Source organism: Macrobrachium rosenbergii, chromosome 42 (genome assembly GCF_040412425.1).
Source record: "Macrobrachium rosenbergii isolate ZJJX-2024 chromosome 42, ASM4041242v1, whole genome shotgun sequence".
Classification (NCBI taxonomy): domain Eukaryota; kingdom Metazoa; phylum Arthropoda; class Malacostraca; order Decapoda; family Palaemonidae; genus Macrobrachium; species Macrobrachium rosenbergii.
In genome coordinates this window covers 7,507,848-7,647,847 of record NC_089782.1, presented here as the reverse complement: position 1 = coordinate 7,647,847, position 140,000 = coordinate 7,507,848, and the positions used below count along the sequence as shown (strand labels likewise).

The 140,000-nt window shown below is 36.3% G+C and overlaps 3 protein-coding genes, 1 long non-coding RNA gene and 5 pseudogenes across 4 annotated transcripts; 3 read left to right on the top strand and 6 right to left on the bottom strand.

Moving 5' to 3' along the window:
- Positions 1 to 1,969, bottom strand: part of LOC136827914 (rhodopsin-like) — a 2,163-nt pseudogene extending 194 nt beyond the window's left edge.
- A 16,567-nt stretch (positions 1,970 to 18,536) lies between these two features.
- Positions 18,537 to 20,455, bottom strand: LOC136827912 (rhodopsin-like). The gene is made up of 2 exons (XM_067085377.1): positions 20,344 to 20,455; positions 18,537 to 19,788 (listed from the first exon to the last, which is right to left on the bottom strand). Exon 2 carries the CDS (start codon positions 19,786 to 19,788, stop codon positions 18,664 to 18,666), a length of 1,125 nt encoding a protein of 374 aa, XP_066941478.1. The 5' UTR covers positions 20,344 to 20,455; the 3' UTR covers positions 18,537 to 18,663.
- An 8,943-nt stretch (positions 20,456 to 29,398) lies between these two features.
- Positions 29,399 to 31,326, bottom strand: LOC136827911 (rhodopsin-like). The gene is made up of 2 exons (XM_067085375.1): positions 31,223 to 31,326; positions 29,399 to 30,645 (listed from the first exon to the last, which is right to left on the bottom strand). The coding sequence occupies exon 2, from the start codon at positions 30,643 to 30,645 to the stop codon at positions 29,521 to 29,523; it is 1,125 nt and encodes a 374-aa protein (XP_066941476.1). The 5' UTR covers positions 31,223 to 31,326; the 3' UTR covers positions 29,399 to 29,520.
- Positions 31,327 to 33,796: 2,470 nt separating this feature from the next.
- On the bottom strand, positions 33,797 to 35,750 carry LOC136827728 (piggyBac transposable element-derived protein 4-like). The gene is made up of 2 exons (XM_067085190.1): positions 35,682 to 35,750; positions 33,797 to 34,834 (listed from the first exon to the last, which is right to left on the bottom strand). The coding sequence occupies exons 1-2, from the start codon at positions 35,748 to 35,750 to the stop codon at positions 33,797 to 33,799; spliced, it is 1,107 nt and encodes a 368-aa protein (XP_066941291.1).
- A 7,447-nt stretch (positions 35,751 to 43,197) lies between these two features.
- LOC136827910 (rhodopsin-like) lies at positions 43,198 to 45,023 on the bottom strand (annotated as a pseudogene).
- A 13,730-nt stretch (positions 45,024 to 58,753) lies between these two features.
- LOC136827908 (rhodopsin-like) lies at positions 58,754 to 61,258 on the top strand (annotated as a pseudogene).
- A 15,016-nt stretch (positions 61,259 to 76,274) lies between these two features.
- Positions 76,275 to 86,662, bottom strand: LOC136827907 (rhodopsin-like; annotated as a pseudogene).
- LOC136827909 (uncharacterized) lies at positions 78,459 to 87,018 on the top strand. The gene is made up of 3 exons (XR_010849852.1): positions 78,459 to 78,530; positions 85,576 to 85,656; positions 86,599 to 87,018. It is a non-coding gene; the product is annotated as an uncharacterized lncRNA (long non-coding RNA).
- A 43,339-nt stretch (positions 87,019 to 130,357) lies between these two features.
- On the top strand, positions 130,358 to 132,686 carry LOC136827906 (rhodopsin-like; annotated as a pseudogene).
- Positions 132,687 to 140,000: the final 7,314 nt, after the last annotated feature.

Genomic DNA, 140,000 nt, shown 5'->3' with positions numbered 1-140,000 from the left:
GGCAAGAAAGGCATGGCAGTTTCTTTTCCATAGCAGCTCGGTACTTGGGATGACTGATGGCATAAACGATGGGGTTGTACACAGCATTGGCCTTGGCGAAAACGGAACCCCAGATGGTGAAGAGAGGGGTGATGAAAGGCTTGTGATTCATGCCTACCATATTGATGACAAAGTAAGGAGTCCATGCCATGAACCACAGTGAAACAGTCATGAGAGCAACTTTAGCAAGGCGGCATTCATTAGATGTCTTTCTGGCTTCTGGGTCATTTCTCAGGGACTTGACTCCCATCTTTTTGGCCTGTTCACGCATCTGTTTCTCGTGAGTAGCAACAGCCTTCAAGATGAATGTGTAACAGTAAATGATGATGAAGAGTGGAAGGACATAGCAATCAAGAGCATAGAAATACAGGTAAAGGTGGCCCATCAGATCATCACTGAGGTAGTCGGTACCACAGGCAGTCATGTTGCCTTCAGGGACATATCTGTTGATTCCAAACAATGGAAGAGCGCACCAAATGATAGTTTGAGTCAAGCAAACAAAATTCTCATCAAAGCACCATTTGTTGTTAAAGGCTTTGCTGCAATACCCTTCACAATGACGTTGTAACGATCGAGAGTAATGAAAACCATGGACCAAATAGAAGCGCATCCACAGACAGAACCTACGGCAGCGTAGATTTCGCAGAAGAAACCACTGAAGGCCCACATCTGATAGTAACAGTTCACCAAAGTTGGGGGGAACATGAATGACATCATGATGAAATCTGAGAAGGCCAGACTTACAACAAACATATTTGATGGAGTCCTGAGAGATTTGGTGTTCATGAAGACCCAGATGACAACAAAGTTACCGCAAACAGAAAGCATCCCCATCACAAACATCCAGAAACCAACTAAGCTATACCAAAGTGGGTTCATGGGAGGGTACTGGTACCAGTGTTCGTGGATGTAACTTAGAAGCTCTCGGGGAACCCTGTCGACAACAGTGTAGTTACCGTATGGGTTCGTAGAGGGCAGGAGGTCACTGCCACCCATGTTAGAAGGATCTTCCCAGTAACCCATCTGCAAGAAACCAAGAGTACAAAGTTCAGTGATGCTGAGGTTTACTGGTTACTACCTCTGATACAGCTTTATAACCCATCGTGGAAAAATATGTCATGTTCTTTGTTGTTAGCATTGATATTCACCTACATACATTTTTTAACGAACACCCCTAAATATTTTCCTAAATTTGAATGGTAATGAGCATATTATCTGATATTAATGTTGATAAAAAAATAAGTTAGACCTGTGATTGCCTCAGTCTTCTTAGAAACCAATCTACTGATTGTAGAAATTAATGGAATTCTCGCTTGTGTCAGTCATTCAAGGATTAGGAAATGTGTAGAGTGACCGGACTTTTTTTTTCACCAATATCAGGGATTTTATTTTGAAAACTTCAGATTACCGCAGGTCTTCACTGGTCTTCAGTTAGGTAGCTTAAATATCATTTGTCAACTAGTTTTAGTTTTCTGATATTTCTGAAATTTACTCTTCAATGTTTTACAAGTTCATTTTCCAAATGCCTTTTACTATTGTATAAAAATGTAATTAAAATCTTTGGTAGAAATATCAAAAACATGAGGTGAACATTTTTCAATTTATATTTATGAATTACGAGTGACTCTAATCCTAAGAATTAAGGGTACATGGTTAAACTAAGTCATTTTTCAACTTCTTAACGAATATACTTTGAAGATAAAAGTGACGTGAGTGAAATAATACGGAAGTCAGAATATGATATACAACATGATGATAATAATAATAATAATAATAATAATAATAATAATAATAATAATAATAATAATAATAATTTCTTTGCTTGAGGTACCTTCGTTGAGGAAGTTTTTCGAGACGATAGAAAACCAGCAGCCGTCAGGAACAGGTGGCCGGGATTCCGTTCCTCGCGCTGCCGAAGCTGGAATGCCTCTCTTCGCCGAGGAAGCACTTTATATACCTCACTTGCATGCTTGGCTGACTCAACTATAGAGTTAATTGTATTTGAGAGCAACAACGGCAAGTACGTTGGTTTTCTACCTTCAAGCTTAATGAAAATGTTTATGCCTTCTTTTACACATAGAAATTGGAATCCATAAGTCCTTTTATACTCACAGTTGAGGATAATCGTCCAGTTGTAATAATGGAGTTATATATATATAATAATATATATATATATATATATATATATATATACACACATATATATATATATATATATATATATATATATATATATATATATATATATATATATATATATATATATATATACATACCTGCTATATTTAATAACTGCTCATTCAATCCTTAATAAATGTATGAATAAACAGTGGTCATAAGAAAATAACATTAGATGTAACAGATGTTAAATCTGGCTCCTCACTTTGCTACTTGGTGAGGAGTTCAGTATATATACTGATAATCTTTTTCATTCCACTTACCCAGAGTAAGGTTGGATCAGTGAACGGGCTAAGTGGCTTTTCTCGTTGGAAGCATATTCTTGTTGCTATGTAAAGACCTACTGTAGATGCCAAGTAAATATAACCTTATTGTGGAGTATGATCTATTTTACAACGTAGGGCTAATTTATGTTGTATTCTTGATTGTTATTATTATCACCGAATACATATTACAAGTTTATATTATTATTATTATTATTATTATTATTATTATTATTATTATTATTATTATTATTATTATTAAAAACAAACATACACATGAAAGAAAATTAAAGGCTAACAACTTTCAAACCAGAATTCCACAGAATACGTTATGGCTTTTGTATAAAATAAAAAGTATCGAATATAATTACAAAAGCTAACAATAGAGGTATCGAAAGAAACATAAATTTATGCATGTGTAAAAAAAACATAAAGATCGGAAAACTAGGTTGACGATGCGTAGCCTTTAAAAGTAGCATTACTGATCACTGCCGGATCTAGGAGTGAGGGGCCCGGATCTAGGAATTGGGGCTCGGGGCCCGTTTGGCTTGGAGGTTTTTATAGCCAAATTTTTTTTTTCCCTACAGCTGTGCCATATTTGCCTTAGAATTATACGGGCTTTGCTAAAAGTACATACCATGACAGAATATAATGAAATAAATTTACCCATATATTGGATCTTTATGACTTTTTGCGCAAAAAATTGTATAAAATATTTTCATTTCTCCGTAGAGTAAGTATTAACCCATGCGTTATGATTTTCCCCATGCTTATTTAGCTGTTTTGAATCAGCCATAAATAACTGTTCTTCAAATGGGCACCGTGGTATGGAAGAGTTGCAGGTGATCCTTCAGAAAATTAAAAGGAGTCTTCGTGCTGATGGCTGACACCAGGCTGCAGAATGGTGGGTTTGATGACTAGATATCACCACTTCCTTTCCTCAAACTCTTATCTATTACCGGGTAGCAACTGAAGAAACATGCAGTTATAGAGCGAACTGTTGCTGCTGACCCATTCACGATCATACCCAAAATAAATAGACCGTACTATTATTCTACGCAAATATAAGTATCTTTTTAATTTGGAAAGTAAATAACTTGGTAAGGGAATATATTGTTTTATGTAATAATTCAAAACTATTTTTAGCAATCAACCCTGATTCTTCTTTTTAGCCTCTAAGTAACAGCAGTAATATCTTATCAAAGGTACCAAATTAATATATGATCTTAAACACATGCTTACACAGGTCAAGTAGACAACAAATAAATAAACAAATAAGTAACCCACCACTATTCCCACCTCCCTCATAGTACAAGTCTCAGGAACGTAACAATAAGTAACAACGATAAAAGAATATGCCGTAGCCCAAGCTTAAATCCCTTGGAAATACTGGAATTACCTGTAAGAAGGTCTTACTGTCTGATTCCACAAAAATAAGTTATTTAATTTTGAAGTGGAAACACGGGCCATACAAACATCAAACATTTTACAGTTAAAATTATATCAGTTTTCCAGTATTTTACACATAAAACAAGAAATAACATAAGCTTATGAGCACCCTCACCACTTGCTGAGATACTGCACTTAGGTAATCAATTTTCTTGCTCAGATAATTACAAGTATGGTGCACAGCCTCTGGGCATGAATGTTTGTTGAGTGAAGTTTATAGTTCAGGTACTTTTCTTGACTTTCTAAATATAAAGTCTCTTATTATGTCCTAAATATCTAATAAGTATAGGATATCTAATTCAGCGCTCATGATGGCAAAATTTAAAGTTGCTCCTGTATCAGGCTTGTTCATAAGCAATTCTCAAATCGATTTCAACTTGGAACACGAATGTTCGGTTCTGTAATTGCTCATCATTACAACCAGGTACACCCTCAAGGCTGCTTCTAAGTTCGAAAAAATCAAGCATATTCTTATGGCGGAAAAGTTTGTAAAGAAAAAGTTCAGTGCTAAAGTTATTTGGCTCTTTGTCAGCATAAACATTGAAAAAAAAAAATTGGATGACCCCACCAGGGAATGAAGTTTCCAAATTGTTGGGATAAACATCCAATAATTTCTTTTCTGCTTTAGACAGCTCTTCAGAGGACAGCTTCATTAGTCGTCTAAAGCAGTCAAACCGAAGTGACTGCAGTCATATACCCTCATGTGTTCCTCAAGGGAAGTTATGATGATAGGAATGCAACATTCTGCTCTAGATTTTTCAGATCGGCTGAGCTGTGCTCTTTTTGTCTGGTCATAGGCCAGTGCATTCAAACAAATATTGTGTTGCCACTTTCGAGTGTGAACATATTCTGCAGAATCTGAAAGTTGTTGACCTTGCTCCTCCTAACTGTCAAAAGAATAGAGCTGAGATGCTAAGAGGTCTTTCAGGCTGGCCAGTGATGTAACAGCAACATTCAGATCAAGATTTTTACTTTGAGATATTCGTTGATTGCACTGACTCTCTGAAGAACATCATCCATGAAGGCAATGTGAGTGCCTGTCTCCTGTAAACAGATGCATACACAAGACCTTTTCTTGGAGTCACTCCTTATATTCTGCAATATACTGTACTCTTGATTTCACTGTAGCTAGACTTGAGTGCTTTTGTAGCATTAGCTCTAGAAGGCTAGTGCAGTATGGTGATGCACTTCAAGGCTGAATAATACCAGCTTTGGTTAGAGCATTAGTTAACAGCTAATGTTCATGCTGCAAAACTGAACATACAATTTTTAAAGAAAATCAAAATACAGGATTGCACCAGAACAGCACTCGGCAGCATCTTTTCAAGCTTAGTTCAATTAATGATGCATTTAAGGAATGCATTCTGCGAGACTGTTTTTAAGTGAACTTTACCCTGTAAACCATTGTACATGCCTCTCATACAGCTTGCATTGTCATAAGTCTGAACATAGCACTTGCTCAGACCTATTTTGTGTGCTTGGAGGAACTGCAACTTGGCAGCAAACATCTCTTGGGCCTTGTGTCCCTTGTTCACCATGAATATAACAAATCTTTTAACTGGGCCACCACTCTCCATATAACACAGCACAGGAGAGAGTTGATTGACTAGCACAAAAGCACAAGGAGCAACACCAAGAGGTTTGGGAGCAACACTAGGTAGGATATCATGGAAAACACAAAAAGCAACACCAACAAGAACAACAGAGACACAAGGATGACTAGCACAAAAACACAAGAAGCAACACCAAGAAGACCACAGAGACACAAGGATAACTAGCACAAAAACACAAAGAGCAATACCAAGAGGAAGTGCAAGTTGTGAATGACACTGGTCTGTAACCAGCCATTATGTCTTATTGAATGAGAGAGCATTTTATAAGAAATGGAATTTCAATTGTTGTCAACTATGATGCTCAAATTTTTTTATCAGTGCCCAAGCAAATGTGCTGGGAGAAAGGGAGGAAGCCACAGATGTGTACTATTTGGTTGATTTTTCATCAGAATCACAGTGATAAAGTCATCAAGAGCAAGTGGTTGTGTGTTTCCCCGTCAAATTTTGTAGTGTTTTCACTGCAAGTTAATGCGTTCCCATGCATTGAAACTCTAAGCATTGCTTGTTAATGGTGGTTTTTCTAATGGGAAACATGAAAGTGAGCTCTTGAAAAATCATGAGCAGTCAAGAGGACACCTTGACTCAGCCATTGCATGGCAGCTTGAACAACAAGAACAGTATTGGCAGTCAACACTGAAGCAATAGGTCAGCATCTTCAAGTTTATTGCATATCCCCTAAGGATGGAAATTATGTCAAAATTATTGAGCTCATTTCCCTGTATGACAGGCTGCTGGCTCAACATATTTAACTCTATGCAAAAACATGGTGCTAGACACATGAGCTATCTGTCTTTGACAATACTGAAGCTCATAGGTTTGATCGGAAAACAAGTCAAGAGTGAAATCATCTGATGAGCAAAAGAAAACAGGTATTTTTCAATTTCACTTTACAACAAGTTTCTCTCAAGCTTGTTGTAAAGTGAAATTTATAAACAGCTGTCTTTGAGGTTAATTTGTACCTTCAATTGACAGGTTACGTGTGTCCTTGGCACGCAGGGCCTTATAAATTATGTTAATCCAGTAAATAACTCATCAGCCAAGGCCCCATACATAAATATATATATATATATATATATATATATATATATATATATATATATATATATATATATATATATATATATATATATATATATATATATATAATATATATATATATATATATATATATATATATATATATATATATATATATATATATATATATATATATATATATATATATATATATATATATATATATATATATATATATATATATATATATATATATATATATATATATATATATATATATATATATATATATATATATATATATATATATATATATATATATATATATATATATATATTATATAGGTGTTATATATATATAGGTGTTATAATATATATAGCCATTTTATAAGTGTTTATATGTCTCTGTGAAAATTTTGATGTTTTGCTTGCAGATTCGTCATTTATTGTGAAGATGTGATTTTAAAATGTCTTTTTCTTACAGATAAATTTTATATCATGTAATCTTACAATGTCTTGGTATGTTTTTTCCATTTGTTTAATATCTGGAATTGTGTTATGAACGACATATTCCTAGCGTATTTTTAGCGCCACCAAAGAGAGAGAGGGTAAGATCTTATCGCTTCCATATTTACACAGGTGTCCAGTAACTCGGGCTTAGGCAAAAAGACCCCTCTTATATTATCGTGATGACCTGTCAGCCAATCTGTGAGTTCTCTATTATACATTCATCATGTATGTCTAACCCATATTTATTAACTGTGTCTGTGCTTATTCTTTTTCATAATCTGGAAAAGAGATAATGAGTGAAGTTGACATGCTGTCAGCCAACCAATTTTGGGTCTAAAAGCGCTTCCTTCTGTTTGCTCAGCTGGATTGAGTGTCCCAGGAAATGTCAGTTATAGATAAGAGGTCAGGCGCTTGAAGCTCAGCCATGTATGTATTCATACACGTGTATACTTGTGTATGTATGTATGATGCATGCATACTCTATGTATAATGTATTCTGGAAGGGCTTGTTGGACTGTTAAGTGCAGTGCTGTTCCAAACAAATACAGGTTCTTCCTAAACACATCTGTTGAAATTGATGACTAATTCATCATCACTTTATGATACCCGAATATCTGAACAAAGACAGTCAGTCAGCCAAAGGGGTCCCTGAGATAAGCATCTCTCTCTCTCTCTCTCTCTCTCTCTCTCTCTCTCTCTCAATAATCCCATTATATGTATAATTTTGTTAATTTTGTAGAAGGTGATCAGGAATATTGTTTTGTGCAAGTATTGTGGAAAATGTGTGATGGTGTAATAATTACAAAAGGTAATGTGGTGATTACTGAGTTTTGTAATGTTAAGAGTTAAAGTGATATTCTAGGTAAAAGAGAATTATTATTTTGAATAAGTCTTAGTGACTTGGCAGTGTTGTCTATGAGAAAGTCTTAGAAAGACGTGGGTTTAACTTTTTCTTTTTTAAAAGAGAAGTGTTCTTGTGAAAGATTGATATAATCTTTAGGCACATTTTTGGTGGTTGGTATATTTCCATTTTCGCATATTGCATTCTTATATGTCTGTGCTATCATATTACTATAATTTTATAATTACTGTGTTTTGCTGGTGATTTCTTAACATTTTGTTAGTGCCTACCTGTTATTGAGATTTTGGAGAATGTTTATGTGGATTCCAGTCAGTAACATTTTGGTGAATGTTTGTGTTAATTAATCAGGTATATACTTGGCACTTGAGTGATAGTTAATAGTTTGAATCTTACCCAACCAAATTGCTTGCTTAATAAATTAAAGTTTTGTGAATTAAACTTGATTAAGAAATACTTAAATTTTACACTGTTGTCAATTAATAGTAAATCTTTTGAGATTGTGAACTTTGCATATAACTTTTGAACTTAGAAATAAACCTGTTTGTTTAAAGTTTTTTAAAACACAGCGTTCCATTTGACCACCAGTAATTAGAGACATTAATGAATGTGTACAAGGTAAAATAGAACCAGAGACACAGATAGTGTTTATTGAAGTGATACCCATTTTCCACTAGTCTGAATATATAACTTAATAATTGTTGCCTCATCCATAACTTGATAAAGTTACATTGAATTTCTCAAGTGATAAGTAAGTTTATGGGATCATTGTACCTTTAGTGATTCAGTCAATACTCTTTGTTATGAGGTTTCAAGTATCTGGTCAATGTGAGGTAACTTTTTTGGTATTGTTATTTGTGTAATAACCAGGTGCTTGATCACTTCGTGACGCTATATATATATATATATATATATATATATATATATATATATATATATATATATATATATATATATATATATATATATATGTATATATATATATACATAATATATATATATATATATATATATATATATATATATATATATATAATATATATATATATATATATATATATATATATATATATATATATATATATATATATATATATATATATATATATATATATATATATATATATATATATATATATATATATATTATATATATATATTATATATATATATATATATATATATATATATATAATATATATATATATATATATATATATATATATATATATATATATATATATAATATATATATATATATAAAGTGATAATCGAGGGCAAGAATACACTGGAGATTCAAACTTTTTTATTGTCTCCTACGTTTCGTGATTCATAATCACATCATCAAAGAATTCTACGGAAAATCGAATAAATTAATAAAAGGACTGAATGGCTAAAACTGAATTGCGTTAAAATATTAATAATTACAAATCACAAAGACTCATTTCAAAATTACACACACTAAAGCACACTTAAATATATACAGTACACACAAAGCATAAAATCACGTTCCATGCTGACACATGGTTACACATGAGCACATTAAAAATAACATAAAATCACATCAAAAATCAAATAAATCACATCAACAAAGTTGCTTTTTTGAAAATTTCAAAGAGTGGAGAAACAAACTAAGACAGTAATATACTTATACAAAAAGCAGAAGACGCTAACCTCGCAACGCTAATGACAGAACCACACTAACTGTCAAAAAAAGTTACATAAAAAAAATCAGAGGTACATATGGTAATGAACTATGACAGGAACAATGGAATAGAGGTAGTTTGAGAGTTTAATGAGGGAACCCGAAGTTTGATATTTCAAGACTCAAGTATCTGAAGTTTTTGTTGGTTTTGTGCTTGGCCCCTGACTTGAAAATTATCGTAATTTATATGAGTTTTGCACTTGGTGGTATGATTTCTTATACTGGATAGCTCTGGACTGTAGCCTACAGTCTGCATGCAGTTCTATAACTCACCTCTTTATGAGTTGGCTCTGACCCTGAGAAGCTGCCTGGTAGATCCGACATACGTTCCCAGATTACATCTGGGACAAGTATATTCATTAAAAAAACAACACTGGACGACATCAAAGGGCAAAGCCGATATTTAAACCAGAAGAGCGAGCCGATTGTTTTTGGATTTTTTGGGATGAGCTTGATATCAATGGCCCCAAAATACTTTTGAATGATCCCAATGAAATCCCTTCTAAAGCTATCGTCACGTAAAATGGGAAAACGGAACATTAAAGTTTACTGTAGGGTTGAATGATTTGTTCAGCAGTCTGGAATGAACTCTATAGAAAGTTTTGTTTGGAAAGCAATTATCATAGAAGTAGTGCTGCAAGAAAAAGAATTTTCATGACAGAGGGCCCAGCTAGAAGTGAGGGTTAAAGCACGGTGTATGAGTGTGTGGACAGAATTTAGTTTAAAATTAGAAAAGCAGAGGATATAAAAGTTTGGCCCAAGACCAGTGAACGTTCTTTTCCTAAAAATAGTAGTATTGAAATTATCATTTTCTTTGAAAATTAGAATATCTAAAAAGGCCAGTTTAGATTCCTGTTCCTCCTCCAAGGCAAAAGTGATGCTACTTTGACAGGTACTGGCAAACTCAAGAAACCGGTCGGAATCGGGTTACGTTTAAAAAGAGCAAAATGGCCTTTTTCACATGATCAGCGGTGGCTCGTTCAAACCGAAGCCTATTCAGTATGTGTATTATAATGGCACTCGCTTTCTATACTGATTGAGAGAAAACTCCTATTTCTACTTTTCGCTTTCATCATCATTTATCAGGTTGCGGAGTAAAAACCTATACCCTTCCCCTTCCTTCGTATCCCCTGACCTCCATATCTTTTTCTTGTGGCATCGGGTAAAAAGTAGGGGTAAACCAGCGAACTTCCAACACCGGTAGTTGAGCAAACTCACCGGTAGTACCTGGTTTTGTGAAGCCTGATACCGAGCGACAATGCTGCTAGTTACTGTACAAGAAAATACATAATGAGCATATGTACGTACATACATGCATATATACTGTATAATATATATATATATATATATATATATATATATATATATATATATATATATATATATATATATATATATCAGCAATAAGTCACCAAACTGCACATGTGACAAATAATATATACGTAGACGACCACATGAAGGTGAAAATAAAGACCAGGTACCAACCGCTTTCGTGTATTGTGTATGCAATACACGAAAGCGCTTGGTACCTGGTCTTTAATTTTCACCTTCATGTGGTCGTCTACGTATATATATATATATATATATATATATATATATATATATATATATATATATATATATATATATATATATATATATATACTGTATATACTAAAAGGACCTCATTCAAACTGGATGGTATCTAATGGAGTTTTTTGTTCAGAAAAAGTTACAAGTTTTTTCTTGGACAAACAGTCCACATTATCAAGTATCCGTACGGATACTTGATAATGTGAGCTGTTTGTTCAAGAAAGCTTGTAACTTTTTCTGAATAAAAAGTACGGATACTTGATAATGTGGTCTGTTTGTCCAAGAAAGCTTGTAACTTTTTCTGAATAAAAATCTCCATTAGATACCATCCAGTTTGAATGAGGTCCTTTTAGTAATTCTAATAATGCAGAACAATTGTGTATGTGTTAATATATATATATATATATATATATATATATATATTATATATATATATATATATATATATATATATATATATATATATATATATATATATATATATATATATATATATATATATATATATATATATATACATATATATATATATATATATATATATATATATATATATATATATATATATATATATATATATACATGTATATATATATATATATATATATATATATATATATATATATATATATATATATATATATATATATATATTTATATATATATATATATATATATATATATATATATATATATATATATATATATATATATATATATATAGTATTTATTTACAAGGCTTCCTAATACTTATTTTATAACAACACTGTTTGCATAGGCTAAAATTTTATGAGCTCTGTTCATGATGTTTTACATACCAACGATTAATAACATGCACGCGGCTGTTTTTTTTTTTTTTATATATCGTGCATGGGTCTGGTTACCACACATTTGCTACTGCCCAACAAGACAGCAATTCAATTCACATGCAAGTGTGGACATAAGAATTATGCCAAGGGCAGGGGATGGAGCCGGTTGAAGGACCACCGCAGCCGGGCGATAACCGATCGTGTGGACAAGACCTTAAATGCCGCCTTCATAGATAAGATAATAGAATTTAGGCCAAAGGCCAAACCCTGAGACCTATGAGGTCATTCAGCGCTGAAAGAGAAACTGACAGTCAGTAAGAAGGTTTGAAATGCTTAACAGGAGGAAAACGTCGCAGTTGCACTATGAAACAACTGTTAGGAGAGAGTGGAAAGTAAGATGGAAGAAAGAGAACACGAACGGAGTTACAGTGAAAGGAACGAAAAAGGTACAGCTGGGGCCGAAGGGTTTATACTTGATGTCATTCCTCGGCCTAAGCAATTTGTTTTCGCGCCTCACTTCCACTCCCTAACTTCTGGTCTATCCTTCTCGGCCTAGGCAATTCTTTATTGAGTCTGCCATCCTCACCTTAAGCAGTTCCTCAATTCTCCCGAAGGTGGGTAGTGCCTTCAGTGCACCTCACGTGTGCACTGTAGGCATTACTTCAGGTTCTTTGCAGCGTCCCTTCGCCTCTTAGCCGCAACCTCTTTCATTCCTTTTTCTCTACCTCCCTTCTTATTCTCATTCTTCCATCTGACTTTCTACCCCCTATAACAATTGTTTTACAGTGCAGCTGCAAGGCCTTCCTCATGTTACATTTTTAAAACCTTCTTACAGTTAATTTCCCTTTCAGCGATGAATGACTTCATAGGTCCCAGCGCTTGGCTTTTGGCCTAATTTCTATACTCCAATTCCAATTCCCAAACTCTTTCTTTCCCTTCCGGCTTTTCCCCTCAAAGAATGTTCAGTTATGATGAGGCTCGCTTAGCAAATCTATCGGCCTCTATAGCACGACCCATATTAAACGACGGCACGATTTGCGTAAAAACGGACTTAGCAGCATCCCGAGATGTGTCTTTGTAAAGAAACCCTTAGTGGCGTTTACCTTTTTCCAAATAAACTAAGACAATCACCCTGGTAAGTAACCCCATAATTTTAAAGTTACTTCTTCCACGATAACGCGTATTGTTCGTGACTGGTACCAGTTTCTCAGATTCGTTTCTTTGCAATTAACTAAACGCATTTAAAAGGTAATAACATTTTACTACAACCATTCTTCCTTGACTAACCAGTTTATTAAAAACCGTATTGAGAACTCATTTGTAAAATATGGGACCCATATACCAATAAGTTTTTTATAGCCTGTATTTTACTTCATTCACTAATTTACAAATTCCTTCAGTAGTTTACAATGTTCATTTCCGTAATAAGCAGAAACGACAGCAATTAAAGAGACCCATTAACACAAATACCATTTCATATGAGAATAATTGAATTGGTTTCATGGATAGAATAAAATAGAATATAGCATTTAAGTCTAAGGCCAAGCGCTGGGATCTATGAGGTCATTCAGCGCAGAAAGGGAAAACAGAGAGTAGAAAGGTTAGAAAGGTGTGACAGGAGAAAAACCTCGCAGTTGCACTATGAAACAATTGACAGGAGAGGGTGGCAAGAACGATTAAGAGAATACTAACGTAGATACAGTAAAACGAATGAAAGGGGTTATAGCTAGGGGACGAAGGGACGTTGCAAAGAGCTTTAAGTAATGCCTACAGTGCACCGCATGAGGTGCACTGGCGGTACTACCATTTGACAGGTTTCCTGGATAGTTGAGAAAATAAGTGGTCTTTACCCTATACGAGTGACGTATTAAATTGAATGGAACATGAATTTAGGCAAAAATCGAAGAGCTTGAACCTATCCATGTGGTCAATCAGATTTGTTTGCCAAACGACCTCCATTCTTCCCCTCAAATTAAAAACGTCGGGCAACACTAACAAGAATTTAATTTCAGTATTTAAGAATTTTTTTATAATCTATAACTTAAAATTGTTTTCACCTACGTTAAATCCTATATTTAGCAACGTAGCTTAAGGCCTTTGTCCATGGAAGTGTAGCTGACCATCACATCGGGAAAGCACAAAGAGCTTCGGAGCAGAGCGAACGTGTCCGAGCTGCTCCTGCATTCTGAGTTCGTGCCTTGCCCTTGGCTAGAACGCAGTGGTTGCCAACCTTTTTAGCATGTGACCCCAATCCTGCTCCTCCAGCCATAGCCGCGACCCCACTGGTTTTATGCAGTGTATATAACATAACTCTGTAATGTATATGTGTTGCACGTTACTATATTACTGACTGCAGGCTGTAAAAGCAAAGAACAAGTATAATTTTCTTGTACGAGGTGCTGTGCGGCTGAAAAAAGAAGAGACAAAATGAAAATGATTATGTATAATTCACTTAAATATGAACATTTTCATCAGAAAAATTTGTGTTACATTCCATAAAGCAAACTAAAGATAAAACTGTTCCTGTCAACTGATAACTGATTTTAATGGGAGCCTTGGGGCTGGATTTCACTTGTAAGTTTGTCCATTCGTGGCTCAATCGCAGAAAGTGCTACTCTTAAATCATGCTCAGGCTGCAACCGATTATACTGGCTTAATAATAAATAAAACAAAAGATGTGATTTGGTACCATCCACCAGGAGGGAAAGAGGAAAGGGGCAAAGGAAAGAGGAGGGAAGTTAGCTAAGGAAAGAGGAGGGGAGGGTGGCAAGGAGAGGAGGGGGAGGAGCAAAAAGAGGAAAGGAGAAGTGAACAAAGAAAGAAGAGGAGGAGGAGTAAAGAGGAAGAAAGGGAACAAGGAAAAAAAGCAGGGGAAGCTAGAATCGAAGAGACAACTTGAATATTTTTGCCCTTCGGGCAAACTTACGAGAAAGGATTCGATTGGATTACGTGCTTCTGTGCACCCGACGTATGACCTCGCCTATGAAGTCATTTCTGCCCATCTACCGGTGAAAGAAGATGACATTACCGGCTTTCAGCTCATCAAAAGGGTGATAATAAAATTCCTTGATCATATGTGGTTTGAAATGGTAGTGAAGGAATATGAGGACAAAGCTATTGATATTGGTGAGGTAAGACTGTAAGAGTTATCAATTTGAGTAGTGTTTACACATATGTTTCCATAAGATATGCACCGTTTGGTATGGAGGATAATTTAGCCATCGGTGCCTTAAGTCGTTACGGGAAGGTGCACTCTCTACGACACGACAGGTTTTCCCACGGAAGAGCAAAAGGATTGTTGAACGGTATCCGAACGGCAAGGATGTGAGGTAAGAGAGTGCGTTCCTTCGTCGGTTAACATAATTGGGCACAGTAACTTTATTTGTCAAGGCAAACCTAAAACTTGCTATAAATGCGGAAAGAGGACACGTCTGGCTGTTAATTGTACTATGGAAAGCGAATCCAGGTTAAATGTTTTTAACATGGCCTATTTCCCGAGTGTTCCTAAAATTAATGACGGTCCAGATGCATCAGAAATGTCGGATGTAGGTGGAAATGGCACCGGTGTGCGTCAAAAGCACTGAATGGTGGTGTCGATGAAGAAACCAAGGGAAGATCAGGGAACTATACAAATGAGAAATAGCTCAAATGAAGATAGTCAACAAGAGTTGGATGTAATCACAATCGAATCATACCCAAATACGGGTGTGCTGGAAATTGGTGGTAATGAGGTACGAGGTGATAATAGCGATATTGGTATTTCTAATATTAAGTGCCCTAGTCTCCCTGAGCCCAGGTGCACTCAATTTCGGGAGGGTCATAGTGTGCAAGGGTCACCTATGCTCCGCAGATGGAGGTGGCCCATGTGGGTGTATGCAAGAAGCAACTCAGTGATGAGGAAGGCTTAAAGGAAATTACTGTTACGGCGTCAGTTCATCATAAAAATGATGAGCCCACAGATGTAATGATCTTCGGGAATGATTCTGATATGGAATTACGCGAGAATATGGTATTTGGCAATGAGGATAAAAATGAAGAGCTGAGCTTGGATACAGCAACTGAAAGCCAGTAGAATATTAATATGGAAAGGGTTGGCAAGATGAAACTTACGAGAGAAATTTTCTTACAAGGGAAGAGGAAAGAAACGAAAATACAAAGCCATGAAAGCGCACCGAAAAAGAAGTTATGACTTCTCCTTTCCATGGCTTTACTAATTGCGACGTTAAATGTCAATGGCTTGAACGATGCAAATAAACAGATGAAAGTGGTATCACTGATGGCGCAGTAGAAGATAGGCATTTTATTGATACATTTATTGATACAAGAACATAAACTGTTAAAGTAACTGTTGTAATATTATATAGAACTCGACGGTTTGTTTACAAGGAGGGACTGCTTTCTGTATTCCTAGGGCAGACAGAGATTGTAACGGACGGATACTGGGTATTCGGGTAAGATTTAATGGTTGCATTATCCCGATTGTAAATATATATACCCATGCAGGTTCAGGGAGGACTAGAGAGAGAGAGAGAGAGAGAGAGAGAGAGAGAGAGAGAGAGAGAGAGAGAGAGAGAGAGAGAGAAGTTTGTAGGAATTATCTCACCTTTTTTCTGATAATAGGTGGTGATTTCAATTGTGTGACATGTCTCAGGGACTGTAGCAATGATATTAGATATTCAGTGTCCAAAGCACTGGGTACTCTGGTTCATAATTTTGCGCTAAAGGATAATCATAAATTTTCTAGGGGTTTCCCTGAATATACGTATGTAAAAGAAAATTATGGGTCTCGAATAGACAGAATTTATACTGTTCACTTGTTCCGTCACATTACGAGGGCACAAACAATCCCTAGTTTTTCAGATCAAAATATGGTCCTCTTAAGTATAAAGGTTATTGATTTAAAAACGACTCAGACAATATATAGAAGAGCAATTTCAAGACTTGTGGAAGCGGGCACAATCTTATAAATGTAAGTTCCCCGACACTGGAATGGTGGGATTGGGCAAAACTACGCTGTCAAGATTTTTTTGTTAAATTGTTCAAGAAGATTTCACAGGAAAAATATGGGTTACTGAACCTATTACAATGGATGTTACAACAATTAAATGATATCCCTGATGATGTGAAAATCACGCAAGAGCGCCAGATTCCAGTGCCACCCAACACTGACCAGGCACAGATTTTTGTTGAACATTACTCTAGTCTCCGCAACAGCAACAATCGGATTGAGTTCGCCCGTAGTATTCTCGACGACAAAGAAGAAGAAAAAAAAAAATGTTGCCCACAAAGAAACGTTGCGTTTATATGATTGCACTCTTCTGAGTGGATACATTTGCTGTATGCCCTCAATTTGTATTCCTTGAAGAAGTGGTAGTGTCTATCTCTACAGGTATGGTTAGCGTTGTGCTTATTATAATGGCACTCGCTTTTTATACTGATTGAGAAAAGACTCCTACTTTTCGCTTTCATCATAATTTATCAGGTTGCGGATTAAAGCCCTACCCCTTCCTTTGTATCCCCCGACCTCCATGTCTGTCTCTTGTGGCTGGTCTTTACTACCCCTTTTGTGATTTCATCACTTTTTTGCCAGTGATTTACTTCAGTGTGGACACACCCTTAAAGATTCAAAGGTAAAGCAAGTTGTGAAATATTATACAAACGTCTACTGTATTTTTGGGAATATGATTCTAATAAGTATATGTTCATCTTTAATGAGCTTTGCCTTGTAGGATATTTTATGTCCATTTTAGTAGATAGTTAATATGCTGTTAATTTTATCCATGACTTCTTGTGTCTTTTCTTTATAATGTTAATAATCATAAACTTGTTTGCTATCCTGAGAATGGACATGTAATGAAACTTGAAGCTTTGCTGTCTCTATATTTGCATTTTGCATGTTTATATATATATATATATATGACTATTTATCACATCACTATATATATATATATATATATATATATATATATATATATATATATATATATATATATATATATATATATTTGTTGAACAGGTAACACCGTGAATATTTCTACTTTTACATTACCTCATAAAGTGTAATGTGCGAATTTCGCAAGAATTTGTCACAATAGGATTGGGGATATGATAAGCTGTTAAATATCTGTATTCATTTAGGTTTGTTAATATATTACCCATATGTCTTTTAGGAGCTAAACTTGTACCGTCATTCCACCACCTCTTGTATGATACCACAACATCCACCGCTCTTTTAGCGTTCCATTCAGGTTTCCTTCTGGAGGTGTGATGGTGTAAAGGACCATTACAGTTAAATGGGAATGAAAACGTTGTTTCAAGCACTGGAGTTATCGACAGATAATTTCAGTTCAATAGTACTTGTATTAAGTTCTTTAATCTAAAATCGTAAATATATTTTAAAAACTAAACCCAGATGCGCAGTAGTTACATAATGTTGGGTGCCCCCGAAAGTACGGCATTCAAATAGTGCAGTTAAGTACAGTTAAGGATTGACATCAAAAAAGGATAAAATAAACGAATATGGTAATTTGAATGATTTATTCAAAGAAATTATTCGAATAACTTCGGACAAAGATTTATTTTCATCAATACTGTACTCCAAATCAAATTCTCGATCCAGGTATGTCTATAGCCCACGTTCGTCAAGTGTTTAGCATTTCTCGTTGGTTGAGGTGGCCTCAGACACACTTGAGTCCTCATCCCTCTCAGTAGCACATGAAAGACAAGGCAATTTCTTCTCCATAGCAGCTCGGTACTTGGGATGGCTGATAGCATACACAATGGGGTTGTAGACGGCGTTAGCCTTAGCAAAAACGGAACCCCAGATAGTGAAAAGAGGTGTAATCAAAGGCTTGTAGTTCATGCCTACAATATTGATTACGAAGTAAGGAGTCCATGCCATGAACCACAGTGAAACAGTCATGAGAGCAACTTTGGCAAGGCGGCATTCGTTAGATGTCTTTTTGGCTTCTGGGTCACTTCTCAGAGACTTGACTCCCATCTTCTTGGCCTGTTCACGCATCTGTTTCTCGTGAGTGGCAACAGCCTTCAAGATGAATGTGTAGCAATAAATGATGATGAAGAGAGGAAGGACATAGCAATCAAAAGCATAGAAATACAGGTAAAGATGGCCCCACAGATCATCACTGAGGTAGTCGGTACCACAGGCAGTCATGTTTCCTTCAGGGACATACCTGTTAAATCCGAACAAAGGAAGAATGCACCAAATGAGGGTGTGACCCCACACATAGAAAATTCGCAGCAAAGCACCTGTTTTTGTTAGTGGTTTTGCAGAAATGCCTTTCACAATAACATTGTAACGATCAAGTGTGATGAAGACCATGGCCCAAATAGAGGCACAGCCACAAATCGAACCTACAGCAGCATAGATTTCGCAGAAGAAACCGCTGAAGGACCACATCTGATAGTAGCAGTTTACCAAGGTTGGAGGGACCATGAAGGACATTATGATAAAATCAGAAAATGCCAGACTTACAACAAACATATTTGATGGACTCCTAAGGGTTTTGGTGCACATGAAGACCCAGATGACAACAAAGTTACCACAAACAGCAAGAGTACCCATAACAAACATGAATACCCCAACCAGGCTGTACCAAAGAGGGTTCATGGGAGGGTATTGGTACCAGTGGCTGTGAATGTAACTCAAGAGCTCTTGTGGAACCCTGTCGACAACAGTGTAATTACCGTATGGGTTCGTAGAAGGCAGGAGGTCACTGCCACCCATGTTGGATGATTCGTCCCAGTAGCCCATCTGAAAAAAATTCATATTTGCAAAGATTTAAGGAATTTGACATTTACTTTTTAAGGACACTGGTTAATTTACTTAAATGTTGTATAACCAGTATTTGAACCAGTGTACCTGATTGACATTAACTAGAATAGTAATTTTTTTTTTTTCAAAAAATGAAACTCCTCAGGTTTTTCATAGTTGTCAGTGGAGTAACGATATCGTTAACATTGATAACGAGTAATGTAATGGGTTCTCTTTGAGAAAATTGTGTGCATGCTTTAATAATTACATCAGTCGCTATTCTATCAATATTTAGATGATTAGAATGAAGTACTTTTAAACAGTTTGGCAGTTTTTACAACTAATCTACATTTTCTATTAATATTTAAGTACTATTCTTGACCAAAAACCATCCCTTAATGGCTGTCTGCTCTTGATAACAAGGTTTTATGATCTCATATCACCTGAAGAAATCCTAAATATTTTATCTTTGGGTATCTTACAGCATGTATTTGAATTTAGCAACAACAAAAAAATAGCATTATTTATATTTTCTACTTTCTATTGGATACCTACTTTGCAGTCGAAGCGTTCGAGGGGTCGAGAATACTCAGCAGCCGTCAGGAACAGGTTCCCGGGATATTGTTCCAAGTGCTGCTGAAGCTGGAGTGTCACTGTTGCCCGAACAGTGTGTTTATATACCTAACTTCATGCTTCGCTGAGTTTCCCCATGTAGCTGCCTTCAAATGTCAACAACGGAGAATGCGCGTTCAATCACCCGGAAAGTTACATAACTTCTTTAGGGTAACTTGAGGATCTTTAAGGTTTCTTCGGGAGATAATGACGTGCTCATAAAAATCGGATAGTTATTGGTATTTTTTCATGTAAATAATTGACATCAACAGAATTCCTAGCATTAATTTTTGTGTCAACGGCAATCCAATCACAAAATTCTTCATAATTTCAGCAATTGGCGTGTTGTGAAAAAGGTTATCATATATATCTGTAATATTGAACGATTGTTTTTAAGCTTCAACAGTCTTCGTCTTACTTTAATTTGATAATGAAGAAGATACGTCAATATTTTCCACCTTCATACCACAGAACTTAACCATTGGCTCAAAACCCCCCAGAAAAAATGGCTCATTTGCCTTTTGCAAGTGGAATCACTAGACAGTTCTTTTTTATGATTAGATTTTCCAGAGACGAAAAAATCACTTCTCATAAAACATAAGAGTAAAACTAGTATAATGGGTGCAGAGTTCGTAAGTGGGATTAGGTAAGAGTATACATAAGAAATTGGAACTCATTGCATAAAAGGGAACTTCATTTTTCTAAACGACGTTTTATATACATATACTTCAGTCAAACATGGTGGTATCTAATGGAGGTTTACTTCACAAAAGTTCCAAGCTTTCAGGGAGAACTGTGCTCATCGTCCGGTAGCTACCAGATGATAGGGATAGTTAGTCCTTGAAAGCTTGCAACTTCTGTGAATAAAATCTTTCTTAGATACCAACCTGTTTAATTGAGGCACTGTTATTCTTTGTACGAATGCACAGTAAAATTGTGCAAGTGTTTCAGCTAGTATATATATATATATATATATATATATATATATATATATATATATATATATATATTATATTTATTTCCTATATTCTTTCTTTATACAGTATATAGCATATACATATATATATATATATATATATATATATATATATATATATATATATATATATATATATATATATATATATACACACACACACACACACACACACACATATACATATATATATATATATATATATATATATATATATATATATATATATATATACATATATAAACCAAAAAGATTTTTAATCCTCATCATTTACACATAATGACTTTCATAAACAGATATTTACAGGTATTTAGGGGCTATATTTTAAGAAAGAGTTGCTTCTAGTGCCCTGGCCTTCATTTACAAACTAGGTAAGACTGGAAAAATTTTACTGTCCTCCAGTCTTTTCTAAACTGGACTAGGAAAAAGAAATCCAGAAATCCGTCGCTTTCATAATACGATACTTGAACTATCATTTTCCCTGTTCCTATTGTTATACTGATGATACGGGCACTGTTACTGGCAGCTAGTAAACCTGGTCAAGTGATAGCGAAGAACATGAAAGAATCTTGCGCTTGCAGAAAACCATCACTGTACGTCACTAGGTATGGAAGGGTTAGGCCGTGGCGGGATCTCAGTGTCTGTATCATTACGAAAATAGCAGCGGAAGTGTTGGTAATATTAGTAACTCAAGAATTTTCGCCAGGTACACGAATTTATATTTTTAACTTTTTTATTATCTTGACTTTCTCCTATCTTTTGAAAAGCTTCGTGAAACGCTTTACGCATTTAAATAAGATGCATTTAAAAATTTTGATGAGCAGCAGTGAATTTCCTTAGTGACGGAGTATATCGAGTGTTCCGTATCCCTCTTCAACCTTGGCACATGGTAAGGATGAAGTACAAGTGATTGCGAGGTGCTCAGACCTTGTTGCTTTTGAGACCTTGAGACCTTGAGACCTTGGGTCTAGTTCCTGTAAATAGTTTGTTACGACACAGATGTGGCACAACTCTACGCAAGACTGATGATAAGAATTAACAGGCCCCATATCGATATTTATTGAAACAGAACGAAAGTTTTCAACCTAAAATTGGCGAGAACCAATTAACCGGCTCTTGTGTCTGCCCTTCTTATGGTTAATCAACTGATAAAATAATTTCCAATTTGTCAGCCTTTGATCCTTGATATTCATTTAGTGCATAAAGGAAAGAAGGTCATGATAAAAAAAAAATGAACACAGGATAGTCATGATGAGATATACTTTGAAATACTGTAACACTAAAACATGACGAACAAAAAAAGTTGTGGTCACATTTTTATGACTGTAAACTTCATTTAAAAAAAAACTGCCAATTAGTTGGTTGTCGTCACATTTTTATCCGAAACAAAAAGGGCTCCATTCCAACATCTACTGCCGATGGGAAGTTTTCTCAAAATTTGGAATCCAGACCTGAACTGTTTAGAAAAGCAGTTTTAAGGAATTCTATATAATTTCCAGCAGGTTTGGCAAATAGAAATCCAGCTGACAATGAACAAAATATTAATTCGTTACTTAAAGTGATAAAATCTCAAAACATGTTCAAACGAACAGAGTTAGAATTCTTTTTCTTTAATTGTAGTTCACAGGCAAACACTGTAAAACTTATAAAATTTAAACTTAATCATTAGAATTATTAAATCAAGAATACGTCTTGCTAACTCCCAAAAGGATAAATCGTATTAGACACAAACATGGATTTAGACAAGGAAGATTTAATTCTGTAAGCATGCAAAGAAAAACAACGAAACCTGAGGTTTGTTAAAGAGTTCTTGACATACTAAGAGATAACGATATTTATGTAAAATTTATGTAAAAATTCATTATCAAAATATAAACTTAGAATGTTAAAAAATTCAACTTTTTTTTAAGCTTCTGAATGTGATTGTAACCGAATAATGGAATCACTTTAAAAGGAAAAATTCAGTCACTGTGCCAGTGCAATGCGAATTACCGAAACTAGGATATCGTTGCCCTATAGGTTTCCATCCCTCCCTTTGCATCTTGCAGTCGCCAAAAATCAGTTAAACATTATCTATATGTTAAGGATTACACGGAATCAAACGTAACAAAACAGACTTGAGAAACACGTCAGCTATATTAGACACCCAATGAATTTTTTGCGGAAAATAAGTATTTGTTGAAGAAAGATTTTCATCCTACTTCACTACAAACAGAAGAAAAATCACACTGTTACTGACAGATTACACCACTGGATTTCCCGGAAGAAAGGCTCTGACACTATACGTTACCTGTTGTGGTCAACATGCAAATATAATCACGAGTGTGCTATAGGACAGATACATCTGAAATTATTTATCAGCAAAAAAGAAAAATAAAAAAAAAACAAAATATAGAATTAAAAGAAACAGCAGCCGATCGAGACTACAGTCTACCCCAAAAGCCAAATCAAAGTCCTTCAAAAGAAGGCATCGTGCTTACCCCAAACAAAATGGGAAAACAAGCACGTTAAAAGAAGAAGAAGTGGGATGCTTCTCTCTCACAAAATTAGCACATTATAAGAGGATTTTTCTAGAGAAAGACAGCAGTTATTCTTGGATCATTTCTACCCAGCGCGGTGGGCCGAGTTTACAAAACTGCGGAATTTTGCAAAGTTTAAACGCACTTGAACGCATTAATTATAATGCATCGTTCACTTCTTCTGAAGGCACTTGCAGACATACCATGTCTTGCGCAATTCTACCAAATGTGTTGTAAATATGAACGATATTGTGAAAGAGCACATAAAATGATATCATGATTAAATGTCTTCCTTTATAGGCTGTTTCTGATTTAGAAAGAGAGGTGTTAATCATATGCACTTCATCTCCCTTACTATTAATAATAAATAAATATTCCTTTTGAAACTATTCCCAATTCATCACATGATGCCAAGATGACATCTCCCTGAAAGCACCAATAACAAATAGAAACCTAAATAACATTATGTCACAAACTAGAACCTAATAATATGTGTAGGTAAAATGCAACAGAGCAAAAGTGTCGTTTTTGCATTCTAACCGAAACTGCACGTTCAGTATCTTAGGAAACAGTGCACTGATAACTCACCCTTGAAAAAGCTTTCATCACAGTAATTCTTAATATCTTGATATGCAAAAGATAACAAAGCTAACATTTTGAGGACTGAATATTAAGAGTGGTAAATGTCAATTTTTGCTAACAGCATCTATTTATCTGGCTGGAAATTTAGAATAGTTATGTGATGGCACACACCTAAATAAATCAGTGCTATATATATATGTATATATATATATGTGTGTGTGTGTTTGTGTCTGTGTATGTGTGTGCGTGTGTGTATATATATGTATGTATATTTATGAGTTTTATCAAACACATGCATAACTTTTGTATATTCACAAGTATTAATATGTTGTTCAATAAACCTTAAAAATAATTTACACCTAAAGGGAATTATAAGTTATGCGCGCTATTGTCTGCCCAAGATTAGAACCTGGCCTTTTGGTTTGAACAAAATAATAGACAGTCAAACAATAAAGGCTCAGTTCGCCTTCGGTTTAGGTCTTTCCAAGGTATAGTGAATTTGATATCAAATTATATTTATGGTTTCATGTGCAGTACATATGCCATCAGTACTCCCATTCTAACGGATTGTAAAACCTTCGCTGTCCCTGTTATATGCAGCGCTTTCTTACAACTAGTGACGAAAAGATTCTGAGCGGGTGTCATTTTGAAATTCGGAATATGAGCACTGGTGAGGTAGGCCTACGGAACAAATTCCCTCGTTAATATCCTTCTGCAGATTAATCAGGCTCCGCTTAAGAAATCTGAACATTTCCCCTATGCTACTTAATGTACAATAAAGGATCAGCTCTACTAATTTGAATCAAGTTTTTTATCATGAATTTTGAACAAAATGTTTCTTGTAGAGACGTAAAATTTAAAAAGGATTAAGCGATGTGAAGAAGATTAAAAATAAACATATGCCACCCCATTTATCATTACGTCAAGCAGAGCTTGAGCAGCAGCCACTGCAGTTACTGAAACCCACTCTTATTTCCAAGCGTGATAGATAATTACCCTTGCGGAAAGCTTAAAACAAACAAGATTTCTTTATGTGTAAATGGCTACAAGTTAACAAATATTGGTAATTCATGTAACAATGCTGGTGAATCATTTTCTAGAACATAAAGCCTTCGTTTTATTCTATTTTTTACATCCTCTCTGGTTAGACTTCGCTAACATTTCTAAATTTCTTCCTTCTAGAACGATAAACGTAAAGCGGTTATACAATTGCTTCTATATATGATACAGTGCGCAAGTGACGAGTCTGTCGTGACAAGTTAAGACATGCACACCGTTCTTGCAAAGCTTTCCATTGTGTGCTATAGCATAGGAAGAAACACTATCGTTAAGATGTTAATGCTGACGTGGACCCTAAATAAAATAATGTAAGGAAACTGGATAAATTATTTTATTTAAGTGGAGCCTGATTAACCTTCAAAAGGATATTGCTAAAGGAATTTGTTCCGTGCCTCATCAGTGCTCATATTCGGAATTTCAACATGACACCTGCCCAAAATCTTCTCATCATTAGTTGTAAGGAAGCGTTGTATGTAAAAGGGGGCAGCGAAGATTTTACCATCCGTTAGAACTACAAAACAGAATTACTCTAAAAGTACCACTGATTATTTTCTACAAAAACTGTCTCTACAGAAAGTGGCCATGTTTCGAGAAGAATTACATTACCAGATATAAAAACGAATCATGTCTTGGCCCATTATTAATCAATTGTTACCTGATGAATTTCGGTTCTTATTCATACGATCACAAAGGAAGGAGATGGGCGAAGAAGTCCAAATCTGTCTAGAAGCTGCAGTGACTCCACTTTTGCGCTGTACCTTCAGACACTAGCAAGGGTTCATTTCTCTCACCAAGCCCGCAAAAGGGTACGATTTGAAGGCCTTAATATCGTTTTTTTTTTTTTTTGTTTATCGCTTTCTTAATCTTTTTCTCCATTCTGTAACCTAAGGGGATGTCCACGCTGGAGAAAACCATGTCATAAGCGCATGTTGGCAACTTACTGCATACGTATCACAAACAGGTTGAAAATAAGTCAACGACCGTAAGTGGAGAACTAACCTTTAGCAAACGTTGGATGATCAGACCAACCAATAAGTCGTTGACTCTATTCAACCAGCTTGTGGTGTAAGTGTGTGTGCGATAAGTTACTGACGCGTTTATTATATATTTTACTGCGGTGAGTAGGCGCCTTAGTATCTGAATCCATTGCTTGCAACTTGTCTATCCTCTCATATATCCTCAATTGTGAAGGTAACTGTTTTATCATCTGTTGGCAGAACACCATCAACATTTGCCTTTGACTGTAATACTTGAGGAAGAACACGTTTCTCGTTTCTTTTCGAGAGCCACTGTTGGAGAAAGCCGATTTTATGTGTGCCCAAGTGTGAGTACATCATTGACCCCACCACCGAATAGGACATACCCACATATACCCTTATCATTGTACTGTAGCTATATTTATGCAGCGGTTATTAATAATTGTGAAAGAGGTCTCAAGAAGGAGGACGTGAGATAAAGCATTATGAAATGGCTGTATTTTGTTCAGAAATTTCCAGATATTACATGTACTCCTTGTTGCTATTTTCATATATCTCTTGTTTATGTTTCCTTATAATAACATTTATCACTTATTTTTATCACATAGTTTAGAAAGTCTTTTAAGTTAATCGCTTGAGGAGATATGAGTACTGAACCAATCACAGCAAGAAAGCCATAGACAAATGTTTCCGACAGACCTCAATTTCCCGAAAGCTTGAATTTGATACACCTGGTTTTCTGCGCTCATATCTACAACACAATAAACGATTCTTTACGACTGAAGTCTTACATAAAAGTCAGAGTAAATTATTCTGTCATTTAAAATAATCAAACATAATTCATCATATCCTGCTTTCATACTGTATATGTCTATGTTTATTACTAGCTGCAGTACACACACACACACATACACACACACACACACACACACACACACACACACACACACACACATATATATATATATATATATATATATATATATATATATATATATATATATATATATATGTGTGTGTGTGTGTGTGTGTGTGTGTGTGTATAATAATATGCATGTATTTATATATATGTATATATATATATATATATATATATATATATATATATATATATATATATATATATATATATGTATATATATTCACGATGTTGCCTTGTAATATGTATATCATGCGATATTTTGATGTATTTACTCTTTTATTTATCATGGATTATGTGTAATGATAGTGATTGTTGAAGTGTCATATTTAGTTTGGCATCAGATCTCAAAGGAACTAGTGATTTAAATAACTTAATAGCGTAATTTAGAATTGATAGTACAATTTTAATAGTAACGTGGTATGAGCAACATGTGTGTGTGTGTGTGTTCAGCGAAGACTTGTTTCATTTCAACTGTCATCAGTTGAGATAAGAGAGAACGCTTTGTTTTGGGTTAACGTGATGACAGGTTGGAATAACAAAAGCCGATTTGTCCCGTACGAGCACAAGACGAGTGATTTCGCATTGTTACATGCATTGCTCTGATCATGTACGCCACTTTGAGAGAAAGAATACATGTTTTGATCAGTTACACCATGTTTGTAAGATTGCATTCAAAACATTTTGCTGGAGCGACGTCACTTTCCTTCTAGAAATTTCTCCATGTTATCTCACACTCAAAATGCTTTGATGACGTCACCTCCCTGCTTCTAGAACTTCTCTTTTGTATCTCGTAACCAAAATGCTTTAATGACGTCATGTAATTGTTTCACGTGCTACTGGAATTCTGAAATGTTTCATTCTGATTTCCGAAGCTGATTAGTTTGGTTCCTCTCTCTCTCTCTCATTCTTAAAAAGAGATTACTTTTAACCTATTATGTTTGTGGTCAAGTATTAGCGTTAACTTTTGAGAGCTGAATTTAGTAAAATTATTTCATTTGTAACGGCGCCTGGTAAAAAAGTGTGTTTTGTGGAAAAGCAGCTGCAGCAAGTGATTTTACAGAGGTTTTCACAAGTTTGTGTAAGGTAACGTGAATTTTACTTATTGATACCATGGTATAATAAGTTAGGAAATTTTGCCTTAGTGAAATTATTTTTGATAAATCTCATGTGCAATTTTGTGTGTTTTTCCTGTATGCAAACTCTTCATATTTGCACATTTTTTTTATGTTTGTGATGTAACATTTATTTACGTAGCATTTTGAATCTTTCTTGGTAATTTAACATTGCATAATTGATTTAATTTTTCATTTATTAAGGTTTTCTTTTCAAATCCTAAAAAATTCTTGAGAGCTTAAATTTTGCTTAATGAATTTAAATTCCTGATAAATTAAAATTTTTTGTGTATTTGTTTTGTTTCATAATTTAATTCAAGAATTAATTAAGTTTTGTGTTATTTTCAAGTAATAAATTTTTCAGACTGTGAATTTTAATTATAAATTTTGAATTTAAAAATAAATTTTTGTATTTAATATTTTAAAAAAAACAGTGTTTCATTTATTGACCACCAGTGAATAGGATTAATTGTGTGTGCATAAGGCAGAGTGATAAACATGTTTTGTTCTTTTAGTTTTGCTAAAGTGAATTAAGACCAGGGAAACAGTTAAAGTTATTTTGATGGTGTGATGCCCTTTTACTCTAGAATACCTCTTGTTTAATTGTTGATACCTCAAACATATTCTGATATATTATACACACATGTATACACACACACACACACACACACACACACACACACACACATATATATATATATATATATATATATATATATATATATATATATATATATATATATAGAGTATAAACCGTCAGTGTGTTGATGACTATAGTATAAAATCAAATAAATGCGCATGTACGGATAAGTAGGAAGTACATATAAAAACAGGACATAATAAAAAAAATGAAAAATGAGTACGATTTATTCCAAGAAGTTATTCGAACAATTTCGGAGAAATATTTCGATTCGACAGCAGTTCTCGAAGGTCATAGATCAGTTTTCGTTGACAGTCGGCAGCCACGCAGCATTTAGCACTTCTCATTGGTTGAGGCAGTCTCAGAGACAGCCGAGTCTTCCTCCCTCTCAGTCTGGCAAGCAAGGCATGGCAGTTTCTTCTCCATAGCAGCTCGGTACTTGGGATGACTGATGGCATAAACGATGGGGTTGTACACAGCATTGGCCTTGGCGAAAACGGAACCCCAGATGGTGAAAAGAGGTGTAATCAAAGGCTTGTAGTTCATGCCTACAATATTGATTACGAAGTAAGGAGTCCATGCCATGAACCACAGTGAAACAGTCATGAGAGCAACTTTAGCAAGGCGGCATTCATTAGATGTCTTTTTGGCTTCTGGGTCATTTCTCAGAGACTTGACTCCCATCTTCTTGGCCTGTTCACGCATCTGTTTCTCGTGAGTAGCAACAGCCTTCAAGATGAATGTGTAGCAATAAATGATGATGCAGAGAGGAAGGACATAGCAATCAAAAGCATAGAAGTACAAGTAAAGATGGCCCCACAGATCATCGCTGAGGTAGTCGGTACCACAGGCAGTCATGTTTCCTTCAGGGACATACCTGTTAAATCCGAACACTGGAAGAATGCACCAAACGAAGGTGTGACCCCACACATAGAAAATTCTCAGCAATGCTCCAGAGTTTGTCAGGGGTTTTGCTGCAATACCCTTGACAATGACGTTGTAACGATCGAGAGTAATGAAGACCATGGCCCAAATAGAGGCACAGCCACAAATCGAACCTACAGCAGCATAGATTTCGCAGAATAAACCGCTGAAGGACCACATCTGATAGTAGCAGTTTACCAAGGTTGGAGGGACCATGAAAGACATTATGATGAAATCAGAAAATGCCAGACTTACAACAAACATATTAGAAGGAGTCCTGAGAGATTTGGTGTTCATGAAGACCCAGATAACAACAAAGTTTCCGCACACAGCAAGAGTACCTGTAACGAACATGAATACTCCAACAAGGCTGTACCAAAGAGGGTTCATGGGAGGGTATTGGTACCAGTGGTTGTGAATGTAACTCAAAAGTTCTCGTGGAACCTTGTCGACAACGGTGTAGTTACCGTATGGGTTCGTAGAGGGCAGGATGTCACTGCCACCCATGTTGGATGATTCGTCCCAGTAGCCCATCTGAAAGAATAGAAAAATGCAAAAATGATAACACGTTAAAATATCCCAGTTAACTTTCAAAATGACTGGCTTCTTCATGTAAACCTAATTATAGTATGCTTAAATGTTCTAGTCAACATTAAACACAACAATTAAACTTGCACTTTTAATTAGATTCATTTGCTGTGACAAATAGTTGATTTTGCAATGCTGGTGTTTCATGGACATCGCCCCCCCCAAAAAAAAAAAAATTATGTACTGAGAATTACTGATGCAAAACTTATTTAGTTTTTGGGTGCACCACAAAATCACTTGATAGAAACTGGAGAAGTGATTTTCACCTAACCTCAATTTACTAGACTAACCTCCACGATAACCATCCCCGACTAAATAACTCTCTCCAAGGGGCAAACTCTGTTTTATGACTTGATATGTAAATTTAACTACCTTCAGGTGATCTGGTTCTCATGCTGAATAATTCCAAGGCATTCATCATTGAGAACAAATAACGAACTAACTTGAGGAGATAATAGTTAGACTCTGCCATGCAAACAAAATAATAAACTCTGCACTGAGATTTGTGCTCTTGGGTACTTACTCTGTCAAAATACTCAAGGGGTCGACTAAATCAGCTGCCGCAGAGGAACAGGTGCCCGGGATACCTTTCCTCGTGCTGTCGAAGGTGAAGTGTCGCCGTTACCCAAGGACGGCTTTTATACCTTCCAGTCATGCTTCACTGAGTTTCTTCATGTAATTTAATTCCAAAAACAACAACAGAAGCTAAGTGTGCAACCAACCGGCACAGTTATGTAACCTCTTACACTTTAGAGTAGCCTGGAGAGGTTTAAGGCTTCTTCGAGAAATATCGAGGTCCCGTAAAAGACAAAAGCTTCTTCGATACTCATTTTAGATGCGATTCACAGAAATTCTTGCACCTTCCACAAGTGATAGCATTAAACTTTTACTTGTAATGATGAATATCGTGAAGTAGCAATTTCCTCTCAGAAGATGTGTAACGGAGCTATGAAAGATTAGTAACCAACTTATGACAAGTTCTCAAAATGATGCTTATGGAAACAATCATAAAGAGCAGACTTGCATGCTGCAGGGGCCACTGAGGAATTATGTCGAGACTATTAGAATATTATTTTAGAATTTCAACAGGTTCCGTTTTATTCCATAAAAAAAATAAACGTACTGTATAAATAACATTTCTCTCAAAATGCTGAAAGGCAGATTTTTTTCAGAAACCAGCTTTCACTTCCAACAGACAAGAAATACTATTAACAAAACGTGAATAGGGATAACAGGATAATATACCAACAACAACTGTGATATAGAACATACTTGAGACCATTTTCGATTACTAGAAAAAGCTCTCATCCTAAATGACACACAAATAGAAAAGAAAAGGAGCACACAGGAAACTGGTAATTCTTTATCATTTTATTTAGGAAAGATAATTTGCTAATAGATATTAAAACTAACAATAATTAAAAAGATGTTCTGCATATAAGCCTTTTTCCACTCACTTTTTATCAATCCTTATGTGACTTCTGTATCGTTCTATTTAACTCGAAAGCTGCAAGAAATGGATTTACACAGTATGCTATCAAAAAAGGTCTAAATGACACAATTTGACGTCTCAAATTGAAGTTTACCCAGAAATAAATGAATGTAAACTGTTATAGTAATTTGGATCACAAAGGGAACACTCAATTGTTATAATTTCCGTCTTTCCCCTCGATTCGTTTGTCTGTCCGTCCGCACTTTTTCTGTCCGCCCTCACATCTTTAAAACTACAGAGGCTAGAGGGCTGCAAATCGGACTGTTGATCATCCACCTTCCAATCATCAAACATACCAAATTGCAGCCTTCTAGCCTTGGTAGTTTTTATTTTATTTAAGGTTAACGTTACCTACGGACCGTGCGTCTAGCAGAGCTTTCCGGAAAGTTTTATATTGCATTATACGCTGTACAGAAAACTCGTGTGCGTCGAAGAAACTTCGGCGCGTGTTTTACTTGTTTACTTGTAAATGCCACTTATGAATTTCGAGAAGACAGCTGTACATAAAATTTTCGCAAAGACGTGAGAGATGAAAGGCAAGATGTTCATTTATCTGGAAAGCCGTAAGGAAGCGATGCGCAGATAAAATTGATTATAAGGTTTCACCATTCCCCGAACCACGAAATGTGTTTGCTGTGCAGTAGGCAACAGAATGAGTCAATGACCGTACTGCTATTTAACCCTTCGTGGACTGGGGGGTTCAAAATTACCTAGAAGACTAATGGAGTCCACACGGACCCCATTCTTTTGAGTCAGATAAATACATTATGTATGAACTCAGAATTGCTAAACTTTACATGTGTGTTCTTCAGGCCTTTTATGATGAAACCCAATATCATTTTTGTATATATTGTAAAAATTTTGCCTATATGTGTGTAAGGAAAAAAATAGTGAAAAAAATGCCTTTAGTTAACAAAATTACAATTCTCCTCAATTAAACAAGTAAATATAAGCAATTAATGATAAAAAAGACATACAGGTTATTGATTTTGGTTCTTTTTGACACAATCCGACTTACAAATCAAGCAAATTTGATGTGCAATCTTTACAAATAAAGTTACAATGGGCATCACATACTGGGTCACCAGTATGATTTTTTTGTTTTTTTGTTCAGCTTCCTCGGACACTTGGAACAACGCCTTTTCTTGGTTTCTTGGAGCTGGCTTGTAGAGGGTAGTGCTGTGTCTTCCTTACTCATGAAGGCTTCCATACATTGAATTATATGCCTTGGGAAATTAGCTCGTAAATATCTGAAACGCCGCTGGATCTTTGGCTTACAAAGCTGTTCTGCTAAGTCAGAGAGAAAATTCCTGCGCTTTTGGCTTCCAGTATAGACATTAGAATTTTTTTCCATGAAACATACAGCAGCATTATATCCTGCAACATCAATCATCCAGTAAAAAATAACCAAAGGCCATCTATTTGTGATTCTTTTACATGAATAGTTCTTGACTAAGAGGTCTAAGGTATCAACCCCACCTTTTGTTGCATTATAGTCCAGAATCATATCGGGTTTGAAAGGTTCATCTTCTTGTTTCTTATTGTCATAATGCATTGTGCTCAGTAAAATTACTGCCTTATTGATCTTCGGGACATAGCTGCATATCATAAGATGATGATCTTTGCTGAAGCCAAACATTGTTGATTGCCCTTTGGGATGCCGTGGTGCTTGAAATGATGGGGTATTTCCCGTTTATTTTTCCTAAGTGTTCCCATTAGAGTAATATTCTTGTTCAGTAGTTCTAGAGCAAGGCTAAAATCTGTAAAGAAGCTGTCACATGTAACATTTCTTCCTGAATTAGCAATAATTGTGGTGAGATCCCGAACAACCCTACTGGCTTGTTGCCGTTCCGGGCCATCAGGACCCTTCCCTGAATATATTTGTGCATTTAGGAGATAAGCATTAGTAGCATCTACTATGCACCAGATTTTAATCCCATATTTATTTGGTTTTGATGGCATATATACTTTGAAGGAACATCTTCCTCGGAATGATACTAGAGATTCATCAGCAGTAACACATGATCCAGCTTTATAGTTCACCTGGCATGCTTCAATGAACTTATGCCAAACTTCATATATAGTCGCCAACTTCCCTTGTTCACCACTTTTTCTCACTGCACGTGTTGACATCTCATCAAATCTTATGCACCTCTTTATTTGTTTGAACCTGTCGCGACTCACAGAAGCACGATAAATTGGTGGTCCTGTCTTAGTACTGAATAATTCATCAACAGGTTTGAATGCATCCTTGTCCACTCCAGATCGAAGATGAAGACCTATCCAAGCCATCAATTCAACACAATCTACTACCTTCCATTCTTCAGCATAAATAGCAGCTCCTTTTTCATTAGTTGCTTGTACAGAAAGATCCATTATTTCATCAGTGAGAAAGAAAGTGAATGTAGCACTAGCACTATGAGTAGGTACAACTTCGTGTACACCTTCCTTTTCCCGAAGGAGATTTTGTACATTACACCTTCGTCTAGGTGCCTCAGTACACCATTGAGTTGATTTGTCTTTACCCACCACAATATTGACATCTTGATCATCATCATCAACACTATCAAAACTATCATCACTATCACTACTTATATCACTCCTATCATTTATTTCATAATCCTCAGCATCAGATATATCAGTCTAAATTTACATAATTTTCTTCTTCATCTATATCATCTATATTGTCCATTAGAGGTCTTTTACCATAAAACATAGATGCTGATAATGACATATTAGGATATATGAACTTTCAATTTATTTAAAAAAGAATAAAAGTGGTTGTTTATATCAATACTGAGCACTTTGTTTAGAGATGAATAGCAGTCAAACTCCTCGACCTATTTGTATGCTAACTGAATAATGACTATTGACAATGTGGGCTCTTTTAATACACTGATGAAAAGTTTTCAAAGAATTGTTAACTTTAAAGATAATAAAGGCAATAAACAACTAGTTTCACCCAATTAGGCCATTTAACAACCAGTTTGACCTAGGAGAAGCACCAACTTACTTTAAAGGTTATTAATCAGCAACTAGATACTACCTGCAAAAGAAGCACCAATAAATAACTTCAGAAATAATATTATGGAAAAATAATTTAATATGTAGATTATGCACAGTGACCTAAGCTTAGAAAACAAATAGTTTTTAGAATTGCACCAAAACAAAATAGAGATGAATTAGGGACACGGAAGACCGATGGGGTCCCTGAGGACCCCAGAGGTATATTTTTTACCTGTCATTCCCTTAAAATTGATTATCCTAAGCTGTTAACCCTTGTGAATATTCATAAACCACTAATGATAAAATTAAGCGAATATGGGTATTTTTTTTTAGTAAATAGCGAAAGATATTTGATACCAAAGACTCACTGGGGTCTCCAGGGACCCCACCAGTCCACGAAGGGTTAATAATTAGCTGTAATCTAACGATGAAAATCTTAAACGTGTGAGTAAACTTGAAAGGGGTAACATAGGATTCCAATCACAAGCACAACAGTCTCCCGCTTCACAGAACCAGTCATTGACAATTTTCCACCCCACTCCCACTCCCACATGCTTGTCATACAACAAAGGCCTTCTTTTTTCAGCAGTGGCGTTTCTTCAGCAGAAGATTCTCTTGATCTTTTGCTAAATCATGTAACCATAAGAAGCTTATTCGTGAACTTGTTCATCCTTCTGAATACTACAATCAGGCACCAATTCCATCGTCCTTTTCTCTGTCATCTCTCTGTGATGCAAACAGTTCTCACAAAGTTGCCTATTTCCATCGGGTTCCATAACATTTCTGTTTACAACATTCAAAATATTATCGACGTCCTTACAGCAGCCGTTTATCCTGTTATGCTTTGAGCTAAATGAAATATACAATGATATTTCACATGGCACCACAAGAAAAACAAAAACACCCCGTTTGCCCTTTTCCTTCTCCTGGTTCCTTATCAGTTTTGTCACACATAATCCATAGAACTAGATGTATACAATATGTAGAGAGAGAGAGAGAGAGAGTAAACCCATCATTCGTGAAATACTTCCACACGAATAAATGAAAAAACATATACTTACGGGATAAATAAATTTGTGAATACTTAAGAACAGCGAAAAAGCAAAATTTCTAAATAATTTCTCTGGTTAAGTATTCGTTTCCCCTTTCAGTATATCCTGAGATCTCTCTCCTTTTTATCTGCTAGGAGCAATGATAAGCGGCAAATCTTTGTCACCAAAATCTGCTGAAACTAGATTAACGAATTTAATTTTTGATATAGTAAGTGTACAGAATGATTCTGCATAAAGCAGGCAGATCCTGAAGCGTTTCTGAGTCATCCCTGCCAGCCTCCTGACAGGTGTTAGCAGTCAGGAACTTCCGAAACTCATACGAATCCAGGTAAAAAGCTCAGGTAAAAAAGTCACAGGTAAAATAATCACAGAAAAAAATATCGAAGGAAAGTCACATTAATTTTTCCTATTTAGTGACCCCCGAGGGTTTTAACCTGGTATGTGTCCACCTCTGCGGTGTGTTTAGTACAGGCCCGTTGGGAACTACGTAAAAACATAAACAAAAGACTGCAAATTAATGTGACTTTTTTCCTGTGACTTTGTTACCGGCCACTACTCATACTGGCCGGCAGCATAATGCTTAAAGCACCAACTACTGATACCTCGGAGTTTCCAAGCAGCTTTTTCAAGGACTTTCCATTCTGGTGTGGTGATTTGCAATCTTCATCTGAACATAGTCAAGGTCGACTAATGTTCAAAATGGTTATAAGACCAACAAGCTAATAGTCATACTCATACAAGAAATCAAGATTTTAAATGGAATACCAAAAAAAAAAAATAAAAAAATAAATAAATAAATAAAATAAAATAAAATAAGGCAGCAAAATGCATCCATCATTAAAAATGAATTATTGTTGAATCACACAAAGAAACAATGCAAATCATGACCTAGGAAGTAACATTGTCCTAAGTTTTCACGATAAAGAGCCGGAAATTTGGAGAATATACCTGTAATACATAATCGTTATGAGTGCGGCATTACTATAAGCAGACAACTTTGCACAACAAAGACCTTCCATGCCAACTTGTGTGGGTGTGTGTGTGTATGTTTGTGTGATGCAGCAGAAATTCTGACCAGGCCACAGCTGAGGAACAGAGGTCCTCCGTTGACGAAATGGGAAGGACAGGCAGCGTCGTATCTGGCGGCAAGTGCAGTTTACCGTTAAACTGGCTCGCTGGTGAAAAAAGTGCTGAAGAAACTTGGTTCTATCGAACTGAGTAAGTTGTTTGATAGTTAACCGGACTAATAAATGAGATGGTCAAACTGTACCGCCCAGTGACAGAGGAATCCACATGAATTTTTCAACATTCCTCCCCCATCCACACACACAAACACACACACACACACACACACAAACAAAACACAAAGCCTCGTTCTTTTCCATGGAGCAAAGTCGAGACGGAAGGCGACACTAACATCTGTAACACTGACAACGAGAGTGGTCCATCCAAGCAGTAGATGTCCTGTTGACTTGTAGAAAGTTCCAAGTGGGAAACTTAAGGTAGATGTCAAAGGTTTGATGGCTCAGAGAATTAACAACGAAATCCAGTGTAGAAAATCAACTGAAGCGGTATATCTGTGAAGATTGTTTTGAGAGAACGGAGACTGTTGACACAGCAGGCACTCCAACGAAGGTTGACGTCTGTGAAAGAGACAAGCAATCCAACTCATACTTCTCACTTTAAATTTATATCAGTGACTACATTTTCCCCGGCTGAACCATAGACGAATGAATGTAAGTTAAAAGTGAGGAGAGAGAAGAAATAGAAGAATAACCAGGATTAATATAGCCTATCAAGAGGATTCTATAGCAATATCCATAACTTTAATGAGTCTTTCAAGATGATCAGCGGACGTACCCTTTTCATTCTTAATTACTTGATTAGTTAACGAACCTGGACAGTCTTGATCACGATTCACGAGAAGTAAGCTGCATAAAAAACTGAAGTATTTAAAACATGCCAAACATTATAAGTATGTGTCTTTACAGAAAACAGAAAAACAATCCTTCACAAAACAGCAGGCACACTCAACCAACCACTGCTTTGAAAGTCGAAAGGAGTTGTGAAATACATTCTTCTTTTGAATATGTCATAAACCTCCACAAATATTGTCCCTAAATTCTGGGGCATTTCCAGAAGTGAGCGTCATAGAGATTCCAAATAATGTAACAGAATACCATTGTTCAGCAAAAGGATCAACTGAAGATACCGACTCATGTGATCAACAAAACGGTGTATAAAACGATTATCTTGACAACTGTTGTGCAGGTCTGTTGAATTGGCAGATACATCTCTAAAGGCTGCTATACTGGTGGGACTGTATTAAGGAGGAGCAAGTAGGAACTGAACCCTTCCTTCACTAAATGAGAGAAAACTTGTCAAATAATCTTTATTGCAACTCAGAATAGTCTTATTCAAATGAAACAATTCTCTAGCGCACAATAAGTATGAAAAGAACCCAAGGTTTAAAACTTTAGGTGTCATTACTTAATAACTTAAGTACAACATGCTTATAAAAAAACTTGGTATAGAAGAAATTTCAAATGATACAATATACCATCAACTAATTCAAACTCATTCATAATAGTTGGAGCTTTGCCTTTAAAAAAACATTTTTCTTTAAAGTACAGTATTGGATAACTTGTTTCCAATGTGGCTCAGCAATGAAAATCACACAAGGAAGCAGAATCAATAAAAACCATATAAAAAGCCAAATTATTCCTACTAAGAAGATCAGACACAGTATAATCATTTGTTTTGCAAACTATTCCATAAATAAATTTCTTAAATTCTGAGACCATTTTGTCATACGAGGAGATTCTGCCTTTCTTGAAAAAATGGGAGTCAAATAACGTATTGGTCAGTGAATTTATAAAAGTATGGCCATAAAGATCAGAACTGAAATGCCTGACCATCTCAACCACTGAAGAGGCTTCCTAATAGACCGCTTTTTACAACAATCAGAACCATAACGTATCGGTGTGGAGTTCATATGGCATTGAAAATGCTGGACCTCCCAGAACTTGAGTTACAGTTAGTAGATGTTAAAGTTAACTAAAAGCGAAACTGCGTCCCAATTGTCAATAAAGAATAAACTTAAAAGAATTTAGGAAGGTGACACCTACAGAAATCGATATCACCAAAAGGCTATGGACTCTGGCAACATCTTATTTGAGTTTTTCATTGGCTGACCATAATATGCCTTCAGGATCTGAGGAAATATCACCAGAAGTATTGGAAAGTCCTAAAGCTTTACTTCTTTAACAAGAACTAACATTTGTGGAAAATTAGGTAGACTAGCCTTATTTAATAAAGTGCCGAAGATGTTTAAAAAAAAAAAAAAATGAGTAATTATCGTCTAGGAAGCCCATGTATGTCTACTTAGAAGTAAGAATGCTATTCATTGATTAAAATATCAGGAGTATTTTACAATCCATAAAACATCCTTTTGAATGGTTACAAACAAGACCCCATTAAAAATTAGCTCGTTGGTACTCGAAAGAGGGAACTGGTTAGCAAAAGTAATTTTATTCATATATATTCAAAACAAAATCGTATGTCAGTTTGTCCTTCGCACAGGGATCACTGGAGGTATCCATTTATGATGAAAGTTCAGTAAAACCTGCCCCATATGAACAACTGTACTAGACGACTTTACTTCACATCAGTCTCCTATGGTTTTGCAGTTACAAAGGAAATCACTCTGACGGACAAAGATGTGGTCTAATTAACGGATGGTGAGGTAATTCCCAGCAAATTAACATGGACCTTATCAAAAGACTTACGATGCTCCTCTTTAAAATCACTCATTCTCAGATATTACGTACCAGGAGATATAACGATGCTAGTCTCAATACTCAGCTATATAATCCAACTTCCTTTATTTTAGAGGAGTTTAAGTTGAAACACAGCAAGGTTGCATTCACTTCAGAAACTGAGGTTGGTGGGAATTTGGCACTTCATATGCCAACTAGCCATAATTAAAATAGATTTATTACATCTGTTTAAAGGATATAAAATTTTACAGACTTGACAGCCATGTCTTATTGATATTGATTTCGCTTAGTTTCGTCAAGCATAATAATTTCTTTCAATTTAGGTGTTGGGCTATATATATATATATATATATATATATATATATATATATATATATATATATATATATATATATATATATATATATATATATATATATATATATATATATATATATATATATATATATATATATATATATATATATATATATATATATATATATATATATATATATATATATATATATATATATATATATATATGTGTGTGTGTGTGTGTGTGTGTGTGTGTGTGTATAAACACACATGTATGTACAGTATATATATATATGTGTATATATATATATATATATGTATATATATATATACATATATAGTATGTATATATATATATATATATATATATATATATATATATATATATATATATATATAAATATTAAAATTATCATAATCATATCTACTTCATTATCAATTTATTCAGAGCTACATAAATATAATGCTCTTATGAACATAGGTCTTTGTTGGGTGAGTCGGTAGAGCTGCGGACTGTCACTCGATGGGCCGGAGTTCAATTCCCCGCCGGCTGATGAAGAGTTAGAGGAATTTATTTCTGGTGATAGAAATTCATTTCTCGCTATAATGTGGTTCGGATTCCACAATAAGCTGTAGGTCCCGTTGCTAAGTAACCAATTGGTTCTTAGCCACGTAAAATAAGTCTAATCCTTCGGGCCAGCCCTAGGAGAGCTGTTAATCAGCTCAGTGGTCTGGTAAAACTAAGGTATACTTAACTTTAACTTTTTATGAACATGGATGTGTTTTCACATCCCTGAATAAATTGATGATGAAATAGATTTGGTATGGAATATAGGCAAGAAATTGAAATATTCTGACTCTGTATTGGGCAATACCTTACAACCAGCGAGAAGACATTATATGATAAAAAAATAATCTTATAACACAAAAAACCTGCTTGTACTGCCCTATAATAATAATTTCCAAGATATTCCCCAACTACTTAAGAATTTCTGAGCTAATGTAGCGTTCATGAACGGAGCATAGAAAGAACTCCTCCGACAGTTCAAAAGATGTGTATACTGAATTCCGTGTTAGTCTTGTGTTAACTTTTATATTGGTCAAATTGGAAAAACACTGGAAAAAAGAAGAGAAATGCATAAAAGATCTGTAAGAAGTGCACAGGTGAATAGTGGAATTTTCCTACACGTTTGTGAAAACAATCGTACAGTAACTGGATAAGAACCAAAAAGATAATTTATTCTAATATTGCACTGGTAAGAAACATAACTGAGTCTAGTTTTATAAAAAGGAAGTTTCTCTCATAACAAGAGCATCAGTCAAGGCGTGTATAAACTTGATCCATCAATTTCGAAAGAACTATGAAATAGGTTTGGATTTAAGGAAAGCAGCTGAAGTTAAGTATACCTTAGATTAACCAGACCACTGAGCTGATTAACAGCTCTCCTAGGGCTGGCCCGAAGGATTAGATTTATTTTACGTGGCTAAGAACCAATTGGTTACCTAGCAACGGAACCTACAACTTATTGTGGAATCCGAACCACATTATAGCGAGAAATGAATTTCTATCACCAGAAATAAATTCCTCTTATTCTTCATTGGCCGGTCGGAGATTCGAACTCCCGGCCAGCAGAGTGTTAGCTGAGAACGGAACCCACCCTCCCAATGAGGAACTGGAAAGCCGCTGAGATGGGGTCCCGCAAGATAATCAGATTTGTAAAAGGTTACCTATCACTAATGAGGGTGGGACTCCCCTACAAAACACCTGTCAGCTGCATATATTTGGTTTCCAACTGTCTCTATGTTCGTACGAACTGTCTTGATAGCATACATAAATACACACACATGCATATATATATAATTATATATATATATATATATATATATATATATATATATATATATATATATATATATATATATATATATATATATATATATGAGTGTGTGTGTGTGTGAATTTAATTTCTACCACTTCATATCAGTCCTGTGAAGATGGCTTAACAATAAAGTCGACACCAGTCAAGATTTACAGCCATTTCTTCCCTGTGTTGTTTGATACACACACACACACACACACACACACACACACACACATATATATATATATATATATATATATATATATATATATATATATATATATATATATATATGTGTGTGTGTGTGTGTGTGTGTTTTAGTGTGCGTGTGTTTGTGCGTGTGTGTGTGTGTGTGAAACAGTTGTTTTTCAGTTTGCACAGTTTTCTTTTGTGAAGAATACATAATGCATCGTTGTAAGAGTCTCTCAAAAATCAGTTTGTGATATAATGAACCATTTAACGACTGTATTGCAATCAGATGATTAGAGATATATTGCACATGCTTGTCATTAATTTTTCATTTTTACTATTTCTCTTTCCATCGGTTTTTAATTGCTCTTACAGCATTTGGTGAACCTGGTAGCCTAAGACATTCACTAGGGGAAATTTGAGGTACTTAGTAAATGAAGCCAAGGAAAGCGAGAGTTTCTAAGTTCGGTTTCCTTATAGTTAATTTGATTTCGAGTAAATTTCAATATAAAATCTAGAGTTTCCATGTTTCTTTTCGTAATCATATGGGAAACCTCATCAACTGAAGTTTTCATACCATATTTGAATCTATGAATATAATGAATGGGAGCTAGTATTTGTAAAAATTTCTCTGAAAGTAGTTTTGCTAAGATCCTACAGTAATGGCATAAAGTTAAATGTTCCTCAAATACATTAATATATAGAAATGTAGATGCAAATTTGTTTGTGGGCATATGTCTATTCCTTTTTTTTTCGTAGTCGTCACTTGGAAATGGAAGGTCAAACATATCTAAAAAGGCTGTATGTAATAAAAGACTGTATGAATGCACGTGATTTATTCAAAGAAATTATTCGAATAATTTCGGAGAAATATTTCGATTCGAAGGCAATTCACAAGAGGTCATAAGTAAGTGACTGATTACGGTCGGCAGCCATGCAGCACTTAGCACTTCTCATTGGTTGAGGCAGTCTCAGAGACAGTTGAGTCTTCCTCCCTCTCAGTCTGGCAAGCAAGGCATGGCAGTTTCTTCTCCATAGCAGCTCGGTACTTGGGATGACTGATGGCATAAACGATGGGGTTGTACACAGCATTGGCCTTGGCGAAAACGGAACCCCAGATAGTGAAAGAGGTGTAATCAAGGCTTGTAGTTCATGCCTACAATATTGATTACGAAGTAAGGAGTCCATGCCATGAACCACAGTGAAACAGTCATGAGAGCAACTTTAGCAAGGCGGCATTCATTAGATGTCTTTTTGGCTTCTGGGTCATTTCTCAGAGACTTGACTCCCATCTTCTTGGCCTGTTCACGCATCTGTTTCTCGTGAGTAGCAACAGCCTTCAAGATGAATGTGTAGCAATAAATGATGATGCAGAGAGGAAGGACATAGCAATCAAAAGCATAGAAGTACAAGTAAAGATGGCCCCACAGATCATCGCTGAGGTAGTCAGTACCACAGGCAGTCATGTTTCCTTCAGGGACATACCTGTTAAATCCGAACACTGGAAGAATGCACCAAACGAAGGTGTGACCCCACACATAGAAAATTCTCAGCAATGCTCCAGAGTTTGTCAGGGTTTTGCTGCAATACCCTTCACAATGACGTTGTAACGATCGAGAGTAATGAAGACCATGGCCCAAATAGAGGCACAGCCACAAATCGAACCTACAGCAGCATAGATTTCGCAGAATAAACCGCTGAAGGACCACATCTGATAGTAGCAGTTTACCAAGGTTGGAGGGACCATGAAGGACATTATGATGAAATCAGAAAATGCCAGACTTACAACAAACATATTAGAAGGAGTCCTGAGAGATTTGGTGTTCATGAAGACCCAGATAACAACAAAGTTCCCGCACACAGCAAGAGTACCGGTAACGAACATGAATACCCCCACCAGGCTGTACCAAAGAGGGTTCATGGGAGGGTATTGGTACCAGTGGTTGTGAATGTAACTCAAAAGCTCTCGTGGAACCCTGTCGACAACGGTGTAATTACCGTATGGGTTCGTAGAGGGCAGGAGGTCACTGCCACCCATGTTGGATGATTCGTCCCAGTAGCCCATCTGAAAGTAAATGAACATTGCAAATATGCTGTGTTAACATATATTAATTTTTGTTAATGATATGCTAACTGCAGTAAGCTCAAATGTCATATATTGAACATCAAAACTCAATAATTAACCTTGACCTTTTTATTAGCATTAATCTGCTGTTATATAACTTTTACAGCGTTTGGCTGAAAGACGCAAACCATTGTTGTTGTAATATTGACGTATTAATCAGCCCTCAAGAAAAGTATTTGATGGCCATTCCGGACTCACTAACTTTCTCCAAAGGACAAGCCCTTATTTTAGCGTTAGGTTATGGTCTTGATATCATGCTGAAAAATGGTAACTTTCATATTCATGAACCAAAAGCAAACTAAACCTAAGAACCCAGGTAAAACCGCTAAACAACATTTGAATGTAGGAAAATGACAGTAGTAATAATCAGAGTTTTATCTCTGGGATACTTACGCTGGTTGTCGATATATTTCGAGGCGAGAGAAAATGCTCAGCGGCTGCCAGGAACAGGTGCCCGGGATACCGTTCCACGTACTGCCGAAGCCGAAGTGTCTCCCGTTCACCGAGGAACGGCTTTATATACCTTGGCTCCACGCTTCACTGAGTCCCCTATGTAATTGTATTCAAGAAACAACAACGGAGACTCGATGTGCAATCAACCGGCAAAATTACGTAACCCCTTGCCCACAAAGAAACTGAAGAGCTTTAAGGCTTCTTTACGAAAATATGTAGGCCGCCTGCAGAAGTCAGAAACTAGAGAATCTCATTTCCAAAATTATTTTAAAAAATACCTGTGCCTTGCATAATTGATTGCATACTCGATCCGTTGGTATAATGGATCATAAGCTATGCAAATATACAGAAACAATCATAATATTCCCACACCAACAAGGATGGATCTATGCATGAAACAGGGTGTACGGGAAAATAATAGTTATGAACTTGCTATTCAGAGTCTAACGGAATGTCATACTTTTTCATAATTAATTTATGACTGCGAATTATTTGGTACCAGTCTCTTCCAAAGAAAAGTGTTTAACTCTTCCGAAACACTAAATAAAAGACCTTTCCTGAGTAGTCGTTATGGAGAGCAACGCATATATTCCTAAGCATAAAAATTAAACTTGTTAATACGGATAAGAACAATTCAGCAACAACTGAGACTTGAATTATAATCATGTCGGTTTCTTCTTATTACAAAACGCTTTCATACGTATCAATATTAGACAAACGAGCAACTCTTCAATAAAATCTCCTAGGTGAAAGTATTATCTGCTCAGTATATTAATAAAATCTGCAACAGGATCAATGTGCAACTTGAAAGGCCACGGAATCACAGTTGAGCATTTACGAAATTCGTATTCACGTATTCAGTGAATGAGGTGAATCAGGTTCGTTGATATGCCCATCGCATGTAATGAAGGAGGAAGTTGTTTCATACGAGAAGAAAAATATTGAAAAGGCGTTCCACTGTTTGTCCTATAAACCTGAAATCCGTGTTATCAGAATGTTTTCACTTTGAATTACCCCGAAACTGATGTAAGATAGCGACATTAGGAAGACCGTCACCTGAATTAACCGTGCGACTAAAATTGAGTGCAGCCTTAAAAACCAAGAAATCTCCAATTTAGGAATTTCATCACAGCCATTTAAAAAGTATTTCGGCTTTCTCTGTGTCACTTTTGTGCATGAATTTTGAAATTACAGTTGAAGGTAATTTTTTCAATAAGTATCAAATCAATCGTGTTTACATGAGAGGTATTAGAGACAAGGTGTTCATGATGGGCAGATATGTAGAGTGGAGAATACCCTATTTTTTTTTTTTTTTGGAAAAGCTTATATATGTTAGTCACACATCAGACTTTTACATCAATAACTTCGCTAAATCTTATTCACCTATAGGCATCGGAATTGTTTTTTTTTTTATCATTAATCTGAGAGCTTTTATACACAAAGTTCCTGGTTTTCTGGTAAAATTACAAGGAAAAAAAAAAGAACGGAAGCGAGTTGGCTTTTGATCAGTTCTCCGACATGTATTGAAGGCTCCTTCGAGTGCCAGCTTGCAAACCCTCTGATCTGTTTCACAGGATGCTGGGAGTGTTCATCAAAAGCGCAAGCTATACCACCTGCTCTAGCTGCATGTCACCTCCATGGCATAATCAAAAAGTTAAGTATACCTTAGTTTTACCAGACCACTGAGCTGATTAACAGCTCTCCTAGGGCTGGCCCGAAGGATTAGACTTATTTTACGTGGCTAAGAACCAATTGGTTACTTAGCAACGGGACCTACAGCTTATTGTGGAATCCGAACCACATTATGGCATAATCATCCTCATACTTGAACATTCCAGACTTTTCTTTCCGTTTCTTTCTCATCGTGATTATTTGTTGTCCAAATCTTTCTCTATTCTTCTCTCCATCGTACTGTCTAATTGTGGTTCGGATTCCACAATAAGCTGTAGGTCCCTTTGCTAAGTAACCAACTGGTTCTTAGCCACGTAAAATAAGTCTAATCCTTCGTGCCAGCCCTAGGAGAGCTGTTAATCAGCTCAGTGGTCTGGTAAAACTAAGGTATACTTAACTTAACCTCATTATTTAAGCCCCTTTCTATTTTGTGTAAAACCCTCCTGAAAGCGTAAATTTGTTCGTCCCTCATATTTTCACCGCACCAGTGCTCGCTTTCACACCTTCCTACCTCTTCGACATATCCCGTAACTTGTCCTTATGACGAAGGCTACAGACCACCCTGACCTCCAGGTACCTGGGGTTCACAACATCCACTCCTTTCAGCTCTGCCTTGCTTCATCGAGTGGAGTGTTCATGCCGCCATCTTTGGACGCGGGACCCAGTCAGATGCTGCAGTGTTTGCCCTTAGCCAGGTTAGGACCATCATGTTAATGTTCTCAAAGTAGTGGATGTGCCATAGCTTTTATACTCTTGCTTTCTACAGTTTTCCTGTTTAGATCTCATACTAGAGACCACAAGAGTGCATTTTCATATTTCTTGCATATCAACTTTATCTTTAAACATTTTATGCTGAGAAATAAATTATATGTTAGTGGCTGGTTTTTTATTTCTTTTGTCCTGTATGGTGTATGAAGTAATGTATAACAAATTTTATGTATTTCAATGAGCATCGTGATACGAAGCGCTACCATTTTTCTTCTTCGTTCATCTGTTACCAGTTATGTTACATACAAAATGTTGAACATAATGTGTGTGTGTGTGAGAGAGAGAGAGAGAGAGAGAGAGAGAGAGAGAGAGAGAGAGAGAGAGAGAATGGGGGTGAGGAGAGGTTAACCAATCTGTCAGGAGAGATAAAGCTAGATGAGTAAGTGAAGGATATACAGCCACTGAGAAACTGCACCTGTGCAAGAAGCCGGCCAGACGTCTGCAGAAAAATGGAAATTCAAAAGTCTTTATTCCAGAGGACAACGAGTACCAAGAGTTATTGTTTTAACCTTGTTTTTGTAGCAAGATATTCCTCCTACACATTCAGTGCATGCAGTTTGCATAATTAAAGCAACAGCGTACAACTACACCTATACAGCGAATGTTAGTCAAAGAAATGTTCAGTATTTGTACGGCTCCTTAAGTCGACGTTGGTTGCTTAAGTAAAGTAAAGAATTGGTATTATCGTCTTGTAAGACTTCAACGCTTGATTATTACCGTTACCGCTCGCTCCTGTGGTTTCCTTTAGAAGCCTTTGTGACTCGGTACTTTGTGACCAAATCCAGCGGATAACCTAAGCAGCGAAGTATAATGAGGATATAAACTGCTCCTCTTTGGGAAACCGGTCTTCAAGTATTGTGTCCATTAACTTCTATGTCTTTTTCACTTTTTCAACTTTTCCTTCCTTTAATCAAACTGATTTGTTTGAATAAAGCACTCATAGAATAGAAATACCTTCAGGAATAAGAAAAGCGAAGGAAATATGCAAAGCTCGACTGCAATAGATCTTTTTCTCAAATTTTCAGTAAACTCTAATTCATAAGTTAGAAAACTTCTTTTATGGTTGGGAGGTTTCTAATTTCACACTCATTTCTGCCTCTTGCGCTACATACCCATTGCATTTTCGCAAAAAAAAAAAAAAAAAAAAAGGCATATGGTGCAATATAAGCTCAAAGCAGATTTAGGTCAGTTGAAACTTTCATCACTCTCTCCAAATTGTGACTGAAGCCAATTATGATCAGTATCAATCAGGCAAACACATGTTTCACAAATATCCTTATCAACATTTTTGCAGTTAATTACCCTATCCGATTGTAAAAAAACGTGCCAAGGAATTCTGTAAAAAAATGCTAGGCTATTTCCACGCCATACTTCTTAGCATCGCCTTTGTCACGGTTCTTTCTAGAAGATCTACAAGTTTATTTTGTAAATAGATAAACCTGTTAAAGGCCATTGACCAATATACACGTGTGGATACCTCTAAACATTTAGAGCAACAGTATATAAGGAATGGAATCTTACGTCATATTCGATGTATTTATCTTCAAATTTCTTCCTTTATAAATGGGTAACGTTTTAACATTTGATGGAACCACTAACTGTTATTTTATTGGTTTACATAATGGGTTACTTCATCAATATTTCCAGTGCCAATGCGAACAAGATCAATGATCAGTTTCTCAATGGGCGTAAAGTATGAAACATCCCAGACGCTCGATTTTCACAAAACGAGTTTGGCTTCTTGCAGTTGCACAGTTGACAGTTTCCAATTACGTTTCAACAGATTGTTTTGGTAATATCTTCAAGTGGTGTTTTCTGACGGTTCTTTCATGTGGCAAGAATGGTTCAGGATCATAGGCTGGTGAAGGGGTGTATAATTAGCTAGTAGTGAGAGATAAGAACGGAACACCTGGAAAGGACTCCATAGATTATGAAAGACATGTTGGAAAGGAGGGTCCTCAACATCAAGGTAGAAAGAGTGCTTACGCAATATAAGTGAATGGGGTAGTGTGTGTATTGGGGCTCGATATACTGCTGGTGAGCATTGTGTGAGATTGTAAGACAGGGCTAGTGTTACGGAAGTTTGCTATGCAGGGGATGATTCAGTAAATTATGGAAGGGACAGTGATCTTTGTCTTGCATCGTCTAAGGAACCACCTCTTGCAAGTGGAATATATATATATATATATATATATATATATATATATATATATATATATATATATATATATATATATATATATATATATATATATATATATATATATATATTCATGCTGTTGTCTTGTAGTATGTATATCCTCCTATACTTTTGATATATTTACTCCTCTATTTATCATGTATTATGTGTAATGATTATGATTGTTGAAATATCATACGTAGTGCAGTTTCAGATCTCAAAAGAATTAATACTTCAGTTAACTTAAGAGCATAATTTAGAATTAATAATATCTTTCTTGATAAAAGTGTAGTAGCTGGAAAGAGAAATTCAAGCTTTAGACCAGATGTGTCATCTGTCATCAGTTCAGATAAGAGAGCGTGTTGTTTTGGGTTAGCATTGACAGGTCGGGAATGACAATCACTGAGAAAGCAACTCGGGTTTTTCGTTTTGTTTTCTAAATATTCTAGTCATAATTACCCAGTTTTGATTGTGTAAGGGTTTCTCTAAAAGTTTTGTCTCATATGAGAAGACGAATGTTTTGCAATGTTACATATATTACCCATAAAAAAACTAAGTTCTTGATTGTCTTACCCGTCGGCTCTATGTTCTCTCCAAGGTTGGTAGGCTGGGTGACGAGTCAGCAGATTCCACCCGCTACTTCCCTCAACACACTCTCTCTCTCTCCTCTCTCTCTCTCTCTCAGGTCTCAACAAAACACACGGTACCCAAAATAATTTATTCACTAAAGCAAAACAAGCTTAACATATTGAACTGGCAAAAGAAAGACTGATAGGTAATACTTAGTAAAGACAATAAAAAGTTTCTACCCCAAAGGAAAAAAAAGATTCCCTAACTTAAAAATCCAAGTCACTACTCCATGATACACCCGGGTCCAAATTCACAAGTCAAAGTCTGTTAAATATTCTGAGTACTTCCTTGACCTCTATACATGTTGAAACATCTGAGGACCCAAAGAAAATCTCCCATTAGTTTCTACAACATAAACATACAAGAAAAAAAACAATGGGAATTCCTCCCATGTTACTAAAAGCCCAAAATAAAACATAGAGACATATAATAATAAAGTAAGCAGATATATAAACTCAAAATACCAATGAAATTCCTCCTTCACTGTCCAAAATCACAAGACATAAGGAATAGTCAGTTTATAACTTAGGAATCAGATGTGCTTCTTACCTCGAGCAGTTTTGATAAACAGTTCAGAATCAAAGTGTCTTTGCACACACACACATAGGTTTCTAACTCTAGACACCTGTATACAAAGGCTGGGCTCGTCTTCGAATGCCCTACAATTTCCCTATATTGCCCCACCTTTGCTTGGGACCATGCCCCAGGATAGGACGTATGAACATACCTCACCCCGTGATATCTGGATTTTTTACCGGATAAAGCTTCTAGAAGTTTCTTTGCTGACTTTCCACTCACGCCACACGTGTGCTGTAACCTAGGGCGTTTTGAGAGGGTGGACACTGCTGAGTTCGAGGAAAAGGAGCACACCGAAGCATTCACAACTTGGCATGTTCAGTCGCCCGATCCATGCCTTGAAACAATGCTGACATCCGGTTAACCTAATCAGCATCTCTTCTCACCGGCGAGGCGGTTGCTATGCCTGTCTCACCATTGTTTCACATACATGACTCTGGTCACGTATGCCCTTTTGAGAATAAGAGCACATCGGAACTGCGTCATGCATTGCTCTGATCATGTATTGTCCCGATTGCGTTCAAAACGTTTTGCTGGAAGTGATGTCACATTCCTCCTTCTAGAAAACTTGTATCTCGTTCCCAAAATGCCTTAATGACGTCACTTGAGTATTTCATGAGCTACTGGAATCCTCAGAGTAATTCATATTCATTCTTATTTTCGAGACCAATCAGTTTGGTTCCCTCTCTCTCTCTCTCATTCTTAAAAAGAGAGTAATATTAACATAATTTATTTGTGGTCACTGGTATTAAATACAGCTTTTGAGATCTGAATTTAGTAAAATTATTTCATTTGTAATGGCGCCCAGTAAAAAAGTGTGTTCTGTGAATTTAGAGCAGCTGCAAAGGACTTTACTAAGGTTTTCTCAAGCTTGTGTAAGGTAAAGTGAATTTCACTTATTATTGCCATGGTATAATGTGTATTAGGGAAATTTTGCCTTAGTGAAATTATTATTGATAAATCTTTTGTGTAATTTTGTGTGTTCTTGTGTTTGTAATCTCTTGACTTTTTTGGTGATTTAACATTTATTTACTTAGCAATTTAAATATTTCTTAATAATTTAACATTGCATACTTGATTTAATTTTCATTTATTAAGATTTTCTTTTCAAATCCTGAATAATTCTTGATTGTTTAAATTTTTCTTGATTTATTTAATTTCTTAATAAATAAAACTTTTTGTGATTTAATTTTGTTTAATAATTTAACTCAAGAATTAATTAAATTTTTGTGTTGTTTTCAAGTAATAGTAATTTTTTTCAGATTGTGAATTCTAGTTATAAACTTTAAATTTAACAGTAAATTTCTGTATTTAAAATTTTTAAAAACTGTTTCATTTATTGACCACCAGTAAATAGGATTAACTGTGTGCATAAGGCAAGGTAATAAACATGTTTTGTTCCTTTAGTTTTGCTGAAGTGAATCAAGACTAGGGAAACAGTTAAAATTGTTTGATGGAGTGATGCCCTTTTATTCTAGTATATTTCTTGTTTAATATTTGATATCTCACAATTCTTTTGATAAACTTAGATTGATTTTTCATGTAATCAATGAGTCTTTTAAGGCATCACTGTTACCTTTAAAGTAGGTATCTGGCTGAAGTGAGGTATATTTTTGAAATCTGTGATTAGTTGTGTAATAACCAGGTACTTGGTATGCATCGTGACAAAAGATTTTGGTGCCCAGAGACCCAGGGACAAAACAAAATATCACTCTGGTTTATGGTTTACGCTGTGGTGTTAGGGGTATATTTTGATAGGAGAGTGACCAAATAGTTATTTTTTGCATTATATTGTGAGTTATTTCGTTGAGTAACTTATAGAAAATCGCTCTGTTCGATATTCAGAAGTTTTTAGCAGCTCCTTCCATCCAAGAGTTATCTGAATCCAACCTGACTAAGGCACAGTGGACTGCTTTAGCAGTGGCATGTGAGGGTTATGTGTCTAGTGGTATGATTAAGGCAGAAATCAGATGTATTGCAATCCAAGCATCGATGGACTCTGGTAAAATAGATGAAGAGTTAGAAGAGGCACAAGAATTGTTGAATGCAGCTGAGGCAGAATTTATAATTAAAGAAGAGCAAAAGAAAGAGAAAAGGGATGCAGAGGTAGAGCTTCGAAGCATAGAAGCAGAAGAAAATTTGATTAAGCTGAAGATACAGGCTGAAAGAGAAAGAGAAAACAGAGAGAAAATAGAAAGAAAAGAAAGAGAAAAAGAAAAAGCAACAAAGAAGAAGAAGAAAGAGCAAGAGAAGAAAGAGAAAGAGCAAGATATGGAGGGGAGATGGAGTTAATAGAAGCTCGCTCCAAATTACCTGTAATCCCGTCTAACCCTACCTAAGGTAATTCAGACCCTGTATTTGATTTGATATAGTAAGAGTGCAGAAGTTAATTCCAAAGTTTACAGAAGAAGCTCCAGATGAGTTTTTTGAAAAGTGGCTTCAGGTATGGGATGGCCAGAAGATAAATGGTCTGTCTTGCTACAGAGTGTTCTCATTGGTAAAGGAAGAAGTGCCTATTTAGCCTTATCAGCTGATCAGTGTAAAGAGTACAAGGTACTCAAACATAATGTGCTACAAGTTTACCAGATGACCCCTGAATATTATAATGAGAGATTCAAATCTTTGAGAAAGGATGACAAGATAACTTTCTTGGATTATGCCTACAAAGTAAGATGTTTCAAACGATGGTTGGAGGCTGCTAAAGTTAAATCTATGGACGAACTTGAGGAGTTAGTAGTCCTAGAACAATATCTTAGAAGAATTCCTGAACACATAAGAGCCTATTTAAGAGAGAGAGAGGTTAAGAAACTTGACAAAGCTGCTACATTGAGTGAAGATTATAATATAATTTGTAGCAAAAGGAATTATAATGTCAAATACCAGAACCAACAACACACAGGGTTTAGGTCTCATCCAAATTTCAGGAACATTACAACGGGGAATCTTCTAGTGGCAATGCCATTACAAAACCAGGCAATACCCCTCAACAATCGAATGTTAAATCCTCATTATCCAGTTTCTCAAGACAGATACAGAAGATTAATGTTGTTTGCTACAAGTGTGGAAGAGTAGGACACTACAGTCGAGATTGTTATCAGACACAGCAGCAGACCAAACCAGTTGGTCAAGTCGTTAAAGTTAACCAGGTGAAGCAAACTATGAAGAGCAGTGTGGGGAAGATTGAGACAGTTGGGAAGACTGAGACCAAAATAGCTGAGTGTTTAGCAACCAGTGGAAATGTAACCTCAAGCAGTGAGTGGCTGGGCAGCTTTGGAGGATTTTAAGTTTTATATCTATGAAGGTATGCTGACAACTCAAGAAGGGAGTGTGCAGGTATCAGTCAAGGGTTACGTGATACTGGGAGCAACCATAGTGTGGTAGTTCGTGGTGCTCACCCACAGTTGGAGAAGAATCTCACCAGAGATTCAGTTATTTTGAAGGGTATAGGAGGAGAAGAGGTAATTCCTATATGCCGCCTGCACCTGTCGTGTGAATTGGTGACAGGAAATGTTGATTTTCGCTGCAAAGGACTCACTAGCTGTTGAAGGTGTACATGTTTTACTGGGTAATGAAGCTAGTGGTGTACCATTTGTTCCTTGTCCTATAGTGACAGACAAACCATTGAGGATTAGTCCTACAGTAGATTTAGAGAAGAAAAACTCCCACCTGTTTCCAAGTTGTGTAGTTACCAGGAGTATGAAGAGAACTATGTCTGCAAGTGAAGAAATTGAGGATTTACCTGTACCAGAAGGATCAAGTGAAGGATCTTTGAGCTTAGAAGAACTGTTCCAGCAAAGTCAAGTTCCCCTAGTGCTAGTAATGAAGAGGTTACCCAAGAAGATGAGGATCTTGTTGTTCTTGAAGAGACTCAGAGTAGTCAGAGTGTCCCTGAAGATAGTAGTGAAATTACAGCAGCAGAGTTAGCAGATATTGAGAGTTCAGCCCTTGAAGTTGGTCAAGTGACTAGGAAGAAGCTAATGGAACTGCAGAAGAAGGATACAATGTTGGCTGATTTGTTTTTCAGAGCTGTTGATCAAGAAGAGATGCAACAAACTCCTACCTGTTATTATCTGAAGGAAGGATAGCTAATGAGGAAGCATCGACCTACAGATATACCAGGAAATATGAATGGGGTAAATATCATCAAATTTTGATTCTGCATCCAGTGAGGAAGCAAGTAGTAGCAGTAGCGCATGAGTCTGGACATACGGGAATCAGGAAGACTGTTGAGAAGATTATGAAGTATTTTTTCTGGCCTGGTCTTCACAAGGATGTTAGCAAATTTTGCAGAGAGTGTCACACATGCCAGATAGCTGGAAAACCCAATGAAACCATTCAGAAAGCCCTCTACAACTCATAGAAGTTAGAGTAGAACCCTTTAGCAAGGTGATTATAGATGTGGTTGGACCGCTTCCGAAAACAAAGAAAGGAAATGAATATTTGTTAACATTAAGGTTTCCAGTGACAAGGCATCCTGAGGCGATTCTTGTAAGAAGTATAAGTGGAAAGGTAATTGCTAAGAAGTTGGTGGAGTTTTTGCCCCAAGTTTGGAATACCAAAAATTGTGCAAAGTGATAGAGGAACGAACTTTATTTCCAAAATTGTTCCAGGTTCCACCAGACATTGAAAAGTATGTTAACAAAATACTGTAATGAGTCAGGAAGAGAATGGGATACTGGTTCACCCTTGATGTTATTTGAAGTTAGGAATGCTTATCAAGACAGTATGGGATGTTCACCAAATGAAATGATTTTTGGTCAAGACATGAGAGGTCCATTGAAGATTCTTGCAGAGAATTAGGAAGAAAATCAAGAGGAAATCCAAGGAGAATATTTGAAGAACTTGAGGAAAAGGTTAAGAGAAATTAGAAAATTCTCTTTAGAAAATCTGAAAATAAGTGGAGAGAAAGTGAAAAGGAGATATGATGCTAAGACTAAGCTGTAGGACAGCAAGTTCTAGTGTTCTTACCAGTAAAAAGATTTCCCCTTACCGATAAGTTTCAAGATCCTTATAGGATAATTGAGAAGTTAAGCGACCGAACTCATGTGATTGAAACACCAGAAAGAAGGAAACAACAGAGGAAGATTCATGTGAATCTTTTGAAACCTTACTTCTCAGAGACTAGAACTGAAACAGTGTCAATAACACAGACAACTTCATCTACAGAGGACGATGATGGCTACGAATTGGGAGCTAAAAGCAAGATGAACAATTCTTCCATACTGGAAAATTTGGAGGATAAACTAAAACATCTGAGTGTAGAGCAAAGTAGTGAATTAAGTGAAGTGATTCAGTTTCCCTGAAATTTTTGCAGATGTACCTAGGCGTACCGATCTGACAAAGCATGAGATCAAGATCAGAGAAGATGAAAACAGAGAGCATATCGTTTATCACCTTTTCACAGAGATGTTTTGAAGAAAGAAGTTGAATATTTGTTGCAGCATGGATTAACAAAATCCAGTTCAAGTCATTACAGTTCTCCTTGTGTGATAGTGAAGAAACCAGATGGCTCATTGAGGATGAGTACTCATTATAGGAAACTGAATTCCATCAGTGTGGCTGACAATTATCCCTTGACTCTTATTGATCAATTACTTGATAATATTGGGCAATTCAGATTTGTTTCCAAGATAGACTTGTTGAAAGGATATTATCAAATTCCCTTAGATGAAGATGCTAAGTTGCTGTCAGCTTTCATTACTCTTTTTCTTCTTCGATATATATTTATCCACTATTTTCTCTAATATTTTATATAATATATCGGTATTTATCTGTATATTATCACTTATGAATATGTTTTCCCAGTCTTTGTTTAATTCTTCATTTATTTCTGACCAGTTTATATTCTTATTGTAGAAATTGTATTTTCCATATCCTTCCCACTTTTTCGACTCTTGCTTATCTCTGTTTTCACTTGCTTTGGAATGGACTGTTAATTCTAAGACATTGTGTTCTGAAATACTCGTATTATATACTGTTATATCTTTAACATAATTCACCTCGTTCACAAATACTAGGTCTAAAATATTATCCTTTCTTGTTGGCAGGTGATTTATTTGCTGGATGTTATGTTCTAGTAGCATATCTAATAGTTTTCCAAATTGCCTCATATCTTCTGCGCTACTATTACTCTCTTTTTTATATGTATAAATACAACCACAATCTCCTATTCGTTCTTTTCCAATCTACGAAAGGAAAGTTAAAGTCTCCGGATATGAGTATATTCCATTCTTTGTGATTTCTACATATATCATCTAATTTGTCTATTATTATATCAAACTCTTTAGTATTAGGGGGTCTATATGTTACGATGTTCACTAATTTTTCATATTCAAATTCTACCGCTATTAATTCACATTCTGTGTTACTATAGTTCTCACAGATTTTTCGTTGATTTACGTCTCTCCCATATATCGCGGTTCCCCCTTGATTCCTATTTTTTCTATTTGATCTATAAGTTTGGAAACCCTTTATCTGATCATCATTATCAGTCTCTTGGGAGTACTACGTTTCACTTTTATTCATTATATATATTTTTTCAGTTTGAGTTAGTTCTTCCAAGAACTCTATTTTTCTTTTTCAGTTACTCAAAACTAAACCCTGTGCATTCATCACTGTGATGGTTTGCGTGTTATCCCCATTATCTAATATGGGTAATAATAAGGATTTTCCCATGTCTCTTTCCTGTTCTGATATCTTGTTCTTTTCTTCATTTCCATAACTTCGGACATTAAAAATCCAACTTTTCCAAAAATATATATATATATATATATATATATATATATATATATATATATATATATATATATATATATATATATATATATATATATATATATATGTTACAACTGTTGGAAACAGATAAGAATATTCCAGGTAGAGAGAGCATACCGATTGGTCTATCTTCAGGAGGCGGTGGAAAAGTTCAGCCCTTTTTCCTCTCTTTTAACAGAGAGCTTTCCACTCTCTCTCTCTCTCTCTCTCTTACTCACAAAGAGAGATGGATTTCTCTCTCTCTCATTCCACATTAAAGAAATGAAATGGGTCGTGTGAAAACTCAATCTTTCCTACCAAAAATAGATTTATTATTTAAAGCAACCCAACAAGCAATGAATAAACAAAGCAAAGATTAAAATGCATCATAAATGAAATTTTGAAAACATCTAACTCAAGATTTAGTCTCAGTCAACTAAAAATCTGATTATGGCCAATAGATGCAAACAAAAATTCTCACATATTCCATTATAGACTTTGTAAAGTCTGGTTTAGTCTCCCACATAAAATACTAGACATTATTGCAAAGGTTTGCGACTGTCTTTCTCTATGATCACACCAAAGATAACATCATGTTTTGCCCACAAAGTCAACCACAATCAACCATGACATCTGTCGAAAAAATGAACACAGATAATACTCCCAAAATATATAAGTGCAAAAACATAATAATGAAAAGTCTAAAATGCATGAGTAAATAGCATACTGGTAAAATATATAACACAATAAAATAGAATATTGAAATAGTAAAATGCTACATCCACTTCCCACACAAAATCAAAAATGTCGTTTAAAAACATAAGTTCAAATGTCTTGAAATATGGTAAAAGACCTGTAATTACTAGAAAAACTATTAATCCTTATTTGCCAATTCATTCACTTGCCACACGTAAGATTTTTCTTTGTCTGCTAATGAACGACCGAACTAATTTTTGGGCAGAATTAGAAACAAAATCTGGATTCTATAAATACAAACTTGGGAGGGTGTTAGTTAATCGCGTGTTCATCACATTAACTGCTGAGATGCTTGTTTACAAATTTTGCAACTGGTTAAGTGATACCGCATACCAAAAATTCTTCATTTCTGTACCTTATGAAGTATATAAGCAGCTTTGTTGTATATAGAAAGCCAATACAGCAAGGCAGCATCTATAACAGAACAGATCTGTATATATATATATATATATATATATATATATCTTGTTTTCCAGCTGCATCATATCTTCTTGATAAGGTAAGAGAAGAAATAAACGAGAGAAGAGAGAGATCACGAGTATGAATGCACCAGAATTTCAATTAAATTCTTCCCTTTTTCAGAAGGTAAGTACTTCATCATTGTTTCTTATTTTATTATATTCGATGTATTTCTCCCGTTCTTAGCCTGCTACTTATATTATATCCGTTAACCCATATAGGTTTACACTCCTATTTTGCCTGTACTGTAATTACACTATTAATCCACTTGTACACATTCACTTGCGTATTTTTTTTTCTTCTTTTTCCCGGTCGAAATACAAACTTGGGCAGGTGTTAATGTCATTTGTTTCAAATTTTCGGTTGGTATGAATATTAAGCGGCTTTGTCTTCACAGCAAGGCTCATTCGAACAGAACAGATGTCGTTGGCAACTGCCTATCTTGTTTTTCAAGTTCGTTCTTGATAAGGTAAGGAAGAAATAATGCAGATGCAGCCAATATATTCTTTTAGTGTTTCTTTTTATTCGTTCGATGTATTTCTCCCGTTTTAGCCTGACGTTACGTTAACCTAAAACTATATTCCACCTTGCATAAATTTTCAAGTCCAAATCTTTGCAATAATGTCATTTGTTTCGTCTGGTATCAATATTACCGTTGCCATTCCTGATGGGTGAACTCAAGTTTCGTTCCTATCTTATTTGTCAATGATTTAGTGTTTTTTTACTGAAAACTATAACCAGCAAACTGATCTTTGAATCATTTCACCATCCTGTTGCAACTTTGTCAATTTTTATAAATGTTTGTTGAAATAATTATTGTTGAGCGAAATTCTTAATTTTCTGCAAATCAATTTTTGCACGTTTGGAAAAACAATATATTGAAGAAGTCTAACATTTAGGGTATACTGAATGCCATTTCCTGCGCTTTTGGAAAGGTTGAAAATTTTATCATATGCACAAACTAAGGGGAAAGATTGAAATTTGCAGTGCCATCCATTAATTTATCTGAGAATCTACCATACAAACATCTATTGTGAAATGGGTATGCAATCATTATTCGATTCATTTTGAGAGTTGTAATTATAGACCAGCTAAAAGACAAATTCATCTACATTCTTCACAATATTTTTATAACCAAAAATAGACTTAATTCTATTCTGTGCTCAACTTGAAATATTATGAAAAAAATTTGTAATGATGTGTATAGATGCATTTTTTTTTTAAATTGCAGATGGGTTACTGGGATGATCCTTCACTGATGGCAGGTAGTGTCCTGCCATCCACGAACCCTTACGGGAACTACACCGTAGTCGACACGGTGCCCCGACATCTCCTTCATTTAGTTGACAACCACTGGTACCAGTTTCCTCCTATGAACCCTCTCTGGTATAACCTAATTGCTGTTTGGATGGTTATTATGGGCCTCCTCGCTGTTGGCGGAAACTTCGTCGTTATCTGGGTCTTCATGAACACCAAGTCTCTCAGGACTCCCGCTAACATGTTTGTTGTGAATTTGGCTTTCTCTGACTTTGGTATGATGTTAACCATGTGCCCACCAATTTTAGTTAACTGCTATTACCAGACATGGGCTTTCAGTGACATGGCTTGCCAGATTTATGGTATGCTGGGGTCAAGCTTTGGAACTATATCTATTTGGACAATGATCTTCATTACTTTGGATCGTTACAATGTCATTGTTAAGGGTCTCTCTGCAGCACCTTTGACCGCCAATGGCGCTTTGCTGAGGATTGCCTTTGTATGGGGACAAACATTCTTCTGGGGTGTTCTTCCTCTGTTTGGCTTCTGTAGATACGTTCCTGAGGGTAACATGACAGCCTGCGGCACTGATTATCTCTCTGAAGAGTTCTGGAGTCAGTTATACCTGTACTTTTATGCATTTGATTGCTATATCTTCCCTCTCTTGTTAATCATCTATTGCTATGCATTCATCATGAAAGCTGTCGCCACTCACGAGAAACAGATGCGTGAACAGGCCAAGAAGATGGGAGTGAAGTCCCTGAGAAATGACCCAGAGAGCAAGAAGACTTCAAACGAGTGCCGTCTCGCAAAGGTCGCCCTTACAACTGTGTCCCTATGGTTTATTGCATGGACTCCCTACTTCGTCATCAATATGGCAGGTCTCTTTACAAGCCTATGGTCACTCCTCTGTTTTCAATCTGGGGTTCTGTCTTCGCCAAGGCCAATGCTGTGTACAACCCTATTGTTTATGCTATCAGCCATCCTAAATACAGAGCTGCTATGGAAAACAAGTTACCTTGCCTGTCATGTGCTACTGAGAGGGACGAAGTTGCCAGTTCTACCGGTGATGCGGCAACGGTTGCATCAGCCGACGAAAAGGCTTGAGTATTTTGAGCGTCCTGTCATATATGGTACGATCAGGAGAACTTTCCACCCATTCAAGACCAAAACGATGGCAACGACAGAATTCAATTGTGTTTTTTTTTTTTTTTATATTGTATTCCTGAATAAATCCTTTGCTCTTCCAAAAATATTAGATGGTTTCCACTTTTTGCTATCTTGCTCGGACTGTGAAGTATAAGAGTGTAAGAAAGGGGAAAGGCAAATTGACAATAAATTCTGCAAGAATGATAATGTAGTAGAAGAATAATGTAGTTCCTAATGAAGCTTTCCATGATCATTCTTACTTTACTTCACCTGTAAACTCTTATCATAACTTTCAGCTACTTTCATGGAAATTATAATTTTGACAAAAAGGAGTTATCTATAATATTCCACAGTTTTCTGAAAAGAAAATAAACTCAGCCAGAAGTGGGTAATGCGGAACCCTGAATAATTCTGCTTTTAGTACCATATGGAATAATTTTCCAGTAGTTAAAGTCCCTGTTGTCTTTATTCATAAAGATTCATAATTTATAATAACTGATTTTAAGAAGGGATTATACATTTAATAATACAATATTATTAGAATAACAGCCTAACTGTACTATGCTATGAAATATTTTGAAGGATATTACAGACCTCGAACTGAAAATAAGGACTGTTAAAGCCTTTATACTACTTTTTAATAATAACTGTTATGTTTGTTGCAGTATATGCATACCTGCACCTTTATGGAAAAAACTATTACTTTTTAATAACTACATATCTTTTAAGAAATATATTCGGTCGATCTTGTTCTTTAATTACAAAAAAATAAGTGTGTAATATATATATATTATATATTTCCAATTCAATTATCAATATATATATTATATATATTATATATAATATATATTTATATTATATATATAAAATATATATATATATATATATATATATATATATATATATATATATATATATAATCATGAACTACACACACACTTAATATCAAATTCAAGCTACACTCAAGAGGTAGCGTGAATTTGATATTTATATACATTGTTTTATAATTATATATAAATCACGGTGTAATAAAAAAATTTCATATATATATATATATATATATATATATATATATATATATATATATATATATATATATATATATATATATATATATATATATATATATATAATTGGGATGAACACAGGGAAACATGTTTCATAAAAATGATTTTGTGAATCACCACGTGGCTAAACCCCAGTGTATCAAGTGAGAGTCCATAGCATTTGCATTTTCGAACACAAAGGTCATAATAGGAGTTGGAATTTAAGTACTACAAACCTGAGGTTTTTACCAGGCAGGACTAATGCCTAACATACCAACGAATTTTACACAACTCCCCCCCGACCCATCAGCGCTCGAATTGCTAACATTTCTTTCGACTTATCCCTTTCACTGTGAGATATGATGGAAATGAACACATGGAAACGTGTTTCAGAGAAATAAATTTCTGACTCACCACGGGATCGAACTCCTGTCTTTTAAATCGCATGTCCAGTCATTAGCAATTAGGATGCAAAGGCCACAAAGGGAATTGGAACCTAAGTACTACCTATTATAAGGGTTTTATCATGCAGGCAACTAAGGCCTAACGTAGCAGCGAATTTTACCCAACTACCCACCCATCAACGCTCGAATTGCTAACATTTCATTTCACTTAACCCTTTCACTGTGAGATATAATGAAAATGAACACTTGGAAATGTGTTTCACAGAAATAAATTTCTGACTCAACACGGGACCGAACCTGGTCTTTTGAGCCCCCTTGACTTGGGACCACTTTGACGTGGTGAGGGGGGCTCTCGAACCCCAGGAATCTGTTTTGGGGTTTGAGTCCAAGAGTCTCATATGATTATTATATATTTCTTTGGATTAATTTTTGTGGAATTTTCTACTTTTGCTAAAATTTATTGGACTTGATAAATGGGAAAAGATATCATAGCTGGGATTGGGTTTATGTCTGAAGCTAAAATATTGGGAACTGTGGTAGGACCATCAACTACCTGATAATGTTTGGACCTGGGAGACATCAGATTGATAGCTCAAGGGTGGGACTATTCTTTAGGGATGGACCACGGACTCCAGCGGCTTCTGGTTCTGGGAATTAGACTTGGCATTCTATCCGGTTTGCCCAAACTATGATTGGGGTGGGGATGACTGTGTTCTTGTAATACTCACAGTCCTAGCAAGCAGATTTGGCTTACATTTGGGCCACTCTAATCATGTTGTGCCATCCTCTGAGGGATAGGGTAGGGACGTGGACATTTGGGAGTCGGCAATCACTTGTGCCATTGGCGGAAGAATAAATTCCATGGAAAACTGATGATATCTTTTTAAGGTTTTCAGGTTAAATTTAATTATCCCTCTCAAATCTTTATGAAAAGTAAAAATAAAGATTCGACTACCCTGGTCCTTTGATGGTAACGACTCGGCACAGCTGACGATCGCTGGAACCTTCTCTGACAAACTTTTTAGAAAAATCTAAAAAAACCCTAGTGTAATTATACCAGAACCCTCTGCTCCAGTACAGAGTAATTTAAAAAAAAAAAGTAGATATCATCTATCATCTTGACTCAATTCGACTCCCTCTTTGGGAGCGGAAGTCGGTCAAGGTTTCTAACCTTAGAAACAGAATGGAAAATTCAATGATGGAAATGTCGTTTAGACAGATTAGAGAAAAACTAGGAGCAGTGATGATGAAACACCTTGCGTAGAGAGGTTATGACTCTAATTAAAGAAAATATTCAGTGAGTCAAGCACGCTAGAGGGAATTATAATGTGTGCCGTTCTAACCCTGCCCAAGAGCCCCCTTCTTGACGAAGAAAGATTATTCTGAACTGTGAATCATTTTTTGATTGTTGTCTTTCATGAATAAGATTAAAATAATGGTGTATCTCAGTGAATACTAAATAAAGCGTAATAACTTTATATTTCCTTAATAACATATTTTGTTTACTTTGCATCATATGGACAAACGTACAGTAGTAAACTATTTTATTTTAATGAAAGGAAAAACTGTTTTAACCAAAGGAAATATGTTAGTAATGGATTGAAAAAATAAATAACTCAGCCAATTCTAATGAATTTAAAGATCATGAATATGTGGTAGAAGTCTGAGGAAAATTGTAAAAATTTCTTTACGTAACAAAAGAATTCTGCCTTTATTTTTTTACTGTTTTTGGAGATAGAACTCTGGCATTCTGTCCGGTTTTCCCAATAATATGATTAGGATGGGGCTGATTGTACTCTTGTAATACTCTCAGCCCCAGCAAGTAGGTTTGGCTTACGCTTGAATCACCCTTCTTGTGTTGTGGCATCATCCGTGGGACAGGGTACAGGGTGGGCAGTTGAGATTCGGCTCTTCCTAGTGCCATTGGTAGAAGAATAAACTCCTTGAAGAGCTGATGATATCTTTTTAGGATTTTCAGGTCTATTTATTTATTTTTTCCCCTCGCTTTGTTCTTAATATGATTAGTAATGAAGAATCAATTACCAATGAAACCTTTGATCCCCTCATGGCAATTCCTTGTCGAGGTCGGGGGCTTGAGGACCTGTTGCTAGCACTGAATATACAATGGTGCCTACTGCCTCTGCTGTGGGTTTAACTAAATGTTGGGAACTGTATCACTTTCTCTTTTCTTTTTGTAAATTTTCCTGTTCCCTTCTTCTTTCCTTGATGACCTGGGAATGGCATTAATTATGAGACACCCAGGTTTAGGGTAGGTAATATATAGTTGATCTCCACCACACTATCTTAATTGACCCACCTGACCCTATCTTTCTTTATTGCCTACCTAAATCTACACTTCTAAGTTTTTCTCTTGCTTTTCAGAGAGGTTCTGGTAGCTTGGTGCTTCTTTGGCATTGTATTTGAAACTAGATGAGTGGTGGGATATAGCGCAAGGTATATATATATATATATATATATATATATATATATATATATATATATATATATATATATATATGCATAATCATATCTGTAAATATATATAATATACATATCAACACATAATGCATTATCTATGGTCTGAATTTTGTGGAGGAGGCCCTCCTCCCTAACAAAGATACATAACTGCTCTATATTAGAATCTTCCCTAGAGTCGTAGCAAGGATAAAATGTCATGTTCCCAGGAGAAGAACCTGTCTTAGATGCCCAAGACTGGGACACTCAACCAGCTAAAGCCTCACAGTAAAGGTCGCAATACAGCCCTTACAAAATGGAGGGTTTTCACCCGACATTAAAAACCCATGAGTGAGCCTTGTATGTCCTACTCTTAGCCTGCACATCATTTCTAGTCTCCATGGCATATAAGACGACCAAAGAGATGTTGGTGACGTAATACTGCGCATGTTTTGGTTTGTTTTAATATTTCCCCAAAGGTACTACCAAAAGTTTTTAATTTTCTGACATACAAGGTACCTTCTAGGTTCTGAAAAGGTGACTGCTGACTTAGCAAGTTGATCAACTTGCTCGTTCCCAAGAACCCCAACACGGGAAGACACCCACCAGAAATTTGCTTCTTTACCTCCTCTTTTCACTAACAACAGCCATTCCAATATCTCTGAAATCAGTTGATGCAAAGAGTTAACAGATTCTCAAGACTGAAAAACACTTCTCTATTCACAACATATTGCAAAACTATTTCTATTCTGAGTTAAAGCTTCCTTGAAGGCCTTTAAAACAGCACGCAGTTCCGTTGTAAAAATAGATGCAAAAGATGATAATCTCCTGCTTCTTTCTACATAAGGAAAGACCACTCCAAAGTCGTTGCAAGCATCTGACTGAGACATCTCTGAAACCTGCAACAGAGTTATCATGTTTGGAGGAATGATCTAAAAATATTGTTTGCATTGCTTCATTTGGACAGTTCTTCTTTTGTTGAATTAAAATATATATATTTGATCTTTGGAAGATCTTACGGGGGCTAAGCGAATATCTAGCTGGTGAAATTTCCATCCTTGGAGTGCTTGATTGACTGATGATACACTTTACTCCAAAAGTATGGTTGGGGTTGCTTGGGGTGATTTTCATAATATTGCCAATGCCTTTCATTTCTGATACAAATGCCGGTTAAGGACTTAGGGAGCCTCTGAAACCTGTACCAGCTCCAAACCGACACAAGTTGGTAATGTAGATCCAACGGCATCTCAACAGCATCCACAAGCATGCTCTCTATGGGTGTGGCCTAAATGCTCCTGTAGATAATCTTATTCCTGCACGATGAACTGAATTTAGCATTTTAAGGCTATTAGGCTTTGCTGAGGAGTAGACTTTTCAGCCATAAGTTAATTTTGACAGGAATAAAGCTTTACATAGTCTCAACATCTGAGATCGGTCAGCACCCTACAAAGTGTGGGAGAGAACTTTTAGCACAGTCATTGCTTTCAAGCATTTTATCTAAATATATTTCAGATGTAGGATCCAAGTCAGCTTGCTATCAAAAACCAAACTGAGGAACCTTGTTTCTGCAACACATGGAGTTCTCTGCCCATGTATGAACAGGTTTGGATCAGGATGGACTCCTCTTATAGGGCAAAAGTGCATTTTTACCATATTAATAACTGAAAACCTGAAACGATTCATCTCAGCCCACTTTACTATATCATCAATGCATATTTGAAGGTGGCATTCAGCCACTGCCATCCTAGTTGCTGCAAAAAATATCAAAAGGTCATTAACAAATAGTGTAAGGTTACACTTAGAACACTACCTCGTGGCACTCCTTCTTGATTTGATACATCTGACATTGTTGCTCCAACTTGAACCTTAAATAGCCTATTTTTTTAAGAAGCCTTAGTAAAAAGAGGAAAATTACCTCCCGGGTTTCATTTATAATGAACCCTCAGAATGCCATACCTCCATGTTGTGTCATAGGCCTTCTCAAGGTCAAAGAAAACAGTGATGTGATCCTGTTTGTTAGCAAAAGCTTCATATATTGAAGAACCAATTCAACCCAGCACATCAGTTGTGGAGTGCATACTTCTGAAACGACACTGAACTGGCAACAAATATTTACCACGCTCCAAATACCAAATCAAATGTGTCTTCACCAATTTTTCCATGGTCTTACAGACATGTCAGTGCAATACAACAATAATTCCTTGTGTTGAAAGGGTCTTTCCAGGTTTCACAAACAGCAGTAACTTTAACACCAGGGAAGATATGTTCTTGAAAAATTTTGTTAATAAGGCTTCATATGAAGAATCTGGTATTTTCTGGCGTATGCCTAAGCACTGAATATGCTATGTCATCCAGGTCCAGTAGCTGACTTACTATACTTATTAAAGGCTGATTAAAATTCCTTCATAGTACAAGGTACATTTTATTGTTCATTCCTTGATGTTATAATATCAATTTCTACCTGGTCCATTAGCCTTTTTTGAGCAGAATAGGGTCTATCATCATTTTTCATTGTAACATTACCAAAATGATTAGTAAACTCATTTGTGACTAACAAGGGATCTACTGCTTCACAACCATTGATCTTGATAACTGGAGGTTGACAAGGAGTAAATTTGCCTGCTATTTTTAAAACTTTTCCAAACTACAGTCAAAGGTGTTTTTGAATATAATGATTATATGAAAATTGTCCTAGATTACGTTTGTGGCTTTTTCATTTCCACGCCAAAATGAGTTCTTTTCATCAAGAGCATCATCATTTGCTCAACATTTGAAATAATACCCCAACAGTTCCAATGTAAGGTTGACATTTTTGTTTAAGTTTTTTTCAAGTAATTTTCCTTGTTAGATTTGTTTCTTTGGGATGTTGAATTCGTGAATGGTCTATCGATCTGTGGCTTTCCATTATTGCCTTTATTATTTTCATTTTTGATATTAATTTCAGGATGAGGACAGATCTCTAGTTCCTGTGTTTTTGTTACTCAAAATGCTGGACTCCTCTGGTATCACTGAAGCGCCAGTACAGTTCCCATTAGGTTCAGGATTACCATTATTTCAATTTGGGTGTAGGGGGATGGAGGAGGGGAGGATGATAGGATTCTTCCTCTCTTCTGTACTTTATTTTTCTCGAATTTCTTTTCTTGGAACAGAGAATCTATCTGTGATGCTTCATCTATTGTGGGAGATGGAAAAGATAAAGGTAGATTTTCTTCACCACCTGGTGATATATTTACCTTAGGAGGTGACTGCCTCCTGAGAAGTGTGCTCTTGTCTTGCCAGGCTAAGGACCTGACCCAGAAGTCTGGGACTCTACCACAGAATATGGAGCAACTGCTACATAGGAAGATGCTCCTGTACTGACTGGATCCCTTGTGGAGTTCAAGCATAGCACTGAGCTTGTCCCATTTGTCTTTTTGCATGACTTATGCTAATGTGCTCAGCATTTGCTTTATTTATTACTGCTTATTTAAGTTTAAATTCTTCACAATTTTTTGTCATTGGATTTGTGGTCCAAGTGACCAATAACACATTTTGGAGCTAGGGAGCATACACCATATTCAGGGGCTGAGCAATTAATGCAAATTCGAGAGTTTTTACATACTCTCTATGAGTGGCCAAAACTGAAACTGTTAAAACACTGAGCAGGTTTTGGGTGGAAGGGTCTTATTCTCACTCTTTAATTTTCAAATGTAACATAGGATAGCACACTTGTGTCCTCGAAGGTCACAATGATCATGTTTGCACTAGATATCTTACCTTCCATACTGACTGTGGGCTTATTTCTAGGATTTCATCTGTGAATTCGCACAGGTCTTTGTCAAAGATTACCTCTCTCCCATAGCTGAAGTTCACGTGGGCTCTGATCTCTTTCAGCATTTCACTTTCACTAACTTGCATTAAAGTCAACATTGGAGCCTGGGTCTTTGATTTTTCATGAAACAGAATTTTACCTTTACCAAATCGAGATATCTCACCCCTCTTTATGCTACCTACCTTCTTCTGGAGGTATCTACTGAATTTATAATAGTTATAATTTTCCTCCTTTGCTGTTGCTACAAGCCACATGGGAGGTTTGGGTGTCCTTGCTGGAATGTTCTTCTGTTGGTTTTGTGTTCATCTACAGCCCATTCAGACGGCACATAGACATCCATATTTCTAGGAGTTTTGTCAGTCAAACTTCCTCTTATGGCAGATTAGCATATTTCTAGTGTCTCAATATTGCAGCTAAGTAGTGGAGATTGTTTCATAGTCACATTCAGTTGGTAAATCATCAATATTTTATACTCTCAAATCTTTAACATTCACCGATTTGATATAACTATGTTTTCTTGATTTATTCTTAGAGAGGTCATTTGCATAATCTTTTATAGAGCCAAGTGTAAAGGGTTGGCTGTGGCTATCAGGTGGAGGATCAATTATGGATCAGGAGGAACAGGGGGAATAGGAAAAGGGGGTACAGCACTATTCAGCGCCGCAGTTTCAGCGCCGATGATTCAGCGCCGCCGTTTCAGCACCAGAAAGTTCAGCGCTAAATATTTCGGCGCCAGACGTTTTCAGCGCCGGAAAGAGACTGTCTCATATATCTAGACACTGAAATATAATCTTGTTTCTTTTAAATAATTTGATTAGTTTTAAAACCTTTATGAAACATGTAGGAAAAGAATAAAGCCGAAAAAATCATTTGTTTATATTTTAGAAAAAATTATATATAAGAAACAACTCATGTAATTCATTAAATTGTGTCCTATTGAACGAAGGTACTCTATTTCATTTTTTGTGCCATATTCAGAAACAATCTTTAGAATTCTCTCATCTGCTTTTCTGTATTTACGTAGTTTCAACTGTGGTTGATGGCCACATGCAAGTTTCTCAAAGTACTCGTCCCTTCCCTTTTGAACCTGCCTGAGGACATCGATGAATTTCCAAATAGTCGGGTGTAACATTCCGAGTTCACTTTTCAATCTCCTATTAGCCGCCTCAGCATAGTTATTTGTCCTGCCGTGCCCATTTAATGTTCTTTGATGCATATTCCACATCTCCGTTGGAAATAAAGGACTTCGTCTGCCTGGTCCACGCTGGTTTGGACGGCCTACATAGTTGTCTTCAAACCAGTTTAAAACTGGAATTAATTCCTCCGGTAAATTACCTGCCAATGAATCTATGTGAGTGTCTAGATCAGCAACTGGCATAAAGCAGTTATCATTTTCGCATGTAATGCAAAGTCGGGATTAGTGTTGTATAACTTCATGAGACCATACCCACTTAGCTGCTTTAGTAGATTTTGAGACAGATGAAATAGACAGCCTCTGATTTCAACACTGGGGAAGGTGTCTTTCATTGCAGTAAAAGCACCTCGCTCAAAATCACAATTGATTACGTCGGGTCGTGCGTTTGTGCTCATCTCCTTTATCATCTCAAACAACTCACATATGTTGCATACTGCTTGTTTTGTAAAAGCGCATACAATACAGGGTGTACTCCATTATTTTTTTAACCAGAATAATGTACACTTGATAAAATAGCTATGGTGAAACAGCAAATGTTCCATCAGCATACCAAATCATAGAATTTGCAATGTGCTCCAACCAACTTTCTCTTCCAAATATAATAATCCGTTCGCTGCCTGTCCTCTATCCATTAAACAAAAATTTTCACTGGTATCTGGGGTAGGATTATACATCATATACTTTTCTGGTAACTGAAGCTCTTCAATGGACCTCGGGTTTTCAGGGACTTGGTTAACTGCGTTACGTTTCCTACGAATAATTCTTCGCATTGCGTGCCTGTTTGGTAACTGTGCTATACCTGCAACAGACATTTTCTCGATGCACTTATTTATAATTGTACTTGGCAACTCAAGTCATTTCAGCTCGGTCTCTGGCATCGGTCAAGACATTTTCTACTTCGATGGCAACTGCTGAAGGAGGATGAGTATTTCCGTTAATCTTTTTTGATCACCTCACTCTCTAACGTGTGAATACGAGCTTTGCATCGACCATCTTCATGGCATCGCCAAAACTTAACAAGATCTTGTGTTTTGCTGTGTTTGTCGAAACGATAAATATAGCCTTCATGACAAAACTTTTCTCTGCCTCTCTTACTTTTTACGGAATCAGCCATGGTTTCCAGGAAAAAAACTCAAGGTGTTGTTGTTCCAAAATCTAAACACAAAATAACAATTCAAAATAAAAAGATTTTATGCTTGAGAAAAAAGAAATCTTTCAAATATATTACCATAAACAACCATCAAGTGAATGAGCTAGTTTCTTTGCAATTATACAGTAGTAGAAATGACGAAACAACTATAAAAGAAAAACAAACAATTTTACAAATATCTTACCATAAACAACGATCAAGTGTATAAGTTAATTTTTCAATAATTATACAGTAGGAATATCGATGAAGCAATTAACACGGAAAAAGAAAACTTGAATGTGAAACACACACACACACACACAAAAAGCATAGAAATGATTTGCGGCGCTGAATCGTCTGGCGCTGAAATTTATTTAGCGCTGAACTTTCTAGCGCTGATACGGCGGCGCTGAATCATCGGCGCTGAAACCCTGGAGGGTTAGTTAATAACTCAGAATTCATCATTCCTTTAGTTATAGCTATATTCACAGAATTATATGATTGGGAGTGCATGGAAAAAAAATACTATGCCTTCTCAATACCTTGGGAGGAAAGGAAAAGTCCCCATAAGACCAGAAATGCCGAGATTATGGTCATTTACGCATGCAGAGCCTCGGAAACGAGTTAAGAGCTTTGACAACCGAGCATATTTTGTCCTCTTGAGTTTTCTCCTATTCGGAATGGGGCCAGTGCAGTCACCCATCATGTTCACTGGAAGAGGGGAAAAGAGTCAGCAACCCACCACGTCCCCTACACTGCACATCCACCAGCCATCAAGCTATTGGCTTTTGCAATGGGCAGGGACCTTGCGGTATATCCCACCACTCATCTAGTTTCAAATACAATGCCAAAGAAGCACCAAGCTACCAGAACCTCTCTGAAAAGCAAGAGAGAAAACTTAGAAGTGTAGATTTAGGTAGGCAATAAAGAAAGATAGGGTCAGGTGGGTCAATTAAGATAGTGTGGTGGGAGATCAACTATCTATTACCGACCCTAAACCTGGGTGTCTCATAATTAATGCCATTCCCAGGTCATCAAGGAAAGAAGAAGGGAACAGGAAAATTTACAAAAAGAGAAGAGAAAGTGATACAGTTCCCAACCTTTAGTTTAACCCACAGCAGAGGCAGTAGGCACCATTGTATATTCAGTGCTAGCAACAGGTCCTCAAGCCCCCGACCTCGACAAGGAATTGCCATGAGAGGGTCAAAGGTTTCATTGGTAATTGATTCTTCATTACTAATCATATTAAGAACGGAGGGGAAAAATAAATAAATAGACCTGAAAATCCTAAAAAGATATCATCAGCTCTTCAAGGAGTTTATTCTTCTACCAATGGCACTAGGAAGAGCCGAATCTCAACTGCCCACCCTGTACCCTGTCCCACGGATGATGCCACAACACAATAAGGGTGATTCAAGCGTAAGCCAAACCTACTTGTTGGGGCTGAGAGTATTACAAGAGTACAATCAGTCCCATCCTAATCATATTATTGGGAAAACCGGACAGAATGCCAGAGTTCTATCTCCAAAAACAGTAAAAAAGATAAAGGCAGAATTCTTTTGTTACGTAAAGAAATTTTTACAATTTTTCCTCAGACTTCTACCACATATTCATGATCTTTAAATTCATTAGAATTGGCTGAGTTATTTATTTTTTCAATCCATTACTAACATATTTCCTTTGGTTAAAACAGTTTTTCCTTTCATTAAAATAAAATAGTGTACTACTGTACGTTTGTCCATATGATGCAAAGTAAACAAAATATGTTATTAAGGAAATATAAAGTTATTACGCTTTATTTAGTATTCACTGAGATACACCATTATTTTAATCTTATTCATGAAAGACAACAATCAAAAAATGATTCACAGTTCAGAATAATCTTTCTTCGTCAAGAAGGGGGCTCTTGGGCAGGGTTAGAACGGCACACATTATAATTCCCTCTGCGTGCTTGACTCACTGAATATTTTCTTTAATTAGAGTCATAACCTCTCTACGCAAGGTGTTTCATCATCTCTGCTCCTAGTTTTTTCTCTAATCTGTCTAAACGACATTTCCGTCATTGAATTTTCCATTCTGTTTCTAAGGTTAGAAACCTTGACCGACTTCCACTCCCAAAGAGGGAGTCGAATTGAGTCAAGGTTGGGTCAAGATGATATCTACTTTTTTTTTAGGTTTACGCTGTACTGGAGCAGAGGGTTCTGGTGTAATTACACTAGGGTTTTTTTTTAGATTTTTCTAAAAGTTTGTCAGAGAAGGTTCCAGCGATCGTCAGCTGTGCCAAGCCGGTACCATCAAAGGGACCAGGGGTAGTCGAATCTTTATTTTTACTTTTCATAAAGATTTGAGAGGATAATTAAATTTAACCTCAAAACCTTTAAAAAGATATCTTCAGTTTTCCATGGAGTTTATTCTCCGCCAATGGCACAAGTGATTGCCGACTCCCAAATGTCCACGTCCCTACCCTATCCTCAGAGGATGGCACAACATGATTAGAGTGGCCCAAGTGTAAGCCAAATCTGCTTGCTAGGACTGTGAGTATTACAAGAACACAGTCATCCCCACCCCAATCATAGTATGGGCAAACCGGATAGAATGCCGAGTTTAATCCCCAGAACCAGACGCCGCTGGAGTCCGTGGTCCAGCCCTAAAGAATAGTTCCACCCTTGAGCTATCAATCTGATATCTCCCAGGTCCAAACATTATCAGGTAGTTGATGGTCCTACCACAGTTCCCACTATTTAGCTTCAGACATAAACCCAATCCCAGCTATGATATCTTTTCCTATTTATCAGTTCCAATAAATTTTAGCAAAAGTAGAAAATTCCACAAAAATTAACCCAAAGAAATATATAATAATCATATGAGACTCTTGACTCAAACCCCAAAACAGATTCCTGGGGTTGAGAGCCCCCTCACCACGTCAAAGTGGTCCCAAGTCAAGGGGCTCAAAAGACCAGGTTCGGTCCTGTTGAGTCAGAAATTTATTTCTGTGAAACACATTTCCAAGTGTTCATTTTCATTATATCTCACAGTGAAAGGGTTAGTGAAATGAAATGTTAGCAATTGAGCGTTGATGGGTGGGTAGTTGGTAAAATTCGCTGCTATGTTAGGGCCTTAGTTGCCTGCATGATAAAACCCTTATATAGGTAGTACTTAGGTTCCATTCCCTTTGTGGCCTTTGCATCCTAATTGCTAATGACTGGACATGCGATTTAAAAGACAGGAGTTCGATCCCGTGGTGAGTCAGAAATTTATTTCTCTGAAACACGTTTCCATGTGTTCATTTCCATCATATCTCACAGTGAAAGGGATAAGTCAGAAAGAAATGTTAGCAATTGAGCGCTGATGGGTCGGGGAGTTGTGTAAAATCTGTTGGTATGTTAGGCAGTCCTGCCCGGTAAAAACCTCAGGTTTGTAGTACTTAAATTCCAACTCCTATTATGACCTTTGTGTTCGAAATGCAAATGCTATGGACTCTCACTTGATACACTGGGGTTTAGCCACGTGGTGATTCACAAGATCATTTTATGAAACACGTTTCCCTGTGTTCATCCTAATTATATATATATATATATATATATATATATATATATATATATATATATATATATATATATATATATATATATATATATACAGTATATATATATATATATATATATATATATATATATATATATATATATATATATATATATATATATATATATATATATATATATATATATATATATATATATGAAATTTTTTTATCACACCGTGATTTATATACAATTATGAAGCTACAAAATGTGCAATATCAAATTCACGCTTACCTCTTGAGGTAGCTTGAATTTGATATTGCTTACATTTTAGTTTCATGATTATATATATATATATATATATATATATATATATATATATATATATATATATATATATATATATATATATATATATATATATATATATATATATATATATATATATATATATATATATATATATATAAATATATATATATATATATATATATATATATATATATATATATATATATATATATATATATATATATATATATATATATATATATATATATATATAATAAGAAAACTACAAACGTCCTTTTATCCAATTTCTACCTCAGAAGTAATATATTTTCATATATATTTTTGAAGGAATTTTAGTTGATAATAAGTCCACCGTCCGTGGGGTCGAACCAGCGACCCACGGGACGGTGACTTATTATCAACTAAAATTCCCCTTCGGTAACATATATGAAAATATAAGTAGATGAATTGAATATTAAAGGACGTTTGTAGCTTTTTCTGATTGTATATGAATCACGGTGATGTGATAAATAGTCATATATATATATATATATATATATATATATATATATATATATATATATATATATATATATATATATATATACACTTACTTTTGTAATTAAAGAAGTTATCGACCGAATATATTTCTTGAAAGATATGTAGATATTGCTAATAGTTTTTTCCATAAAGGTGCAGGTATGCATATACTGCAACAAACATAACAGTTATTATTAAAAAGTAGTATAAAGACTTTATCAGACCTTATTTTCAGTTCAAGGTCTGTAATATCCTTCAAGATATTTCATAGTATAGTACAGTTAGGCCGTTATTCTAATAATATTGTATTATTAAATGTATGATCCCTTCTTAAAATCAGTTATTATAAATTATGAGTCTTTATGAATAAAGACAACAGGGACTCTAACTACTGGAAAATTATTCCATATGGTACTAAAAGCAGAATTATTCGGGGTTCCGCATTACCCACTTCTGGCTGAGTTTATTTTCTTTTCAGAAAACTGTGGAATATTATAGATAACTCCTTTTTTGTCAATATTATAATTTCCATGAAAGTAGCTGAAAGTTATGATAAGAGTTTACAGGTGAAGTAAAGTAAGAATGATCGTGCAAAGCTTCATTAGGAACCACATTATTCTTCTACTGCATTATCATTCTTGCCGAATTTATTACTAATTTGCCTTTCCCCTTTCATACACTCATACTTCACAGTCCGAGCAAGATAGGAAAAAGTGGAAACCATCTGATATTTTTGTAAGAGCAAAGGATTTATTCAGGAATACAATATAAAAAAAAAAAACACACACACAATTGAATTCTGTCGTTGCCATCGTTTTGGTCTTGAATGGGTGGAAAGTTCTCCTGATCGTACCATATATGACAGGACGCTCAAAATACTCAAGCCTTTTCGTCGGCTGATGCAACCGTTGCCGCATCACCGGTAGAACTGGCAACTTCGTCCCTCTCAGCAGCACATGACAGGCAAGGTAACTTGTTTTCCATAGCAGCTCTGTATTTAGGATGGCTGATAGCATAAACAATAGGGTTGTACACAGCATTGGCCTTGGCGAAGACAGAACCCCAGATTGAAAACAGAGGAGTGACCATAGGCTTGTGTAAGAGACCTGCCATATTGATGACGAAGTAGGGAGTCCATGCACAAACCATAGGGACACAGTTGTAAGGGCGACCTTTGAGACGGCACTCGTTTGAAGTCTTCTTGCTCTCTGGGTCATTTCTCAGGACTTCACTCCCATCTTCTTGGCCTGTTCACGCATCTGTTTCTCGTGAGTGGCGACAGCTTTCATGATGAATGCATAGCAATAGATGATTAACAAGAGAGGGAAGATATAGCAATCAAATGCATAGAAGTACAGGTATAACTGACTCCAGAACTCTTCAGAGAGATAACTCAGTGCCGCAGGCTGTCATGTTACCCTCAGGAACGTATCTACAGAAGCCAAACAGAGGAAGAACACCCCAGAAGAATGTTTGTCCCCATACAAAGGCAATCCTCAGCAAAGCGCCATTGGCGGTCAAAGGTGCTGCAGAGAGACCCTTAACAATGACATTGTAAATGATCCAAAGTAATGAAGATCATTGTCCAAATAGATATAGTTCCAAAGCTTGACCCCAGCATACCATAAATCTGGCAAGCCATGTCACTGAAAGCCCATGTCTGGTAATAGCAGTTAACTAAAATTGGTGGGCACATGGTTAACATCATACCAAAGTCAGAGAAAGCCAAATTCACAACAAACATGTTAGCGGGAGTCCTGAGAGACTTGGTGTTCATGAAGACCCAGATAACGACGAAGTTGCCGCCAAACAGCGAGGAGGCCCATAACAACCATCCAAATAGCAATTAGGTTATACCAGAGAGGGTTCATAGGAGGAAACTGGTACCAGTGGTTGTCAACTAAATGAAGGAGATGTCAGCACTGTGTCGACTACGGTGTAGTTCCCTGTGTTCGTGGATGGCAGGACACTACCCGCCATCAGTGAAGGATCATCCCAGTAACCCATCTGCAATTAAAAAAAAAAATGCATCTATACACATCATTACAAATTTTGTTCATAATATTTCAAGTTTAGCACAGAATAGAATTGAGTCTGATTTTTGGTTATAAAAATATTGTGAAGAATGTAGATGAATTTGTCTTTTAGCTGGTCTATAATTACAACTCTCAAAATGAATCGAATAATGATTGCATACCCACTAGTTTTCACAATAGATGTTTGTATGGTAGATTCTCAGATAAAGTAATGGATGGCACTGGAACTTTCAATCTTTCCCCTTAGTTTGTGCATATGATAAAATTTTCAACCTTTCCAAAAGCGCAGGAAATGGCATTCAGTATACCCTAAATGTTAGCCTTCTTCAGTATATTGTTTTTCTAAACGTGCAAGAAAATTGATTTGTTCTCAACAATTATTTGCACAAACATGAGATAAGAATTGAGTTGCAACAGGAGGGTGAAGTTCAACATCAGTTTGCTGGTTTCTCGTAAAAATGATCATGACAAGAGGAGTTCACCAGCAGGATGGCATTCGGCCAAACGAATAGCAAAGATTACTTGTACGCAAGGTGGAATATAGTTTTCAGTGTCAAATAAAACACTAAATCATTGGCTGCACGCATTATAAGTTATAGAACGGAACTTGAATTTCTAGCCACCATTAAAGAGAATGAAGCAACGGCAATATTGATACCAGAGAGAAACAAATGACATTATTGCAAAGAGGTTTGGAAGTGAAGAAAATTTATGAGAGAAAGGTGTTTCCAGCAGGCAAAATAGAGGAAACCTTATGGGTTAACGGACATAACGAAGTAGCAGTATACAAGAACGGGAGAAATACATCGAACGAATAAAAGGAAGAAACAATGATGAAGTACAGAGGGAAGAATTTAATGAAATTCTTGCCTCTCGTGATCTGCTCTTCGTCGTTTATTTCTTCCTTACCTTATCAAGAAGATATGATGCAGCTGGAAAACAAGATAGGCAGTTGCACGAACGACAGATCTGTTCTGTTCGAGATGCTGCCTTGCTGTGTTGGCTTTCTCGACGACAAAGCTGCTTATATACTTATCAGCGAAAGTATAATCATTTAACCGGAAAATTTGTAAACAAGCTCAAGAAAGCCAAGCATTAACTAACACCCTCCCAAGTTTGTATTTCGACCAGAAAAGAGAGCGTTGCAAAAATTTGTACGCAAGTGAATGTGTGAAGTGGACTAATAGTAGTAATTACAGTACACGTTTGCAGTAAATGCATATATATGTATACATTATATATATATATATATATATATATATATATATATATATATATATATATATATATATATATATATATATATATCTATTACACACTTGAGAGAAATTTCATTGCTTACCTTCTGTAAAAAGCCGAGAAGTCCCATCTATTGGTAGTTTGATAGCGACGGTATCAAATGGCTACTGGTAACGTGCATTCTTACATACACACACGCACTCTCTGTCTCTCTCTCTCTCTCTCTCTCTCTCTCTCTCTCTCTCTCTCTCTCTCTATATATATATATATATATATATATATATATATATATATATATATATATATATATATATATATATATATATATATATATATATATATATATATATTATATATATATATATATATATATATATATATATATATATATATACTGGAAAAGTTGGATTTTTTAATGTCCGAAGTTATGGAAATGAAGAAAAGAACAACATATGAGAACAGGAAAGAGACGTGGGAAAATCCTTATTATTACCCATATTAGATAATGGGGATAACACGCAAACCATCACAGTGATGAATGCACAGGGTTTAGTTTTGAGTAACTGAAAAAGAAAAATAGAGTTCTTGGAAGAACTAACTCAAACCGAAAAAATATATGTAATGAATAAAAGTGAAACCTAGTACTCCCAAGAGACTGACAATGATGATCAGATAAAGGGTTTCCAAACTTATAGATCAAATAGAAAAATAGGAATCAAGGGGGAACCGCGATATATGGGAGAGACGTAAATCAAGGAAAAATCTGTGAGAAATATAGTAACACAGAATGTGAATTAATAGCGGTAGAATTTGAATATGAAAAATTAGTGAACATCGTAACATATAGACCCCTAATACTAAAGAGTTTGATATAATAATAGACAAATTAGATGATATATGTAGAAATCACAAAGAATGGAATATACTCATATCCGAGACTTTAACTTTCCTTTTTGTAGATTGGAAAGAACGAATAGAGATTGTGGTTGTATTTATACATATAATAAAAAAGAGTAATAGTAGCGCAGAAGATATGAGGCAATTTGGAAAACTATTAGATATGCTACTAGAACATAACATCCAGCAAATAAATCACCTGCCAACAAGAAAGGATAATATTTTTAGACCTGGTATTTGTGAACGAGGTGAATCATGTTAAAGATATAACAGTATATAATACGAGTATTTCAGAACACAATGTCTTAGAAATTAACAGTCCATTCCAAAGCACATGAAAACAGAGATAAGCAAGAGTCGAAAAGTGGGAAGGATATGGAAAATACAATTTCTACAGTAAGAATATAAACTGGTCAGAAATAAATGAAGAATTAAACAAAGACTGGGAAAAACAAAATCGTAAGTGATAATATACAGGTAAATACTCGATATATTATATAAAATATTAGAGAAAATAGTGGATAAATATATACCGAAGAAGAAAAGGAGTAATGAAAGCTGACAGCAACTTAGCATCTTCATCTAAGGAATTTGATAATATCCTTTCAACAAGTCTATCTTGAAACAAATCTGAATTGCCCAATATTATCAAGTAATTGATCAATAAGAGTCAAGGGATAATTGTCAGCCACACTGATGGAATTCAGTTTCCTATAACGAGTACTCATCCTCAATGAGCCATCTGGTTTCTTCACTATCACACAAGGAGAACTGTAATGACTTGAACTGGATTCTGTTAATCCATGCTGCAACAAATATTCAACTTCTTTCTTCAAAACATTCTGTGAAAAGGTGATAAACGATATGCTCTCTGTTTCCATCTTCCTGATCTTGATCTCATGCTTTATCAGATGGTACGCCCTAGGTACATCTGCAAAAATTTCAGGAAACTGAATCACTTCACTTAATTCACTACTTTGCTCTACACTCAGATGTTTTAGTTTATCCTCCAAATTTTCCAGTATGGAAGAATTGTTCATCTTGCTTTAGCTCCCAATTGCAGCCATCATCAGTCCTCTGTAGATGAAGTTGTCTGTGTTATTGACACTGTTTCAGTTCTAGTCTCTGAGAAGTAAGGTTTCAAAAGATTCACATGTATCTTCCCTCTGTTGTTTCCTTCTTTCTGGTGTTTCAGTCACATGAGTTCGGTCACTTAACTTCTCAATTATCCTATAAGGATCTTGAAACTTATAATAAAAAATAGATTTTTTACTGGTAAGAACACTAGAACTTGCTGTCCTACAGCTTAGTCTTAGCATCATATCTCCTTTTCCCTTTCTCTCCACTTATTTTCAGATTTTCTAAAGAGAATTTTCTCATTTCTCTTAACCTTTCCTCAAGTTCTTCACATATTCTCCTTGGATTTCCTCTTGATTTTCTTCCCAATTCTTCTGCAAGAATCTTCAATGGTGGACAATGTCTTGGACCAAAAATCATTTCATTTGTTGAACATCCTATACTGTCTTGATAAGCATTCCTAACTTCAAATAACATCAAGGGTGAACCAGTATCCCATTCTCTTCCTGACTCATTGCTGTTTGTTAACATACTTTTAATGACATCAGAATCCTGGAACAATTTTGGAAATAAAGTTAGTTCCTCTATCACTTTGCACAATTTTTTGTATTCCAAACTTGAGAAAACTCCACCAACTTCTTAGCAATTACCTTTCCACTTATATTTTTTACAAGAATCGCCTCAGGATACCTTGTCACTGACACCTTAATGTTAACAAATATTCATGAACTCTTTGTTTTCGGAAGCGGTCCAACTACATCTATAATCACCTTAATAATGGGTTCACTCTAACTTCTATGAGTTGTAGAGGGCTTTCTGAATGGTTTCATTGGTTTTCCTGGCTATCTGGCATGTGTGACATGCTCTGCAAAATTTGCTAACATCCTTGTGAAGACCAGGCCAGAAAAATGGGAATAATCTTCTCAACAGTCTTCCTGATTCCAAGAATGTCCAGACTCATGCGCTACTGCTACTACTTGCTTCCTCACTGATGCAGAATCAAAATTTGATGATATTCACCCCAGTCATTATTTCCTGGTATATCTGTAGGTCGATGCTTCCTCATTAGCTATCCTTCCTTCAGATAATAACAGGTAGGGAGTTTGTTGCATCTCTTCTTGATCAAGATCTCTGAAAAACAAATCAGCCAACATTGTATCCTTCTTCTGCAGTTCCATTAGCTTCTTCCTAGTCACTTGACCAACGATCATTATTTCCTCTCCTCATTTTTGCAGCTTTCCTCTTTGTAAATAAATCGTTAACTTATTCTTGGCTGCTCACAAAAGCAAAATTTCCCAAGTCCTGCAAAAGGACACCCCTTACAGAAAAAATCCAAGAAAAAAACACTTTTCCCTGAAAGAATTCCCACACAGTAAGAATCCCAGAATGTTAAATCCTGTTACTCTAACAATTAATCCCCAAAAATCAAAAGAATATATTAATCAAACCCACAATTAAATCCAAAAATTAATTAAACCCACAATTAATCCAAAATCCCATTTGGAAAACAAATGGGTGGGCTGAGCTCACAGCTGACTGCAAAGTAGGTCAAGATGAATTTTGAGTCTTCAAGGGCAAAAAAAAAAAAAAAAAAATTTTAAGTCTCTGCTCAAGTAAAGAGAATGGGAGTGTACCCTCACTCACATGAAGACTGCGGAGAAGATCATGAAATATTTTTTTCTGGCCTGGACTTCACAAAGATGTTAGCAAATTCTGTCGGGAGTGTCATACCTGCCAGACAGCTGGAAAGCCAAATGAAACCATTCAAAAAGCCCCTCTACAACCTATAGAAGTTAGAGGAGAACCCTTTAGCAAGGTGATCATAGATATGGTTGGACCACTGCTAAAGACAAAGAAGGGTCATGAATATTTGTTAACATTGATGTGTTCCGTGACAGGATATCCTGAGGAAATCCCTGTTAGAAACATATCTGCCAAGATAGTTGCTGAGAAACTAGTGGAGTTTTTCTCTGGGATACCAGAGATTGTACAAAGTGATAGAGGAAGTGAAATAAAAGTTATCCATTCCATATCACCCAGAGACTCAAGGAGCCTTGGAAAGGTTTCACCAGACATTGAAAAGTATGCTGACTAAGTATTGTTCTGAGTCAGGCAGAGATTGGGATGTTGTGTACAATTAATGTTATTTGAAATTAGGAATGCTTATCAAGAAAAGCATGGGTTGTCACCTAACAAGATGATTTTTGGTGAAGAAGTGAGAGGACTGTTGAAATTTCTGCAGAAATTGGGAAGGAAATCAATTTGGAAGTCCAAGGAGAGTATGTGAAGAACTTGAGGAAAAGATTGAAGTGATTAGAAAATTCTCTTTAGAAAATCTGAACCTGAGTCAAGAGAAAATGAAAAGGAGATATGATAAGAAGACTCAAGTTAAGAAGTTTTAGTGTTGGTCAACAAGTGTTAGTGTTTCTATTGTCAAGAGATTTCCTTCCAACAAGTTTCATATTTACAAGATAATTGAGAGGTTATGATAGAACTTATGTGACTGAAACACCAGAAAGACGAAGACAAAAAGGAAGATACATGTAAAACCTCTTAAAACTTACTTCTCAGAAACTAAAATGGAAACTGTGTCAATAACCCAGACAACTTCAACTACAGAAGACGATGATGGATATGAATTGGGAGCTGAAAGCAAGATGAATAATTCTTCAATTTTGGAAAATTTGAGGATAAGCTGAAACATCTGAGTGTTGAGCAAGGTGATGAGTTGTGTGAAGTGATTAGAAGTTTCACAGAACTATTTGCAGATGTACCTAGTGTACTGATCTGACAAAGCATGAGATCAAGATCCAAGAAGATGGTAGACCATTCAAACAGAGCTTATCGCCTATCACCTTATCATCGAGATGTTTTGAAGAAAGAAGTCGAATATTTGCTACGGTATGGATTATCAGAACCCAGTTCTAGTAACTTTAGTTCTCCATGTGTGTTAGTGAGAAAACCGGATGGCTCATGTTTAGATGTGTACTGATTATAGGAAACTGAACTCCATCAGTGTGGCTGACAATTATCCCTGCCTCTATAGATCAGTTACTTGTTAATGTTGGGCAAGCCAAGTTTGTCTCCAAGATAGACTTGTTGAAGGGATGCTATCAAATTCCCTTAGATGAGAATGCTGTTGCTGCCAGCTTTTTATTACTCCTTTTGGACTGTATCAGTATATAATATATCTGTATTTACCTGTATATTATCACTTACGAATATGTTTTCCCAGTCTTTGTTTAATTCTTCATTTATTTCTGACCAGTTTATATTCTTACTGTAGAAATTGTATTTTTCCATATCCTTCCCACTTTTTCGACTCTTGCTTATCTCTGTTTCACTTGTTTGGAATGGAATGTTAATTCTAAGACATTGTGTTCTGAAATACTCGTATTATATACTGTTATATCTTTAACATGATTCACCTGTCATTCACAAATACTAGGTCTAAAATATTATCCTTTCTTGTTGGCAGGTGATTTATTTGCTGGATGTTATGTTCTAGTAGCATATCTAATAGTTTTCCAAATTGCCTCATATCTTCTGCGCTACTATTACTCTCTTTTTTATTATATGTATAAATACAATCACAATCTCCTATTCATTCTTTCCAATCTACGAAAGGAAAGTTAAAGTCTCCGGATATGAGTATATTCCATTCTTTGTGATTTCTACATATATCATCTAATTTGTCTATTATTATATCAAACTCTTTAGTATTAGGGGTCTATATGTTATGATGTTCACTAATTTTTCATATTCAAATTCTACCGCTATTAATTCACATTCTGTGTTACTATATTTCTACAGATTTTTTCCTTGATTTACGTCTCTCCCATATATCGCGGTTCCCTTGATTCCTATTTTTCTATTTGATCTATAAGTTTGGAAACCCTTTATCTGATCATCATTGTCAGTCTCTTGGGAGTACTAGGTTTCACTTTATTCATTATATATATTTTTTCGGTTTGAGTTAGTTCTTCCAAGAACTCTATTTTTCTTTTTCAGTTACTTCAAAACTAAACCCCTGTGCATTCATCACTGTGATGGTTTGCGTGTTATCCCATTATCTAATATGGGTAATAAGGATTTTTCCTAATGTCTCTTTCCTCTGTTCTCATATGTTGTTCTTTTTCTTTCATTTCATAACTTCTGACGTTAAAAATCCAACTTTTCCAGTATATATATATATTATATATATATATATATATATATATATATATATATATATATATATATATATATATATATATATATATATATATATATATATATATAGAGGGAGAGAAGAGAGAGAGAGAGAGAGAGAGAGAGAGAGAGAGAGAGAGAGAGAGAGAGAGAGAATGTGTGTATGTACGAATGCACGTTACCAGTTGCCATTTGATACCGTCGCTATCAAGCTACCAATAGATGGGACTTCTCGGCTTTTTACAGAAGGTAAGCAACGAAATTCTCTCGAGTGTGTAACATATATATATATATATATATATATATATATATATATATATATATATATTATATATATATATATATATATATATATATATATATATATATATATATATATATATATAAATATATATATACTGTATACATATATATGCATTTACTGCAAATGTACTCTTTTTCCTGGTTGAAATACAAACTTGGGAGGGTGTTAGCTAATGCTTGGCTTCTCTTTGAGCTTGTTTACAAATTCTTCCGGTTAGTGATTCGCATACCTCCGCCGAATGAAGTATATAAGCAGCTTTGTCGTCGAGAAAGCCAACACAGCAAGGCAGCATCTCGAACAGAACAGATCTGTCGTTCGTGCAACTGCCTATCTTGTTTTCCAGCTGCATCATATCTTCTTGATAAGGTAAAGGAAGAAATAAACGACGAAGAGCAGATCACGAGAGGCAAGAATTTCATTAAATTCTTCCCTCTGTACTTCATCATTGTTTCTTCCTTTTATTCGTTCGATGTATTTCTCCCGTTCTTAGCCTGCTACTCGTTATGTCCGTTAACCCATAAGGTTTCCTCCTATTTTGCCTACTGGGAAACACCTTTCCTCTCGTAAATTTTTCTTCACTTCCAAACCTCTTTGCAATAATGTCATTTGTTTCTCTCTGGTATCAATATTCCCGTTGCTTCATTCCTTTAATGATGGCTAGAAATTCAAATTTCGTTCCTATAACTTATAATGTGTGCAGCCAATGATTTAGTGTTTTATTAACGACACTGAAAACTACATTCCACCTTGCGTACAAGTAATCTTTGCTAATCGTTTGGCCGAATGCCATAGTGCTGGGTAAAACTCCTCTTTGTCATGATATTTTTAAGAAAACCAGCAAACTGATGTTGAACTTCACCCTCCTGTTGCAGCTCAATTCTTATCTCATGTTTGTGCAAAATAATTATTGTTGAGCGAAATCAATTTTTCTTGAACGTTTGAAAAACAATATATTGAAGAAGTCTAACATTTAGGGTATACTGAATGCCATTTCTGCGCTTTTGGAAAGGTTGAAAATTTTATCATATGCACAAACTAAGGGGAAAGATTAAAATTTGCAGTGCCATCCATTACTTTATCTGAGAATCTACCATACAAACATCTATTGTGAAAACTAGTGGGTGTGCAATCATTATTCAATTCATTTTGAGGGTTGTAATTATAGACTAGCTAAAAGACAAATTCATCTACATTCTTCGCAATATTTTTATAACCAAAAAATAGACTTAATTTCTATTCTGTGCTCAACTTGAAATATTATGAACTAAATTTGTAATGATGTGTATAGATGCATTTTCTTAATTGCAGATGAGTTACTGGGATGATCCTTCACTGATGGCGGGTAGTGTCCTGCCATCCACGAACCCTGCAGGGAACTACACCGTAGTCGACACGGTGCCCTGACATCCTTCATTTAGTTGACAACCACTGGTACCAGTTTCCTCCTATGAACCCTCTCTGGTATAACCTAATTGCTGTTTGGATGGTTATTGGGGCCTCCTCGCCATTGGCGGCAACTTCGTCGTTATCTGGGTCTTCATGAACACCAAGTCTCTCAGGACTCCTCTAACATGTTTGTTGTGAATTTGGCTTTCTCTGACTTTGGTATGATGTTAACCATGTGCCCACCAATTTTAGTTAACTGCTATTACCAGACATGGGCTTTCAGTGACATGGCTTGCCAGATTTATGGTATGCTGGGGTCAAGCTTTGGAACTATATCTATTTGGACAATGATCTTCATTACTTTTGATCGTTACAATGTCATTGTTAGGGTCTCTGCAGCACCTTTGACCGCCAATGGCGCTTTGCTGAGGATTGCCTTTGTATGGGGACAAACATTCTTCTGGGGTGTTCTTCCTCTGTTTGGCTTCTGTAGATACGTTCCTGAGGGTAACATGACAGCCTGCGGCACTGATTATCTCTCTCTGAAGAGTTCTGGAGTCAGTTATACCTGTACTTCTATGCATTTGATTGCTATATCTTCTCTCTTGTTAATCATCTATTGCTATGCATTCATCATGAAAGCTGTCGCCACTCACGAGAAAACAGATGCGTGAACAGGCCAAGAAGATGGGAGTGAAGTCCCTGAGAAATGACCCAGAGAGCAAGAAGACTTCAAACGAGTGCCGTCTCGCTTAAGGTCGCCTTACAACTGTGTCCCTATGGTTTTTGCATGGACTCCTACTTCCTCATCAATATGGCAGGTCTCTTACACAAGCCTATGGTCACTCCTCTGTTTTCAATCTGGGGTTCTGTCTTCGCCAAGGCCAATGCTGTGTACAACCCTATTGTTTTATGCTATCAGCCATCCTAAATACAGAGCTGCTATGGAAAACAAGTTACCTTGCCTCTCATGTGCTACTGAGAGGGGACGAAGTTGCCAGTTCTACCGGTGATGCGGCAACGGTTGCATCAGCCGACGAAAAAGGCTTGAGTATTTTAAGCATCCTGTCATATATGGTACGATCAGGAGAACTTTCCACCCATTCAAGACCAAAACGATGGCAACGACAGAATTCAATTGTGATTTTTTTTTTTTTATCAATTTGTATTACTGAATAAATTCTTTGCACTTACAAAAATATTAGATGGTTTCCACTTTTTCCTATCTTGCTCGGACTGTGAAGTATAAGAGTGTATATGAAAGGGGAAAGGCAAATTAACAATAAATTCTGCAAGAATGATAATGCAGTAGAAGATTAATGTAATTCCCAATGAAGCTTTGCATAATCATTTCTACTTTATTTACTTCAACTGTAAACTCTTATCGTAACTTTCAGCTACTTACATGGAAATTATAATTTTGACACAAAGGTGTTATCTATTCCGCAGTTTTATAAAAAAAAAATAAACTCAGCCGGGAGTGGGTCATACGGAACCCTAAATAGTTCTGCTTTTAGTACCATATGGAATAACTTCCCAGTAGTTAAAGTCCCTGTTGTCTTTATTCATAAAGATTCATAATTTATAACAACTGATTTTAAAGATGGGATCAAACATTTAGTAAAACAATATTATTAGAATATTGGCCTAGCTGTACTATACTATGAAATATCTTGAAGGATGTTACAGACCTCGAACTGAAAATAAGGACTGTTAAAGTCTTTTATACTATTTTTTTAATAATAACTGTTGTGTTTGTTGTAGTATATGCATACCTGTATCTTTGTGTATATAACTATTAGCAATGTCTACATGTATCTCGTGTAAAATTTTATATATACCTTTTATTTCCAATTCAATTTCTAGTAATGTATTTAGTCTATAACTTCTTTAAACACAAAAAGAATAGCATATATATATATATATATATATATATATATATATATATATATATATATATATATATATATATATATATATATATATATATATATATATATATATATATATATATAGTCATGCAGCTGTCGTGGTTGAGGATATATAAACTATGCTTTTGGAAACATCAACTGACTATCCAGGGATCAGAATGTAATGCTTTAGTAAAATTAAAACTCCTTATCATTCAAAGATATATCAAGGTAACCTTAGGGAAAATTCAGAGAACAGGAGAACAGGTATAGTAAAAGGCAAAAATGTGTATAAGACAAACAATCCAATCATGATTGGTCTGTGGACAAGACTTGGGTAGATTAGGCCTGTTCTCATATAATATCCATATAATATATATATACAGTTCCCACCATAGAAGGATCAGATGAGAATAGAAGGGTACTATATGATCACCTAGTCATTTATGCAGAGTCCAAGGTGGTTTGATAAGGACCATATATCAGAGTGACAGCATACAGGATACTAACAGGGGAAATATATGCACTATATAGGATGTCCTGTAGCATTTATACACATTGGCGTCGACAGCCGGTCGTTTCGACAGTTAACGAGGTGGCTCTCTTCTCAGGGCATGCAGATAATCTCGTCAGGTACCTGAAAGGTAATTGAGAGCCGACCAGTAAAAATCAGGCTGACAGTAGTGAGATGATTAGACCGATATGAGGCCAGGGATCAGGTGTGGGACAGGTGTAATGCTTTGCAGTAAAATTAACATCTCATATCATGTTTCAAGAAGGATTTTCTTTAATATGGAGAAGGGTTACTAACTTCCTTTGAGGAAGATTTCAGTGCTTTTAATTAGGGAATGTTTTAAATTACCTGCTCATATGAGACAACATAGGGAGAACAGGTGGGAAATTCAGTTAGCTTTTGCAAACAAGGCAAAAATGGGGAAGCCAGATGAAAACAAAGCGCTGCTGAGTTGGGTCCAATCACTGGTATGACCTTGGTCTGTGGGAAAGACTTAGGTAGATTAGTTCCTTTTATGACATTTTCGTAGCTGGAATATCCATGGAAGTCCTGTGGTGAGTGTCTGTGAAACACTTTTCCATTCCCCACCAAAGAAGGATCAGATGAGAAGTAGAAGGGGTGCTTCATGATCACGTTAGTCATCAGAGTGCAGTAAGTCAAGGGTGGTTTGCATCTGAATTAGGACCACACTTCAGACAAGGTGACAGCATTACAGGATACTCAACAGGGAAACGTTGTGGCATGCACTAGGAATATAGGATGTCCTGTATATAGCCATATATATTATACCATATTTTCGTTGACAGTGGTCGTGTTTTCTAGTCCTTCTATAATATAGGTCATTTATATTTCTCTTCTCAGGGCATGCAGATAATCTCGTCAGGTACCTGAAAGGTAATTGAGAGCCGACCAGTAAAGGTTCGAGGAATATCACATCACCGTGAGATATACAATCAAAGTACAAACGCCTTTAATATGATGATTAGACTCGATAGGAAATATATTTTCATATAGTTATGAGGGCTGAGATAAGTCCAGGTGTGGGACAGGTCGGAGTGAACCCACAGTAGTGGTAACCCAGTCGTACACAAGGTGGGAGAATTTCTCTCATGAATAGATCTCAGAAATTGACTGGTGAATGTTTAACAATATGTGATTCATATACAATCAGAAAGGTACAAACGTCCTTTCTCAAAGGGATTTTCTTTTATATTACCGAAGGGTTACTAACCGTCCCGTGGGGTCGAACCCTTTGAGTGAAGATGACTACAGTGACACACTTCGGCCACAAGTGTTTTAATTACTCACCCGGTCGAAAGGTGTTTCGTTTCAGAATTCCACCAACCTGCTCATGTTATGATGCGTTTGACACGTCATATTGACCATTTAGGGACTACCGTGATTTGGTAATCAGAAAGCTACAAACGTCCTTAGTTAGCTTTTGCAAACATTTTTGTATGTTCCATCATAGTCCTCACAGTTAAGCGGACGAGGAATCAGGAAGTCAAATGAAATGTTCCCCATCAATCGAACTCAAGACGATATCCACCCACCTCTGCTGAGTTGGGTAGTTTGTCGCACGGTATGTTAGGTCTTATCACATCACCTGCCTGGGAAAAACAATCAGAAAGCTACAAACGTCCTTTAATATCCAGTTCCTTTTCGGAAGGAATATATTTTCATATGTTGCGAATTTTAGTTGATAATGTCCCTGGACTCTCACTCCAGCGACGGACGAGGAAGTCACAGGTAACCAGTCGGCTGCAAGAGAGGTATGGTGAATCACCATCTCCCATCAAATTTATTTCGAACTGTGTTTTGACGTTTGACGATATCCACAACCTTGCCATGTTGTGTTCATTTCCATCATGTTATTCATCAGGAATACAATCAGAAAGTCAAACGTCCTTTAATATCCAATTCAGTCTGCCTCGGAAGGAATAACTCATATATTTCAAGGGAATTTTAGTTGATAATAAAATTGGCGGACGAGGAATCAGGACTACAGTGACACACTAACCAGTCTTACAAGAGAGGTATAAGTGAATACCATCTCCCCATCAACTCAGGTCGAAGTCAGGTGTTTTGCGTTTGGAGGTATCCACCCACCTCTGCCATGTTCGTGTGGTGCGTTTGTCGCACGTAGCCATATTATGACTATTTATCACATGCCCGTGATTCATATACAATCAGAAAGCTACAAACGGGTTCACTCTACCTCGAAGGAATATAGTCATATATGTTACCGAAGGGGAATTTTTAGTTGATAATAAGTCCACCGTCCCGTGGTCGAACCAGCGACGGACGAGAATCAGGACTACAGTGACACACTAACCAGTCGGCCAAAAGAGGTATAAGTGAATACCATCTCCTATCAACTCACCTGTCGAACTCAGGTGTTTTGCGTTTGGAGACGATATCCACCCACCTCTGCCATGTTGACCGTGTATGCGCTTGTCGACGAGCCATATTATGACTATTTATCACATCACCGTGATTCATATACAATCAGAAAGCTACAAACGTCCTTTAATATCCAATTCACTCTACCTCGGAAGGAATATATTTTCATGTATGTTACAAGGGGAATTTTTGTTGATAATAAGTCCACCGTCCCCGTGGGGTCGAACCAGTGACGGACGAGGAATCAGGACTACATATATATATATATATATATATATATATATATATATATATATATATATATATATATATATATATATATATATATATATATATATATTTAGCCAAGGTCACAGAAAAAAACAGAAGGAGTACCAAGAGCTTTCGTGTTCTTTCAACACATTTTCGAGGTATAATGCTAAAAAACGGCGAATATCTAACAAAGTAAACATAAAAGCTGAAAAAATGTAAACACAAATATCCAAGATCCGGTTAAAACAAGTCCAGCAGGTATAGAACAGCTCAACAGGTGATTAAAAAGAAACAATCTTACAAATCTCTAACAACAAATGCCTCTAGTTTGTACATACATTGGCTTACATTCAGTAAGTCACCGTGATATTTAATAAAAGCAGATTCAATAACATTTCTACGAGTTATATTGTTACAATATCAAACAACTTTTGCCCCCTCCCACTGAGCCATATGATTAAGATTATTAATGTGTAAAAATAATGCATTGGACATTTGTCCCGTTCTCACACTATATATGTGTTGTTTAATTCTTGTCTCCAGTCCCTTCCCAGATTGTCCTATATAACAACACTTGCAATTCATGCAAGAACCTCCGTAAATGCAGCCCTGAGAAACTCTGCGAGAATTCCTTATTAAGATATTTTTCAAGGTGTTTGAAAATTTAAAAACAACATTAATATTCAAATTCTTGCAAAAATTTGGAACCCTACATAGAAGATCACTATATGGGAAAATAAGTACATTTTGATTGTTAAAAGCCGCTCTGGTAGTTACTGAATAAAAAGTTTTTTGTGCTTTTTTGCAAAGCACATTCAACAGTAATGAATGAGTGAAAGAGGAAATTCTCACTGATACATTCGTCAATAAATAAGTTTACAGGAATACTACGGGCTCGCCGAGGAATATCCTACTCAGTTAAAGAATTAAAGGTTTATTACTTTCAAAAAATGCAGTGAGGTGCATGGGCGTATGGATAAAATATTAGCGAGCAAAAGAAGGGATTTATATATGAGCGCTGTGTTTGCATTTTTTTTATAACAATGGAATTTCTAATGGAACTCAAATCAAAGATGGCGGACTGTTAGGGATGGGCCCACGTGGCCTGGAATTGAAGATTCCGCGTCGGAATTACTATTCTCTCGACTTGAGAGCGGAAATATAGATTCCTAAATACTTCCTAGCTTTTCCTATCGATCAAGCGAGAGAGAGAGAGAGAGAGAGAGAGAGAGAGAGAGAGAGAGAGAGAGAGAGAGAGAGAGAGAGTGAGAGAGAGAGATGAATCCAGCGATGCAAAAACAGCTGGAGTCTAAGCCTTGGTGGTCACCTACAGTGTGCCTATCTGGGAATTCGGGTCTTTCAAATTTTCTTTAACATGTGGATGAAGGAATAGGAGCTCTATTCCTTTTTCTTAACCTTTTGACTGAGTTGCTCCCTAGCTTCCTATTCTTAAAACATGCAGCTAACATGCAATAGCACAAAAATCTCATGGAATTGTTAATACGCTCTCTCTTCTCATGAACTAATTTGGCATGCACGTGGTCTGTCAATTACCTAACACTGATTGCAGTCACTTTTCACACCTAGCGTAAACCTAAACAAAATATTTCAATATGTGCTTACACTGTGGACCTGGCTCTTCTCATGTGCTTAAAATGGAGGGGGTATGATACCATCGTCATCTCTAATTATGCAGACCAGCTAGCAGTTGCTATTCCGCTGATAATTACAAAGCAATGCGCCATTTGCTACAAATATCCGAGGGCTACTTACGTGATTCTGGGCAGCAACGGATGAACGCAGGGAGTTCCTTATATTTATTACACATCTGACTCAATATTAGGGCAATTCGTAGACAAACACGGGAAAATCTATGGCTTAGGGACTTCTTCATGTGAGGGAAAATTACATAAACTCAAGGGTTCTCTTAACATATATATATATGGTGATCTGAGTTAAGAGGTCTACCTTAATTTTTTTACAAAACGGACACAGATCAGAAGAATGACAAATTACTGGACAGGTAATAATAAGGGCCTGCTAAATGAATGAATCCTACACAGAATAAATATTCTACGCCGATGATGTCTTCATAACAGGAAACATCGCAGTGGGGGTAGAAGGGGGGACTGCTCGTGGATAGAGCCAAGTGGTTCCACAGTCGAAGCCTATCTGCAGTGCAAGATGGTTACTTACAAGAATAATAAGACACTGAAAGGGAACTGAGAAAAATGCACATATGGTGCCAAATAACTCAATTCAATGCTAAATGCATAATTACATTAACACTGAATGCTCCAACACTAATCACTGAAGGTGATCTCACAATGCAAAATAAATGAAAAATCAGACAGAGTAATAACAGGGATCGTGACTGACTAAGAAACCTTATTCCAGTACATTACCTTCATCAAGATGATGGTGTCCTCATTCGATAGGGTGCAGGCAATGGAGGAAGGAATTAAAATGCCGCTACAAAAGTATACTAGTTCTAATCTCGGGGTCAAATATGTGGGAAGTTCGATGGTCAGGCAAGGTTAGGAACATCTGTCCTGGCTGGTGTTCTGAGCACTTCTCTCTCTCGATTTCTTTTGCATCATCTATAAATAACCTTCGGAGATTACGCCGTCGCATCTTCGCACATAGCACAAAGATCAATCTTCGTCATGTTTTCTATAATGACCACATGGCATCAGTCAAGCTCGTGGAGGGTTAAAAGGGCATGACTTTTTCTCTTTTCTTGCTCCTCCCTTGTTGCTGCTTGATACCACGAAGGTACGACGGTCACCTTGGAACAAGGCCTTAGGCAGTCATTTTGAACAGAGAGAAGGGTTAGGCTTAGCCATTTTGGGGAATGAAGGAGAGTTATGAAGGGGTGAGTGGAAACCCATAGTTCTAAGAATTAAAACAATTTAAATTAATTTTATTTCTATTCCTGCTATGTTATAGACGTTGCAATGTATACATAAATTATTGTGAATGAATGAATGATTTTGAGTTATCTGGCATCGTGACAACTGGGTCATTGATGCTGATATCAATATAACTCTTGAATGAACAACATAGCTACTATAAAAACAATAAACAGATAAAAAAACTGAAATATTATATTTTTGCGAGAAGACTAGTGTCAATAATAAATCTAAAAATGCCACTGGCATCATACACCACATCCTCTCCAAGGATCTAGGCAAGGATGAACCTGCCATCCTGACCAAGAGCCTCAGAGAGGTAACAGCTTCTAATATCCCCAAGACTGGGGCACTCAACCAGCAAGTGCTTCACAGTCAAGGGGACCAGACAATCCTCACAAAAAGGTTGATTCTCCCCGCCCATCGAAAAGCTGTGTTAGGCGAGTATGACCAATCCATAGGCGGCAAAGAGCAGTCTCCCATCTTCTAGGCATACTGCCATACTTCCAAGGAAATATAACATCCATAATTTTTTTTAATTTTATTATCTCCTATACTATCCCAGTGCTCTTGACACAAATTAATTATAAATTTTCTAATGCTTGGGAAGAAATTGTTATATAAAAGTGGACACCTCCTTGGAAGTAAGTCTAGAGCTGCTGCTTTGGCCAATCTGTCAGCTTCTTCATTTCCATGCACACCAGCATGTGCCGAAACCCAACAAAAACTAATCTGTGTTCCTTTGTATAATAGTAGGTGCACCCATTGCTGAATTTTTAAAACCAAGGGGTTAGTAGAGTTAAAAGCATTAAGTCCCCGTAATGCACTCTTAGAAACACTAAAAATTGTAAAATTTGTTTCATCAATAATTGCTATTTTTTCAATAGCATTTAAAATCCCAAGCAACTCTGCTGTAAAAATAGATGTTAAAACAGGAAGTGCACCTTTGGTGCAAAATAATTACAAAAACTCCAAATCCAATTCCAGCGCTGGATACACAAGTTGAATCCTTATGAACCTCACTGTGTTCCATAAATATGGAACGGATCTCTATATCTGTCACATTTTTCTTAAACCATAAAAATATTGACAAAATGAAGTTTCTGTTAATTTCCATGGCGGGGTCACTGACATTTTATAAGGAAGCACCATTTCTACTGATATCAGTAGTGCCAAGTAGCTGTTTAAGCCTATACCTGTAAGGTTGCGGACATTTAGGATGCATCTCATAGTGCCTAAAATGTCTTTCACTTGTTGTAGTTTGAAAGGCTTGAGAACTGGAAAGTCTCTGCATCCTATACCAGTAGCAAAGGATGGATGACTGGCTATGGAGTTGTAAAGGCAACTCCCCAGCATCAACCAACAAGCTTGGTAGTGGCGAGGTCTTGAATGCACCAATGGCCAGTCTAATGCCTGCATGATGTACAGAGTCAAGCATTTTCAACCTGCTGCGGGTTGCAGAAGAGTATACTTCACACCCATAAAACAATTTCGATAAAACCAGAGCTTTATGCAACCTTAAAAGTACTTGACGGTCTGCACCCCAGGATGTGTGAGCTAAAACCTTAAAAATGTTTAAAATCTTCTGACACTTTGTGTTTAACATCTTTAGATGAGACACCCATGTCAACCTATGATCAAAAATTAAACCAAGGAATTTGGTTTCCTCTACAGGGGAATTCTTTGGCCTTTCATCTGGGTCTGATGAAGCCCACAAATATGGCAAAAGTGGACAACAACTGTTTTGCTAGTCGAAAATTTAAGCCCATTCAAATCTGCCCATTTAATGATGCTATTTACTGTAAGTTGGAGCTTTGTTTCAATAACAGACATCCTTGATCCTGCAAATGATATAGAAAGATCATCAACAAAAAGTGTGCAATACATCATAAGGAATATGAGGAGAAATACCAATGATAGCAAGTGTAAATAGGTAACACTAAGAACGCTACCTTGCAGGACCCCTTCTTCTTGAATTTACTTTCTGATAGTGTATTACCAACTCTAACTTGAAAGCGTTGACATGTCAGAAAGACCTTAATAAACAATGGTAGTTCTCCTCTAAGTCCTGAATGATGGATGGCTTTAAGGACTCCATATCTTCATGCTGTGTCATAAGCCTTTTCAAGGTCAAAGAATATAGTAACATGATGCTGTTTTGATGCAAACGATTCACATATAGATGACTGAAGACGAATCAAGACATCAGTAGTAGAATGCATTTTTCTAAATCCACACTGTGCAGGTGATAAAATATTGTTTTTCCTAATAACCAAACAAGCCTTGCATTGACCATCTTTCCCATAAACTCACAAATACAAGATGTCAAGGCAATTGGGAGGCAGCTTGCACATAAAAATTTGTCCTTTCCTGGTTTTAAAAAGGCTAAAATTGAAGCTAGTTCCCAAACTGATGGGAAATTGTGATCATGCCAAATTCTGTTGATAATGCTAATTATGAAAAGCTTAGTGTTCTTACATACATGCTTAATCATTGCATATAGAACCTCATCAGGGCCTGGGGCGTTATCTGTACATGTTGACAAGGCAGAATCAAATTCTCTCTCAGTAAATAGAACATTGTAGGGTTCTTCTTTATTGGATGAAAAATCAAGTGGCTTTTGTTCTTCCCTGGAATGATAATGAATCCTGGAGATGTTTCCGATTTCTGTGAAACTTTTTCAAAATGGACTGCTAATTTGTTACGCACTTCCAATGCACCTGTGATGCCCCATTAACCCTTAGTACAGGGGGGAAGGTTAGGAGTATATTTGCCTGCTATTTTATTGACTCTTCTCCATACAGCTGAAGGTGGAGTTCTTTTATTCAATAAAGACACAAAGGATGACCATGATTGGCGACGGACTGCCTTTAATGCTCGCCGGAACTGTGCTCTACACTTTTATATACTATGATGTTAAGCTCTGTTCGATTTCGTCAGTATCTAGTTAGAGCAGTTCTTGTGGCTCTGTGAAGTGCCTAGGGTTCAGGCGACCACCAAGGGACCAGTCGATGGCGGAATAAGCCAGTGGTTTTAGGAATGGAATGTAATCCAGCAGTGTGAAAAGTACCATTAAGTAAATCAATGACATCATCAACACTGCTGAACTCACCCACATCACCTTTTGATTTCACTTAATTCCTGAACTTATTCCCATCTGCTTTATCTAAGCACCAGTGAGAGATCTGTGCTCTGGTGGACTGCTATTGCTTTTAATGATTATTGGTGCATGGTCATTAGTATGCCAGTCATCCAGTGTTCTCCAGTGAAAATCAATAAGGCAGTTAGAACTAGCCATTGATAGGTCAATACGTGCCAAAATGCCTGTTTGTATATGAAAGTGAGTAGGCTCACCTATATTAAGAATCCCTATGTCTTCGTTTTCAATTAGTGATGCTATGAGATTTCCTTTCTATTTGCTAAAACGTCACCCCACAATACATGTCTACTGTTCATGTCTCTTACAAGAAGAAACGGTTGAGGAAGTTGATTAATCAATCCTACTACATCATTATAACAGACATCATCACTGGGAGGTAAGTAGGGAGAGCAAACAGTATATTTGCTAGTTAATTCTACTTGCTCTGCTACTGCTTGAAGGGGAGTTTGCAGACTTAAAGATATCTGAGGAACGTCATGACGAATATAAACCAAACTCCCTCCATGACTTCCTACTTGAGGATTATAAGCAGTTCGGTATGCAGTGTATTCCCTTGGACAAGGAGTATTAATATCCAACATCGTTTCCTATAAACAAATAAAAACTGGAGAGAATATATGAATGAGCATCTTCAGCTCTTCATACTTAGCCCTCAGACTTTTGACAGTTTCACTGCAAGATGGAGGAGAAAATCCTGGTTATTTTCTAGAGGACTCTTTGAAAGAAGTCATCAATTCTGAATTTTTCATTTTATTGCTACTTCCTAATGACTTTTTGAAGGGTGGTCGAGATATTTTGGTTATACACTCTTACATTATGTAGCTTATCTGATTGGCGAGGATTGTGATGTAGATCAACAGTGATTTTTGGAGTGAATTATCTCATTAGGTGGTTTTATCCATCAACTAGACAATATTTCATATCTATTGCTAGGTATTTCAGCATGTCTTGTGACTGGAGGGGAAAAGGAAGGTGGTCTCCCTCTTTTTCTATTGGAAAATGGGGAGGTGTGTTGGCATTTTCCCTCTGTTATGAGAGCGTTAACATGCTCTTGAGTATGGAGTTCCTCTCCTAAATCGGGCAGAGAGAGCACCCGAGATGACAGCCTACGGCTGTTCATCTTAGGAGAAAAAGGTGCAGAGAGACGGGGAGTAAAATCCAAAATTGGAGGTACTGATATCTGAATTGGAGGCTGAGCATTTATATATAAACTTATGTTTGCATTCATTGGCCTACCTGGCATTTTTGGTTTATCTTGCTTGCTGATATTTGATTTCAAGTCCTTCGAATAATTCTTTTCCTTACTCAAAAGTCTTCTAGCATAACCCACACTTATATGCTCCGCATCTGATTTTAATATAGCAGTTGTTTCCATTTGAAAATGTAGGCATTTTCTATCACTGGACTCATGACCCAGATTACAATTAATGCACTGCGTGCCTAATGTGCATTCACCATGAGCTGGTGCAGAACAATTGTCACACAACTTGTCATTTTTACAGACTCGAGAAGGATGACCGCATCTGAAACAGCTGAAGCGCTGTAATGATTTTTGTTTGTATGGGCGTACTGACACCCTTTCATTTTCTATATACAAATAAGAGGGAACAATATGATCCTCAAAAAGTAATAATCATCATTGTAATTTTTGGAATTTAACGTACTTGACAAGCCTGTTTTGGACACATATCTAATATCTCTTCTTCTCTGAAGTCATATAAACCTCCCTGTTGAAGATTACCCTCTTCCATAACTAAAATTAATATGGGGTTTGATATCTTCTAACATTTCACTGTCATCTACTTTTTAAATTGCAAAGCATAAGTGATTGTCTTTTTTGATTTTGCATGGATAAGAACAGATTTCTTACTAAATCTATAAATGTCACCTATTCCTATAGTGCCTACTTTCTTTTGCAAATATTTACTGAATTTAAAATAATTATAATTTCTCCTCTTTGCAGTTGCTATAAGTCACTTGGGGAGTTTAGGTAATCTCTGCAGATTATTTTCAAGAGTCGGAGACTCATTTCATTCCAGTCAGCTGGGCGATAAGCATCTAAATTTCTAAGGAATTTGTCACGAAATGCCCCTTTATATTACAATAATGAAGAAGAATTTTTCAAAGTTACATGTGGCACTAAAGGCATCTTCGTGTTTCTCAAAAGAGATCCAAGCTTCCCATTTCTCATCATCTTCATTGTAGTTCATGCGTATTTCTAAAATTTCCCCATGTTGTTTAAACAATACAAAAATAGATTCATAATGGCATTCGATGGGTATTTTATATGCATGCAAAATTGTCACACTCTTAGAATCTTTCTTTTGTGGAGTTCCTTGTGAAAAGGTTGCATCAACCTTAGTTTCTTCTGTCTGAGGTGGAATCTGTAAGTCAGTACCAATATCCTTTTCCAAGCCAGAAGTCGTTGCCAGTGCTGGTGAGTCGTCGGATCCAGGGAAGGGAAAACAAGTTGCCAAATCCGTAAATTATTGCCAGTTCATGCAGAAGTCCAAAAAGTGCACACTGACACCCAAGGGCCCCACACAGACCCCAACAACACATCAGAGGGAAAACCAGGCAGCTTCTACTGCCTAGCCTTCCCCACCCCAACACACCACCAGAGCCCGCGAAGAGACCCCAAGATGCCGAGCACGCACACACCAGACCACTACACACAAACTGGCTCACCCACCCACCCAAAACTGCTTGGTTACATCAATAAAGTATCGTGGATCAGTCAGGTATTTGTATTCTCCACCAATGGCACAAGTGAGAATTGACTCCCAATAGCCCACCTATACCCTACCCTTTCGGATAGCACCAATACGCTTGCAGTGGCTCAGGTATAAGCCAATCCACCTGCTGGGAGTTCTGCCCCCACTAATGGGGACCGACTCCCCACTCCAAATGTATTGGCAGGCTTCCGGACAAAAGCCAGGAGTCCCATCTCCAAAAACCAGCTCCCCCTGGATTCCGAAGGGCTGATCTCGAAGATGGTTTCTGCCTCAAGATAGCAATGGGAAGATCCCATCACTATCTTTTAGGTCCAAACCATGTAAGGTGGCGACTTAGCCACCACAGCTCCCACAATTAGCTTTGAAGGCAAACCCTTCCAAAACACGATCCCTTCCTGATTCACCTAAGCAGTAAAATTTTTCGAAAGTTGAAATGTCCACACCATGTAAACCAAAATCTACGTAGGATGATTCGTCAAGACCTGAGCCCAAAGGCCAGGTCCCTTAGCCCTCACCTCGTCAAGGCATCCTACTCAAGGGGTATAAATTATTGTAATCACTTTGAGCCGTGATATCACATGATTTTTATATCTCTAATTACAACCAACAAAATGAAAGACTGGGTGTAATTTCTGACCAGTTTTGGCTTAATTTCTAAGTCTTTATCGAAGGATTGATACTTAATGGTAAAATTTCACAATATATTTGCTAGCGGGGACAATACAAACAAACATGGTGACTGATGGAAACCAAAATTCTCCACTCTGACAGGTGCCAAGATAGGGATGCTCCAGAACCAGCTTATCAATTTCCAGATGGAACTGGAACTAGCTGGAGCTATATAAAAATTCCGGTTGGAGCTTCCAGCCAGAACCTGAATCAGAAAACTAGTATGATATCCATATGGTCAACCTGTGCTGACGCATCCAAATAGGATTTGAGTTACTTGTGCAATTATTTATGCAGTATTAGTGCAATATACAATAGTTTTGCCATTGATATCCAGAGTTGCTGGAAAGTATTTGCCCTCTCCCGCATGTTCAGTTTACTCTAATAGGCTATTTTTATAAGATGGCAATATATAGTAGGAAAAACCCTCTCGCCTACTACCTCAGAAAAGTGAACAACTCCCTTTTTCCATCATAATCTTCCTTGGCCAAGGAGATCACACACTTCAATACAGTCACTGACTCGCCTTTCAGTTCCAACATATAATGAAGAGAAGAAGCATTTTAGCCCATGCATCACCTTTGATTGGTAAACTGGTTGACTGATTGATGTTTTCCAACAAATCCTTTTGAAATAAAAATACATTATGCTATTTACCATTGCATGTTAATCAATATGATAACCACTTAGATGTGAAATAAAAGTTCCTGTTCCAGTCAGTTATTTTATGACAGTTCTGGCCGAAATATGTTTACAAATCTGTGTATCCTTTTCATCCATCTCTATTACCTTCCTTTAAATTTAAACATTTTACATATTTCTTCTGAAATTATTGGATCAAATTTATGCATATCTTTACTGATATTCATATTCATGCAAAAGCTTTCTTTTATAAAGCTAGACTCAATGACGTTTCTTTCCAGTGTATAATCAGAAAAAATTAACTTTTTCCCGTGCCTAGCTGATTATGGGATTGTTTTCATTAACATGTTCAAAAATTACACCGTTCACCTGTTCATATCTCACACAATTTTTATGCAGTTCTTTTCAGAGTTTTTCCAGTTTGACCAGTATAAAAGTAATCACAACACTTACATGGGATTTGATATACACAGAATTTAGTATTGTTAGGAGCGTTCGTTTTAAGTAAATGTTTCATTACTAATATTATTAAATGCTACTTTAAATCCAAAATTCTTAAGTTAATGGGGCATAACTTTCAAATAATTATTATATAGTAGTGGGGGCAAGTTTCTCTGTGTTGTACACTTCTTTATTGTTTCTTACCAAGTCTTTTTTCCGCTTCTGGCATGTTGTTAACACAGTCTGGATATTCAAATTTCTTGCCGGTATTCATAATCTTATCCATTTCATCATCATTGTTTTTATATTACATATGCGTTTAAACTGTATTTAAACCCATTACGAGTTCCATGAATTAGGCCATCCAAAAAGGATACGCTACTATCCTTATCCATATCCATACTGAATTTTATTGACGGTACTGTACTAATCCGTTTAATTTGTCCAAGAAATTATTGACATCTTCGTCCCCCGGCCTTTTCGTCAATATAGGCTACCTGAACCATACTTTATTGCGTGGAATGGGTTTGTTTAATGTTTTGCTTTCGAAAAGTTCCATTTACAAACTTACTTAACACTGGAGATAAACGGGTAACCATTTCCATACCAAAATTTTTTAGAATAATAATATCACGTGTTAAAGTGATTATAGTCATCAATGGATACGACGCGCCTCTTCCGATTTCTCTGTATTTTCTTTCCCACCTTGAATACACCGTTAAAGATTTTGCAGACGCAATTACCCAAGCCCTACAGCCAAAGAGCACCTGCGGTTTCACCGAGAATATCGTGAAGAACAAGTCGATATCAACCCATTCCCCCCTTGATGGATCATTGGTCAAAAATCACTGTACATTTTTGTTTCTAAACCAGGCAGCGGTTCGAATCTCACTGGTGGCGAAGCACTTGTCAGTTATGATTTCCCTTGGTGTAAGTTATTCTTGTGTAGAGTGAATTGATATTAAACGGTCTTTGTTGCTTAATGTAAATACGTTCTCTAACACTTGTCATTATTATCATTACGTTCAAAAGTAAATCGTTGAAGAGTAATTATTGTGAAATAAAGATGAACATAAGAAATAATACTTAGGATTTATAATCATTCATCTAAAGCTATAAACAATAAACAAGACTGAGAATAAAGCAAAATTCAGCTTTCTGTACGCAGCCAGGTCTGCAGAATATTTGGGGTAGTCGGAAGCCATACTTCGCTTTCGTTTTTCTATGGTTAGTGACAAAAATGGTTTCAGAACTGTTCCACGGATAATATGACTGAAGGGTCCGTTTCAGTATAATAAAAATTACATAATGTATATATATACATATATACGCATATATAATATATATATATATATATATATATATATATATATATATATATATATATATATATATATATATATATATATATATATATATATATATATATATATATTATACACACATATGTATATATATATATATATATATATATATATATATATATATATATATATATATATATATATATATATATATATATATATATATATTCACGATGCGTATCAAGTACCTGGTTATTACACAACTAATCTCAAAATTCAAAAATATTCCTCACTTCAGCCAGATACCTGAACTCTCATAACAATAATAATTACGACTGAGTACTCTAAAGGTAACAGTGATCCCTTAAGAAAAACTTATTTATCACTCAAAAAATCAAACTAAGTTTATCAGAATATGTGTGACGTATCAATGATTAAACTAGAAATATTCTAGACTAAAAGGGCATCACTCCATCAAACAACTCTAACTGTTTCCCTGGTCTTAATTCACTTTAGCAAAACTAAAAGAACAAAACATGTTTATCACTTTGTCTTATGCACACACATCAATCCTATTCACTGGTGGTCAATAAATGAAACACTGTCTTTCTAAAAAATATTAAATACAAAAATTTATTTTTAAATTCAAAGTTTATAATTAGAATTCACAATCTGAAAAATTTATTATTACTCGAAAATAACACAACACTTAATTAATTCTTGAATTAAATTATGAAACAAAACTAATTCACAAAAACTTTATCAGGAATTTAAATCAATCAAGCAAAATTTAAACTATCAAGAATTACTCAAGATTTGAAAAGAAAATCTTAATAAATGAAATATTAAATCAAGTTTGCAATGTTAAATTACCAAGAAATATTTAAAATGCTACGTAAATAAATGTTACATCACAAATATAAAAAAATGTGAAAATATGAAGAGATTACAATCAGAGAAAACACACAAAAATACACATAAGATTTATCAATAATAATTTCACTTAGGCAAAATTTCCTAACTTATTATACCATGGTATTAATAAGTAAAATTCACGTTACCTTACACAAACTTGTGAAAACCTCTGTAAAATCACTTGCTGCAGCTGCTTTACCACAAAACACACTTTTTTACCAGGCTCAAAAGTTGATGCTAATACGTGACCACAAAACACTAGGTTAAAAGAGAGAGACAGAGTGTATCAGTTGTCATTCGGTTATCCTGGTTGGTCAGCTAGTATATATATATATATATATATATATATATATATATATATATATATATATATATATATATATATATATATATATATATATATATATATATATATATATATATATATATATATATATGTATATATATATATGTATATATATATATATATATATATATATATATATATATATATATATATATATATATATATATATATATATATATATATATATATATATATATATATATATATATATATGTATATATATATATGTATATATATATATATATATATATATATATATATATATATATATATATATATATATATATATATATATATATATATATATGTTGTCGGCCCTCTTCCGTTCTTCTATTTAATAGGACCAACACTAAAGTAGAGTGACTGGAGTTTAGGGTTCGGTCCTTTTGCTACCAGCAGCGATGGTTGCTCTCTTTGACTGGTTACTATGTTTTGGGATAAAGGGAAAAAAAAATTCATAGTCCTGTTTTCTGGTTTATTTTACACTTCCTGTTTACATGTTTACAAGTTCCACCTTCACTGTTTAGTTAATTGGTTCAAGACTTAAATTTCTTTTTTGGGACATAACGTTCTGTCCACAAGAGAGCCTTATCACTAACACACACTTCTACGCACACTGTCTTCTGTTTATTGTTTCTCTGCTTCACCTCTTTAATTGCTCTGCTTCCACTGTCTGTTCTTTCTGTGTATTTCTCCTTATGCCACAAGTCTTCCTCTGGTGTCAGCCATGAAGTCACGTTTCTGGGCATGTACTGTATTTCATGGCACCTCCTCCACTGCTTCATTCCAACTTTTGGAGGTGAGTTTTCAGGAACTCCTGCTGGTCGCTGGGTACTGACCCCTGTGGGATGTCCCTTAGGTCTCTGGCGTTGATGGCATTTGGTTGGCCAACATCACCTACACCTACCCCTGAAGGAGGGGCTTATCTTCAAAGATTTTCCCATCAAAGGAAATGGAGTGGGGGTTTTCCCAAGTTTATGCTTCCCAGATGTTTCCCTTGAAGACCCCTTGCAGGGTCAAAGCCACAGCCAGATGAGATTATCTGCATGGCTCATTGATACTGGTGTCGCTCTAGAGAATTGGGGCTACAGTCTTGTTTGACAAAAGAGGGATTTATGGCTGCAACTTGCTAGCTCGGGTCACTTTTCTACAGATCCCAAAAAATGTAATATCTTCTCTTTGAAAAATAAGCTCTCTGTTATTTCAGTTACAGTCTCGACCACGCTACCGACTGACTCCTGGCAGCTTTCTAACTAAACAAAAAACAGTATGGACTGTGAGGATTCCTAATAATATGTACATTATGAGGACAAATTCATTTTATATACCTGACTTTAAATATTAAAATAATCACACATGATATGTAAAAGTGCAAAGAAATATTAGCAATATCTATCCAAGTTACATTTGGATTTACTCAGTCCTCATACCTAGCTAAGTACGAGGTGGATTTAAATTCTTAGACTAATCTATTCGTACAAATAATCGAGTGACAACATTCTTCAGCAATAGTTCCTTCTTTGATGTTGACTTGCTGAGCGTTCTTTAGTGAATGAACGTCCTAATTGGTGTTTTGGGTGTATTCAAACATAGTGTTATTGAAATATGTATCATACTTGTGTGCACTTTGCTTGACTTTATCAATGTGAGTATAAATGTCCTTTTGTATAAGTAATTTCTATATAGTGGAGAGGGTAACTACAAAAAAAAAAAAATAGGGAAAAGTGCAAATGGTGATACAAGCATGAAATTTGGCTCAGCTATTCTTGTCCTTTGGTCTCATTATCAACCTCCGGCCACACATAATTTTGCCATTTTCCAAGATGGCTGACAGGTTTTCAAAATGGCGTCCTGTGGATATTTGAATATTGGTATTTAATTGATTAATCACATTCAAATCGCTAAGTCACTCCCAGTTTATATTAAAATATTAAAAATAAGCCTTTATATATGTAGATACATCATTTCTCAGCAGAGAAATATCCAAGATGGCTGTCACTATATAAAAAAATTGGTACTTAAGCTCATATATGAGGCTAAAGGTCAGGTAATACATGGATTTAGTAACTTCAGCCTGATTAGTTAATTTTTTGTGGACTAGAAATCAATTAACCCCGTTAATTAATTTTCATCCTCATTTAGAAAAAATGGGTAATAAGCCTGATGTAAAAGTGTAATAGTGTAGTGATGTAAAGAAAGATTAAATAAGGAAGCATAAGAAAAGAATAAAAGAGAGAGAGAGAGAGAGAGAGAGAGAGAGAGAGAGAGAGAGAGAGAAAGAATAAAGAAGAGAGAGAGAGAGAGAGAGAGAGAGAGAGAGAGAGACAGAGAGAGAGAGAAAGAGAAAGAATAAAGAGAGGAGAAAGAAAGAGAGGACAACAATTAAGCCTTGGTTGTTATGCATTACCGAGGCTAGATATGTCAAGCAAGCTAAAAAGCAGGAAACCATCTTTCATGAACTCAAAACGGTGAGTGAGTATATCGTGCCCAGGGCCATAAAACCGATCATAAAATCTGGAACCTGTGCCTCGCGACTCAGCTGACCAAGCATTACCTATAACCTCGTCACAAGTCAACGTTCCAGCCATATCTATAACCCCACCTTCAATAGGAGGCATTACATGAAATTCCATGAAAAGGGGCTGACAAAGACAAGTAGTTCACCATTTCTCCAATTAGACATTCTAGGAGGAGCTATTAACAATTCCTCCTGAGGTCATTTCCAATCAAATCTTCTAAGGAGAGATTTTGACAACACCCACAACTGTCCTTCCCAATCAAGCTGTTCGAAGGGGAGGCCCTACAGATAATATCTTCTAATGAAGGTAATATCAAGGAAGGAGATGGAAGATAGCAAGAAAAGCAGGGGTTCTAGAGAAGGACGAAGCCAGAGAGAACCAGAGAAGAGTCACTAGTCACCAATACGAGAAGATGCAGTACTTCCCCTAGTTTCCGTGGTCCCAACCAGACTCTGACTGCGGCTACTTAACCAGAGACAGAAGTTGATCTTTGACTAGCAAGAGTGGTTTTTCTAGAGAGCAAAACTGTAACTGTAATTGTACTTGTGCATGTAATTAACTTTCATCATTAAAGTAAGAAGCTACCCATTTTGTCTCCATTACGCTTTTCTGAGAGATATAATTACGTTTAATATAAATTCCTTCTAAATAATAAACTCATAAGCTGCTGACTTTGGGAAGAGACGCTGTGGATAAACACGTCGCCGACTTAGAAGAAAGATGCATTAAGAAGGGAACAATAATATGTCACACGAGTTATGAAAATGAACTTGTGCATGACATAAATTTGTTGGCAATGCTATAGGATCCAAAAAGGCGAGACGAAACAAACAGACATTAACAGAAATATCAGTATAATTACTCAAGTTACAGTGAAACGAAAATCTACAAAACGAACTTAGATTTTATGACGGCAAGCAAAACTTATATGAAGAAATAAAATCCTGCAATAAAGCATCAAACAGAAGTGAACATAAACTGTAATAGTGCACAATGAAGAAGCAAAACACATAGCAATTAACCACAAAACAGTGAGCCAACACATCAGTCGAGCAACAACAGGCAGCTTAGTGTGTTTAATAAACTACCACCATGAGTGTAACAGATACAACGTAGAGTGTATTTCAACAAGCTCCGAAGGCGACAACAACAGAAGAACAAATTGTCGACTACGAAAGAATTCCGTAATAACAACAACCTGTGTTATCGAGAAAGTAAAATTTGCTTGTTCTCTCTCTTTAAATGTGTAAAGAAGTGAAGAATTTTAATTTATACTAGAGTAAAGATTAATTAACCTCTTTATCAAAGTGAAAATTAATGAGAATCTCCTTTAATGAAAATTTTTTTTGTAAGCGTAGTTACAATTATTACTCTCTCTATGATAATTATTTGTTTGGTAAATAATTTAGAAAGGAAATTTTACTTTTTTCATTTGGTTGGTGATAAATATTTTGAGTATTTATATGCAAAATTGTGTGCTCATTGTGATGAATATTTTTTTTTCTTGATTATATGATGCCCAATTTCACATAAGGTTTTTTTTTGTGTGCATTTGAATAGTTACTTTTGAAGGATTTACTTTACTTGTGCACATGAACTCAATTTAACAATTTAATTATTTTTTACTATTATACTTTGATAGTTTTTTTTTTGGTACTGTCATAGTGTAACATTTATATATATATATATATATATATATATATATATATATATATATATATATATATATATATATATAAATATATATATATATATATATAAATATATATATATATATATATATATATATATATATATATATATATATATATATATATATATATATATATATATATATATATATATATATATATATATATATATATATATATATATATATATATATATATATATATATATATATATATATATATATATATATATATATATATATATATATATATATATATATATATATATATATATATATATATATATATATATATATATATATAATATATATATATATATATATATATATATATATATATATATATATATATATATATATATATATATATATATATATATATATATATATATATATATATATATATATATATATATATATAATGTGGTGTGCTCAACTTGAATAATTTTAGTGTAAAACACCAAAGAGTCTTTGACGAATTACTGAACTCAATCATGCAAATTTACGACCATCGACACTGTGAAGTAGCCAAATTCCAAGACTAGTTTCCCACCAACTTTAGTGCAAAGAAATACCAACAATAATAACACAACTAGCCAGAACCAAAATAGTGTACTCACACCTTCCAATACTGCGATATGAATCAAGCAGCTGTAATAACAACAGCCACACGCTTCTGTGGGCAGGTGGATGATTCAAATCCTGACAAAAGTCAACTCGGATCTTATACAGTAAATCAATGGTTCTCAGATGCAGATACTGCATATCTTCAGGGGAATAACAGATGAAAGAGCTAAAATAAATGAAACCTTGATTCTCGTAAGTTCAGAACACGGTGACACCATTAAAACTCTGAATTCCACGAGTTTTAGCAAACTTAATAACTATGCGAATTCAAAGAAATTTGTTTATCACTCTGGGAACCAGTAAATAAGACTAACAGTTTATATAACATAACCAGATTCCTTAACTTGCAATATGAAACAATAGCTAATCTGTACACAAGTGTTGAGAATGCAATAGATAAAATAACAGAAGACTTAAAGAAAACAGGCATTACCATAGCAGATAAGACACAGCTTGGTGATAATGACAATAATTTAGTTGATCTAAGACATGTTTTGAATTACTTGTCATTTGGAACCATATATAATGCCCTTGGAGAAGATGAAAAGAAGGCTTTCAGGAAAATAAAATTTATCCACAGAAAGACAGCTTTCAAACATTGAAAACCATGAGAGAAGAAATACAAAAGAAAGAGATAAGTCTCTCCAAGGAATTTGTAGGAATAACAGAAGCACAAAATGAAAGGAAAGGCAGAAATAATAATCCTACCTGTAGAATGAATAATAAGAATTATGATAATTCCAGACAAGTAGGGAATAGACCAACTACCTTTCAAGGAAAATATGCCCAAAATACTAAAAGAAAATGGAATCCAAAAAAACTAAAATACCTCATGTATACAGAATATCTGATAAGGATTACTCTTACAGATACAAACATGCGGCTCATCTTAATAATCGTAATACTCCAGTTCGTGTCTTCAGACTTTGTCATCCGAGAGAAAAAGGGGATCAGTGAAATTAATAAAAGATTTGGGGGTCGTAAGTATAGATACTTCTTCAGTGCTTATCAATGAAATGACTTTGAAAGGTGTTCGAAAAGAACTCAAATCCATAATACAGAAGAGTGATAATAACAGTGCCCTACCATTGTTGTAAAAGTTAGATAATGACATAGGAAATATCCTAAATACAAGGTCCAAAAGATCCCTGTCACCTTTTATAGGAACACCGCTAAATCAACTGTTTGGAGTGGCAGCTGAATCTAATGTAGAAAAAGAATAGGCTAGAATTGATAAATTGGAACAATGGGTAGTAGCAAGAGGTACAGTGATAAATAAAGTGATAACTTCTGCACAACTTAAAATGCCCAAGAGATAGAAAAGCTAAAGGTATTCATTTCTAAAGTTAACCAGAATGTAACCAAAGGAACTGATGATAGAAAACCAACAATTTTTGAACAACTTTGTACTGAGAGTGAAATTGTCTTGCAAGAACATAGAGACATGTTAAACGCAGTCTTGTCAGCTTATAAGGGAATGTAACTTAAGTCCAACCCTAATAACTCCTAAGGAATTAGAAGATATAGTTAATTTTTATTTGGTAGAGGGACATTATACCCCTGTGGTAAAAGATGTTCTTATGTACTATAATCTCATAACTACCAAGGTAATACATAATGAGATTATTTTAGTGTTACCATTTAATCAGAAAGATACAAATGTACTGATGTCCATACATCCTTTCCCCATATTGATAAAAGAAAATGTAATAATTTCAAATGTCAGCAACATCCATTTTGCATTAGAAGAACATGGGTTAATGATTTTATTTATTACTGATGCCCAATTAAAGGATTGCATAATTTTAAGGGAAAAAGACTACACTTGTAACCTTGATCACCTTTACGAAACTACTAATGCCTATCCTTGTGTTCAAGAAATCACTGACAACAAAAATCAAGAAAAAGAGTTATGTACGAGTTTATCCAAACACAGATTTAATTCCATCCTAGTAGAACAGTCAATTTTTGTGTTTTCACTAGATACTGTAACAGCTATAATCAACTGTCATAATCTAAGTACAGAAGTTAGTTTCAAGAATGTCCATGCTTTTGATAAGGCTTGCAAGTTAGTTATAAAAAACCAGTTGTACTATGAACTTCATATTTTCACTGAGCTAAAATTTAAAAAGCATATCCCATACATGAATTATTCTAAGAATATAAAAGAATTTCACTTGTCTCAGTTAGAATTAAAACAACTGAATGAGTTACCGTTGGTAGATGAGTATTTCTACTACAAAGAAAAAGTTTCCCCAATTTTGTCTCTGTTCAATATAATATTAATTTTACTTGTAATTGTGGTGTTTGCAATTTTAGTCAAACGTTTAGTAATTTCAAATATTGAGAAGATTATAAAAGAAATTAAAAGGGCCAAGGAAGAAGAATAGTGTTCTTCTAGACATGATTTACTACCAATTTCTGTATATGTTATTGATTTTTCATTATATATTCACTATTGCATTTAACCATTCATATAATAATTCATTGTGTGTATGAATATTTCTTTTAAATAATAATTCATTATAATATCATGTATGAATTTTCTACAATATAATACTAATCTACTATTTTACCATTATTGCATTAGCATGAATTATTCAATAGTATCCATTTTTTTCTCACTTATTTTATATGTGTATTATCATTTGTGTTACATATATCTATATAATTTACATTATGGGCAATCATATAAATAGCTTTTTTTATGTGAATTTACAACTATCTATTTAAACTACATTTTTATTATCACACTGAGGGCAGTGTGAGATAGTGGGACTGAGTGATGTAAAGAAAGGTTAAATAGGAAGCATAAGAAAACAATAAAGAGAGAGAGAGAGAGAGAGAGAGAGAGAGAGAGAGAGAGAGAGAGAGAGAGAGAGAGAGAGAGAGAGAGAAAGAATAAAGAGAGGAGAGAGAGAGAGAGAACAACAATTAAGCCTTGGTTATGCATTACCGAGGCTAGATATGTCAAACAAGCTAAAAAGCAGGAAATCATCTTTCATGAACTCAAAACGGTGAGCGAGTATATCGCGCCCAGGGCCATAGAACCGATCATAAAATCTGAACCTGTGCTCCTCGCGACTCACGTGACCAAGCATTACCTATAACCTCGTCACGAGTCAACGTTCCAGCCATTTCTATAACCCCACCTTCAATAGGAGGCATTTACATGAAATTCCATGAAAAGGGGCTGGACAAAGAGTAGTTCACCATTTCTCCAATTAGACATTCTAGGGAGGAGCTATTAACAACTCCTCCTGAGGTCATTTCCAATCAAATCTTCTAAGGAGAGATTTTGACAACACCCACAACTGTCCTTCCCAATCAAGCTGTTCGAAGGGAGGCCCTACAGATAATATCTTCCAATGAAGTAACTTCAAGGGAGGAGATGGAAGATAGCAAGAAAAGCAGGGATTCCAGAGAAGGACGAATCCAGAGAGAACCAGAGAAGAGTCGCTAGTCACCAATACGAGAAGATGCAGTACTTCCCCCTAGTTTCCGTGCTCCCAACCAGACTCTGACTGCGGGCTACTTAACCAGAGACAGAAGTTGATCTTCGACTAGCAAGAGTGGTTTTTCTAGAGATTAAAATTGTAACTGTAATTGTACTTGTGTATGTAATTAACTTTCATCATTAAAGTAAGAACCTACCCATTTCGTCTCCCTTATGCCTTTCTGAGAGATATAATTGCATTTAATATAAATCCCTTCTAAATAATAAACTCATAAGCTGCTGACTTTGGGAAGAGACGCTGTGGACAAATACTTCGCCGACTCAGAAGAAAGATGCATTAAGAAGGGAACAATAATATGTCACACAAGATATGAAAATGAACTTGTGCACGACCTAAGTGTAGTGTCAGTGTACTACCAGGGAACACTGGTTGACACTATAGCTGTGAAACTCAGCATGGGGTTCAGTCCTAGCTACCAAATGCTGTTTAGCTAGCCCCACTTCAAAGTTAAACAGCTGCATCTGAATTGGCAGGATGTGCCAGCTCGGGAGAGCTGAGCTAAGGAAGATGGGGCTTTAGTCTTCTAGATTGTGTACAGATCACACAGGAATTAAATAGCATTGGATGAATGATCGGGCTAGGGGTAGGATTATGACATATCTGAGCCTAGTTGTATACCATATCTGAAAGTGCATATATGTTATATAGGTGGTAAAAGGATAAACCTCGGCCTATAGAACAAAAGCAATGGCAGGACAATTTTGGAAGTCAACGTCTTTCCTGAAGGGAGATAGTACAACTAACTGGAAGCTTTGCAGCTTGTGCCAAGGGGACACACACATGAAAGACTAGTTGATGCATCTGGTGCTGGCTATGTTAACCTTGCTACAAACGTTCCTGAATTCTATAAGTTAAATGCAATGCCTATACCATTTCATCCCAAAAGGCTTGATGAAGGTGATGGAATTCTGCAGACCTTTGAAAATAACAAAGCAACATATGAATCATGTAAGACAAAAGAAGAAGATGATGCCCCATCAGCAAAATTCACATAGTAGCCAGAAGGCAGATGAAGAAGGTGCAGAAGAATCTAAGACTGAGAAAGAAGGAATATGCTTTATTTGTGACCAACCAGGACTAGTCAAAGATTTACAATTGGCCATGACATTGCCTTTACATGAAAAGGTGCAACGATGTGCCACCAACCTATTAGATAAGAAATTTCTGGCCAAGCTCAGTGCTGGAGATATTGTTTCTCAGGACCATATGTATCACCCATCTTGTCTGACAGGTATCTACAACAGGGAAAGGGCCTGGCTAAATTCTCAGAAAATTGGAGATGATTATGTGCAGTACAGACAAGAGGCATGTGCCCATGCTTTTGCTGAGCTTGAGATGTACATAAGAGACAAGCAGTTGACTGCAGATGGGTGCTGCTATTTTACAATGGTAGAACTCTATGATTTGTAGAAACAAAGACTGGATCAGCTAAATGTTGATGCTTCCTTTGTGCACCAAACACAGTTGAAAGAACAGATACTTGCCCACATCCCAGAACTGGAGGACTTTAAAAAGGGAGAAGAAATTTGGTTTGCCTACAAAAGGAAAATGGGAGAAGCCCGAGCCACGACATGTGATTACAATGATGCACTAATCGTGGCCAAAGCAGCTAAGATAATGAGGAAACAGATGCTTGAACATGAGATAGAATTTGATGGAACCTTAACAGCAGACACTAGAAGAGAATCTGTGCCACCAAGTTTGTTGGAATTTGTAAGTGCGCTACAAAATGGTGGCAATATAAAATCCCAACTTAAATATGGAACATCATCTACTGATCTAGCTTTAGCACAACTTTTGCACTTCAACTGTCGAAAGAATCCAGCATCTTCAGCATTCTCCAGACATTCCAAGTCAAGACAACCTCTGTTTCCAATATATATTGGTCTCCTGGTCTTTGCAAAAACCAGGAAGCGTCAATTAATTGATACATTCCATCACCATGGAATCAGCATTAGCTATGATAGGGTTCTGGAATTGACTAAAGGTTTAGGAGAAGCAGTCGTAACAAGGGCTGTGGAGGAAGTAGTAGTTTGTCCCACTACACTAAGAAAAGGACTCTATACAACTTGTGCTGTTTAACAATCTGGACCATAATCCAAGTGTTGACCTTACTAATTTCTAGATCCTCTAGGATTAGTTTCACTTATTAACAGAGTTCCAGGATGGGGCTGATTGAGACACTTGTGTTATCGTCGGTAGATTTTATTTAGACTGAAACGAAGCGGGAACAGCGAACACACGGTTTGTTTACATGCAGGTGGCGCCATGACTGGCCAAAGAGAAAACTAAATGCAAAAGACAAATTGACATAAGCGACGATTGCAATGCTACCAACACAACACGAACAATATAAATCATAATATGCCAACACTTCCCCTTGATTTTATTGCAATGCAGTGAACTTACAAGAACTGACACTTCATAAAAAAATTGATAGCCAACGACACAAAACCAGCAAAAATGCAATGATTAGCACATGAGCCAAAAACAAAATAATTGCAGATAAAGAATAACACAGCGGCAAAAAAATTGAGTAATATGAACAAGCAGCAAGTAACATAAGAAGAACTGAATAGACACTGTTGCTGCAAAGAATACAAAAGGATAAACGTGACTACATCTGTCACGATCACATTTGGCAAAGGATTACTATGCTGCAAAAAAAATTTATCAGAAGGACAAATTAAAACTTTGGCATGGCTCTGACTGTCATTAAGGAATGATAAGTCCAATTCTTGCACATAACTCCTGTGTCTTCCTCCCAGTCAAACCCTTGGTTAGAAGGTCTGCTAGATTGTCATGAGATGCCACATATTGCAACTTTACCAACCCCTTCTTCACCACATCCTTTATGAAGTGATACTTACATCCACGCCCTTGGAATTATCGTTGACAATGTCCTTCTCTGCAAGTTTGATTGCTGCTGTATTATCAGCAAGGATGCATGGCACCATGCAAAGATCACTTGCGCCGATCTCCTTAAAATACCACATAGCCATAGTGCTTCTTTGCGTGATAGCCATAGCAATGTACTCCGCCTGTTGTGTGGATGTGGCAACCACAGTTTGCTTCTTGCACCTCCACTCCACAGGTCCTCCTGCAACACACACCACCAGTCCACTGAACGATTTTCTGTCCACCTTGTTGTTGGCAAAGTCAGCATCAGAAAATCAATGCCTCCTTCCCACTCTTCCTGAATACTATGCAGTAGTCACGGGTGTGTTTTAGGTACTTTATCAGATATTTCACTGCAGCCATCTGCTTTCTCTTTGGGTTGGCTGAGAATTGACTGAGATAACTGACAGCGAAACTCAAGTCAGGTCTTGTCCCGTTTGCAACGCAGCAACATTCCTATGGCTCTTCTATATTCATGACTATCGGCATCTGCGTCTGGTTCATCATTGATAGAGAATGCATTTGCACTCAGAGGACTGTGTTTTCCTCTGCATTCAGATAACCCGTGCTGCTCCAATATCTGATCTATATAAGCACACTGGTCGATGCTTATGGTATGCTCGTCCTTTCGCAATATCCTCAGTGATAAGAAATCAGATATTTCACCCAGCTCTCGTATTTCAACTTGTTGGCTCAACTCTTTCTTAAACCAATCAATATCTTCTTTCTTTCCCCACACAGCAATGTCATCCACATATAGTCCAACAAACAATTTCCTTTCTTGATGATAGAATAGGCAAGGGTCACCAACTGAGGGGTTGAACTTCATGTCTATAAAGATTTTCTTGATCTTATGGTACCATTCTTGTCCTGATTGTTTCAATCTGTAAAGGCACTTCCTCAGCTTGCACACCATCCTACTCTTGTCAACATCAAAACCCTCGGGTTGCTCCAAGTATACTTCTTCCTTGATATCACTATTGATGTAGGCAGATATTACGTCGACATGCTCACACATCAGTTCCTTCTCCACTCCCACAGCGAGCATCAACCGGATGGTTTTTCTTTTGATTACAGGCGAGTAGGTTTCATTCATACTCAAAGCCATATCTCTGGGCAAATCCCTGTGCAACCAACCTGGCTTTGTACTTTGTAGGTCTGCCACTAGCATCAGTCTTCAGTTTGAACTTCCATGTTGACCCAATGACTCTGGTTGGTGGCCTTGGTACAATCTCCCATGTATTCATCTCAGTCAGTTTCTTAATCTCTTCTCCCATAGCATATTTCCATCTTTCTGCTTGGGGACTAGTTAGAGCCTCTTTGGCACTCTTTGGTTCAGTGATAGTGGTCTCTTCATCTGGCTTGACCACTAAACACTCAGAGTCGTCTTGACATTCTTGGCACTGACATTTCTTTGGTTTAGGCACTCTCAAGGGACCGCCGCAGGACTGGGACTTCTTCTTGGACTTCAGCTTCTTCATCTTCAGGCAGTACTGGAATTTCTTCAAAGGCAGGAATCTGTTCATTGTTTACGTCTCCATGCCCATCATCTTCACTGCCTTCCTTGTCCAGACCGTCTCCTTCTGCTCCTGTTTTTCCTCTGTTTCCTCCTCGGAGTCTGACTCACTCGAGAGTTGTAGATTGTCCATCTTCTGCTTCCCTGATCACTGGAATCTTCTTTCTTCTTCCATGGAAAACCTCTTCATGGAATACAACGTCCCTTCTTATTATTACCCTTCCTGTTTCTGTGTTCCAAAGCCTGTATCCATCCTTTGTATCCTCCTGATAACCGAGCATGACACACTCAACAGTCTTGCCATCAAGCTTGCTTCTGACTTCTCTCATGGCCTGAGCTCTGCATCCGAAGGGTCTCATGTGTTCATAATCACTGCTTGTGAGTTCCTTTCCTGTTGCCAGTTCCAGAGGTATCTTATAATCGATGGCACTGCTCGGTGCCCTGTTCGGTTGTAGGCAGCAGTTGACATAGCTTCAGCCCACAGTCTCTTGTCAGCTCCAGCTTCAGATAACATGGTCCTCACCATTTCCATAAGTACCTGATTTTGTCGTTCCGCTCTCCCGTTCTCCTGTTTACAGTAAGGCACACTCCTTTCATGCACTATTCCGTTTACAGCCAGATAGTTGTCCAACTGCTCTTTGCCAGAGTATTCTCCTCCAAAGTCAGATCTAATTTTCTTTAGGGTGTGGTCTGTGAGATTCTCCATCCTGGTCTTGTACTGAATGAGTCTAGACAATGCTTCATCCTTAGACTTCATTGGCATTACAGTCAGATACCTGGAGTAGTCATCCGTGAACACAATAGCATAAATGGACCCACCAAATGAAGGGGTATTAAAAGGTCCCATAACATCGGTGTGCACTAACACCAAAGGTTTAGATGCTCTTGATGTACTTGCAGGAAAAGGCAGCCTTGTCATCTTCCCTCAATGCATGCTTCACATTTTCCACATTCTTCTTTCTTTAAGTTAGCCAGAACTGAATTTTCTTCAAAGCGTCATAGTTGAGATGACCCATTCTTTGATGCCAGGTCTGCATCGATACCTGAGCAGGCAATGCCACAGTAGCTCCCTCATTATCTTTACTAGGCCAATCCAGATTCATAATGTACATCTTCCCTCTTTCCTAGCAACGAAAAGTTCAATGCCACCCTTAGATGCCTTTGCTAGGTCGCCCACGAATAATACAGAAGCACCCTTGGCAGTGATCTGTTGTACAGACACCAGGCTGCAGTATAGGTTAGGGACATACATCACTTCCTGAAGCACAATCTTGCATTTGGCTTGAATCACGATTACCCCAATCCCTTCCACTGAAAGTCTATGTCCATCACCTATTTTCACAGATCCCTTGCGTTGCAGGTCGATGTTCTTGAACTTCTTAATGTCACAGCACATATGATCTGATGCACCTGAGTCCAGAAACCACTTTCCCACCGATGATTTTGACATGTAGGCATGTGCATCCATTTCGGGCACATAGAAGTACTGCTTCTATTTCTTCAAATTCAGCTACAGAGGCCTTGGCATCCCTTTCTTCGTGCGTTCCTCCTTGAACTTCTTCCAGATTGGGCATTCCTCGCCTTGTGTCCAGGCTCCTTACAGGTGTAACACTTCATTTTACTGTCACCAGAGGTGTCCTGCTTCTGAGGCTGCTGATTCTGCTTCTGCTTAGAATGCTGTTTAGCCGTTGCTTTCAATGCCACAGGTTCTTCTTTTCTTGATGTCACTCTGTTGTGCAATGATAGTGCCTTCTTCCATCACAAGTTTGCTCTTCACATTTCTTGATGTGAGCTTATCCAGATCACCCTCGAAGGATCTTACAAAAGCATCATACTCCTTGAGTGGTAGCCCAAGTAGCAAGAAAGCAGCAAAGCAAGTGTCACTTATTGGAATGCCGCCCATTCTCACCTTCTGAATCAATTCATGCATCTTGGAAATGTAATCTGCCATTGGCATTGATGGCACTTTTTATCCAACCTAGCCATTTCCTTGAAAAACAACATGGTGTGAATAATCCCAAATTCACCATACATTTCCTTGAGTGTGTCCTACACTTTCTTTGCAAATTTAAACTCACCAACATCGTAGAGAGTGGAGCTGTGCAGCGCCTCGATAATGACTCCCCGAGCTCGGCGATTGACTCTGGCTTGTTCTTGGTTGAGCTCTGCCAAGGCCTCTTCTTCATTCTCATTATCGTGAATGTGATACCCAAACCCAGGGTCAATGGCATTCCAACAGTTCTTGTCAATCAGTCTTGCTTCGATCCTCTTCGACCACGGGTAATAGTTAGCCCGTCACACTGTAGAAGAATCTTCTTGGAGGTCTCTTCCCTTTCTTCATAACCGGCCATCTTCTTACTTGTTGATGGAACAGTCTCCAAGGGAAGCTTAGGCTAGCACTTTCTTATATCTAGACGATATCACACTTTTCAATCAATCCCAATGTGTTCTGGGCCCATAAGCTGTTAACCTTACTAATTTCTAGATCCTCTAGGATTAGTTTCACTTATTAACAGAGTTCCAGGATGGGGCTGATTGAGACACTTGTGTTATCGTCGGTAGATTTTATTTAGACTGAAACGAAGCGGGAACAGCGAACACACGGTTTGTTTACATGCAGGTGGCGCCATGACTGGCCAAAGAGAAAACTAAATGCAAAAGACAAATTGACATAAGCGACGATTGCAATGCTACCAACACAACACGAACAATATAAATCATAATATGCCAACACCAAGTGCCACAACTGCACAGACATCCTTCCATGGGACAGGCATATCTTTAATTCAGCATCCGAGCACTGATGAAAAGTGTGAGGACAGAAACTTGGCCCAAATCATCCAAAATGGAACAAAGTAAAAAAAACTACCTTCTCTTCTTGAATATTAAACAAATGTACCTCCTGCTCACTTTAAACATGAGAATCCCCTCCCTTCATCCAGTGGAAGTGCAGGACACCAACAGGTTGTGCTTTCAAAGCATCTTTCTCTTGAGTATGAATGGCTTGAGAAAGTCAGTCTGTCAGACAGGAGTGAAAATGCTGCATCCATATCTTGGGCAGCACATCATGCTTCTCAGAAGCGACAGGCCCCATTTGAAATAAGCTTGTCATCAGTGTTGCCTCTTTTTCAAGAGGCAGCTCATTCAGTTGCAATGATAAAACATGGCATGGATATTGCAAGAGCAACCACACAGTTTCTCAATCCTGGCCAAACCCCAGTTCTAGCAGTTGATCAGCCACTATTTGCAATTTCTAAGCAAATCCAATGGGACTGGCCATTGCAGTATGGTGATATGATTATTATGTTTGTAGGGCTGCATATAGAAATGGGTGATCTCTTGAAAGACAGTGGTTGGACTGGTGCTCTTGCAGAAGCAGAAATAGCTACTCCTGGAACAGCAAATTCGTTTATTTCTGCTTCACATTTGAAGAAATGTCTAGCCCACCAGGTGACAGCTCGCAGTTTATATTAGCTGTGCAAAGCTGCCTATATGGCATATATCCAGGAAGCAGAAGAAAAAACTGAGCTAAGCTGTGAAAGCTGGATCTACTTTTGGAATCTTGTGCTTCAGCTAGAACTTCTAGTGTTTGTTTTCATCAGGTCTTACCGATTGTACAAAATGTGCTGCATGAACTTATTCCTTTCTTCTTTGCCCTGGACCATGTACACTCGGAAACCACAATCTCCGAGCCACCTAGGTCGTGCTCCGAGTTTATGAATGGGGCCTTTCCGGACGGCGGGCAACGCCAACTATCACGGACTGAAACACACTCGAACACCTTTTGAACTCTTCCGGATTTTCCTTTTTTTTTTTTTTTTATGATTTTGCTGAATATAATGCAAAGCAGTCATGGTATGATTATATAGACAACACTGTGTTGAATTCTACAGCCAGTATAATATAGAAACGAAGAAAAAATGCTGAAACTGCCAGGTTGTAGTTAGGAAAGGGGGGAGGGGGAGGGAAGGGTAGAATCTGCCTCTCTCTCTCTCTCTATGTCTGTCTCTGTCTCCCTTTCTCTCTCTCTCTCTCTCTCTCTCTCTCTCTCTCTCTCTATGACTGTCTCTGTCTCCCTTTCTCTCTCTATCTATATCTGTCTCTGTCTCTCTTTCTCTCTCTCTCTATCTCTCTTATTCTCTCTCTCTCTCTCTTTGTAGAATCTGCCTCTCTCTCTCTCTCTCTCTCTCTCTCTCTCTCTCTCTCTCTCTCTCATCATCATCATCATCATCATCATCATCATCATCATCATCATCATCTCTCTCGAAATGACCACAAAAAAAACTCGTTGAGTTTGAGACTAGAAATGATGCTGATCCAAAATCTGAGGGTAAGCATCATGATGAAACTGAAACTGTGTAGAAAAGGTTTCTTGAAATGGTTGAAAATCTGGCAAAAGTAATCAAAGAAATGGGCAACCCTTTTGAGGAAGATTCATCAGATCTGATTGTGCTAGACAGTCATGAAATTATGGACAGTAAAGTTAGTGAATCCTTGAGATCTATGAAGGGCCTTGGGCAGACACAATTCACAAACCAGTACACAAGAACAAAATTCTGTTGTTCAGTTGCAAGGTGTCTACTATACAATCCAAGGGCAAACAGTCACTGCAAACCATAAAGGATGATTGTAATCTATTCTCACACCTCTTCATATCATCCCAGAACAGACAGTGTGATTTAAAGGAATTCTTTCAACATGAAAATCAAAATTACCCAGCATCACTGGTACAGAATGGACAGATGCATCAGGGCACCAAGTCGCAGCTGCTGCCTCTACTAGAACAGCATGCATCAGAAATCCCTGACAAAGAGTCTACCACTGATGTTATCATAATGGATGGTGCAACTCTTATAAATGCTCTGAGACCAACCAAGAGGTCTACATTTGAGTGTTATGCTAAAGAAGCACATACAGCAGTACAAACAAACACATTGTATTTGATGTGTATAGGACAGACAGTATGAAAGCACAAACAAGACAAAAAAGAGGCACAGGAGTTCGCCGGAGAGTAATTAGCACAGCGAAAAATCCTGGCAATTGGGCCAGCTTCCTCAGGAATAACCACAGCAAAACTAAACTATTTGCATATTTGGCAGACACAACCATTTCATCTCGAGCAGATGATACATCATGCATAATTGTCACTAAAGGGGATGCTGCACTTTGTAGCAAAGCTGGACAAGACACTGCTGACCTTCAAGGCTGCACTCACGAAGAGGCAGATACTAGAGTCCTTTTACATTTTGCATATGCTACAAAGCATGAAGATGCCTCAAGTGCAATCATATGTAGTACAGAAACTGACGTTGTCATCATAGCAGTATCTAGCATAGAAAAAACTGGTTTGGACAAACTATGGATTAATTTGGTAGAGGAAAAGACATGAGGTGGATACCTATCCATGAAAGTGCAACAGCCAAGGGAACAAAAGCCTCAGCCCTTGCCTTTTTCCATGCATTTAGCGGGTGTGACACAGTGGCTGCCTTTCACGGAAGGGGGAAGAAGTCTGCATGGCAAACATGGACTGTGTTTCAGCGTGCCACACCTACCTTCACCAAACTAAGTTTAACACCAGCAGCTGTAGAAGATGAAGACCTGCAAATTATTGAAGAGTTCTTGGTGCTAATGTACGACAGAAGCAATTCATATAAAAATGTAAAGGAGGCTAGATTTGATTTCTTTGCATGAAAGCAAAGAGCTTATGATTGCATTCCCCCTACAAGGGCTGCTCTTAGAGAGCATTGCAAGAGAGCTGCCTTTCAAGCAGGGCACATTTGGTGCCAGTCTTTAGTATGTCATCCAGTTTTGCCAGTCCAAGACACTGGGGATGGCAACAGATTGATGGCACCTGGTTTCCATATTGGACAGATTTGCCAGTAGTAGCAAAATCTTGCCAAGAACTGAATAAGTGTGGCTGCAAAAAGGAATGCCATGGCAGGTGCAAGTGCTACAAATCTGGACTTAGCTGCACAGCTCTCTGCAGCTGCACTTGCTAAAACTAATTGATGCACAAAACATATTGGTTTCTCTCAGGAGATACATACGTTTTTATCTTTGGCGGCCATTTTGGAAATATGGTGTTCATATGGTGGCCATATTGGAAAGATGGGTTCACTTTATCTCTTCACGACAGTAAGAATGTCAAAATACAAATTTTTAATCTTTATATGGACAGTATGCAAATTTTATAGGCTTGTGAAATGAAAATATTTGAAATATACAGCAAATTTGCCGCCATTTTGGAAAAGTGTCAGCCATCTTGGAAATAGCCAAATATTGAGGTGGCCTGAGGTTGATTTTGATTTATGGGGATAACAAGAGTTTTCATGCCAAATCTGTTGCTTGTATCATTATTTGCACTTTTTTCCCAGTATCCCACTCCACTATACTGTATATGGTCAGTGCCCTACCCAAAAGTATGCTTGGAAACTTGAGTAGGGAAAAATAAAAGAGCAGTACTCATGGATATTTTCGTAATTGGCAGAACAGTTATTAGGAAGTCTTCACTAGTTAAGGTATCTGTAAGAAATGAATAGCATAAATGTGTTAGTTCTCCGGAAGAATAAGGTAATTACTTTTTCTACTTTTAGTGTTAGTAATTAGTTCATGTACGTCCTTCAATGGTGACAGGTTATATACCAAGACTTTTTCTTGAGGTGTTCTTAAAGTATTTACAAAATTTTGCAAACTGTCTCTCTCATTCCTTTACTTCTAATTTTAAATTCGTGGTTTGGAAACAGAATTCTCGTTAAAATCACTTAATATCTGTCTTAACCTTCGACCATATTCTTCTATTAGTTAAAGTTGGTTAAAATCCCCAAAAATGACGGATAAACCTTCTCGCTCGAATATATTACATTCCAGAAATTTTACTTTACATTCCTTGTTTCCTGAATATTTCCCCTTAGTTAAAGAAAAAGTAAATTCCAAGTTAGCCAGCTAAACCGCAAAATTTTTTGTTACAAAACTAACTAATTAAAGTAAGAATTGCGACATCATAAAAGGAAGGGTTCATTACAAAGTCAACCAATGAAGATAAATTAGCAATAAAGAAATTAAATATAGGGGATAATAGGATGATTTATAGAATAATTCCTATTATATTTTCTGAAATGTGACTCTTCTGTTCCTGAGGTTATATCTAGTTTCTCCTTCTGAGCCTTCTATTTCTTCAGTCATTTCTGTTTCCTGAACTTCCTTAGTTCTTTTAACTTTATCCTTGTTTACCCAAAATCCTTCTCCTTCTAATCATTCAGCATATGTGGAAGGTATTAATTCGTTCATTTTTTTTCACTTTCACCTTTGTCTCTTGCACGTCTATGATTCTGAATGGTCCTGTGAATTTGGGGCTAATTTGTAGATAATACTACTCCTTACTTCCTTCTTAATGTAAACTTCACCTCCAACATTGTAATCTACTGGCTTTAGCGCTGCTTGATGCTTGTCTGTCATATTCTTCTGGGCTTCTTCTAGATTCTTGGTTAATTGCTTAAGGATTACCTTGAAATTCCCAATCCTTATCTTTATAATGTCTTCAGAGTAAGTAATTAGGCTGTATCGGCTGATTCAGCTTTGCATATGGTAATCTTGGTTCATATCCCTTCAAAGCTTTTATGGGTGTTGTTTTGAGTACTTGTATGATACCCAGCATTTAATGATAATTGACTAAGGGTAAATTGATGTCCAATCAGGATCCTGTCCTACTGTATGCCTTAATGCGTCCAGAACTTTTCTGTTATTCCTTTCTGCTAAGCCATTACTAGGTGGGTGGTACGGTTGTATTGCTATCTTTCTATCTTGAATGCATCACAAGTTTCTTGAACTAATGAGTTAATGAACTCAGTGACATTATCAGATATAATGAGTTGTGGGGCAGAATCTCTACCAAATATCTTGTCAAAGAGAGTAATTGAATAATCTTTAGCTCCCTTACCAGTTACTGGTATTAGCTCTGTATATCTAGTGAAAGCGTCAATACACATTAGAATATTTCTACTCCCCTTACTTGTTGTGTGAAGGTTAGTGATAAGATCTATGGCTACTCTTTCAAATGGAGTCTGTGGAATGGGATATTTCCCTAGAGGTACTTCCTTATCTGTTCTTCCCTTGTAACTGTTGCAAGTATCGCAACTCTTCACATAATTGCTAACATCCTTGTAAATTCCTTCCCAATGGAAGGATCTTTTTACTATTCTAACTGTTTCATCTCTTCCTGGGTGAGCTCTCATGGGTACTATCTTTTTATGGAGCGCACCTAGAAATTGATCAAATGGGTCAGATTCGTGACACATCCAAATTAGTACATCTTCTATGATGTTCAACGCATCTATGGGACATCTAATCTCTTCCTTAATTCTGCTTGTCTCTGACGACTAAATTCCCTTTCATTTCTCAAAGATTTGCAGATCTCTTTTAAATCTTCATCGCCCTTTTTTCCGTTATGAAATTTTGCTGGAAAAACTCCTCTGTATAATGCATGGTAAATACACTGCAGATAGGTTCACCTGACCTTGTTTCTTCATTGATCATATTTACTCTATCACCTTGTGGAATATACCTTGATTGATTGATTGATTGATTATGAAATTTAGGTCTTGAAGACCTTGATAATGCATCTGCCACCTTATTTGACTTCCCCGGAACATGTTTCAACTCTGTGTCACAATCTCGGCGGTCATAAACCTACGAGCTTTACGTCTGGAAAAATTTGATTCTTAAGCATTTCTACCGCAGCAGAATGATCAGTGAAGACAGTTATCTTATAACCAAATACGATATATCTGAAGTGCTTTAAAGCATCTATTATGGCTAGAGGCTCTAAGTCCGTTACTGCGTAATTTTCCTATATGGGTTTTAGTCATCTACAGTTATATGCTATGGCATTATATTTATTATCATGTTTTTGCATTAAGAATGTTTCTATACCAGTACGACTTGCATCTGTAGCTAAAAAGAATTCTTTACTAAGTCTGGGAAGCTAAGTACTGGAGGGTGTGTTAATCTTTCCTTCAGTTCATCAAATGCTTCTTGTTGCTCTCTTGTCTACAAGAATGACACATGTTCTTTTAATAACTCCGTCAGCGGAGTGGATATGGTTGCAAAATTCTTTATATACTTGCGGTAAAAACCTGCTAAACCTAAAAATGACTTCACATCCCTCTTACATTGAGGTGTAGGATACTCTCTAATCGACTTAATCTTTAGGTCATTTACTTTCACACCCTTTTCACTTAATGTGTGTCCCAGATAGTCTATTTTCCTTCTAAGAAAAGTGCACTTTTTTAACTTCAATTTTAGATTTGCTTTCCTCAATCTCTTTAGGATTTCTCTAACTAGTTTTATATGTTCTTCAATGGTGTCTGTTGCAATGATCAAATCATCAATATAGCAATGTATAGCCTTGCCTAATAAACCTCCCAAAATTTTATCCATTAATCTCATAAAGGGTCACTGGATTTAACTTTATACCAAAAGGCATTCTCGTATATTGATATCTACCATTACTTGTGGAAAAGGTAGTCAGTGGTTCACTTGCCTCGTCTAAAGGGATTTGTAGAAATGCTTGTAACAGATCTAGTGTGGTAAAGTACTGTATTTCTTGGATCCAAGAGTTGTGATAAGATCTCTCCAAATTTAAGTTCAACTTCTCAGGTTTCTTCTAGAGGGAGTAAGAGGGCTGTGACATTGTTAATTGGACCCGTTATGGTCACAGGATCGATTGCTAGTATGCCAATTGCTGATTTGGTGAAAATTGAACAGGTATCGGCAAAATTACCTAGCCAAGGTAAAACTTTGATGACTTTAACAGATGCTAATGAGAAATTATAAGAGGGTTTTGAGACATTAAAGACATCTTTAAATAGGTTATTGGTCACAGTTAATAGGATGGAGGGAGGCTTAGATGTTACGATAGTTTTATCTTCTTGTCAAACCACCCTTGTTGAACATTGAGAAAGAAGCAGAATCCGTATTATCGGAAATTCAAACACAGGTAAAAGCAGTGGTCACCGCTTCTAAGGGGCGAATTTTTGGAGATATTTTTACCTCTCGGGTAAAATCGACTTTGATGAATACAGCATATCTGTATGGTTCACAGGTGATTTTTACTGGGGAAAATTTGTATCGTTATTATGGAATTTTAAAAGTTCAAGTGTCTGATAGGGGATTGCTTGTGGAAATTCCAGTTAGTAACTTGAAATCTTTTCATAGTTATATCACACGACCTTTTCCTATTGGTTTTAATGGTTCAGTAATAGTATGGGATGGTGAGGAGACTATATACCTGTTGGGGGACCAGTTTCAATCCTCGGCTCTTAACTATAAGTCAGGATGTGTTTTAGTTCATGGTAGGTATATTTGTGACAGTAGTATCTTTACGCTCATAAATGTTGACTGGTTAGGATGTGAGATGTTAGTACATAACCAGACTCTTTCTGACTGTGACTTTCAAACGTTCCAACATGAGTACAAGGTGGCCTCTACGAAGACTCTCAACGCAGTGTTCTGCAAGCGATGCGAGGTCTCCATCCGGTGCCATAATTCATCGTATACGTTTCTTCTATGAGAATCCCGCCTCTTTGATGCGGCGTGTAGACTGGTCACGCTGAAGTTTCGAGTCCTGGGCAAGAGTGTCTTCAACTCGACTACTCCTATCTTCATGCGGCATCTTCATGGGGAACATCAAGTTGTTCCGGTGCCACCTTTAAGGGGAGTGATGGCCACAATTCCACCACTTCCTCCAATGGTGGAAGGCGAACCTTCCCCCGTGCCATCACTACTTTATCGGTGATTGGGGCCTTTATCGTCATACTCTTCGTGAAGCGAAGTATTTCTCATGTACGAAAACGTGCGAGTAAACCTTCGCCTGAAGACCAGCCTGCTAGGGGTGTGGCTGTTCATTTAGTGAACAAATCTGGCAATTAATGATTGCTGGGGGCAGCACTTCTTTGGCTGGCTGAGCATCTGGAAAGCTTATAGGTCATGAGTATTTTATGAATTGCAATACACAGTAGATGTTTGATTAATAAGTGTGGCTAAAGGCATTGTGAAGAACCTTGAGGGGATAATTAGCTGTTGTCTGGCACGTTTCTTAATTAATAAAACTGTATACGTGTTGAATACGTCAGGTATTCTTGAGTGTGAGAACATCCCTGCCGCACAACAGGACTTTGTGAGTGCGTTCACCGGAAATGCCCAGGTTCTGGAAAATGAATTAGTATGTTTGTTTCTTCTGGGTGGAGTCCCAGGGTGTGAAGGGATTAGTTATCACACAAATGACCATTTGAATACCAAATATTATTAGAGGTGTTCAGTGAAGACTCTGTGGTTCGAGACTTGTCGATTAAGACTATGAACGCTGCAATTTGGAGGTAGGAACCATTTTAGGTTTCCCAAACTGTAGATTGTTCTTTCCATTTAACATATATCTCATTTGTGTTAAGCATTTATTACATTGTGTGTACTTTATAAGTAACATGGGATGAATTTTATGCATTTGTCTAACAAGGGTTTTATTTGATTTCTTCAGATGTTTCACTGAGAAAGAGGTTAAAGATGTACTCATTGGGGATACACGGGACTTTGACTTATTTTGACCTGTTGTGGGAAAACGATGTAGAGAGAAGAATTAGCTGAATATAGCAGACTTTAATATGATTGATCATTTGGTGAACATTAGTATTCCATTTATTTCATCTCTTGTTTCTTGCAATCCAGTTATGTTAGATTTTGACAAATAAATTATTTTGGGTAACACTTTTTCGCTGTAGACCTGAGAGAGAGAGAGAGAGAGAGAGAGAGAGAGAATGCATGTGTGTATGTACGAACGCATCGCTACCAGTAGCCATTTGATACGGTCGCTATCAAGCTACCAATAAATGGGACTTTCGGCGTTTTAGAAAAGGTAAGCAATGAAATTTCCTCTCGAGTGTGTATATATATATATATATATATATATATATATATATATATATATATATATATATATATATATATATATATATATATGAATGTCTTTTACTGTAATACTACAGTATAATATAATATGGGCCTTTTATCTTCAAAATATATATATATATATATATATATATATATATATATATATATATATATATATATATATATATATATATATATATATATATATATATATATATATATATATATATATATATATATATATATATATGTATATATATATATATGTATATATATATATATATATATATATATATATATATATATATATATATATATATATATATATATATATATATATATAAATGTATATATATATATATATATATATATATATATATATATATATATATATATATATATATATATATATATATATATATATATATATATATATATATATATATACATATATATATATATATATATATATATATATATATATATATATATATATATATATATATATATATATATATATATATATAATATAATGTATACATATATATGCATTTACTGCAAACGTGTACTCTAATTACTACTATTAGTCCACTTTGTACACATTCACTTGCGTACAAATTTTTTTTGCAACGCTCTCTTTTTCTTGGTCGAAATACAAACCTTGGAGGGTGTTAGTTAATGCTTGGCTTTCTTGAGCTTGTTTACAGATTTTCCGGTTAAGTGATTCGCATACTTTCGCTGATGAAGTATATAAGCAGCTTTGTCGTCGAGAAAGCCAACACAGCAAGGCAGCATCTCGAACAGAACAGATCTGTCGTTCGTGCAACTGCCTATCTTGTTTTCCAGCTGCATCATATCTTCTTGATAAGGTAAGGAAGAAATAAACGACGAAGAGCAGATCACGAGAGGCAAGAATTTCATTAAATTCTTCCCTCTGTACTTCATCATTGTTTCTTCCTTTTATTCGTTCGATGTATTTCTCCCGTTCTTAGCCTGCTACTTCGTTATGTCCGTTAACCCATAAGGTTTCCCTCCTATTTTGCCTACTGGGAAACACCTTTCCTCTCGTAAATTTTTCTTCACTTCCAAACCTCTTTGCAATAATGTCATTTGTTTCTCTCTGGTATCAATATTGCCGTTGCTTCATTCTCTTTAATGGTGGCTAGAAATTCAAGTTCCGTTCCTATAACTTATAATGCGTGCAGCCAATGATTTAGTGTTTTATTTACGACACTGAAAACTATATACCACCTTGCGTACAAGTAATCTTTGCTAATCGTTTGGCCGAATGCCATCCTGCTGGGTGAACTCCTCTTTGTCATGATCATTTTTACGAGAAAAACCAGCAAACTGATGTTGAACTTCACCCTCCTGTTGCAACTCAATTCTTATCTCATGTTTGTGCAAATAATTATTGTTGAGCGAAATCAATTTTCTTGCACGTTTGGAAAAAACAATATACTGAAGAAGGCTAACATTTAGGGTATACTGAATGCCATTTCCTGCGCTTTTGGAAAGGTTGAAAAATTTTTATCATATGCACAAACTAAGGGGAAATATTGAAAGTTACAGTGCCATCCATTACTTTATCTGAGAATCTACCATACAAACATCTATTGTGAAAACTAGTGGGTATGCAATCATTATTCGATTCATTTTGAGAGTTGTAATTATAGACCAGCTAAAGGACAAATTCATCTACATTCTTCACAATATTTTTATAACCAAAAACAGACTCAATTCTATTCTGTGCTAAACTTGAAATATTATGAACAAAATTTGTAATGATGTGTATAGATGCATTTTTTTTTTAACTGCAGATGGGTTACTGGGATGATCCTTCACTGATGGCGGGTAGTGTCCTGCCATCCACGAACCCTTACGGGAACTACACCGTAGTCGACACGGTGCCCCGACATCTCCTTCATTTAGTTGACAACCACTGGTACCAGTTTCCTCCTATGAACCCTCTCTGGTATAACCTAATTGCTATTTGGATGGTTGTTATGGGCCTCCTCGCTGTTGGCGGCAACTTCGTCGTTATCTGGGTCTTCATGAACACCAAGTCTCTCAGGACTCCCGCTAACATGTTTGTTGTGAATTTGGCTTTCTCTGACTTTGGTATGATGTTAACCATGTGCCCACCAATTTTAGTTAACTGCTATTACCAGACATGGGCTTTCAGTGACATGGCTTGCCAGATTTATGGTATGCTGGGGTCAAGCTTTGGAACTATATCTATTTGGACAATGATCTTCATTACTTTGGATCGTTACAATGTCATTGTTAAGGGTCTCTGCACCTTTGACTGCCAATGGCGCTTTTGCTGAGGATTGCCTTTGTATGGGGACAAACATTCTTCTGGGGTGTTCTTCCTCTGTTTGGCTTCTGTAGATACGTTCCTGAGGGTAACATGACAGCCTGCGGCACTGATTATCTCTCTGAAGAGTTCTGGAGTCAGTTATACCTGTACTTCTATGCATTTGATTGCTATATCTTCCCTCTCTTGTTAATCATCTATTGCTATGCATTCATCATGAAAGCTGTCGCCACTCACGAGAAACAGATGCGTGAACAGGCCAAGAAGATGGGAGTGAAGTCCCTGAGAAATGACCCAGAGAGCAAGAAGACTTCAAACGAGTGCCGTCTCGCAAAGGTCGCCCTTACAACTGTGTCCCTATGGTTTATTGCATGGACTCCCTACTTCGTCATCAATATGGCAGGTCTCTTACACAAGCCTATGGTCACTCCTCTGTTTTCAATCTGGGGTTCTGTCTCGCCAAGGCCAATGCTGTGTACAACCCTATTGTTTATGCTATCAGCCATCCTAAATACAGAGCTGCTATGGAAAACAAGTTACCTTGCCTCTCATGTGCTACTGAGAGGGACGAAGTTGCCAGTTCTACCGGTGATGCGGCAACGGTTGCATCGGCCGACGAAAAGGCTTGAGTATTTTGAGCGTCCTGTCATATATGGTACGATCAGGAGAACTTTCCACCCATTCAAGACCAAAACGATGGCAACGACAGAATTCAATTGTGTGTTTTTTTTTTATTTTATATTGTATTCCTGAATAAATCCTTTGCTCTTACAAAAATATCAGATGGTTTCCACTTTTTCCTATCATGCTCGGACTGTGAAGTATGAGTGTATGAAAGGGGAAAGGCAAATTAGTAATAAATTCGGCAAGAATGATAATGCAGTAGAAGAATAATGTGGTTCCTAATGAAGCTTTGCATGATCATTCTTACTTTACTTCACCTGTAAACTCTTATCATAACTTTCAGCTACTTTCATGGAAATTATAATATTGACAAAAAAGGAGTTATCTATAATATTCCGCAGTTTTCTGAAAAGAAAATAAACTCAGCCAGAAGTGGGTAATGCGGAACCCCGAATAATTCTGCTTTTAGTACCATATGGAATAATTTTCCAGTAGTTAAAGTCCCTGTTGTCTTTATTCATAAAGACTCATAATTTATAATAACTGATTTTAAGAAGGGATCATACATTTAATAATACAATATTATTAGAATAACGGCCTAACTGTACTATACTATGAAATATCTTGAAGGATATTACAGACCTCGAACTGAAAATAAGGACTGTTAAAGTCTTTATACTACTTTTTAATAATAACTGTTATGTTTGTTGCAGTATATGCATACCTGCACCTTTATGGAAAAAAACTATTAGCAATATCTATATATCTTTCAAGAAATATATTCGGTCGATAACTTCTTTAATTACAAAAAATAAGTGTATATATATATATATATATATATATATATATATATATATATATATATATATATATATATATATAATCATGAAGCTACAAAGTCGCTTAATATCAAATTCAAGTTACCTCAAGAGTATCTCTGATGGAGATACTCTGACACGTGAATTTGATATTTGACATTTGTAGCTTCATAATTGTATATAAATCACGGTGTGATAAAAAAATTTCATATATATATATATATATATATGTATATATATATATATATATATATATATATATATATATATATATATATATATATATATATATATATATATACACACACACACATATATATATATATATATACTGTATATATATATATATATATATATATATATATATATATATATATATATATATATATATATATATATATATATAAATTTCTGACTCACGTGGGGATCGAACCCAGGTCTCTCAGGTGGAAAGCAGGGCGTTACCCACTTGGCCATACAAGTCTAAAAGAAGTTGGAACCTGAGAGCAACTGCACCCAAAGGAATTACCTGGGCAAGCTAACTGCTTGCATACCAGCGAGTTTTCCCCAACTTCCCGACTCAGCAATGACCCAATAGACATTTCATTCGAATTATCCCTTCTGAGTGAATAAGATAGAAATCATCAACACACAATCACGTGTGGAACGAAATAAATTTCTGACTCACATGATCGAACCCATATCTCTCAGGTGGAAAGCAAGGCGTTACCCACTGGGCCATACAAGTCTAAAAAGTTGGAACCTGAGAACTGCAGGAATTACCTGGGCAAGCTAACTGCTTGCATACCAGTGAAGTTTTCCCGAACTTCCCGACTCAGCAATGACCCAATAGACAACATTTCATTCGAATTATCCCTTCTGAGTGAATAAGATAGAAATCATCAACACACAATCACGTGTGGAACGAAATAAATTTCTGACTCACGTCGGGATCGAACCCAGGTCTCTCGGGTGGAAAGCAAGGGGCGTTACCCACTGGGCCATACAAGTCTAAAGAAGTTGGAACCTGAGAGCAACTGCGCAGGGAATTATGCAAGCAGTTGGCTTGCCCGGGTAATTCCGGGTGCAGTTGCTCTCGAGGTTCCAACTTCTTTAGACTTGAAATGGCCCAGTGGGTAACGCCCTTGCTTTCCACCTGAGAGACCTGGGTTCGATCCCGACGTGAGTCAGAAATTTATTTCGTCCACACGTGATTGTGTGTTGATGATTTCTATCTTATTCACTCAGAAGGGATAATTCGAATGAAATGTTGTCTATTGGGTCATTGCTGAGTCGGGAAGTTGGGGAAAACTTCGCTGGTATGCAAGCAGTTAGCTTGCCCAGGTAATTCCTGGGTGCAGTTGCTCTCAGGTTCCAACTTCTTTTAGACTTGTATGGCCCAGTGGGTAACGCCTCTTGCTTTCCACCTGAGAGACCTGGGTTGATCCCGATGTGAGTCAGAAATTTATTTCTGTTCCACACGTGATTGTGTGTTGATGATTTCTATATATATATATATATATATATATATATATATATATATATATATATATATATATATATATATATATATATATATATATAATTGGGATGAACACAGGGAAACGTGTTTCATAAAAATGATCTTGTGAATGTGTGGCTAAACCCCAGTGTATCAAGTGAGAGTCCATAGCATTTGCATTTCGAACACAAAGGTCATAATAGGAGTTGGAATTTAAGTACTACAAACCTGAGGTTTTTACCGGGCAGGACTGCCTAACATACCAACGAATTTTACACAACTCCCCGACCCATCAGCGCTCGAATTGCTAACATTTCTTTCGACTTATCCCTTTCACTGTGAGATATGATGGAAATGAACACATGGAAACGTGTTTCAGAGAAATAAATTTCTGACTCACCACGGGATCGAACTCCTGTCTTTTAAATCGCATGTCCAGTCATTAGCAATTAGGATGCAAAGGCCACAAAGGGAATTGGAACCTAAGTACTACCTATATAAGGGTTTTATCATGCAGGCAACTAAGGCCTAACATAGCAGCGAATTTTACCCAACTACCCACCCATCAACGCTCGAATTGCTAACATTTCATTTCACTTAACCCTTTCACTGTGAGATATAATGAAAATGAACACTTGGAAATGTGTTTCACAGAAATAAATTTCTGACTCAACACGGGACCGAACCTGGTCTTTTGAGCCCCCTTGACTTGGGACCACTTTGACGTGGTGAGGGGGGCTCTCGAACCACAGGAATCTGTTTTGGGGTTTGAGTCCAAGAGTCTCATATGATTATTATATATTTCTTTGGGTTAATTTTTGTGGAATTTTCTACTTTTGCTAAAATTTATTGGATCTGATAAATAGGAAAAGATATTATAGCTGGGATTGGGTTTATGTCTGAAGCTAAATAGTGGGAACTGTGGTAGGACCATCAACTACCTGATAATGTTTGGACCTGGGAGATATCAAATTGATAGCTCAAGGGTGGAACTATTCTTTAGGGCTGGACCACGGACTCCAGCGGCGTCTGGTTCTGGGGATTAAACTCGGCATTCTATCCGGTTTGCCCATACTATGATTGGGGTGGGGATGACTGTGTTCTTGTAATACTCACAGTCCTAGCAAGCAGATTTGGCTTACACTTGGGCCACTCTAACCATGTTGTGCCATCCTCTGAGGGATAGGGTAGGGACGTGGACATTTGGGAGTCGGCAATCACTTCTGCCATTGGCGGAAGAATAAATTCCATGGAAAACTGATGATATCTTTTTAAGGTTTTGAGGTTAAATTTAATTATCCCTCTCAAATCTTTATGAAAAGTAAAAATAAAGATTCGACTACCCCTGGTCCCTTTGATGGTACCGACTCGGCACAGCTGACGATCGCTGGAACCTTCTCTGACAAACTTTTAGAAAAATCTAAAAAAAAACCCTAGTGTAATTATACCAGAACCCTCTGCTCCAGTACAGAGTAAACCTAAAAAAAAAGTAGATATCATCTTGACCCAACCTTGACTCAATTCGACTCCCTCTTTGGGAGTGGAAGTCAGTCAAGGTTTCTAACCTTAGAAACAGAATGGAAAATTCAGTGCTGGAAATGTCGTTTAGACAGATTAGAGAAAAAACTAGGAGCAGTGATGATGAAACACCTTGCGTAGAGCGGTTATGACTCTAATTAAAGAAAATATTCAGTGAGTCAAGCACGCAGAGGGAATTATAATGTGTGCCGTTCTAACCCTGCCCAAGAGCCCCCTTCTTGACGAAGAAATATTATTCTGAACTGTGAATCGTTTTTTGATTGTTGTCTTTCACGAATAAGATTAAAATAATGGTGTATCTCAGTGAATACTAAATAAAGTGTAATAACTTTATATTTCCTTAATAACATATTTTGTTTACTTTGCATCATATGGACAAACGTACAGTAGTACACTATTTTATTTTAATGAAAGGAAAAACTGTTTTAAAAAAGGAAATATGTTAGTAATGGATTGAAAAAATAAATAACTCAGCCAATTCTAATGAATTTAAAGATCATGAATATGTGGTAGAAGTATGAGGAAAAATTGTAAAAATTTCTTTACATAACAAAAGAATTCTGCCTTTATTTTTTTTTACTGTTTTTGGAGATAGAACTCTGGCATTCTGTCCGGTTTTCCCAATAATATGATTAGGATGGGACTGATTGTACTCTTGTAATGCTCTCAGCCCCAACAAGTAGGTTTGGCTTACGCTTGAATCACCCTTATTGTGTTGTGGCATCATCTGTGGGACAGGGTACAGGGTGGGCAGTTGAAATTCGGCTCTTCCTAGTGCCATTGGTAGAAGAATAAACTCCTTGAAGAACTGATGATATCTTTTTAGGATTTTCAGGTCTATTTATTTATTTTTCCCCTCACTTCGTTCTTAATATGATTAGTAATGAAGAATCAATTACCAATGAAACCTTTGACCCCTCATGGCAATTCCTTGTCGAGGTCGGGGGCTTGAGGACCTGTTGCTAGCACTGAATATACAATGGTGCCTACTGCCTCTGCTGTGGGTTTAACTAAATGTTGGGAACTGTATCACTTTCTCTTCTCTTTTGTAAATTTTCCTGTTCCCTTCTTCTTTCCTTGATGACCTGGGAATGGCATTAATTATGAGACACCCAGGTTTAGGGTAGGTAATAGATAGTTGATCTCCCACCACACTATCTTAATTGACCCACCTGACCCTATCTTTCTTTATTGCCTACCTAAATCTACACTTCTAAGTTTTTCTCTCTTGCTTTTCAGAGAGGTTCTGGTAGCTTGGTGCTTCTTTGGCATTGTATTTGAAACTAGATGAGTGGTGGGATATACCTGCAAGGTCCCTGCCCATTGCAAAGCCAATAGCTTGATGGCTGGTGGATGTGCAGTGTAGGGGACGTGGTGGGTTGCTGACTCTTTTCCCCTCTTCCAGTGAACATGATGGGTGACTGCACTGGCCCCATTCCGAATAGGAGAAAACTCAAGAGGACAAAATATGCTCGGTTGTCAAAGCTCTTAACTCGTTTCCGAGGCTCTGCATGCGTAAATGACCATGATCTCGGCATTTCTGGTCTTATGGGGACTTTTCCCTTTCCTCCCAAGGTATAGGGAAGGCATAGTATTTTTTTCCATGCACTCCCAATCATATAATTCTGTGAATATAGCTATAACTAAAGGAAAAATGAATTCTGAGTTATTAACTAACCCTCCAGGGTTTCAGCGCCGATGATTCAGCGCCGCCGTTTCAGCGCCAGAAAGTTCAGCGCTAAATAAATTTCAGCGCCAGACGATTCAGCGCCGCAAATCATTTCTATGCTTTTTGTGTGTGTGTGTGTGTTTCACATTCAAGTTTTCTTTTTCCGTGTTAATTGCTTCATCGATATTCCTACTATATAATTATTGAAAAATTAACTTATACACTTGATGGGTGTTTATGGTAAGATATTTGTAAAATTGTTTGTTTTTCTTTTATAGTTGTTTCGTCATTTCTACTACTGTATAATTGCAGAGAAACTAGCTCATTCACTTGATGGTTGTTTATGGTAAGGTATTTAAGATTATTTGTTTTTCTTTTATAGTTGTTTCGTCATTTCTACTACTGTATAATTGCAGAGAAACTAGCTCATTCACTTGATGGTTGTTTATGGTAATATATTTGTAAGAATTCTTTTTTTCTCAGGCATAAAATCTTTTTATTCTGAATTGTTAGTTTGTGTTTAGATTTTGGAACAACAACACCTTGAGTTTTTTTCCTGGAAACCATGGCTGATTCCGTAAAAAGTAAGAGAGGCAGAGAAAAGTTTTGTCATGAAGGCTATATTTATCATTTCGACAAACAGCAAAACACAAGATCTTGTTAAGTTTTGGCGATGCCATGAAAATGGTAGATGCAAAGCTCGTATTCACACGTTAGAGAGTGAGGTGATCAAAAAGATTAACGGACATACTCATCCTCCTTCAGCAGTTGCCATCGAAGTAGAAAATGTTTTGACCGATGCCAGAGACCGAGCTGAAATGACTTGTGAGTTGCCAAGTACAATATAAATAAGTGCATCGAGAAAATGTCTGTTGCAGGTATGGCATAGTTACCAAACAGGCACGCAATGCGAAAGAATTATTCATAGGAAACGTAACGCAATTAACCAAGTCCCTGAAAACCCAAGGTCCATTGAAGAGCTTCAGTTACCAGAAAAGTATAAGATGTATAATCCTACCCCAGATACCAGTGAAAATTTTTGTTTAATGGATAGAGGGACAGGCAGCGAACGGATTATTATATTTGGAAGAGAAAGTTGGTTGGAGCACATTGCAAATTCTATGATTTGGTATGCTGATGGAACATTTGCTGTAGCACCGCAGCTATTTTATCAAGTGTACATTATTCTGGTTAAAAAAAATAATGGAGTACACCCTGTATTGTATGCGCTTTTACAAAACAAGCAGTATGCAACATATGTGAGGTTGTTTGAGATGATAAAGGAGATAGGCACAAACGCACGACCCGACGTAATCAATTGTGATTTTGAGCGAGGTGCTTTTACTGCAATGAAAGACACCTTCCCCAGTGTTGAAATCAGAGGCTGTCTATTTCATCTGTCTCAAAATCTACTAAAGCAGCTAAGTGGGTATGGTCTCATGAAGTTATACAACACTAATCCCGACTTTGCATTACATGCGAAAATGTGTAGATATTGCTAATAGTTTTTTCCATAAAGGTGCAGGTATGCATATACTGCAACAAACATAACAGTTATTATTAAAAGTAGTATAAAGACTTTAACAGTCCTTATTTTCAGTTCGAGGTCTGTAATATCCTTCAAGATATTTCATAGTATAGTACAGTTAGGCCGTTATTCTAATAATATTGTATTATTAAATGTATGATCCTTCTTAAAATCAGTTATTATAAATTATGAGTCTTTATGAATAAAGACAACAGGGACTTTAACTACTGGAAAATTATTCCATATGGTACTAAAAGCAGAATTATTCGGGGTTCCGCATTACCCACTTCTGGCTGAGTTTATTTTCTTTTCAGAAAACTGCGGAATATTATAGATAACTCCTTTTTTGTCAATATTATAATTTCCATGAAAGTAGCTGAAAGTTATGATAAGAGTTTACAGGTGAAGTAAAGT

What these genes read in the sequence shown, in the direction of transcription:
- LOC136827728 (XM_067085190.1), bottom strand. Translation starts at nt 35,750, where the DNA reads ATGTGGGAGTGGGAGTGGGGTGGAAAATTGTCAATGACTGGTTCTGTG. An exon ending in AGCGGGAGACTGTTGTGCTT is followed by an intron (nt 34,835 to 35,681) that starts GTGATTGGAATC and finishes ATGTAAATTTAG; the next exon opens with ACTGATATATCTGATGCTGA.
- LOC136827912 (XM_067085377.1), bottom strand. Translation starts at nt 19,788, where the DNA reads ATGGGCTACTGGGACGAATCATCCAACATGGGTGGCAGTGACCTCCTG.
- LOC136827911 (XM_067085375.1), bottom strand. Translation starts at nt 30,645, where the DNA reads ATGGGCTACTGGGACGAATCATCCAACATGGGTGGCAGTGACATCCTG.